The sequence below is a fragment of the Furipterus horrens genome, unplaced genomic scaffold (assembly GCF_987537825.1).
Source record: "Furipterus horrens unplaced genomic scaffold, mFurHor1.1.pri manual_scaffold_7, whole genome shotgun sequence".
NCBI classification, from domain to species: domain Eukaryota; kingdom Metazoa; phylum Chordata; class Mammalia; order Chiroptera; family Furipteridae; genus Furipterus; species Furipterus horrens.
The window spans coordinates 127,000,325-127,126,468 of NW_028327177.1; the positions used below are offsets into that span (position 1 = coordinate 127,000,325).

Below are 126,144 nucleotides of genomic sequence, written 5' to 3' on the forward strand. Positions count from 1 at the left end.
TTTATTTCAGACAATATAAACACTTAAGAAAGGGTCTTTTAAAATGTGTTCTTTTGGGGTCTGGCCTTCCATCACTGTATATTTTGGTTTTCTGATTTTATAACTAAAAGCTTCCAACTTCTTTGAATTGAAGTGAGAGTTTGGAGCTTCTAGCGCTTTGTTTCCTAACTGGATTATGGGAAAGGTAGGCAAAAGTAAATGGTGAAACCTGCCATTCAATCAATCTTCACTAACTTCTACTCTTAAGCTAGAATCTTTCCCGGTATATCAATGAAATCCGAAAACAAGGAAGGACTAGGCTACCTATAATATCCCCCAAAAGGGGCAGATCCTCCTAATTATAACTCCTGCGACTTCTGGTGCCAGTTGCACTTTCTCCTAATGATGGAAAAAGAGTTTTAAGTTTTCTTCCTCTAAAGAAAGGTAAAAACGCAACTGAAATGCAAAAAGAGATTTGTGCAGTGTGTGGAGATAGTGCTGTGACTGATCAAATGTGTCGAAAGTGGTTTGCAAAGTTTTGTGCTAGAGATTTCTCACTAGACACAGTCAGACCAACTGAAGTTGACAGCGATCAAATTGAGACATTGAGAACAATCAAGGTTATATACCATGTGGGAGATAGCCGACATGCTCAAAATATCCAAATCAATGTACAGTTATTGGTGAAAAAGAAAAATGTGTTTTTTACTTTATAGAATAAACTAAACAAACTTTTTGGCCAACCCAATAGTTAATTAAGTAGCACAAGCACTTGAATTTCAGAACCTATTAGTATTTTTCCCTCCCCGATGAATCTTTTACACACTTTAGTTCCTCAAAAACTAAAAAACTAGGAACTACATGGAAGGCTGTCAAGTACCTTAGATGGAAGGAGGCATAATGTAACGATGTCACATTTTATACAGCATGATAACTGGTCATTTTTAGGACAAAATGAGTACTCAGACTGGTTTATACAGTATTCCCTCACTTATCGCGGATATTACGTTCTAGACCCCCCTGCGAAGTAGGAACCTTACATTTATTCTACACTCTTAAACCTATGTAGCTTTAAAAACATACGTATAGAGTACCACAAAATCCCACGATATAGCGAAAAATCCCGCGATACAGTGAGGCCGCGATAAGTGAACCGCGATATAGAGGACTACTGTATATTTATATCTGTTGCCTATTTTATTTATAAATCACCATAAATTTACACATGGTGAGCTCTCTCTACATGTAAGAAAACATTTGCATAAAAACTTTTTCAAGTTTTTTATCATTACTCTATACTAAATGTAGAATAAATTTCTATATACTATAAACATGACATGGAATGCACTGGATGGTGGCAGGAAAATTGCTTATCTGTCTTAAAAATTAAAGGATTTGAGTCAATAGCTAAATGAAGAGATACACAGGGTGAGATCCTGAAAAAAGCAGCTCTGTCCTCCTGAAGTTTGGGGCAGGCACAAGGGCGCATGGAAGTGTTCTGGTTAACCAATATGGAAACTCGCTAAAGCCTCTCTTGTTTGCGTTTTTATGGAGGCTTCATTGCATAACAGGAATAACTGATTACATCACTGGCAACAGATTCAACCTCCAGCCTCTCTCCACTACCCGGGAGGCTGAAAAGTTCCAACCCTCTAATCAGATGAGTGGTTCTCCAGGCAAGCAGCCACCATCCTCAGGTGCTGTCCCAAAGTCATCTCATTACCACAGACCCAGTCCTGGTGGAAAGCAGCTTGTTATAAATAAGACACCCATTTCACCCTTATGGCTCTGAAGTGATTTCAGGAATTGAGGAGGAGACCAAATAGAGGAATGGAAAAAAGTAGGTTTACAGTTGTGAGTACGCAAAAGTTTATTCTTGTATTATTTATTAATTATATTATTTATTTGTATTACAACTGCAGACCTACTTTTGCTCACCCCTGTGTTATGACAAAAGATGCTCTCATAGCTCTTGTCCTTCAGGAAATTCCAAGGGTTTTGAGAGCTATGAAGATCAAATATATATGAGAAATATTATTTTGATTACCTGAATGACCATATATGTATTTCTTATAAATCACAATAGTATAATAATAATGGACAAAGGGCACAATTTGCTAGATCAGGTGGACAGAAAAGAGAACAGTAGTTCTTGAGGTTAAAGAGACATAAAGAGAGAAAAAAAAGATTTACACATTATTAATCAGAATTATTTTAGAAAATCTTAAATTTCAATTTTTCCTACAGTCAACAATGCAAGGACCCTCAGTTAAGATATGCTATATATGCTGGGGTATGAGATACTACAAAACATAGAAATATCTCCTGACACCAGACTGGTATTTTTTCTAGGAATAAACATAATTATCTTCTCATATTTCATTATAATAATATCTACCATTCATTGCTCACTTACCATATGCCAGGCACTAGTGCTTATATATGCATTTTTCTACTCTGTACTAGTATTCTAATTTATACTTTAATTAGTCAGTGGCAAAACTGGGATGTGAACCAGATAAGCTGTTTTCAAAATTTATGCTCTTAATACAACATAGGGAGAAACAATATGGATTTGGATTTTCCCAAAAATAATCTGGACAAGGCAGAGCTCAGTGGTAGAAAGAACCCGGGCCTGAGATTCAAAAATCCAGATTCTAGTATACAATCTGATGCCGATTATTAGTTTACCTCCCTAAATCTAAATTTTCCCACCAATAATAAGAGGACTGAACTACACCACTAAGATGTCACTTTCCTAAACTGTGAAGGCAAAATTTTGATATTAATACGGAATGGCAGCCCAAAGGAACAGAAGGGAATTCAGTTTTTACCAGGAACTGAGTAAAAGATATCTAGTACACACATTACCTCTAGTAAGAAAACTGAGGCTCCAAGAGGTGAGTTCTGCCTACAAGCACACTGGCAGTATGTGACATAGGAAGGGTTTAAATCAAGGCCTGTTTGGTACTCTTTCTTTTTCCTATTCGACATTCCTGTTGAACTGTCTTAGAATTTCCATCATCTTTCTACCTCTGAAAGGCTAGAACCTCTTCATAGGGTTCGTCAAGATACTATGGAGCAAGAATCAAGTCTTATGGAAGCAAATAGACCAATAGTCCTCTTTATTTTTAATGAAATAGCTAGGGACAGGAATGGCCTAACTAGTTCATAAAGAAGGGATCATCAAGTGCCTTTTTTCAAGATACTGTCACTCAATCTATGTACCTCAGCACTCAGACGCTCTAAACTGAGTTGAGTGCCTGAAACTGTACTTAGCAAAAGATACACAGTATGAAAAACTTCATTTTTCATTTTTATAACCCTCACTGAGTTACTTCACTCACTGCATCAGTAATCAGTTTATATGGCCAGGGAATCATAAGACTTTCAGGGTTAACATGGGTATAAACTTTATGAAGTTTATAAAGTATATACTATAAAGAGCAGTCCGCTTCTTTTCATCCCTTTCATAAAGTAATACATCTCAAGGTAATTGAGCACCTACGTACACTAAATGTTACTAGTATTAGCAGTATGAACTGTATTCTCTACTGTGGTATAACAGCTGTAATCAAGAATATAAATGCCACATTGGCTGGTACTTCATGATTATGACAAACTTCATAACATAATTTTATTAATCATAACAACTTTCTGTGTTGGTAATTAATATTTACCAAGTGTTTACAGTGTATCAGGCAATATTCTTTGCCTGTTAGGGAAACTGTCTCATTCATTCTTAGCAATTCATGAAACCTACATACAGACTTCTGAGGTGGGCAGCCAAGACAGGCAAACGTTAGAAAGTGCGAGAGGCAAGAATGAAAATCATCCAGTTGACTCCAGAGCTAGCAAAACGCTTAGAAACTAGGCTTTGGTACCTTGAAGAGTAAGCCTTAATACCATTTGAGAGAGAAGAGAAAAACATTTAACTTCTTACCCAGTGTCAAGTAAAGAAGTAGAAAAATCACCAGGCAGATACTGAGTTAATGTTCTGACTTAATCCAGTGCATTTCCCATAAAACAGTACAGTTTCTTTAGTGTTAAAACTTTACATTTGTATACAACTTTCTATTTTACAAACTATATCGCATTAAAGTTTTGTAATAACCCCGTGAGGGACGCACAATTTCTAATTTACAAATGATGCAGTGAGCGACCACAACAGGTTAAGAACTTAGATATGGCACGTTTAGAGAACTGGAATTTAAATTATGCCATGAGATCTTGCTCAATCCAATTTAGAATGGTAAAAAAAAAAAAAAAAAAAGCGCGAGCGCGAGTGTCTTCTACATTAGAGAGGCGAGTGTCAATTTCAATCCTCCTACGTCACTGTCTTTTATCAACACATTTCCCACAACACATCTGGAGCAAGTTTCGTTTTCATTTGTGTTGCACTTTTCGTATCGTATCTCACTTCTGAGTACTTGAGTACCCTGTCTCTAGGGACGGGGGTCTCAGCCTATCGTGCACGTAGCAGTCACTATACAAAAGATCGAAAACCATAGAGTACACAAGTTACATACTGGAGAAACGACGAATACCTACTGTTTGACCTCGATAATGTACACGGGGGTCCTGTCCACGGCTCCACTGCTCCGATCCCCAGGCAGTACCGTTTAGCCACGCGCCCCCCTTTCGTTTTAGATATAAATGCAGTGTCAATAAATGAAATAAAAATGAAGGTGCCCCCGTAAATCAGAGTACGGAAAGAACATGAGAAGTAAAGTGAAAGAACAGCCAGGGTGCGAGGTTGGCAGGGGTAAGGGATGCCCAGAGCCAGAGGTGGGCCGCTCCCTAATCAAAGGAGAGGACCCAGGTTCGTCCCCCACAAAAAAAAAAAAAAAAAAAAAAAAAGAAGTATCTCTTCGGGGCTGCAACAGCAGCGGCGGTTGGTTCTGACACTGCCCGCGCCCCTAAGCCGGCTAAAGCGAGTCACTCACCCCGAAGACAGGCTACGTAATGCCGCCGAGTTTCGATTCCCCCGTGTTTGGAAACTGACCGAAAACAAACCGGGTCGCCAGGGGTCACCACGGGCTTCCGGTTTCCTCGAAGACACAGTCGGTACTCCAGCGAAGGCAGCCGCTCCGGGTACACCGCGGAGGGATTCCCATTTCTTCTGCCTCGGCTGCACTGGGGCCGGCTCCGCTCCTACCTCTTGGCCCAGGCCCCGAAGGTTCTGGAAGGAGAGCCAAGCCAAGACTGGAGGGGTCGAGCCGCCGCCGGGAGCAGGCCCGTTACCCAGCAACACGCGCGCGAGACTCAGGCCCGCAGGCGCTGTCCTCCTCAGCGCCCGTCTGCGTCGCACATCGCTGAGAGTGAACGCTGTCGAGAGGGGTGTTGGAAGGAGCAGCACACAGCTGGAAAAGGGACCGCAGCTGTCCCCCGATCGGACCCTGAGCCAGCTCAGGAAACCGGAAGTCTGGCCCCAGGGAGCTGCGGGTAGAGAGTCGGAGCTTAGAAGGGCGGGGTTCGGTGTTGGGAGGACGTGGGCGTGACGTACTACGTGTCCCGTGAGCCTCCGCAGCAGGACGGGGCGGGGTCGCAGCGAGGCGAAGAGGTGGAGGGGGAGCCGGAAGAGTTGGGTAAGATCGTTATTTGAGAGAGCGTTATTTGAGGACGTGGTGACCTCCATTGCTGTAGTCTACTGCATCTTGTCCACTTAGCGTCTTAGTTGAGGGATTGCGAGTCTGTGCGCCCCTACGAGCTTACAGCACAGTTGCCTCGCAGTTGCTGGGAGGAACTGGGAAATCTGTCACGAGGCCCGTGCGTGGGTTAGGGAGAGCACGTGGGAGCCGTATACCCCGTCCCCACCTCTGTTTCCTGGACTTTGATTCGAACCCTCGGGCTATACAAACTCGGAGCATTGTCGAACATCCTGAAGTTATTCCACACACACGTGTCTTAAAAATGAAATGTACTGAATTTAGGGCACAGCTTTGGGATTTGGGGATTGTACCGGCTGCCCTGGAATTGCTACCACGCTTGGTCTTCCTAGGTGACATTCCTGAACTGTGGAGTTCTGAGTAGTTGACTTTAGTATAATTTGGAAGTCGCAGCCAGATGGAGCCCCTCGAGCTTTAGGGCTATTTCTCATTAAATAAATGAACGAGAAATGGTAATTACAAGCAATTTATATTCATTAACTGCCAACTGGCAACAATGACGCTCCTCGCCACGCCCCTACTTAGTGTTTTGTCAACCGAGGGCTTAAATATTGTTAAGGTATGTGTTCTGTTGGCAGATGATTTTGCATCGCCTTTTAATTTATCAGCCCAAGTGTCAGCTCATCAAAGGATTTATTCAGCTCTAGGGTTTATTTTAAATTATGTATTTATAGTTTTTAAGCCTCCCTTTTTGGTTTAGATTTAAATGAAAATTCACAGGTGTTATGAACAAAGACCACTACTTTAAAGTTACACGGTATATTTAAAATATTTAAAAATCTTTAAAAATCTATATTAATATAATCATTTGGAAAGGTCCATTGGCTTCAGTTTATGGGGCTGGGCATGGAAGAGAGCAGTGTTTTTAATATTTGGACAAGAATCACTCTTGTTTGTTTGCCTTGGTGATGCACTATTAAAAGCAAACCTAGTAAATTCCTGAGGTTCAACCATAGCCAATCACGGTAGGGGAAAAAAATTAAGAGCATACCACCAAGCGGTATGTTTTAGGTAGTAGAGTATTGACTAATGTTACCAGAGTCAGTTGAGGCACCCAAAAATCATCAGAAATAAAACAATTTGGTATCTGATTCATAAATATATAAATGTTTTCTATTTTTAAACCTTCATTCATAATTAACAATAATTTGAGACTTGTTGAAAAACAAATTCTTTTTTATATTTATTTTTTGAGTAAAGGAGAAAATGATTAAACTCAGCATCAATTTTTCTGATGAGTCTTTTCCCCCACATATCACATATCCAAGTTAAGAGCTTTAGGGTAATGGAGTCATTAGTTTTAGTGGCAGAGATAAAAAACAGATTAAAAAATGCTACCAAAAATGAAAAACCTGGTATCTGGGCATACATAATCTGTCTTCCCTCTTTTCTCTCATACCTCGTAACACACACATATACTCACACAACACGTACATATACCCACAGGGAAGGTTGTGAACTACTTCATGTTTTCTGTTAACACTGTGTGTCCAAATTTGTGTGTATCTTGAAGGGGCAGTCTCCAACCATTAATCTTGGAAGGCACGTGAAGGCTTTTCAGGGGATTATGCAAAGAATAGTTTAAGGGTATTAATTTTCCAGGTTACCAACTTGGATGTTTTCTTGGCTAAAATTGACCTTCCTCAGAGTGTGCCTGAATCAGATACTTTCTCCTTTGGTAATTGTACCTCTTCCACTCTAATAAAGCAGTACTTTAAATCTGACCTCAGTCTTGTTTAGAAAGTGAATGATTCTAATAACTGGGTAGTTAATTCTTTTGCAAGAATGGTAATTGCCAATGGCTTTTTAAAATATTGCAGAAGGACTCAATTGAGTTGTCAGCTCATCATTAAAAATCATTTTGATGACATATGCTTTGTAATTTTTGGTACATTGTGTGGTAGTTCAACAGGATGATTATTGGTTTAACCAGAAAATGTCCTATTCCCAAATATTTGTAATGGAAGAATACTAAATATAAGAATAGAATTAACTTGAACCCTATTATTTTCTAGCAATAATATCCATTCTGGGGATCGGAGGGGAGGAGGAAGACCCTATCCATTTCTTTATCACATGCATTTCTAGCAAAAGTTGGTTTTTATTATTTTAAAGTGATCATAATTTGTAATGTTTATTATTTAATCAGTAGCATTCTAATAATTTAATGATAAACAATACTAAGGAAAGTTTTTAGAATTTTATGTTCTCAGGAATTTAAAATATACTATTTTTGTTACAGGGAAACATGATAGGATGAACAATTAAAAATATTTTTAAGCACTAAAATATATTGGGAATAAACTTATGTGGGGAAAGTGAGATAAAAATATGAATTCAAGGGAAAAGGAATGGTACCAAGTTTCTACCCGAAAGAGCTTGTTCATGTGCTTTTCAGAAGGATGGATGATAGTGGATGATAGTGGATATCAAATTGCTGTGGCATATACTTTCCACTTATGAAAGAGATCTATACTACTGCCTCTAGTAGCTAGTCTTATTCTGGACATACAATCTTTGCTTCATAATAACTTTTTAACTTGAAGTGATTTGTAGTCAGCCATGATTGTTTGCAGTATCATAATTGTATGCACAGTTACTAAATGCAGTGATTTCCTTTTAGAAACATATGTAGGTGAAGAAAAAATTAGTAGTCCTAGAAAACCTTTGATGTGTGGAATAGGGAGAAGAAGTATGAGAACAGCTAATGGGAGAAAGCAACAGAGAACCCAGGGTGGGGTTGGTAGATTGTACAGAAAAAGAAAGATCAGTGGAGGGAATGTTATAGTTCTTATTAAATAAAGTGTGAGCAAACCTCCTCTGGGACTTGACAGTTATACTCTTGCTATTTGGGATTATGAATTCATTAATTTAGTCAATATTTAACAAATATTTATTTATCACCTACCATGTACTATACACATTGTTTTAGACAGTGAGATGAGACAGGCAAAATGTCTTTTGAATGAATGAGGAAGTAAAACCTATTTCAGAGAAATCGGTCACATAGTCAGAGACCTATGTGAAATTTAACAACATGGCCAGAAATTCCCTCCCATTATTTATTTATTTTTTTTGTGACAGTTTGTTTATGTGCCTATGGAAAGAAAATAAGCATTTTCTTTTCTATTTAAAAATCTCAGCTTTTCGGAGGAAAGACTTTGTAAAGCTACTCAATAAACAGTAATGAAAGGATGACTTTAAACTTCAGTGAGATGTATAGAAAGAAATTAAGCTAGATTTTTCAAATAGATCACGTACCAAAGGAGAGGGAAAATTTCCAAACTTACTGCACAACTCATGATACAAAAATGAAATCATTGGCTTTGTAATAGTTACAAAGTTGACAGTTTCCTAGTGTAGATTTTTAAGTTTGTGACTGGTCAGTTGATTCTTTTAAGTCCAAAAACAACAGCAGATTTATTTTGTAACTCACAGAGAGTATTTTATTAACAATTTTCTCCTGACAGTCATTTTATATCCGTCTCTTTTGTCTTAATAGCTCCCTCCCTCTCACTGCATAGACAATCTGTTCACCTGGTTTTATGGATTCTGTCCCTTAGTTATCTTTCTGATCCTGTTTCATAGTCTGTGGTGCCAGTTTCTTATCTGTCCTATTATAATAGTTTCTTCTAATTATTTTTTACCTTTTCTTTTGGCTTCCAACTTACCCTTTATAGAGATATGTAAATGATCTTTTAAGAATGTAAATCTTACCATTACATTTCTTCTCAGAAGCTCCTAAAATGACTCCTTAGCATGTTTCAAAAGACCATTCTTTTTTTTTTTTCATTTTTTTAAAATTTTATTGTTCAGTTACAGTTGTCCCAATTTTTCCCCTGTTGCTCTCCCCTGCACCCCCTCCCCCAACAGCCATTCTCCACCCTGTGGTCCCTGTCCATGGGTCCTTTATAGTTGTTCCTTGACTAGACCATTCCCCTTCTCCTCCCCCCTCTAACACCCCACACTTATTATCCCCCTCCTCTTCCTATCTGGTTGATATCAGTTTGTTCCTTATTTCCATGTCTCTGGTTCTGTTTTGCTTGTTTGTTTTGTTCATTATGTTTCACTTATAAGTGAGATTATATGGTATTTGTCTTTTGCCACCTGGCATAATACTCTCCAGTTCCATCCATGCTGTCTCGAATCTCAAAAGACCCTTCTTAATCTAGCCCAGCCATTTTTTCCACCAGCTCCTATGAACAATGCTAAATTGGGCATTGAAATTGGTTATCTTTACGCATTTTATAAAGTTTTCATTCAGTTTAGTCTGATTATGATTTTATACTATTTACATTCTTAGATTATTATTGACTTTTTAAAAACAAATATGACAATTTTAAGAGAATTGGGGAACCCCAGAAAAGTTCTCCAACACTCATTTTGAGAATTGTGACTCTACTTCTCACATATTTGTCCTAAAATGACATCACATTTAGAATAGGATTCTATATCTCTAGAATACAGTGAATCATATATTTTTTACATTATTTAGTCATATTTTTTTTGTAATATGTGCAAGAAAAGTGTCATCACTATTTTGACATCCAGTTTTTCCTAATAGGAATCAAAGTTGCATATTCCTTTTGTGCCTGAAATACAAAGGTTTTTCTCCAAAGATCATCTTAAACTTGCGTCAAAATTCTCAGTTCTAAGTCTTTGTAGTGAATTGAATTGCTACCTGTATATCATGGGCAAAAGTCTTAAGAGATGTTCTTATTCCATCCCACCAATCCTTTTTCAGAATAATCCAAGTTTTGTATTTGAAGAGGTGTTTGTTTTTTAAAATATTTCCCAGATAAGACTGTTTGACACATTTATCTGAAATGAGTTAATATGTTGTAATTACCTGTGTTAGAGAACACGGAAGTTTAAAGATCAGAGATAAGGCAGAACAGTAACTCCTTGGAACACACTCAAGTGTACATTGAGAAAGTCATTGATATGTTGAGCATTTTGAGCATAGTAACTGTGTTGCTTGCTCAAAACAGAATTTTAGATGTCAGATTATTCTTTACTTTTATTATTTTTTAATTTTTATTTTTAATACCTATTTCGATGAAAATGGAAATGAAGTGACCAGATTGATAAAAAATTTTGTGTTTTAACTTGGTGATTTACTAGCAACAGATATATTTAAATTACCAATAATATTTACATTCATGAAAAGTTAATTATTTTTGACATTATTTCATTCACTAAGTTTGAACATTTATTGTTATGTTCAATTTTTTAAAAAGGCATGATATATAGTATAAAAACTCTTAAGAGGGTGAAAAGTTTCTTGTCTTTGTAACAAGGCAGAGCACAACTGTGGTATTGCAGTTAGAGCAAACTTACTTTAAAAATATGCATAGGGATAATTTCACTTTAGGGAGAAAAATAATGACTTGGCTTGAGGAAAAAGCCTAGGGGAAATTTTTGTATATCTCAGTATTAAGCGAATTTCCAGATTACTCTATAATTCTTGTTTTCTAAAAATAAAGCAACAACAAAAATCTTTGAAATTTTATAAATGACTTTCATCTTTACAAAAACTGTGAGACGTGTTTATTCACTTTTTTTTTTTAGGTGAGAAATACGATAGAGCAATAAGGAATTGTCAACTATAAACTGTAGTACATTATATGATGTGTTTATGAAATGTTCCTTCAGTGGAGTTAGAGAAAATGTACTTGTCCCCATCCACAACCTACATTATGTCAGTCCCAAGTATTCTTTTTGTTGAAAAATAAATAAAATTTTTAAATATTAACTTTAATATGTAATTTTAATCAAGAATAATTTTGAACCTTCTAATGATGTTTTAATAAAAATTGTTGGAGGAAATAGACATTGACATTCATTTTATTGTTTCACACACTATAAGATGATATAGTTAAAGCCACATACAGCAGGATGACATTAAATGCACACCTACAACTGAAAACAAAGAAGCTATTAAAAAAAATCAGCTATACTGATTATCAGAGATCTATGGAAAAGATCAAAACATGAAAAAATATTGATCATGAATAAACTAAAGAAGAAAGTAGCCTGGTATATTGGTGTGAGGCAAAGCCCACTTTCAGGAAAAAGTATTGCTTCATCAGAAGAGAAAAACTACGCATAGAATAAAATAGCTTCAGAATATGAAGCATAACTAGACAGAACTAAGAGACAAACCTGCAATACTGGAAGATTTTAACATACTGACAGAAAAAGAAAAAATACTTTAAGGAAATAGGTGATTGGAATTAAAATTATTGACCATACCCATTAGAATGGCTATTATTAAATACAAAAACAACCCTGGCCCAGTGGCTCATTTAGTTGGAATGTTGTCCTGTACACCAGAAGGTTGCAGGTTTGATCATTGGTCGGGGCATATACTTAGGTTGCAGATTCAGTCCCTGACCAGGGCATATCCTCCACCCCCCCCACCCCGCCTCTCTCTCCCCTCCCTCACCCCATCTCCCCCCAAGCCATTCTCCCTCTCCTCTCTCCCCCTCCCTCTCCCCATCTCCCCCCAACCCATTCTCCTGCTCTCTTCTCTCTCCTTCCTTTCTCTAAAATCAAGAAACATATTGATTAAAAAATGGAAAATATTTATCTTAAAATTAATATGGAATCTCAAGGAACCTCGAATAACTATAACAATCTTGAAAAAGATGAATAAAGCTGGGGGCTTCACATTTGCTGACCTCAAAACATACTACAGAGCTACAGAATCAAAAGTTTGTACTGGCATAAAGAAATACATATAGATCAATGTAATAGAATAGAGAGCCCCAACAAACTCTTATATGGTCAAATGATTTTCAACAGAGGTGCCAAGACTATTCAATGGGGAAGGGGCAGTTGTTTCAACAAATGGTGTTGGGAAAACTGAATGTCCATATGCAAAACAATGAGATTGAATCCTTACCTCACACTGTAAAGAAATTAAGTCAGAATGAATCAAAGACCTAAATTTAAGAGCTAAATGATAACTCTTAGGAGAAAAATAAGGAGAAAGCTTCATGACATTGGACTTTGCAATGATATCTTAGGTATGACACCGAAAGCACAGGCAACAAAAGAAAAATAGGTAACTAATGATCTCTGAACCAATTACTAATAAAATATGAAAAAATCAACTAGTGACTGATATTGAAAAAAATACTGTGATCTTTGAATTTCATGAGAACTGAGATACTTGAGTAAATGAAGAATATACTTTCAGTTTCAAAACATTATGCCAGTGCTAAATAGTGTAGACATTTAATAACAGGAATTATTTACAATATATTGTTTAAAAAGCAAATTGTTCTGTTCTCTTCAATATTATAGACTTATTTACATCTTTTTCTATTAAAACTACAGTTAAAAAGTGAAAAATGCAAATACAAACATAACAGAAAAAGAAAGGGTTGGGGAATAATCAGTGAACAATGAATTTCAACAAATATTCTGTGAGATACTGGGTATGAACATGTTGTTAAATGAAACAGAGCCCAGGAAGCGTCAGCACCGAATATCCTGGAGAGATGTCCACATGCAGGTAAGATTCAGTCTTTCCAGAACAATCATGGGGAGGTTCTGAAGGCTCTAATAAAACATGGAAGATGAATATGAGATTTGGGGGGTTCTTTAATGAAACAAACGTACTTTGTCTTCCCCATCTCATTGTTCAGAAGGACCGGCAGTGCAAGGTTTCCTCTCAGGCCAGAGGAGGACAGGACTCTCTTCACAGAAATTAAAAAGAAAATTGGACAAACTGGGAAAAATCTTTAGTTAGTATCTTTCTAGGGTAATAATTCCCACTTACTCCTGTTCCCAATGTGTCCTGTTTACTTTGCAAATTTAGACGAAGAACTGTGCTTTCACTTTTGCATTATGCAATTAAAAATTACTCCTGTTTTCAGATTCTTAGTTGAACATTCTTTTAGTGAAAGGTTCCGTTTCTTAATATTTGTGTAGGGAGTCTTGAAACAGTGATTATGTAGTTACTCACTAGAACCAAGAGTAAGAAAGTTATCACTTTTTGCTTATTAGAATTATGATACAGTTCTGAAATGAAAATAAATTGACAATGGATAAATCATTTTGAATAACAAATTGAAATTCTCTAATTAGATTGCCTTGAGGTTCTATTTTTGTGTCTTGTGATTTAAAGGAAGTGGTCAACTTAAACACTGTTCTTCCACAACATTAGTGGAATAAAGTTTTATCTTTAAGCAAATTACCCTGTGACTTCCCCACCAGTATAGCTCAGATAGAGGTCAGCTGAGAATGAGCTCATGTAGGGAGAAATAAGTAAACCAGTCCGAAAGTATATTCTCCTTGTTCAATCTACAGATATAATTCTAATCCATTTATAACTATCACATTGGGTAGACAGTCGTAAGAGCTTAATTTTAATTATCTTTGTTGGGTCTGTTATTTTATTTTTACAAGACTCAATATACTGAATAAACTGGATACTCATAGCCATTTAATACAGACCTAAAGCATATAGGCTGATTACTAAGTTTTAAGTTGGCATTTTACACAATTACCAGGTTTCTTTTAATGTTTCCCTTGAAAAATTTTAAAGCAGAATAACATAGTTGCTGCAAAAGATATCAGCCTTTTAATATGCTAATAAACTGTTTCTGTTCATTCTACTTTGATTGCTGATTTTGGATGGAAACCATCAGTTATCTCCATTAAAATAAAAAAAGAAAAGTATTGTTAAGCATCTCAGAGCTTTATTAATCTAAGCTATTCAGCAGTATCTGTATAAACTACTCCCTGAATGATAAAGATAAATTATGATTTTTCACAGAAAATAGGCTCTTAATAAATTTCTGTTGAATCATTAAGTATAGTCTACAGTTGACATATAGGCATTGTTAATTAGGTAAATGTATGAACAGTTAATGTTAAATTTACATCATAGAGAGATGAAGGATAAATGCATTTTAAAGTTTAGAACCTAATTAAATAATTATTTGTTAAATTGTGCACTTGAGAAAAATCATGAAGGAAAGACAAAATAATTAGAGTGCTTTCATTTTGCATTGGTTTCTGCATATTTTAATTTTCTTAGGTAACTACACACATAACTCACTTTAAAGCAGTCTAGCAAGGAAGTCAAACATTTATTATGTCTTTAGTGTACCCGGCACTGAAGTGTTTTTCTTTTTTCATAATTCTGTTTCATTTCATCGTTAAAACCATCCTATTAATAATTATTACCTTCAACATGTACACATGATAAAATGACATTAAGAATACTTAACTGACTTACCTTTACTTAAAAATCTCACAGGAAATGGAACCAGAATTTAAATCCAGAGCCACAGATATCCAACTGATACAGCAATCCTCATTGCTACATATTTTGAATATCTACACTGGCTGCTAGGTCAGTCTAACTCTGAGGTTCATACTATTTCAATTATTTCATAATATGATATATATCTAGAGCTTCTCTATGGCAAGTGTACTTTAGATACTAGAGATACAGTGGTTAACAAGAAAGATATTGACCTTTCCCTAAGTGAGTTTTTCTTGTCTTGTAGAGGACTCGTCGGCAGCCATCCGTCTCGAGAGACGATGGTGTAGCTTCTTAAGAGTCTATCTGCACCGCCGAGAATGGCTGTGCAGTCCGACTCGGGAGTGACATGGTATCTGTCTCCTCCCGTGTTGAATCAACATCTTGCGATGACGCTGAAGCTACAGAGCCTGGGCAGGGTAATATGGAGGGTCTGCTGTTGCCCATGCAGCAGACCCCCCCTCTCTTCACAGCTGAAGGATCCAAGGGAAAGACGGAGTCGATACAGCTTGGGTTCAGGTGCGCCGCAGGAGTTGCCGGTGTTGACTACAACGTCAAACCGCCTTAGGGACTCCGGCTCTGGATTTTCTGTTGGGGTTTACTCCCTTAGCCTTTCCCCTGAAGAGGTATGCCGCAAGGCAGCGGAGGTTTTTTTGGAGTCAGAGTTTTCCTTCTCTGATGTAGAGGACTATTACTTGTATAAACTATTACACAATGTGTTAAGTGCTATGTAGAGGGAGTAGGGACTTCTGGGGCACATCTTAGGGGCACTGACTCCACTTACCATTTTTCAGATTGGCTTACACGTGACCTATCCTATCTGAAAGTCTCAGGTGTGCCTTATGTTCTTCTATAGTATTTTGTATTTGTCTCATAATAGTACTTAACCTTACTTGAAGAGAGCAATCTTGTCTTTGCCTTAGCAATATGTCTGGCTCACAGCAAACCCTCAAGAAGCATTTCAAAACAAAGAAAATGGAGTCAAGGTCTGAGAGTGCCGCAAAGAAGTGAGAGAGCAGTTTTTGATAAGCATTTAGGTATCGAGAGAAGGAGGGATGGAGATTTTCTAGTAATGTAGGAGGAAAGTTTATCTTTTGAGAAGGAGGAAGATGGTCTGAGATTTATAAAGGTTTCACGCAATCACTGTAAGGATGCAAGAGGAAAGAAAGGAGTGTGGAATGACCACTCTTGGAAGACTATTTCTAAAAGAAAAGATGTTTAGTTTTACAAGCCAAAGTTGTACTGATGTAGAGAAGGTGGCTGTGTTTGCAGCGCTAGGTTCTCCAGTTCTCAGTGTAGTGACAGCAAATGATGAAAGAACCTTCTGAGCTGTTTGCAGTGGCTGAGTATTACTTGTGAAAAGAAAGGAAAAGCCGTTGACAGGATAAAACCAAACCAAACCAAACCCATAATGGAATCGTGGTAGATACAAGGGCAGGACCCTGTCTGAACTCTGTATTGACGCCAAGAAAGTGAAAGGTTTATCTGGAAACAGGATAAAGAAGCAACCAGACCAGTGGGAAGAATGTCAGCCTCATGCTTCCGATGCCCATGGCACCACCTCAGTGCTTCTCCAGCCCAGGCTCCTGTTGCAGTTACCAGGCAGACGATGACTCCAATACAGAGATGGCTTCTGCTTCTAATAACACCTGTCTTTTTCTTTTTAATCTCACATGTTGGAAAAGGCAGAAAATATGTTGTGGGTTTGTCTATAAAAGACAATTTGGGGAAGTCCTTTTAAACATGACTGCAGCAATAAGAAAACAGCGTCTGAGAAGCTGAAGGAGCCTGGGCCAGAACCTCTAACCATCTCTGCTGAGGAGTGGTGACTGAGATTTATCTAGAAGGGGAATAAAAAACTACTTAAATTTTGGAAAGACAAAAGTGGCTGTATTTGTTTGCCAAGGCTGCCATAATAAAATAATGCAGACTAAGTGGTTTAAACAGCAGAAATTTATTTTCTTACAGTTTCAGAGGCTAGAAGTCAAATACAGATGTCCTCAGAGTTGGTTCCTTCTGAGACCCTTGGGATAAGGATCCACCCAGGCCTCTCTCCTTGGCTTATAGATGGTCTTCCAGCTGTGTCTTCACATTGTCTTCCCTCTGCAGGCTTCTGTGTCCAGATTTCCTCTTCTGATAAGGGCACCAGTGAGACTGGATTAAAACCCACCCAAATGCCTTTATTTTAATTTAATTACCTCTTTAAATACCCTATCTCCAAATACAGTTAAATTCTGAGATACTGGGGTTTAGGACTTCAACATATAATTTTGGGGTTGGGGGCATACAATTCAGCTCTTAACAGTGGCTTTTTCATGTTTGACTTTTGCTATTATGTTCAAAGGCAATTTCTACAGTGGTTTTGAATTGGTTCTTCTTTTCTCCATTTCCACAAACTCTGAAGCCAGTACTGTATCTATAGCTTATAAAAAGAGAAAAGTGTACATTAATATTTAAGATACTGAATTTTCATAGGAAAGCTGGTATAAAGTGTTCTTAAGTGTTTAAACCCTCTTCCAATGAATGAACTTAAGGGAATTTCAGGGGACAGAGATAAGATTAATTGTATGACAAACCCTGTCGTTCTATATCGAGTACTAGTGGTTGAAGCGTTTTTCAAAGATGACTGGTTATACTTGTTTTCCCTGATAATTGTAAATTTGTGATAGTCACATAGCATTGTCACTGGAGTATTTGTTAATAATTTTGAATTAAGGTTTTGCCTAGGTTCTAATCACTCAGACCTTTACTACTGAAATATTAATCAGGACAGACTAAGCTTTCTAGTGTAAATACCTTGAAGGAGAAAGTAATTCCTAAATATACAAAGAGGTAACTTGACTGTCTGTGTTGCATCCTGTGTTACCTCCCTGTGTTAATATTTGATAAGGTGTTGAATTTATGAGGCTGCTACAGAACCAAAGCTCCTCTTTGGGAAAACTCACATGTTTAAGATAAGGGATCCTGTATGAATGTACCAAAGCGTTACCACACAGTAGCTAATACACTGTATTAAAATGTTACACTATCTGAACAATAAAATGCATAAGTTGTTAGGATGGCACAAAACAAAGATAAACGCTTCTTGGAGTACATTTCTTAGAGGGTTTACTGCATATGTAAATAGTTGACTTGTTTGTAGTATATGACTGATGATTTCACAGAAAACCCGCACAATACAGTTTTAGCTCTGGATTCAGCTGACCTTCGTGAAGTATTTACCTGTGTAGAGTGGGCATTTGGTTTGTTTGAACCTATTATGATCTTTTATTTCCATTTCATATTAAAGAAAAAATTGTCTAGAAGAAAAGATGTGTATATTAATGCTGAGCGGTTGGTTTTTGGGTCATTCTTTTAGTGCGACTTTTGAAACATTGAGATGTTAAGTGATTGATGAATCCTGAATATGGAGCTCTTTGTCTTTATTAAAAGCCTCTCTCATTTGAGCCCAAACCAAAGTACTTTTATTGGCGCTTTGCTAAAAGTTCAGGGAAAAAAACATCCCCGGTTCAGACTATTTATAATGAAGGAAGAACATTTAATTGCCTGCCTTATTAAAATGTGACTCAGTGCTTATTTTTAAAACTGGCTTTTAAAAATTGGATAGTATAAATAACAATAAGCCATGGACCATTTTAGTGAGTATCCTAAAATTTTATAGTTATTAGTTTGAAATTAAAATTCTATACTTCTTTCTTTAGGAAAAACCTACTTACCACATGCCACCAAATATGCAATCTACCTAGTGACTTGGGTGGGCTCTCCCCAGAGATATATATGTCTCAGCTATTATCATCTCTCTCCTGAGTCATATTTGAATTTTATTTTGTACATTTCGTCTAGTATGGGTGATGGAATATACTATATAGAACATCTCTATGTCTGTAGTTTTTACTAGACCCATTCATAGTCCTCTTTTCTGCCTTCTCCCTTTTCTTTGGTCATGGAATGTACTATATAGTCAAGCACTTTGTGTTAATACATTTGAAATCACAAGTCTGTTTTATACTTTTTATGTTGTTGGATATGGATAATCAGAATTTTACTAGGATATTAAATTGATATAGTGTTATTACAAAATTTTAGAAACAATATAAACAGGAAAACAACCATGAGGCCTCCCTGCTTTCCTGAAGCTCTTTTACTGAGTACATTCACCTCATCCTTTAGTATCCTGAATATTAATCCATATGTTTATATCTTAAATGTATTTTATCCTTGTCTATTTCTTGCCTTTCAACTTATTTTATGTTTTGTTTTTTTATTTTTTTTAGTTTATTTACGTGGAAGATTTAATCTCAACATGTTTAAGTTTATTAATCTTCTTTGGCTTTTGTGTTTTACATACAAGTACATTTTTGTTTCAGCATTATTATATATGTTATTTTATATGTTTTTACATTAGTGTTTAGTCTGAAGTTTATTTTTATAAATGGTGCTAGGTTGAGACTCAACTGTATTTTTTGTTGTAAAAATCATGAATGAATGTTGAGTTTTTCATATGCTTTGGGGGTGGCAAATACTATATGGTTTTCCTTCTTTCATCTGGAGCAGCATTTCTCAGAGAAAGCTCACAGACAGGAATCAGTAGTAGCTTAGTGGATGAGTCTCCATTGCCTCATTCCATTCTGAATCAGAACGCAGATCTAATTAAGACCTTATGACAAAGTTCATTACAGAGGGACTTTGACCATGGGCTATGGAGCTTTTAATGAATAATTGGGGAAACAGCAGCTACTTCCCTAGCATGATCAGGGACCAGAATGCAATAGTAATATAATGTGGCAGAACTTTGATTCTAGCACAATTCTGAAAGCACAGCGTTCAAGGTTTAGGGGCAGTCCCAACCTGGTTGAAATCTAAGCCTTGTGGTTACAGCTAGCTTTAAGATGCTGCAACCTCAGTAGGCCACATCAATGGGTTTGTACAAGGCCCCTTGCTAGCATAATAGGGGCTAGAGGTAACACTGAGATCCAATCGTTGAGCAGAGTTGATGGCCATAGTCAATTTCCATGGAGCTTTACAGGACATCACATTTTTGGATGCCATCTTGCAGGGGACCAGTCTCGGACTCATAATTCTTACCTCTCATTTCCAATTTCGCCATGATTAATTTTCTCTAACAGATCTAATTCACTTCACAGACTGATATGCTTTAGCTAAGATTTTTTAACATCTACTTTTATAAGTGAGATTAACATAGTCTTTGTTTTTGTATGCTCTCCTTTTCTGGCTTTTTAAATTTCCTTTTTAGCTAAATATATACAAGGTATCCTCTAGTAACTTAAATTTTTTAAAGTCCTACAGTTTTTTTCTAATATGATATTCCTGAATTTTCTCTTTTTAAAGAATCAGCTTTTGGTCTTACTAATTGTTATGTACTGAACATTTGTGTGCACCCCTAAGTTTATATGTTGGATATATAGGTATACATATATCTATACATCTATAGAAAGATACGTATGTTCATATGTATGTCTACATGTGTATGTCTGTTTATATATCTTTGAAGAGAGAGGTTTATATTAAGCAATTGGCTTATATGATTGTGGAAGCTCGGTAAGTCCAAAATCTGATGGAGTAGGCCAGTAGGTTGGAGACTCAGGGAAAAGTGCGTTTCAAGCCCAAAGGCAGTCTCTTGGCAAAATCCCATCTTGCTTCAGGGAGGTCAACCTTTGCTGAGGCCCACTCACATTATGGACGATAATCTGCTTTACTTAGGACCCGTTGACCTAAATTTTAATTTCATCCAAAACATCTAGAATAATATTTGACCAAATAACCGGGCACCCTGGCCCAGCCAAGTTGACACGTAATATTAACCATCACATCCACCTACTATCACAGGTGACCATGGGGATGGCATCTTACATTACTGGTGCACCTTGCTGGTACCAGATTTGACCCCACAGAACAAAGAATACAGTCCTTGCAAAGGTTAAGTTTACAGACATGATCCCTCTCTACCTCTTGGTACTTTAGTGTGTATTTAAACAAATAAGGGATTGTTTTTATTATTACATGACCATAATGTAGTTGTAAAAATCAGCAACTTAACAGATATTAATAACAATATCTTAAGAGTAAGGTACACACAGATATTAAATTCGTCATCGGCAGCCGTCCGTCTAGAGAGACGATGGTGTAGCTTCTTAAGAGTCTATCTGCACCGCCGAGAATGGCTGTGCAGTCCAACTCGGGAGTGACACGGTATCTGTCTCCTCCCGTGTTGAATCGACATCTTGCGATGACGCTGGAGTGTCCTCTCCAGTGAAGCTGAAGCTACAGAGCCTGGGCAGGGTGATATGGAGGGTCTGCTGTTGCCCATGCAGCAGACCCCCCCTCTCTTCGCAGCTGAAGGGTCCAAGGGAAAGACGGAGTCAATACAGCTTGGCTTCAGGTGCGCCGCAGGAGTTGCCGGTGTTGACTACAACGTCAAACCGCCTTAGGGACTCCGGCTCCGGATTTTCTGTCGGGGTTTACTCCCTTAGCCTTTCCCCTGAAGAGGTATGCCACAAGGCAGCGGAGGTTTTTTGGAGTCAGAGTTTTCCTTCTCTGATGTGCCCTGACTGGAAGATCGAACCAGCGACACTTAGCTCGCAGGCCGACGCTCAATCCACTGAGCCAAACCAGCCAGGGCAGATATTAAATTACACATGATTTAACTAATAGTATTTAAAGAAATACTATTGTCACATGGGCACATTTTATATTTTTTTAATTAATTTTTAGAGATAGAGGGAAACATCAGTTGGTTTTTTAACTTATCTATCAGTTCATTCTTGTATGTGCTCTGACTGGGGATCAGACAAAAACCTTGGTGTATTAGGATGACGTTCTAACCAACCAAGCTACCTGGCCAGAGCCACATGGGCACATTTTAAAGACCTTTGTTACATTTTGCAAAATTTCTCTCTCAAAGTTCCCACCAATTTTCCCTTATGTCAGTAGTGTATGAGAATGTAAAATAATTCTTTATCATTTTAAAATTGTAAATATATCATTTTAAACTTTGCTAGATTGAAATGCAGCTTCTTCAGATTCATCCCAGTGGAATCCTTAACTCTTTTTGCTACGATAGACCTCACCTCTCTTCTCTGCAGTTTTTCTTTCCTCTCATTCATGGACTCTTTCTAAGAATAATTTTAAAAAATTCTCACTCTGGGAGTATTGTGAAAACTTTCAAACTTGACTGCCCTGAGTACCAAACTATTTTTATTCCTGTCACTGTTCTCTATTATATTTACTTATTAAAAAAATTGTCTTTAGAACCTTTCTATGGAAAAATAATGTTGGAAATAAAATTATAAGAGATTAAATGACTTTCCCAAAGTTATACAACCAGTAATTGGAAGAATCTGGACTCTTAGACTTTCTGATTTTGAAGCTGATAACATCATATTGAGTTGGTTAGGCGGGAAGGTCAGTGAAACAGTCTATTAACATTTGCCACAGGGAATTTATATCTGCTATCTTTAATTGTCTTGAAGATCACGATAAAAGCATCTTTCATGAGGGATGTTGGAAGATATCAGACAGAAGGTTCTAGATGGGAATTGAAGGTGATGAAGAGTACCAGATGTCAATGACAGGCAAGAAATACACCTTTTAAATTAATATGATTGCCTAGTTAAGGGAGATTGCCTATGAACTGAAGACAAAAAGAAAAGAAAAAAAACAAACAAACAAACCAGAACACTGAAAACCAGCACATACTACTGCAAAGTAAATAAGCTTAACAAGTCTTCAGAGCTGACAAGACTGAATAACACAGTGATGAAGGGGTGGCTCGTGAAATTTAAACTCTGACACATAGCTGAAAATAACATAGATGAGCTGGTAATCCAGCACCAGGAGTAGAGGTTTTTGAAGAAAAAGAGCCAGAATGAATCAATCATGAAACATTGAAGCAGGACAACTTTTTAGCCCTACTCTCCTTACTTTATAGATAAGAACACTGAGGCCTTCTGAAGATTACATAGCTATAATGTTGCATAGCCAAGATTAGAAACTACATTTTTATTACATATTTGTTTATTTTTTTAAGTATATTTTGTTGATTATGGCGTTACGGTTGTCCCAATTTTTTTACCCTTTGCTCCCCTCCACCGAGCACATGCAATCCCACTCCCATTAGTTCATGTCCATGGGTCATGCATGTAAGTTCTTTGGCTTCACCCTTTCCTGTACTATTCTTAACATCTCCTATTCCACACCCTCTTGTTATGCTTCGTAATCATCCCTGCACCATTTCCAACATTCGCCCCCTCCCCCCTCCCAGCTTACACCCCTCCAAATGCTCCCTGTACCTATGATTCTGTTCCACTCTAGTTGTCTGCTTAGTTTGTTTTTGTTTTTGTTTTTATTTTTTAGGTTCTATTGTTGATAGTTGTGAGTTTGTTGTCATTTTAATGTTCATAGTTTTGATCTTCTTTTTACTAAATAAGTTCCTTTAACATTTCATATAATAAGGGCTTGGTGATGATGAACTCCTTTAGCTTTACCTTGTCTGAGAAGCACTTTATCTACCCTTCCATTCTAAATGATAGCCTTGCTGGATAAAGTATTCTTGGTTGTAGGTCCCTTCTTTTCATCCCTTTGAATATTTCATGCTTGTCTCTTCTTACCTGCAAAGTTCCTTTTGAGAAATCAGATGATAGTCTTATAGGTACTCCTTTGTTGTTAACTCTCTTCTTTTCTCTTGCTGCTTTTAAGATTCTCTCTTTAGCTTTAACCTTTAGCATTCTAATTATAATATGTCGGGGTGGTCCTCTTTTGGTCTATCTTGTTTGGGACTCTCTGTGCTTCCTGAACTTATATATTTTCTTTGCTAAATTTGGGAAGTTTTCCTTCATTATTTTTTCACATAAGGTTTCAATTTCTTTTTTTTTTAAGTATATTTTATTGATTATATTGTTACAATAGTTCCAATTTTTTCCCCTTTGCTCCTCTCCACCCAGCACCCACCCCCAACAATGCCCCCCCCCGAAGTCCATGCCCATGGGTCGTACATACAAGCTTTCCCGCTTCACCCTTTCATATATTCTTCTTCTTTAAAAAAAAAAAAATTATTTTAACAATAAAAAATAACAATCCCTCCCTCTCAGACTTAAGACCCTTTATAATATTATAAAGGACAATGGGCGAAGGTCTTGAGCTTCTCTAGCTGCTTCAAGCTGGACATGGTCATTTTTCTACCTACCGTTGGGTCCAGAAATCCCTAATAAGAGTGGAGGCGTGGAGGAGAGGGTGGCCTTCCCATCTGGCATCCCTATGATTCAGATGTTGGCACATTTCAAGTTCTCCCAGAGGTTCCTAAGCCTCTCCTCATTTTTTTCAATTCTTGTTTCCTCCTTTTGTACTGGTTGACTATTTATTTCTTCCTGATGTTCCAATTTGTTGATTTGAATCCTGGTTTCCTTCCCTTCATCATTGGTTTCATGTGGGTTTCCCTTCGTTTCACTTAGCATAGCCTTCACTTCTTCCCTTATGTGTTTGTTGTGCTTAATCTTGTCTGTCAAGCCTGTGAGCATTGTTATCACCAGTGTTTTGAACTCTACACCTGTTAGGTTGGCTAGCTCCTCATCTCTCAGTTCTCCCACTGAAACCTTGATCTTCCTCCCCCTTTTGGGCCATACTTTTCTGTCTCCTCAGCTTGACAGCTTTCTCTGTTTGCCTCTGTGTCTTAGGTAGAGCTGTTGCATTGTAAGGGACAGAGCATTAGGTATTTGTCATGCGGGGTGACCCTTTTCGCCACGTTGTGGCACTGTATGTGGAGGAGGGATCTGAGAGGGAACAATGTGGCTTGCCCAACACTTGCCTTACTTCCAGGCACTTCTCCTGCTTCTTGTACTAAACAAGCTGACTGTTGAGAGACTAGCAGTTTCTTCCTCTGCCCTAATCCGTGACTGGTTTTCACAGTCAGAAGCAATGTGGTTCTATCTTCCCCCAGCACTGGAATAGGGGGCTCTGCAGTCTGGTTTGGGTTGGGATTGCTTCCCAGGTTTCCCTCCCTACTTTTAAAATGTATGACTGCGCTTTTCACTGCAGCCACAGCCCCTGCACCACCACCGCTGCCGCCACATGTTGTCCTCTCCTCTCTGGCTTCACCCCTCCTACCTGTCTGGCTGAGTATTTCTTCTTTCTTGGTTGAACTTCTGTGTAGTTCGATTTTCTGGAACTTCTGTTTTTTTTTTCAGTTTTGAGGTAGTTGTAAATTGCTTCTTAGTTGTGAGGGACATGCAGCGTGTCTCCATCTTGGCAGGAAGAAACTACATTTTTTTTACTCCAAGTTTAGATCTTTTCCTACTGTCTCTTGAATATTATAAAATTTTAATTCATAACATTAAAATTAATTTATTAATTCAAGTTCTTTTTGAAAGTAGACAGGTTTAGTAATACACTTTTATATAAATCATTGGTTACCAGTGAGATATTATGTAGAAAATAGAAGTGATGGGAATTGAGATTATAAGGTTGAAATGCCCCAACTCTGAAGACAGTGATACAGATACTATTACTTTTCTCAAACTGAGAAGAGTTTTATCATCTGGGATAGCCTGTGGTTAAAAATGGATTGCTTCCTATAACAACAATGTTAGCAAGCAAAAGAATAATGACAGTTATTTTTTGTTTGGGAGAACAATCATTTTTTTCATTCACATACAAACAATAAAAACAATTTATATTATAAGTAGCCATTTATCTTCATTCCTCTTCTGTATGTATTTATTCACACTGTCTCATTAAATTCTGATATTGTTCAGAATTCCTTGGGTATGTTGTAATTTTACCATCTGGGAGGCATCAGTCATAAAATGCATATACATTGTAACAAAAATTGATGCTTCACAAGAATTCATATTGGCCATACTCCGTCTTTAAAGACCTTTGTTCTGTTGAACAATGGAACTAGGTAATATTTCAATTCAAGAAGAATTTATCTTATTTGCTATTTTATTTCAGGCTCTGTTATAACATTCTAAAATAACATTCATGAAGTAAAAAAGTCTTTGGAGAATTCATGTAAAATTTATATAGGATTTTCTTATTTCTTACTTAGCTCTTGATTTTCACTTTAATGCTACAAATATCTGTAATGATTATACTGTATTAAGTTGTTTAGAACTGTTTAGTGGAGTTCTACAGACCTTGGTGGTTTCTTTAGTAAATTCAATTTAACTAATAATGCATCGTAATATATTGTTACAAATAAAAATATGACTCACTAATCCCTTTCCCATCTGTTAGAATACTTATCCAGTTCCAGATGCTTCACAGAAATACAGAAGCAATTGAACAAAATTACGGAAGTGATATGAAAAATCTCTGCATGTAAAGCAGTTTTTAGGCATTTTGGGATCAATACACAGCAATTTTTCCATCATCAACTTGTTCATTGCTGGGGACACAAAAATAATATCTCTTCCTTCAGAAAACTTACACTCTAGTAAGCGACATGCAAATCAGTTCCCTTGGAGAGAAGTACAGAGACTAGCTGAGTGACTCCTATGCATCACATGAATGAGAAAAAACCCACATTGAAATGAGAAGGAAGAACTGAGACACACTTATGCCATGAATCCTCAGTGTAGCACCTTATAATCAGGAAGGAGCCCTCAACTTCTCTCTTCTCCCTGAGGATCAAAGTGTTAGACCACACATCTACCTCCCCATACTTTATGACTGCTACCCAAGGGTCTGGCTTCCAATTCACCTAGCTCTGGCAGCCAGTGGGGCACAGTATTTGTGAGTTAAAGATTTAGAACCATGTTAAACAAAAAACTGGTTTTAAACAGAAATGTGAGCACTTATGGCTATAACACTGGGCTCAACACGGACAGAGTAGGCCATAACACAAGGATACCACTTTTCTCCTTGGAAGGGGTTTTCAGACTTTTCTAGCTTGCCCAAGTGTCAAACTTCTAATTAGCTTGCATTTAGAAGTTGACTGGGCTCCTCCAGAAGCCTGAAAGGGCTTGTGGGTTCTTCCCTCACTCACTTCAATGATAAAAGCAAGGTTCCAGCTTCTCCTTGAAAGGAGCTTGTCCACACAGCTAGCACACCAAGTTTTATGGCTATCACTTGAGGGACGGGCTCTCAAATAATATATCTCAGAGAGCAAAAATCTCAGCATCCATGAGTCCCCCTTCACCATAGAACAGAAAGAGGTGATTTTTTAATGGACGTGAGTACTCTCTGCACCTATCCTCTTGCCACAGCTTTGGCTAGAGGGAGCAGGCAAAGATTAAGACTCCCAGTTTCTCCATGGAAGGGATTTGACATACTTTTCCAAGGATCAGGCTTTTAATTAGGTACTGGGATCTGATGGGTCACAAAATTTGTAGTCCTATAGGACCCTCAATGGTCATATGGAAACTGCATGCTTTCTAACCCTAGCTCACCTCAGTGATAAAACTAATGGAGATAAGTGATTTGCCTGTCAGATAATTCAAAGTAGTGGTCTTAAAGATGCTCCCCAAGATCACAGGGGTAATGTATGAACAAATAATTTTAACAAAAAAAATATTAAAAAGTACTAAAAATTATAAAGCTAAAGAATACAATAAGTTAACTGAAAGCTTGAGTTAACAAGAGTTTAACAAGAAATTAGAACAGAAGAAAGGATCAATGGACTTTTAGACAAGTCAGTGGAAATCAACCAAACAGAGGGAAAAAAAGGAAAAAGAACGAAAAAAAATGAAGATCACTTAGTGGACTTTGGAGACCCCATTTCCAGATGAATAAACTCACTATAAGAGACTCAGACGGAGACAAGAAAAAGAAAGGCATAGAAAAATACTCATCGAAATAATGGCTGAAAACTTCCAAAATCAGGAGAAATAAACACTCAAATCTGGAAAGCATAAAAAGCACCAAAGAAGATAATCCTGAGACCTACATTGAGACATTATAATCAAATTGTCAAAAGTTAAAGACAAAAGAATTGAAAGCAGTAAGAGAAAAGCAACTTGTTACATACAAGGGAACCCTCATAAGACTAAGCAGATTTTTCAGCAGAAACCTTGTAGGTCAGAGGGAGTGAGATGCTATATTCATAGTACTGAAACAAAAAGCTGATGACCAAGAATACTTAACAAAGTTGTCTTCACAATTGAAGGAGAGATACAGATATTCTGATGTAAACAAAAGCTAAAGGAATTCATCACCACTAGACCTGCCTTACAAGAAATGCTAAGAGAAGTTCTTCAAGCTTAAATGAAAGAATGCTAATTAGTAATATGAAAACATGATAGTATAAAACTCACGGTAAAGGTAAATATAAAGTAAATTTCAGAATACTTTAATATGTAATGGTGTGTAAATCACATATTACTCTCATACATATTAAAAAACAAAAGTATTAAAAATGACTAGCTACAAAAATTTAATGGATACACAATACAAAAAATGCACATTGTAATATCAAAACAAAATGTGGGGAAAAGGAAATGTGTAGAGCTCTTGTATGCTATTAAAGTTATCGTCTTAGAATGAATTGTTTTAACTATAGAATGCTTTATGTAAGCCTCATGGTAACTACAAAGCAAAAGCCTATAGTAGATACACAAAAGATGAGAAAGGAATCAAAACATACTACTACAAGCCCTGGCTGCTGTGGCTCAGTGGATTGAGCGTCGGCCTCCGAGCCAAGTGTCGCTGGTTCGATTCCCAGTCAGGGCACATTACTAGGTTGCACGTCAGGTCCCCAGTTGGGGGTGCGAGTGAGAGGCAACCACACAGTAAAAAAAAAAACAAAAAAAACAAACAAAAAAAACCATACTACTACAGCAAAGGGTGAGAAAGAGAAGAAAGGAACAAGGAATCTACATGCCCGCAAAAGAATTAACTAAAGGGTAATATTAAGCCTTTATCTATCAGGAAAATACTTTAAATATAATTGGACTAATATTCCAATCATAGGCTGAAAGTGAAGGGATGGAAAAAGATATTCCATACAAATGGAAATCAAAAGAGAGCAGAGGTTTCTATACTACTGTCAGACAAAATAGATCTTAAGTAAAAATTTTTTTAAAAAAGTCAAGGTTATTATATAATGATAAAGGTGTCAACTTATCAAGAGGATTGAAAATGTTTATGAATCCAGTATTGGAGCATCAAAATATTTAAAGCAAATATTAATGGACCTGATGGGAGAAATAGACAGCAATATAATAATAGGAGAGGATTTCAATAACCCACTTTGAACAATGGATAGATCACTCAGACAAAAATCAGTACAGAACCATTGGACTTTACATTTTAGATGAAAAGGACCTATCAAACATATAGAGACCATTTCATCCAACAACATACAAGTGTACATGCGACATTCTCCAGGACATATCATATGTTAGGCCACAAAACCAATATAGAAATATAAGAAGATTGAAATGTTATCAAGCACAAAGCCATGAAACTAGAAATCAATAACAGGAGAGAAACTGGAAAATTTTCTTTGGATGCAGTCACATGAGTGGAACTAATAAGTCAAAAAATATGCATTATGGTTATTGTAATATACTAGTAATTTTTTCCAATGCAATTTATAGTTATCCTGGAAAGATATGGTTAGTAAGTGAGTTTCTAAATATATAATTAACTCCTGAGTTAAGAGCTTCTTTATATCATGCTTATTCTTGACTAGTAGTGTTCTACTAACTCATTAATATAAGTATTTTTAAAATTGGTTTTGTATTACAAAATAAGCTTCTAGTAGTTTTACTTGTATTTTAGTTAAATTAATTATATCTTAGTAGTATACACAGAGAAGGAAAACTCTGACTCCAAAAAACCTCCGCTGCCTTGCGGCATACCTCTTCAGGGGAAAGGCTAAGGGAGTAAACCCCGACAGAAAATCCGGAGCCGGAGTCCCTAAGGCGGTTTGACGTTGTAGTCAACACCGGCAACTCCTGCGGCGCACCTGAAGCCAAGCTGTATTGACTCCGTCTTTCCCTTGGACCCTTCAGCTGCGAAGAGAGGGGGGGGTCTGCTGCATGGGCAACAGCAGACCCTCCATATTACCCTGCCCAGGCTCTGTAGCTTCAGCTTCACTGGAGAGGACACTCCAGCGTCATCGCAAGATGTCGATTCAACACGGGAGGAGACAGATACCCTGTCACTCCCGAGTCGGACTGCACAACCATTCTCGGCGGTGCAGATAGACTCTTAAGAAGCTACACCATCGTCTCTCGAGACGGACGGCTGCCGACGACGAGTAGTATACACATAACAAATATTATTGAAATTAGAATTCGTGGGCTTAATCATACAATACTAACTTTTTATATGTTTAAAATTTTTAAGAAAGTTCTGAGAAATGTTTTTTTCAAATCACTTAATAGATAGCAGGCAAAATTATATATGTGATAAAGTTCTTAATTTTCTTAAAGCATTTCAGATTTTCATATGGTGAAATATTTTGCTGCATTTGATTTTCCTCAAAGTTAGAAAAAGAATGGGATCATCAAGTGATGCTATTACATATATCGTGATGCAGTACAGCTTAGTCGGTGAGAGCCAGAATTTGGAACCAAACTGCCTTCATTTAAATTCCATTCTACTATATACAAGCTCTGGGACCTTAAACAAATTACTCTTTTTTGCTTCATATTTCTCTTTAAAAAATGGTTATACTAAGGTTGTTGGAAAGACTATATAAATTGTGTGCATAAAGCACTTAGGATAATGCCTGGATCATAGCGTTCAATAGGCTTAGCTATTATGGCAAAAGCATTAGGTATCTACCAGATGTGTGCTGTATAGTAATAGAGTAATAGATATTATAGTTAATCTCTACTCTTCTTCAGCTCCCTCATACTGTTCTTATTTTTAATTTTAGAGCATTTTATGTCCAAGGCAATTGATAAATCTCTTTTCTTTTATTTCCACATAAGTGGAAATATAACATGTTCAACATGGATGATCTTTATAGGATATAGATTAGGTGGGGAAAGAGGATATCAAAAAGCTATTTCTTGAAATTGTTTGAATTTTTTTTACACTCTTGAATCCTTATTCTTTTATCTTCTTCTTATTTATTTTCCAGATTAAATGCATTTTGGGAAAAGAAAAATTTGAGAGTAAGATTATAGTGAACTATTGTAACACTGCAATGGATTCCTCAGTGGAAAGCGACATGTATGTAAACAAAGTGTGGGTTCAATGTGAGAACGAAAGTTGTTTGAAATGGAGATTGTTGTCAAGTGAGGATGCAGCCAAAGTTGATCACAAGGAACCTTGGTATTGCTACATGAACACTGATTCAAGATATAATAAATGCTCTATTTCTGAAGAAGACTTTCCTGAGGAGTCTCAGTTGTATCAATGTGGACTTAAGATTGTCTATTCACAGCTACCTCTTGGTAGCCTGGTTTTGGTAAAATTACAGCATTGGCCAAGGTAAGATTTTTGTTGTTGTTTTATAATGAACTGTTGTGATATAGTCTTGCTAAGTTAATGAATTTTTAAAACTTTTAAAGACTCGACTTTTTCTCTGTTGTCTTAATTTTTTTGTTTCCTGATCTCATCATTATTCTTTCCCTTACTTTGGCTTTATTCTTTTTTCTTTTTTTTCCAGCTTCTTAAATTGGAAACTTAGGTAACTGATTAAAATCTCTTTCCTTCCTGATATATACAATTAAAGCTATACATTTTTTCTTTAAGCACTGCTTTAGGTACATCTCACAAATTTCAATATGTTGTATTTTATTACCATTGAGTTTTCTTATGATTTCTTAAAATGAGTTATTTGAAGTGCTTTTAAATTACTAAATATTTGAGGATATTAAAATATCTTATTGTTACTGAGTTCTAACTTAAATCTATTATAGTCATTTTCACTGAATCTTATTTTGTGACCTAGCATGTTCTATCTTGTAAATAATATGTATTCTGTAATTGTTGTCTAGAAGCCTAAAATATGTTTTTCTTCTTCTTTTCATTCTTCTTCTACTCCTCCCCTTTACCCCCTCCCCTTACCTCCTTCCTCTTCTTTTAGATTTTTGTACATTTAATATTGTCTACATCAGGGTTTCCTATTTTCGGTTGATTTTTTCCAAGTATGCAATGTGCAGTATATAGCTTCAAGTCTTCTTTATTTCAATGGTTTTTAAAAAAATTGTAAGCAATTATTCTGTTGCATTGTTTTGATTTTCTTGTTTTGGGACTTCTGTATTACTTTTGGTGGATCCTTTTTGGTTGTCTTGGTGTTACTTTTTCATTCATTTTTTCATTTTTAAAAATTTAATTATTTTTCTTTTCCATCTTGTGTCTTTCTGAAGGATTATGAATTAAGCTTAATATCTTTTGTGTTTTTTGCAGTTTAGTCTTCATTGAAAAATTAAAAAATTCTCTTACGAGTTTTGCCACCTCTCTTTTCAAATCTTCCTTTTCTCCTATAACTTATTTATTTTAGTTTTTCTAATTCTAATTCATATATTTTTCACAACCTACAGTATTTTCTTAATTTATGTTAATCCAACTTGAAATATCAAGTATAATTTTGATCTCTTTAAAGGTATGCTTTCATTTTTCATAGGGATATTAGTCATTTTTACCATAATAACTTTATGTTAGATTCTACTATGATCCTTTCTTGTACACTTTTATATGAAACAAATTCCTGTCCTCTGAGGAGAGAAAAAGAAATCAGAATAGATACTTTTAAGTCTGTTTTTTCTCTATTGTTCAGATTGGATAATTTCTATAATTATTTAAGTTCACTATTCTTATTATATTTATTCTGCTATTGAGCTATCCTTTGAGCTTTTTATTTTGGTTACTGTATTTATAGTTCTAAAAAATTCATTTGGTTTTCTTTGTATCTTCTATTAATTGCTATACTATTTTTTATTCTTATTTAAATGTTTTAACAGGCTGTTTGTACTGCACTGACTGGATACGAGGGTGCCTCTTTGGAAACCATGCATCTTTTCACTGTCTCCATAGTTTTGTCCTTTCTGGAATGCCGTATTGTTGAAATCATACCATATCTAGCCTTTTCAGATTGGCTTCTTTCACTTAGTAATATCCATTTAAGTTTTCTCTGTTTTTTTTTTTTTTTTTTCATGATAGAACATTTATTTTTACCACTAAGTAATATTTCATTGTCTGTCAGTCCCACAGTTTATACTCATATATCCAGTCTTTCACTGAAGGACATTTTTTCTTCCAAGTTTTGACAGTTATGAATAAAGCTGCTAAAAAGTCCAAGTGCAAATTTTTGTGTGGATATAGTTTTTCAGCCTTTTTGAGTACATACCAAGGAGTGCAGTTGCTGGATCATATGACAGAGTGTGTTTAGTTTTGTAAGAAACTACCAAGCTGTCTTCCAAAGCGGCTGTACCAGTTTGCATTCCCACCAGCAGTGTTGCTTCAAATTTTCACTGGCATTTGGTGTTGTCAGGGTTCTGGAATTTAGGCCATTCTAGTAGGTGTGCAGTGGTATCTTTCTCTTTTAATTTGCATTTCCTCATGGCATATGATGTGGAGCATCTTTTCATATGCTTATTTGCCACGTGTGTATCATTTTTAGTGAGGTGTCATTCAGATCTTTGTTAATTTTTTAGTCAGGTTGTTCAATTTCTAGTAGAGCTCATGCTATGTGTATTTTTTGTATATCACTGCTTTATCAGTTATGTTTTTTACAAATATTTCCCCCGCCTGTGGCTTGTTTTCTCATTCTCTTGATAATGCCTTTCACAGAGCAGACATTTTTAATTTTAGTGGAGTCCAGCTTATTCTTTTCTTTCATGGATGGTGTGTTTAGTGTTGTAGCCCCACTATTATTTGTAGCATCTCTTTAATATTTTTAGTTGCTCTTGTCCTCTTCTATTTGGATTATACTCCCAGCAGTTTCTCTTCAGTGTGAGCTTTTGCTCTTAAAAGGAGCTCTGTAGGTGAGTTTTAAGTGTTCATAAGGCCAGACTGCTCTAATGCTTTCAGGTTTGTTTTTATTTCACAAACCCATCTGAACTCTGGCTACCTGCCCCGCCCACTCTGTTTCTATCATACACACAGGTGCTAAAAATATGATAAACTGTTGGTAGTTTATACCTGCCTGCTCCTGTTTTGGTGTTCATGTGCATGGCTTATCACTTAGTTTTGTTATAGATGTTGTGTGTCAGGATTTGCCTTTGCTATCATAGTTGTTCTGCATGTACTTAGGGGAAAATCAGGAGACTCTAAAACTATTGGGTTGGCCAAAAAGTCTGTTACATATTTTCCATATAACTCTAGTAATGCTTAATTGTCTTTAACTTCATTGGAAACAATTTTGACAGACTGGATTGTGACAGCTGTCACATCAGTATGTATTTAAAAGAAAAAACTTATCAAAATTGGTGAATTTTTGTGCAGCCATTTTAATTTTGAAGATGGAAGAAATTATGCAATACTTTTGGTGTATTATGCTTTACTGTTTCCAGAAAGGTACAAATGCAACTGAAATGCAAAAAAAAAAAAAAAAAAAAACTGATTTGTGCAGTGTATGCAGAAGGTGCTGTGACTGATCAAACATGTCAAAAGTGGTTTGCTAAAGTTTCTTGGTACTATTGACATTTTGGCCAACTAATTCTTTGCTGTGGGCTGTCTTAAGCATTGGAAGATGTTTAGCAGCACCCCTGGCCTCTATTCACTAGAAGCCAATAGCGGGAGATAGCTGACATACTCCAAATATCCAAATCCATAAAGTTATTGGTGACAAGGAAGAATGAGTCTTTTATTTTATGGTAAAAATGTAATGGACTTTTTGGCCAGCCCAAAATAACACCATTGCTGCTATCTTCCCAAAATCCCTTGCTATTTTCTATTATATTTTACCACTTAACATTCTTAAAGCTGGGATATTCCGGTTCATGATCCCTCACTTGCATTCATATTGAACTATTCTCCATGAAGAATATAAGGGGTTTGCTTTCATAGAGAGACTGTAGTGAGTTTATTTTCTAACACATGCACAAGAGGCCTTCAAGTCATAAATCTAGATTTGGGCTCCAAAAGTCACGTGTTAAAGCTCCAGCCTCAAAATGTAACTGTATTTGGAGTTGGTGCCTTTAAATAGGTGATTAAGTTAAAATATGCCATTAAGTGGGCCTTAATGCAATCTGAGTGGTCTTAGAAGAAGAGGAGATTCATACATACAAAGGAACACCAGGAATGCGCAGAGCAAATACCATATGAAGACACAGCAAGAAGACAGCCATCTGCAACCAGGAAGAGACCTCAAGAGAAACCAACTCTGCTGTCACATTGATCTTGGATTTCTTTCTTCCAAAACTGTGGGAAAATTAATTTCTGTTTAAAGCCACTCAGGCTGTGGCCCTAGAAAACTAACACATTTGATCTCTTTCCAAATGTGGAAATCTGAGAATGTGTACCCATTGTTACTGATGACTTTCCAGGGATCAAATATGAAGTTTTTAAAAAAATATATGTGTATATATATCCCCCCCAAAACCGGAACTATCTTCTGGAGGGTAGGCCCCTTGTAGTACAGGCTTCCCGTGCTAAGTGATGTTCTAGGAACCCATCTGTATCAGTGTACCAGCTGGCATTGTGGAAGGCTGCTTTCGGCCTCAGCGAACTACTTTTTTAAGACTCTTTCAGTGCGTTTGCCCATTTCATGATGGGTAATTTACAACAGCGCACCTGCCCACATAGCGCTGAGTGTTCAGCAGCTTTTGAGCAAAACAACATGACTTCCATGCCCCACCCTCCCTATTCACCAGATCTCACCCTGAGCAACTGCCCACTCCATCCCCCCCGTCCCCCCAGATTAAGAAGTCCTCAAAGGAAACATTTTGCCACTGTGGAAGAGGTGAAAACAAAAAAACATCAGAATCACTTAAAGGCGTCAAAATCGATGAGTTCAAGAACTGTTTTGAGCAGTGGAAGAAAGTCTCAATAGGTTTACTGCATCAAATGAAGAGTGCTTTGAAGGTGACTGAAATTTAAACATGTAAGAAAAAATACACAATTTTTTACAAATAGATTCCAGTTGTTTTTGCTCCCCCCATATATATGTGTGTGTGTGTGTGTGTACATATATAAAATTATATATGTATAAATTTATATGTATATTTGACTTCTGTATAATTAGGATGAGTATGAAGATAAAGTAAATACTTCGGTAAGAACAAATATTTTAAATGCATGACTATGAACATTCATTTTATGAAGTTTCTTATGAAGGTATTTGTAGTCCCATGTCATTTTTCATATCTAAAATTAACATTTTGAAAGTAGAGGGTTTGTATTTTCTAATGGAAATTCTTAAGTCTCAGTAACCTAATATGTGAAATGGATTTGTTTCTTGTCACTATATCTGATTTATTATCTTAGAAATTTGATTAGGAATTTCTTTTGCAGTTCTGTGCTTGTAATGAGGCTTAAGACTGGAAATATAAATGAAACATATTTGATTCCAGTCCCTAAATTCTCTCTCTAGTCTACGGTCAGGATCATCAGAAATGTCTGCAAAATACAGCTGTAACTACCTTCTTGCTTATTGAAAAGATGGTAGCAGGATAAATTGCTATACATAGTAGAATATAAAGCTAGAATTAACCTACTAAAAACTGGCAGACATCATTTCTTAATTAAGAAATGTTACAGATGTTGAAGTTTTTGAGTGGAAAGACCAACTAACTGCCTACAGAGACCCTTAGTAGTGTAGCATTATCTGAGTCAATTCTCCTTAGCCCATGGCCTTACACCTAGCTTTGAAGGCTCAGAAACTCAATCTTATCAGCATCTCAATTAGTCTTTCTTAGAAGAGTTGAGCTTCTCTAATAAAGCTAAAGAAAGACTGATAGAATCTAGATTTGCCTATTTAAGCTTTATATCAGAAAAATAAATAGAATAGCATTTTCTTTTCTACAGACAAGCTTTATGGAAAATCAAATTATAATAGTTATATTTACCTCCACATTGTGAGATAGCACACACTTACATACTTATAAAAATACATATGCAGTCCGTTGCTTTTGGATTTTGTCTCTCTGTCCTTGGGGTGGGGATAGCTGCATGTACTAGGAAGAGAAAAACTATCTCCATAATGTTTAAGCAGCCTTGATTTTAAAAAATTGAAAATAGCATTGTATTTAGCTAAGAAGAAGGTAGAAGTTAAAAGTAAAAAATAACAGTACATATCTTATATAGTATAGCAAGACACATTGTCAAACAGAAGCTAAATTCTGTTTAGTATAACTACCTTGGGCATATTTACACAGACATTCAAAGCTTTCTCATGAATATGAAAATTAATTTATAGAAAATATATTTGTATTCTAATGTAATGCAGTAAAACAGTTTAGTAATAAAAATATGCCTTCAAGTTAGCAAACCAATCCAGTGATATTTTTTAGATATAGTATATGAATTTATAAATAGAGATTTTTACTAGATCCTTTCAGTATTATAAAATATTTTTATTACTTTTTATTTGCACCATTTTTCCTATGGATTAATATGCTCATTGTGTGTGTATGGGAAATTTCCTCTCCCCAACAGCCTCTGCAGTTAGGCACAGCCCAGCGATTTCTTGGCAGGTAACATTCAGTTAGCGATGATTCCAACTCATCCATTTTGTTTTTCACAGATAGGAATGAGGCTCAAGTAAAATGTTCTTTCCCCTTAAACATCCAAACCACAGTTGAAAATAACAGTCATCTACTTCTTTTCATTGGATATAAATAAATACATACTTAAGCTTCAATTTCTATCAAGGGCAATAGCTATCATATTAAAGATCATTTCCACTGTATAAGAAATGAGTAAGACATCAGTTCCTTCATGATATATTTGCACTTCCCTTGAAGTTACTACTTATTCTGCCAAAATGTCCTCCTCCCCTCCAGGGGGATTCTTTTTGACCTTGTTTTACTTGTACATTTTACCTTCCACTACACACAGATTCTAACATTGATCATATATTTCCCTTGCAATTCTGATATACTTCCATTGGATTGCCTACTCTTACTGTCCCTCTTTACCTTTAAGCCCCCAAACAACGCTTCATAATTTCTCATCAATGTCAAACTGAAAAATTGGAAAGTAGATATGCGCAGTCCACTATCATCATTGACAGTTTTGGAACTGAAATTGAAGTCAGATTGAGGGCAAAAATGGACATCAGCTTTTTTCAATCGTAACAAGTCAGAGAAGATGATAGATGTGGCAGCTGGAGGGAAGTAATCATGTTTTCTACATCTGTTGCCTCCTCTCAGCTTTTCCTGCAGTTAGGTACATTTTGCTTTTGCTGAGATATACAGTCTAGGTGATTCCTTCGCACCATCTGAAGAAATAGAGAAGTGCCAGAGTTATTTAGACATTTGACTCATCTTTAAATCAACATGCAATATTTTCTATATATAACATGTTTAAATAAGGAGCAGAAGCTTTTTTCTTTTATTGGCATCTAATTATTTTTAGGAGTCATCTCTTTCTATTTATATCTTATAGAGTAATAAACTGAATACTGTTGGGCCCAATAGGTTAGATGTAAAAAGAAGTTATATCAGAATTTGTGTCAGAAAAGTAGCAGCTCATCTTACACATAATTGCAAAATATTTCTTTCTTTCATGTCTTAAGTGTTAGAAATCCTGAATGGAGTAGTTGCTGCATATAATTTAATATTGCTCGGCAAGAATACTTTTTAAAATTGCTGTGAGGTGTAAATCAATAGTAGTACACATGAGCCCCTTATATTTTACAAAAACTTAAATATAACAATCAGTTTAGTTCTAGTATAATAGCTGTTAATTAGGTTAAAGGACCCACTTGTTCCTTGATTTTCAATAAGTTGGGTGTCTCCATTGCAGCTGCCACTAATCCCTAGTTGTTTATCTATTATACCTATTGAAGTCTTCTCCTTTTTTTTTGAAGTCTTCTCCTTTTAATTGGATTCCTGCAGAAATGTAGATTTCCAGTTAGGTTTAAAAGAGTTTTACTCTTAAGCACAGCCCAATAAGAACTTCCACATAGCAATAAGATAATGTGTGAACCTGATAATAACCAGATAGTCTTATTCAGTTAGGTCCTTAACTGTTGACTTATTATTATTATTTTCAATTCTTTTAAAGTATTAGGCTTCTTTGGATTCCAGATAGTCTGACTCAATTTGTAATCCTTTAGCACTTTTTCTTCCATGATGGAGGGTAGCCAGGCAGCCTTCTACCACCCTTTCCCTTAACTCAGAGAGGCTCAAGAGGCACAGGATCCTGCTCAGCATCCAGGGAGCCGTGGATGACTGTTCATTCTCATGTTCCACCATCCCTGGTGACCGGTGCACCTCCTGACAGCTCTACTTGGGACTTGTCAACTCCCTGGGATCAAATTTTTTATGTTAATAATACTAAGCATGAACTCTTTCCATTAGTTTACATTGTTATTAATTTATGATCTGTAAAAATTTTTAACAGTTGGCTATGATAGATACATTTCTACATTTATGACTTTGTAACTTTAATATCAATTGGTAATTCAGTAAATTAAGTTCAAGTAATACGTAGATTTTGTATTTTTGTGATTTCAGATTAATTACAGCATGATTTGTATGCTTTTTTTAGGTTTTAAACTTATCAAATTTATTTAGTTTATAAGTATCTAAATGGGGCAAAAAGGTTTTGGTATCATTCCTTCTACTTTTCAATTGGACCAATTATCTTAACTATTTGAGGTCTGTCCAGAAGATATCCAGCCATGTAATGTGAAAACTAGAGACATTCATTGAAGAAGATACAAGATACAAGAAACATTGTACATAGGACAATGGTGCCTCAGTCCCCTTAAAAGTGAGTCACCTTGGGACCTCACACAGTTCTCCCAATCACCATCAGCTGCCTTGTGGTATTTCCCTGAATCTCATCAACCATCTCAAATCTCTTCCCTTTCAAAGATGATTTTAGTTTTGGGAAAAGCCAGAAGCCGCTGGATGCCATATCTGAGCTGTAGAGGGGCAGAGTCACCTGGGTGATTTGATGTTTCACCAGAAACTCTGCACGAGACGTGATGCATGAGCGAGCGCACTGTCATGGTAACGCTGCCAATCACCAGTGCCCATAGCTGTGGCCTTCTGATTATCTGAATAGTTCTGCAGAGGAACGTTCAAGCTTAACGCAAGATTTGATGCAGATTCATTGCTCTACTTGCTCAGTCATTTTGAATGCGACAGCCACACAGTACGCATGCTCACTCAATGGCGTCTATAGCCCCCACTGACTAGTACAGTGAAGTCATCATTGTTCACACATGTGCATTCCAGTCCACTCTCCTTGGCTGCCAGGTTACATTAATGTTGTTCAAACCGTACCTGTTATTTTAATCATGGTTTGACTTTTTTCAGACAGACCTCGTATATGGTTGTATTAGTTTGCTAAGGCTGCCAAAACAAAGCATCACAGACTGGGTGGCTTAAAAATAACAAATGTATTTTCTCACAATTTTGGGGCTGAAAGTCTGAGATGAAAGTGTCAGCAAGGTTAATTTCTTCTGAGGCTATTTCCTTGGCTTGTAGATGGGTTTCTCTCCTTGACTCTTTACATGGTTTTCCCTCTGTGTGTGCCTGTGTCCTAATCTCTTTTAATATGGGACCAGTCACACTGGATCAAGTCCCACTTTCTAACTTAGTTACTTCCTTAAAAACCGTAACTGAGGTATTGGAGGTTAGGACTTCAATATCATAAATTGGGCTGTGGTGAGGGAGACACAATTCAGTACATAATGATGACACTTCCCAATCTTTTAATTTGCCAAAAAACTAAAATGTGTACAACACATGTCAATTTCAACTATGTAACAGCCCAGTGAGGAACCAGAGTTACAGTGAGACCCAGTTACCTACTTGAGGCCTCTTGTCTGGGAGAAGGAGAACTAGAGCCAGGTCTCCCCATTTGAACCTTGCTATCTTTTCATTCTGTAGTGCTGCAAACCAAAATAGAACTTGACAGCTGTACAGGTGTTTGAATATTTGGATATATTAGATATACATATTTTCGGTCATGATCTATAAAATTCAGTCATATTTCTACTGTTCATTATTTAGTCACAACTTTCTGACCTTATTTAATACCTTTTTTCCCGCTGTATTTTCTGAAGAGTAGCTCAGAGTCTAGAAAGACTGGTAAAATAGTTAAAACTTAATTGCCAAATGAAGAAATAAAACATATCAATGAATTTCTACAGGTTTCTGTCATGAAAAAACACACCCCTAAAGATTTATTTTTAGTAAAGGATAACTTTTATTTCCAGCACTGAGAATTTTTAGCAGTTTGTTCACCTGCCAAAGGAGCAGATAGGTAGAAAAAGGGATGATCTTGATCTGCTGAGCTCTACATCTGCTTTTCCCAGAGTAGTTACAATCTCCAGTGTTATCGCAGCCTGCACTACCAGTACTCCTTTGGCAGCCCTAGCTCAGAAAATGCCAGGTCTCTCCTACCCATCAGGAGCCCTGTCAATGATTAACATTTTAGTAATTAATTATTCTGATTGGCTAGTTTTGATTCAGCCCTAACGTGAATCTGATGGATCTTTTTTTTCCTTATTGCTCCTATTAGCAGTACCTAAATGTTTCTTATAAACCCTGGAGATTACTCTTTTGTCTTATAATTCTTTTTCTTTATATCTTATATATATATTAGGTATGTGACTATTTCAAAGCCTTCTATATCTACAAAGACATAACTACTTTAAAATATACAAGAATGAATATGTTTGAGTTTTTAAAATAAGCTATTAAAATTCAAAGAAGAAATGTTTGATATATGTTTGGACAGATGTATTGATGTCTGCCTTTTTTAAAGCATCAAAATAATTATAAATAATTTTCTTTGAAAGTTGGCCAGGGATACTTTGCCCTGATCCTTTAAAAGGGAAATATGTGACCTATGACCTGGATGGAAATGTTGAAGAGTATCACATAGAATTTCTTGGTGCTCCCCATTCAAGATCATGGATAAAAGCATCATTTGTTGGACATTATAGTATCACATTAAAGGTAGGTAGAATAACATCAAAACTTTATTCTTTTTGCACTTCTTTTTAATTGTGGCCATTTTTGTCTCATGTCCTAAAAGATATGTAATTATTTACTTTTATATTTATATAAACAAATAGTATATAGCCTTTATTTAAACTCACATGTTTTTATGTTTAAAGCAGTTTTTCAAAGGAAGTATGGATATAAAAATAGCCATGGGGTACTTTAAAAATTTATTTTTCTAATAGCAATATAGTATAAATCAACTGAGGACTTCACATAATTACCTTTTGAAATAATTTTAAGATTATCATTTGGTAATTTTTAAAATTCTCTTGAGAAGACTAAGTTGTAGCCTTCCACTCCCGGGGAAAATTAATTATGGAATACAACCAGATGTTCAAATTTCAAATGGAATATGTCTAACTCTTTCAGTATCTTTTTGATTCCTTTTCAACTTTAAATCACACACTATAATTAATGAATAGACTGGACCTGTTGCCATGGGTTTGATTTAATCCTTATAAATTAACTCAGTTATCTGTGACTATATTCTAATATCAAAACTTTTCATCTGAAAATCATTCTTTCATTAGAAATATATTTGAAAAACAAATGTCAGAAATGTGGATTTGTTTTCAGAAACAAGACAGGGGTATCCACTTTTCACCACTCACATTCAACACAGTACTGGAAATCTTAAACACAGCAATCAGACAAGAAGAAATAAAATGCATCCAAATTGGAAAGGAGGAAATAAAAATGTCATTATTTGCAGATGATGTGATATTATATATAGAAAACCCTGTAGGCTCCACCAAAAAACTACTTGACCTAATAAATGAATTCAGAAAAGTAGTGAGATGCAAAATCAATATTAAGAAATTAATGGCATTTTTAGACATTGATATTGAACTATCAGAGAAACTAAGAAAACAATCCCATTTACTATTGGAACAACAAAAAAAATTAAGTACCTAGGAATAAATTTAACCAATGAGATAAAAAACTTGTATTTGAAAAACTATATAACACTAAAGAAAGAAATTGAGGAAGATACAAATAAGTGGAAGCACAGACATACTGCGTTCATGGATTGGAAGAACTCACGTTATTAAAATGTCCATACTACCCAAAGCAATCTATAGATTCAACACAATTCCTGTTAAAATACTAATGGCATATTTCACAGATATAGAACAAATATTCCAGAAATTTCTATGGAACCAAAAAAAGATTACGAATAGCCTCAGCAATCTTGAGAAAGAAGAACAAAGTTGGAGTGATCACAATACCTGCTATAAAACTATAGGGCCACTGTAATCATAACAGTCTGGTACTGGCATAAGAACAGACACATAGATCAATGGAACAGAATAGAGAGCCCAGAAATAAACCCACATCATCATGGCCAATTGCTATTTGACAAAGGAGGCAAGAGCATACAATGGAGTAAAGATAGTCTCTTCAATAAATGGTGTTGGTAGGTCTGGCCAGGTACATGCAAAAAAAATGAACCTAGACCACCAACTCACACCATATACCAGAATAAATGCAAAATGGATAAAAGACTTAAATATAAGTCACAATACCATAAAAATCCTAGAGTAAAACAGGCAGTAAAATTTCACATATCTCACATAGCAATATTTTTGCCACTATAATTCTTAGGGCAAGGAAAACAAAGGAAAAAAATGAACAGATGGGACTACATCAAATAAAAAGCTTCTGCACAGCTAAGGAAACCATCAAAATAAAAAGGGAACCCACTGTATGGGAGAACATATTTGTCAATGATACATCAGACAAGGGCTAAATCTCCAAAATATGTGAAGAACTTATACAACAACACCAGGAAGACAAACAATCCAATAAAAACATCAGCAAAGGACCCGAATAGACACTTCTCCAAGGAGGACATACACATGGCTCATAGACATATAACAAAATGCTCCAAAATCACTAGCCATCAGAGAGATGCAAATTAAAACCTTATACCTGCCAGAATGGCTATCATTAATAAGTCAACAAACAACAAATGCTGGCAAGGCTGTGGAGAAAAGGGAACCCCAGTGTACTGTTGTTGGGAATGCAGGCTGGTGCAGCCACTGGAAACAGTATGGAGTTTCCTCAAAAAATTAAAAATGGAACTGCCTTTTGACCCAGCGATTCCACTCTGGGAATATATCCTAAAGATCATGAAACACCAATACAGAAAAAAAGATATATGCACTGCTATGTTCATAGCTGTGCTATTTACAGAGCTAAGATTTAGAAAGAGCCTAAGTGCCCATCAGTAGATGAGTGCATAAAAAACTGCTACATTTACACAATGGAATGCTACACAGCTGTAAAAAAGGAGTTCTTATGTTTAGCAACAGCATTGATGAAACTGGAGACTACTATGCTAAGTGAAATAAGCCAGTCAGTGAAAGACAAATACTGTATGATCTCACTTAGAATCTAATAAACAAAATAAACTAGTGAGCAAAATAGAACCAGAGGCATAGAAATATGGAACAGACTGACAGCTGTTAAGAGGGGAGGGGGAAGGTGGGGTCTAGCTGAGAGAAGGTGAAGGGATTAGTTAAAGAACAGGTATGAATGACCCATGGACATGGACCACAGGGTGGGGATTGACTGTGGGAGCGGGGAGCAGGCTGGGTGGAGAGGGGCCAAGGGGGGAAAATTGGGACAACTGTAATAGCATAAACAATGAAATATTTAAGAATGAAAAACATAGTGTTATGAGAATGCTGTTTAAAAGAAAGAATTATGGATTCCTTTTACTCAATTTGGATGATTTCTATTTTATAGTGAGAAGTTTATGTATTCAAATATACACTTACATTTGAGGTATGCCATTTAATCCACAGTATAAGTGAATCTGGAAATTTTAGGTACTTTAAAGTGGGCTTTTACTCTGTCTTTGGCATAAACAGCATCTTTGTTCATTTCAGCTTGAAAGCAGCTGGAAGGAAAGATTGTTTTATTTAAGTGTGGAATAACATCACTTACTTTCATTTCATGGTAATTGTGAGCCAGTCATTTTAATTAGAGGCACCTTCTCTGCTCTGACATTTTGGATGTGTGCCTAGGTACTTCTGCTGACAACCATGGAAGACAGGAAGGAGTGTTCTCCCTTCTGGGCCTCCCTCTCCTTTTCTAAAGGAAGGGGAAAGCTCCCAGCTTCTCGTGAAGTAGACCTTAGACTCTTAGATATTTGCCAGTGTGGTAAAGAGTGGGGCATTCTTAAATTATATTGAAATATAAGTATATTTATAAATGGTCAGAACTACTAGTTCTCATACGATCTGACTTTGGTCACCGTCAGTTTGAGTACTTTGGTATCAACGAGCAGACCGATAATCCCTGGAACAAGGAGAAAATCTGAAGCAAATCAAAGCCAAACACCAAAATCAGTAGCTATACGTTTTTAACCTCATGAAAGCATTAAATCAAACTTAGACATGCTTGCAAAGACCAGGAATTCAGGGACGCTTGTTAATGAAAGGATGAGAGCAGGGAAAAAATAAACTATTTGTTCCTGCTTTTCCTCCCCCACTCTTTCCCAACGAGCCCAGGGCTCCGGGTGGGTAACTCACTGGGTGCCTCTAGGCTCTGGGGCAGGCTCTCTCCTCTACTGTCATTCAGGGGACCTACCTACAGCCTCTGCTCGTGGCCCATAATCTTTTTTTCCTGTCTGTGTTTTTTCTTGTTCCCCTGGAACTGGTATAATACGGGTGCCCTCTCCTGTGGGTCTCTTCATTCAGGTCTGACATTTTAGTTCCCTTTTACCTCAGTTCAGCTGGCACATGCCATACTGTTCCTCTGTGCTCTTATTCCCCACTCCTGGCTACCTAAGATCTCCATATGCCAGGGCGGGGAGGCTGGCAGATGATCGAAGCCTTGTCTTAATCTACTGAAGAAACAGAAAGTGAGGGGTTCCACTCAGGAAATACAGACAACCAAGATAGATACATGGTAAAAAAAATGATGCATATGAGAAATCGGTTGAAAATGAATAATTCCAAACTGTGTATTTTCTGGGGATAGCTGGGATCCCTGTCCCTTGGAGATGGAGATATTTTGACTTCAACCTATAGTTCTGTTACCTAGACTTCCAGGCATTTGATCTTTATGGTCCTCTTGCACTGGAGCTCCTACATCCTCAAGTGCTGTCTCTATACTGTACCACATTGATCCAGATATTAAACTCACACTTCCTTTCCCCGTAAGAAAGATCACTTACACAAAAACAATGTAGACCTTCTTAAAGATTTTCCTAGAAGAGGTGGAGAAGGGATGCACATTGCCCAAGTTGTCTGATTTTTTTCTAAAATTACATTTAACTCTTACTGGCTTAATCTGTCTAAATCTTACTTCATATATTATTTCAGCATCATTTTCTCTTAATTTGTATAAGCTTACCTTAACAAGTGATTAAATGCTATTTTAGAGTTTTCACTGAATATGAATTATAGGTAGTATTCAGTGTATGTTAAGATGGGAGAGAAATAAGCTCCTCTAGAAACACATGTGCATTAATAAGAAAATGAAATATCTTTAGTTTCAGATAATAAAAATTTAACTTCTCTTTTATTTCATGTTTGTCTAGTTTTTATTGAATGTCAGTTCCCCCTTGTTTATATGTTTATGGAACCACTGAATTACTAATTTTATTGTTGAAAGTACAAAAGAACTCTGTCACTGTGTATTCATACAGATGACAGAGCTTTCTCCAATAAATAAAACAACTCATAGATACACTGTGATATACTTTAGAAATAAGTTGAAGGCAATATTTAGATTGCATATTTATAATTTATATTGGTTTATTCATACATTTTATTTTTTCATTTACTATAAAATCAGTAGCTTGAAAGAAAGCTAAAGTTCCCCCTCCCTTTTAAAGAAGCCTTGATTTAAAAAAAAAAATATGTACTTGAAATACATATCCCTGATAATTACTCTGATAAAATAGACATAAATATGTACTAGATAGCTATTTTTTTAAACAGTCAATGCATGGAATAAAATTATTTCCCCATTGGCACAAATATTTCTTTTGCATTTAGTAGGTACATGTCTGCAGAACTCATTATTTACAAGTTTATTTTTTAGCTTGATCGACTGCTATATGACTTTAGCATTTCTTAAACCTGGATGTGCATTAGAGAGCTTTATAAAACAGTAACAACAAAACCACAACAAAAACACTGCAATGTTTGGGTTCCACTCTACTGGATTGATTAAATGAGAATCTCTTGGATTAAAGCCAGGCTTCTGCATTTTTAAGTCCTTCAGATGCATCTAATGTGCAGCCCAGAGAGAGAGGGAGGGAAAACTGCTGACTAAGTTTTCTCAGCTTGAAACATCAGAGTTTTATTGGTTTTATCTCTGTAACTTTGGTCATGGCTTACTGCTTCCTGTTATTTTTCTTTTGCTTCTTTTGTTTATCTTTTACTTTAATTTGCCTGGAAATTATGCCTTCCGCCCAATAATAATTGGTTTCATTGAACACAGCTTTAAGGCCATTTTTGTCTTTCAATATTATACATAATTCATAGGTATTGCTGATAAAGCCGATATATAATTTTGAACTTAAATATTTATAGTTTGTTTTAGTTGATCATCTTTTTATCTAGTAGTTTATATAGAGTCATTATTGTTTTTCTTGGTCAGAAATAATGTACTCCAACTGATGATTGCTTGGCCTACCCTTTTCCAGTTATTTATATTGCCAAGAAAGGGTAGGTAGTTTACCCCAATGCTATGTTGCTCCTATGGTAAAGTTTAGGTTAGTTGGTCCATGATGTGAACGGATTTTTTTAGCTGTGTATTTTAGTAGTCTTACTACTGTATAAAGGATGTACCAGTAGATATGCAACAATTTCTTTGACTGCCAGTGTCATTTGAACATTTACCTGTTGTCTTATGGAGTTGCCTATATTTTCTAGGGAGATGAAAAGGGAAAAATGCCCTATTGCTAAACTTGAGCTCTGTAACTCCTAGAATTCTGGGGTAGTCATTAATACTGCTAACCAAAATTGTCTAGGTCTCTGCCTTCCTGTTATAGTGTAGAATTGCACATTTGATACTCTCGTGCTGGGGCAGGGCCAGTGAGTGGTGAGTGAAAGTGATGAATGTCACCTCGTTGAGCACGTAGCTGCATCCAGTGCAGCGTCCTCGAGAATTCTGTCTTTTCCTGTGGCACCATGATTGATAATATTTAAAATATTGGTTTTCTACTCTCTCAGCCTGGACCCCTGAGTGACTACTCTTAGCAAAGGCTCCTCTGCCACCACCAGATAAGAGATATGCAATGTGACAAATCTGTAAGCTTTGCGTTAAGCCCCTGGGATTATTCTAACAGGTGCAGTAATGATAACACTGGGATGTCACAGTTCTATGTAACCTGTATCTTTAGAAGGACCATTACTGAAATTTCAGTGCTCTTCAGAATATGGCCAAAATAACTGAACTCACACTCTAATTTTTCCAGTCTGTAAATGGAAATAATATAACTTCCTATCTCTTAGTAATTTATCAAATAAGTTAATTTCTTTTCTTTATAGTGATAAACTTAAGTAGAAATTGCCAACTGATTTATACAATTTGGTCTAGTAAATTATCTTTCAACAAAGGGCTCTGATGTCAACATGCACTATGATGACCTTAATAACTGGCCCACAAATAGCAATTGTATTGAGTCCCTGCCATAGGCCAAGGATTGGGTAGATGCTTTTCATACAATATTTGAAGTTGCACAGCAACCCTGTGAAGAAAGACATCATAACTATTAGATGTATGGAAGAAACTGAGATTCAGGTTACATGTCTAACCCAAGGTCAGTTAGCTACCTAATGATGGGGCAATGATTAGAATCAAGATGTCTGACTCCAGAGTCTAAGTTCTTTCTCTTTCTATACCGTGCCAATTTGCTTATGCTTAAGCAATGGTCTAATTTATTGTTAAATGTTTCCCACATTTGCACCTATGAAATGAGGATATTTTTCACTTCTTATTTCTAATAGACATGTTGAATGATAACAGTCTCTGGTAGACCTGCTTAAGCAATACATTTGACTTTCTCAAATTACATTTGTAGTAATTCAACAAGTGCATTTGGAGTAACATCTATTTTTAAAAAGGTTTTACTTACTTTTAGAGAGAGAGAAAGGAGTGGGGAGAAATATCAATCCATTGCCTCTTGCCCACCCCCAACCCGGGACCTGGCCTGCAATCCAGGCATGTGCCCTGACTGGGAATCAGACTGTTGACCTTTTGCTTTGCAGGATGATGCCCAAACCACTGAGGCATGCCAGTCAGGGCTGGCGTAGCAACTATTTGAGCAAGTATTTTGCTTCTAGTACTCATTAGGATCCAAATCCTAAGAATATAGTATGTGATAAGCATTAGCACATTAGTTTATGGACTAGATCATCAGGCAGCATGTTACTTACTCTTAGAGTAATAAAGTGAAACTGGATACAAATCTATTGAGTCAGTTTAGTGGAAAACCATGTTTGCAAATATATATACTTGTACCATATTCCTGCTGCCAAATCATCTGTATAACTATCAAATTCTCAGTAAATTTTTATCATATGAATTTCATATTTGATATAAAACTTATTGTAATTTTGCTATTATTAGATTAAGACTTTTTGTTGGTTTGCTTGTTTTCTAAGCATCCTTTAGTTTTTGACCTGGAGAAAGGTTAAGGGAATTAGAACATGTTTCTGTAACTGTGGCCTATTTGTGAATAATCCGCCAAGGAAACTTCTGTAGTAATGTATGTTAGGATAAGAATGAAGTTGTCAAAGTGGTTAAAAAAGCAATCTCTAGAGCCAGATTCCTTGGATTAGAAGGTTAGCTATGCTATTTACTAGATGTTTGACCTCGGGCAAGTTACTTACCCTTTGCTAATCCCACACTCATTTTAAACTGGAGGTTATAATAGTATCTGCTTCATAAAGTTGTAGGGGTTAACTGAGATAATACATGTAAACCATTTAGCTTGACAGTGCTTGTCGTATAGTAAACTCTTAAAAATATTAGTTGATATTACTCATTGGAAATGCAGGTGAAATATACAATTAAATAATCTGTTTATTTTGCCTAGAAACCAGTATCTACAGGAGGGAGCATTAAAAGATACCAAGAACAATAAGGCGAAGAATTTTTTTTTTTTTTTTTTTTTACTAAGATCATATGTGTGACATGATTTTAATGTTTTTTTAAAAAATCAATCAACATGATGCTCCCAGAAATTGAGAGAAATAGACTTAATTGATCATCTGTCTTATCTTTTGATTCTTTAGTATATGACTGAAGGAGTCCATTGCTGCAGTGCTTTTCTAGTTTAAGGTAAATAGAAGTGCTAAGAACTTTCAAAAGCAGGAGATACGTTAGAGCCTTCTTAATCCAACTCTTTGGTGAATGAATAGTCCTCATTATCAGCAATACCTCAAGAATATTTTGTATTTGTTCAATGGTATTTGGAAGGAGAATAGGCGATACTATCTTTCTGTTCTTTGTAACTGAATGAAACCAGTTTCTTTCCCTGTCTCTATTCCGTTTTTTGATTCATTCACATTTATACATGCTGACATTGCTGCTCCAAATAAATTCTTGAATTCACCTTGTCATCTCCTTACTTTATCTCTTACGAAGTTAGATAGCTGTGAATTTGTACTGAAGTTAAAAGTCCAATACAAATAATATGACCAACTTTGCTTCGCTAATAAAGGATGGAATGTGTGGCTACATTTCACATCATCAAATGCATGAAAAATGCATCAAGTATCGCCTGGGTTTCTCATATTAACTCTTCAGTGGAGTGGTGGTAATCTTTTCTAAGAAATTCCAACATATAGTTTTCTTAATTTTCTGAAAGTGCTTATTTTCTGTTGAAGAAACCAGAGTCAGATCATTGTTTTTGAGCCAAAATACAAGGCTCATTAAATTGCCTTCAGAGCCATACCCCTTTATGAGTGAGGCTGCCTCATAATGAGTCTTTTATATTGGGATTCTTAAATAACTGAAGAGTTGTGTAACTTTTTGGTACATTTTTCCATTAGGGAATGGTGAAGTCCAAAACACATAATCATATGAGCCTACGATTGATATATAAACTTCTTTTTCATTTTATTTTCTTTAATTCCCCCACCATTTTTGCTTTGTTTTGTTTTTAATATCTTCCAGTCAAGAGCCAAGATCAGTCCATGACTCAGGCAAAACCGATTATCTGTAAACCCTAAACAATTTTTATTAAAATAACTTTGAAAATAAATTGCAGGATTACCATTTTCTTACCATTTTGGTTTATCTCCCAGAATATATACTGATTCTGTGTCACATATTTAACCACCCTTTTCTCCTAAATCTTCCATCTGCTCTTATGATTCTATTATTAAACAATCTGAGCATCTGTCTGTAATAAACGCAACCACTGTTTTCTCATGAACACATATTTCATCAATAAACGAGCAAATGTGGAGTTGGAAAATAGCAGTCAAGTAAGTTAACTTTCTTTTAGGTTCAGGTCTTTGTTGTTTAAAACCCTTTAGGTCAATTACAACTTTTTTAAGCCTCAGGACAAATGAGCATATGCTTATTTTCATGGTGAAATAAACCTGTTCTTCCAGTTCTATTTAACGTCCCCAACTGTAGCAGGCAACCTGGCTAGTAGCAGGGGAGACAGCGGCACAAACCTTAAAAATGATCTGTCGACTCAGTGCTCATTTGCTTCCCGTGTTTTATGTCATCGACATATTGCTAATAGTTTATGATAATTGTACATAGCAATGTTTACAACTGCTTTCTTTCTATAGATTTGATGATATATTTAGCTCTGCGAAACAAAAATCCTACAACTTAAAACCGGAATATGTAAAATACTTAAAGCTGTACACAATGCATTTATTGTGTATTTTAGTTCTTGATTCTTTTTAAAAATTGTAAGAAAATTGTAAGAAAATATATATAACATTAAATTTTACCATTTTAACCATACACTACTGATTAATAGAGATTTGTGCAACAGAATTGCTTTCTAGTAAAATAGCATTTTACAGGCATACCTCATTTTATTGGGCTTTGCTTTGTTACGCTTTGCAGATTCTGTGTTTTTTACAAATTAAAATCTGCCAGCACCATTTTTCCAACAGCATTTATTTACTTTGTGTCCCTGTGTCACATTTTAGTAGTTATTGCAATATCTCAAGCTTTAATATTATTATGACATTTGTTATGGTGATCTGTGATCAGTGATCCATGATGTTACTATTGTAATTGTTTTGGGCTGCCATGAACCACGCTCCATGCTACTTCAATGAACACATGTATGATAAGAAAGCACAACAGCCCTGGGTAGTGTGGCTCAGTGCATTGACTGCCAGCCTGCAAACGGAAAGGTCTCCGGTTCAATTCCCAGTCAGGGCACATGCCTGGGTTGCAGGCCAGGTCCCTGGTTGGGGGTGTGTGGAAATCATTGCCATTTCTCTCACACATCTGTGTTTCCTTCCCTCTTTTCCTCCTTCCTTTCCCCTCTCTCCAAAGGTAAATAAAAAACAATAAAATCTTTATTTAAATAAAGGGAAAACAGAAAGCAAAACAGCCTTATTGCTGATGTGGAGAAAGTCTTAGTGGTCTGGATAGACATCAAACCAGCCACAACATTCCCTTAAGCCAAAGCCTAACCCAGGGCAAGACTGTAACTCTTCAATTCTGTCAAGGCTGAGAGAGGTGAGGAAGCTGCAGAGGAAAAGTTTGAAGCTAGCAGAGGTTGGTTTATGATGTTTAAGGAAAGAAGCAGTCTCCGTAACATAAAAGTTCAAGGTGAAGCAGTAAGTGCAGATGTAGAAGCTGTAGCAAGTTATCTAAAAGATCTAACTAAGATAATCAATGACGGTAGCTACACTAAACAACAAAGTTTCAATGTAGACAAAACAGTCTCCTATCGGAATAAGGTGCCATCTAACACTTAAAACTAGAGAGGAAAAGTCAATGCCAAGCTTCAAAGCTTCAAAGGACAGGCTGACTCTCATGTTAGGGGTAAATTCAGCTGGTGATTTTTAAGCCGAAGCCAGTGCTTCTGCACCATTCTGAAAACCCTAAGGCCCTTAAGAATTATGCTAAATCTACTCTGCCTCCTCTATAAATAGGACAATAAAGCCTGGGTGACAGCACACCTGTTTACAACATAGTTTACTGAATATTTTAAGCCCCTTGTTGAGACCTGTTACTCAAAATAGGGCTGATGGAGGTGTACAAGGAGATTCATGTTATCTTCATGCCTGCTAACACAACATCCATTCTGCAGCCCATGAATCACGAAGTAATTTCAACTTCCCAGTCTTATTTAAGAAATACATTTCATCAATCTATAGCTGCCATAGGTATTAGTTCCTTTGCTGAATCTGGGCAAAGTAAATTAAAAGCCTCTGGAAAGGATTTCCCATTCTAGATGGCATTAAGAAGATTCATGATTCATGGGAAGAGGTCAAACTATCTGTATTAACGGGCTTAGAAGAAGTTGATTCCAACTCTCTTAGATGACTCTGAGAGGTTCAATAATTCAGTGGAGGAAGTAACTGCAAATGTGGAAATACCAAAAGCAAGTGAAGCCTGAAGATGTGACAAAATTTCTGCAATGTCATGGTAAAACTTTAACGAATGAGGAGCTGCTGCTTACGAGTAGAGAAAGTGGTTTCTTGAGACGGACCCTACTCCTGGGGAAAATGCTGTAAAGATTGTTGAAATGACAACAAGGGATTTAGACTATTACCTAAACCTAGTTGATAAAGCAGCAGCAGGGTTGGAGACGGCCGACTCATATTTTGAAAGTTCTGGGCGTAAAATATTATCAAATAACATCACATGGTACAGAGAAAACATTCGTGAAAGGAGGAGCTAGTTGATGTGACAAACTTCATTGCTGTCTGACTTTAAGAAATTGTCACAGCTACCCCAGTTTTCAGCAGCCACCAGCCTGATCAGTTAGCAGCCATCAATACTAAGGCAAGACCCTCCACCAGCAAAGGGATTATGACTCACACAAGACTCAGATGATGGTTAGCATTTTTAAGCAATGAGGTTATTTTTAAGTTATGTACATTTTTTAGGCACAATGCCATTATACACTTACTAGACTACAGTATAGTGCAAACAACTTTTATAGGCACTGGGAAACCAAAATAAATAAATAAATAAATAAATCATGTGACTTGTTTTGTTGCAATATTCACTTTATTGTGCTGATTTGGAACCTAACTTGCAATATCTCTGATATGCCTGTATAGTGATTGAGCCCCTGAATTCTGGAGCTAGAGTGCCTGTGTATGAATTCTAACTCTATCACTTATTAGCTATATGAACTTGGGCAAGTTCTAAATTCGGTGCCTCAGTTTCCTCATCTGTAAAATGAGGGTAATAGTACCTACCTCATAAGCTTGTTAAGAATGAGTTGTTCGTGAAGTGCTTAAGATTGTATCTGTCACACAGTACTCTGTAAGCATTGCATAAATGAGTAAATTAAAAATTAACAGTGGAGGTCTTTAATACTAGAACTCCTATGGAAATAAAATATGTACTCAGTCAACTCCCCTCTACTGTGAATAGAGTTCTTATCTCATTTCCTTAGGCGGCAGAAACCAAATGATAAATGTTTATGTTTCTGATACTTTGTGATATTGATAGCTAACATTTGAAAACTGCTTTACATTTTATAAAATACTTTTTTACATAGACTATCTCTTGTGATCCTCATTCATTGTTAAGAAAGTTGAGGCTCAGGTTAAATGACTTGCCTGACATCACACAACAGCAGAATTGGGGCTCAAGCCCAGGTCTTGCGATTACAAACTTCAGGTTTCTATATGTTCACCTCCTTGAAATTTACATTGGGCCATATGCTTCTTACCTTCATAAGCACACCAAATTCATAATAGGCTGTCATCTGTTAAGCTGGAAAATCACAAAGACCTTCTTATTAGTCTCCTGTTAATGTAGCTAACTTGATTAATTAACTTAACCTTTAGCCAGGGCTTTTCAAAGTTGGGCAAAGATGTGAAAGCGCTCTTTTTCACATTTAGTACATTGATTCCATGCCGTAGATTTAGGGCCTCTTTATGACTGTCAGTAAAACCTAATATTTATTTCATTTCCTTGTGATCTTAACCAAGGTTTGCTTTTTGTTTGTTTATTTTATTTTACTATTCCTTCCCAAGCTTGCTCATTATCACATTCTCCCACAGAGCATTTTAGAAACCTATATTCTTTATTATTGGCCCATAGAGTATGAGGAAATCCTACCATCTGTGACAACATGAATGACCTGGAGGGTATTATGGTAAGTGAAGTCAACAAGGATTGTGTGATCTCACTTATATGTGGAATCTAAAAATAAAATTGTTTAAAACCCCTCCAAACTCACAGTTATAGGAAAAGAGAGTAGATTTTTGGTTACTGGAAGCAAAGGGTAAGGGGAGGGGATATTAGAGGAAGGTGGTCGGAAGGTACAGGCTTCCAGTCACCAGATAAGTAAGGACTAGGGAGGTAGTGTGCAACGTGATGATTGTAGTTCAGACTGATAAACAGTTTATCTTAAGAGTTCTGATCACAAGGAAAATGTATTTTTTCTTTTCTTTTTTTTTTTTTATTTTGTAAAGATTTTTATTGATTTATCTTCTTTTATTTTTATTCTATCTGTATGAGATGATAGATGTTCGCTGAACCTATTATGGTAATCATTTCACAATATATTTATATTGCACTATCGTTCTGTATGCCTTAAACTTATACAAATATGTATGTAAATTATTTTTCAATAAAACTGTAAACATATCTTCCTGAACCTACATACTGGGAGTGTTCTGAGAATCTATTTAGTTCCTCAGTGAGTCACAAAAACCACTATATAGTAGATTATTTCCCCATAAATACTTCTGTTCTATGTTTACTGGGATTGACTAAAGATGTTTATAAAAATCTGTATTGTTTTTATTGAGCTTATTTTGTGGAATGTATGAATGTGTTTATGAGCTTGTACTGCTAAAGAAGCCAGGCAGGTCTTCAACAAAACTGTGATGTTAAAGAGACCCCTGTCCCCGTAAATTGTTTGTCTCTTTGGTGGTGGCTGATTTTCTCCCTGCTGTGACAGCTGGAGCCCTCTTACCTTTTTCTTCTCTCAGAGTTTGATTTCAGGTCTGTCACACTAAATGACTGAGATATTGGTTATATAAAAATGGTTTTCCAAGGGGTGTCAGTCCAGATAATGGACAAGTTTGAAATATCAGACTTGCTTCTTTTAGAAAACAACCATCACAGCAGATAGCAGTTGTCTATTCCATCTTGATAGAAAAAGACTTTAGATATTCAGATATTTAGTAAGTATATGTTAAAGTTTAGGTTAATTAAAAGCTTATCCCGTAGCCTGTGATTTTTCTAAATTGTCCATTGAAGTTATTTTATCTTAAATGGTTTGACTTCCTACTTCTCTCACCCCCAGTGTTGTAGGAAGTACTCACTCAGTTCCTGTATTGGTAATTTTTGTATGGGATTTAAATACAAAATCCCAGTGTTTCAAGCCAAGTAATGGAATCATACTGTAAAGCTTTCATTCTCAATTTACTTTATTTTTTCTTTTGTGCCTAATTTCTCCCCAAGGACTCATTGCATACTGAGCATTATTGTTCAGACTAATGTAAAGGATCAGACTAAACGAAGATAAAACTTTTTTTTTTTTTGGCAAGTGAACTGGTTCACACTTTCTGGTGGTATGGGATGGGGCACAGAAGTTATTTTGATCTTAAAGTCTTGCCAACTTAGAGTAAGCAAAATTCCTATTTATGTCTAAGGAAACTTAGAGTAAGAAATACATTTTTGAAAGCAAGTTTGCTTCAAGTGTTCAATAATTTGAGTAAGTTGTCTAAATAATCCAGAGTTGATTATTAAAGATTATGTGAAACTACGTTACAGATGACAGATATGAGGGAGGCAGATACCAGGACGCCAGCAATTGTGTGCTGCACACAGGTGTGATGTGACTATCTTCTAGTTTGTATCAAAGGAACAGAATGCTCTTACTGTCTAGATTACTAGTTGCTGTTGCAGAAATCCAATTTAAGGAAGACAAGATATCCTTGTGATTAACTTTGTACTGAATTGCTTTAAGTGAAAACGATCTGCTCAGCAGAGGAGGAGAGAGATAGCTTTGGCTTGATAGTAAATAGAACCGTGCATCATGGCGATACATGGTTAGTCAGTGAGCTACACTTTAAGTTTGAATGTGTAAGTAGCTGCAATTGACATAAATCACCAGGCAGAGTACTTTATAATAGGCAGTAGTGTCGATCCTCATTTAGAGGGGATGCATTCCAAAGGAAAATTATTTTACATTTCTTTAGATTATGAAATTTGTGACTTATATCCCCATATTTTAAGAAGCATATTATGTAAGAAATAACTTAAAGTAATGGTTAATAGTTGAAGTCATTTCAGTAAATTTATGAAGCCAATAAAGCAGGCTAAGTACTTATGATTCTGGTTTTCCAGATTTTTAACATATGCTCAATATTGTCTAAAAGATAAATTTTCTAAATTGTAAGTACTTACTTTGCAATTATCTTTAATATTGATATAATTGAAATTTGAATTGATAGTTTTGATTTGTAGTTGCTGTCATTGTACCTACAGGGCTGTAGTGAGGCTCTGCTGTCCCTAAAATAGGGCATTTGAAGAAGCATTTGACTGAATTGCTATAGTTTTAGAATAAGGTCCTGTTTTTAAATTCCATTTAAATTACATGAAATTAGATAAACTTTTTAAAAATACTGCTAATATAATAGGATAATCAATGACCCATGAAACACTTTACAGATTTGAATTCTATACAAAAAAATGTTCTGTATTATGTTAGGAGTAATATTATCATATCATAATGCCAGATAGTCATCATGTTTATAAATTTTTCTTTTAGCTTCCTGGGGATAATTACATAATTCAGGATTAAAATGTAGCAGCCTTTCATTTTCATCACCAATTTCCTGACTGGGTTTTATCCATGCCACACTGAAAGAAACAAAAGCCTATTTATAATAGTAAATATTTACTGAGCTCCTATTTGTGCCCCTTCTAGGCTCGGGAGTGAACAACACAGACACAGTTTAAATGCCCTCATGACACTTAAATTAGTGGGATAAGGCATGTAGTAAACAAATAAATAAGGACGCGGTATGTTAGTGTTGCTGATCACTGTGGGGCAAATTAAGGAAGTGCGAAGAAGGGCGCCAAGAGGTGGAAGGACTCTGACCTGCCCGCTATTCTAATCTTCCAAGTCCCTTCGCTAGGAAATTCTTCCCTACCAATCAAATACCAGTGGCTGGTTAATAATAACTCGTTCGGACTGTATTTCTCCCTCTCTCATTTATTCCAAAAAGTAGGCCCCTAGTGTTTCCAGGTCTCAGGGGAGTTTTCTGTTGTGGAGATCAAAAGCAGAGCTTGTCTGTCTTCTTGACCTGAGTTCCTTGAGGATGGGCAGGGTGGACTGGGAACGTAGAGGCCATGCCTCTGAAAGAGACAGGCAGCAGCAGCGAGGCAGAGAAGAAGTTCTGTCACCCTTGGAAGAGGATAAAAGTCTGTCACTGCCCTGGGTGGTGGCAGGACCTCAGAGAAGGATAGCAGTGCCATGCACTCAGGGAGATTGAACGTACACCAGTCAAGGTCCCCGGCCTCTGAAATGATTCCTTTGTCCAGATGTGGCAAAGAAGCCGTTAGATTGCCTGACTTCAAGGGACTTGAACAAAGATGTTATTCATGTATGACTGTTTTATGTTATATATATTACAGGTCGTCATTCTTCATTCACCATATTTTTTCCCAATTTATGTGAACCTAGGGAAAGTTAAGGGTGGCCCCAAAATGACTAAGATCAATTAACCTTGTTGGGTTAAGGCTTTCTCACTCAATTTAACAAAAATAAGGTATTGTGGTGTTGCTTACACATTCAAATTTGAAGAGCAAAATTTATCCTGCTACAACCACAGGCTATTATATTAAATACCTTGATTAATTCTCATATACAAAAGCAATCTTAAAATACAAAGCAACAGAAAACATGAATCTGTGCCAGATTGCAACTCATCTCCACTGGCCTTACTGGGTGGACAAAAACACATGTACGTATTCTTTTCCTTGAATTTGCCACTCCATATTAGTGTATGGTGATAGCACACACCTTATTCAGTGAGTTGAAAGTTACTGAGAAGTGACATTCAACTTCTTCCTCAAACCCTGGGAAATGTAAAAATGATAGTAGAATCAAAACAGTCTGGTATTGGCAAAAGAACAGACATATAGATCAATGGAACAGAATAGAGAGTCCAGAAATAAACCCAGGACTATATGGTCAACTAATATTTGGTAAAGGGGGAAGCAACATAAAATGGAGTGAGAAGAGCCTCTTCAACAAATGGTGCTGGGAGAACTGGACTGGGACGTGCAAAAAAGTGAAACTAGACCGCCAACTTACACCACACATGAGAATAAACTCAAGATGGATCAAAGACTTAAATGTAAGCCGTGACACCATAAAAGTCCTAGAGGAAAACATAGGCAGGAAAATTTCAGATATCCCACATAACAATATCTTCACAGATACATCTCCTAAGACAAGAGAAATAAAGGAAAAAATAAACAAATGGAACTACATCAAACTAAAGAGTTTCTGCTCAGCAAAAGAAAACATCAGCAAGATGGAAAGAAACCAACCATATGGGAAAACATATTTGCCAATGACATCACAGACAGGGGACTGATCTCCAAAATATATAAAGAACTTATATGTCTCAACATCAAGAAGACAGACAACCCAATTAAAAAATGGGCAAAGGACCTGAGCAAACACTTCTCCAAAGAGGACATACAGAAGGTCCATAGGCATATGAAAAAATGCTCAACATCATTGGCCATCAGAGAGATGCAAGTAAAAACCACAATGAGATACCACCTTACACCTGTCAGAATGACAATCATCAACAAATCAACAAACAACAAGTGCTGGTGAGGATGTGGAGAAACGGGAACCCTACTGCACTGTTGGCGGGAATGCAGACTGGTGCAGCCACTGTGGAAAACAGTATGGAATTTCCTCAAAAGATTAAAAATGGAACTGCCTTTTGAACCAGCAATTCCACTGCTAGGATTATACCTGAAAAATCCTAAAACCCTAATTCAAAAGAAATTATGCACCCCTATGTTCATTGCAGCCCTGTTTACAATAGCTAAGTGCTGGAAACAACCTAAGTGCCCATCTGTGGATGAGTGGATCAAAAAACTGTGGTACATTTACACAATGGAATACTATGTAGCAGAGAGAAAGAAGGAACTCCTGCCATTAGCAACAACATGGATGGAACTAGAGAGAATTATGCTTAGTGAAATAAGCCTGGCAAGGAAAGAAAAATACCATATGATATTACCTAATACAGGAAACTAAAAAACAAGATAAACAAATGAACTAAATAGGACAAGGAGCAGAATAACAGTCAATAGGGGGGAGGGAGAGGGAGAGAAGAGGGAAAAGTGAGGAAAGGGTTTAGTCAAGGAACGTGTATGAATGACTCATGGACATGGACAACGGGGAGGGATATGATTGTGGGAAAAGGGGTGGGCTGGGTGGGGGAGAGCAATGGGGAAAAATGGGACAACTGTAATTGAAAAATCAAAAAATAAAATTTAAAAATAAAAAAAATAAATAAAATTATTCAGGTTTTAGTGAAAGGCATAGGTCTTTAAACCTACAAAAGCTGAGGACAAAATAATTATTTTTACATTGCAAACTGAGGTATAAGAGTATGCAAGACTTATAAAAGAGGTGCCCAAACAGGCTTGACTCAATTTTTAAAAGCTTTTAGGTCGAACATTCAGAAATGTCTTTGTAGAAAATGATGGTGTACTCTGGTATTTTCCTTACATGTTCTCCTTCCCCATCTTGGGAAAAGGAAGGAAGTCATTTTCCTGTATTAGTGTTTTTTTTGAGAGCTTGATGTGTGTACTCTGGAACTTGAACAACACAGTATAATATTGTCCAACTTCCACCCGAGAAATCTGCACAGTGGGAGTTTCCAGTTAACAGATCCAGCACCAAGTGAGGAGAGCTGGAAGCACTGGGAATGGCCAGGAGTACCACAGTTTTCAGGAGCAGCGATGCAGGCAACATGAAAGAAAGAGCTGGGGGTTATTTTAGAAGGGTCCCCACCCAAGACTGCTTCCTCTCCCCTGCAACCTAAGCAGAAAGATGCAGAAAAGTGGTACTGGGTTAGGGGTTGAAAGCAACCAGCTAGAAGGAAGACCATGTCTCTGTGAAGGATGCTCTTTCTGGTTGGGAGAAAACATTCTCCAAAAACCCATAAGGCACTCCTCAATAAAAAACACAACACAAAAGACACACACACACACACACACACACACACAAAACGCAAAAGAGACACACACACACAACGCAAAAGAGACACACACACACACACACTTCGAGTCCAAGAAGCAATAGCAATCAACTAAAACATCTTCTGCAACTTCTTTTCCATTCTCCACACCTAACACTTCCAACCCCATAGGACCTAGAAGATGTTGGTTGGGAGAGAAGGAGAGACACATACAGGACAAGGAGCCTGCAGCCTGAATATGCTCCTAGCTCATGGAACACACAAGTTTTAACTTGAAATGAAGTTTGGAATTTTGTCTCTTATGTGGGAGTAGACATTTTACCTTTTTAATTTTGGGTGACTAAGTAAGTACCTGTAGGACAGTTTATTTGAAAGTTCCCAGGAAAGTCCTCTTTCTGTAGATTTCAGCCAAGAGTTAAGAATCACCTAGATTCAAGTTGAAAAAGTGAGTTTGAATGGCAGTTACTGTTTGCTTGAATTTGAATCCTATTTTGAATGGTATTTGGCTTTGAACATTTCTTTGTAATTTAATTATCTATTTCACTTTGGTTAAAAAGGTAACTATAAATCTTTCTATGACTTTAAAAGGTAATTTTTGTTTTAAAATAAATGATAATTTCCCCCTTAGTATTGGCTTATTCAAAACAGCATTGTTTCCTTTGCTAACTTTTGTCCAAAATATAAACCCTCAAACTGAGTATTTATCTCATTAAATACTATAGTATTTTAAAATTTAACTTAATCACAACGTTATTATTTTAATTCATTGAAGGTTGATTTCATTCATCTTTCACAAACTTTAGTAATTAGTATATAGAATGAATCTATTATGTTTGGTGAAATGCTGAGTCTTTATTTCTTTCTTTGTGAGTTCCAAAACCTTTTCTTGGCAGATTCCAGTTGAAAGATTATGATAATGTCTGAAAGAGCTTAGTTTATGGACATGATTACAAACAAACATTTCTTTGGTAGCTTCAGCAGGATTCAATTTAAATAAATGTTGATCACTTAAACATGTCTTAAAAAATACATGAACTCATTCAGCTGAAAGTTTTATTTTTAATTAGAGAATAAACTTATTGTTAAGGTAGGAAATATGAGTTTTTTAGTTTGTAGAATTACAACTATTATTAATTGTCCTGGTATAATTGGCTAACATAATTAGAAAGAAAGAAAGATACATATATAGGAAAGGAAAAAAGCAAAATCATCATTATTAGTACATGATTGTTTACCTGAAAAACCCATGGAATTCAAATGGAAAAACTATTATTAATAAAACTATAAACAATAGAAAAAACTACTATAAAAAATAAGAAAATCCAGTTACATGGCAGTTATAAAATTACTATATAGATGTAACCAGTGTGAAAATATGAGGGGATAAAAGTTCACATTCATATATAATACACTAGAGTAAGCTTAAGAAGCATGTACAAGATATATATGAATACAACTTTAGAATGCTACTAAGAGACAGAACATAAAATCTAGGTAAATGGAAAGATATGAAACTTCTTGGTTGGGAAAATTTAATATGGAAAGATGTCAATGCATCCTAAGTTAATTTTAATGCAATCTCAATTTTAAAAAAGAGTTAAAAAACTAATTCTAAAATATGTAGGAAAATTATATATAGAAGAGATACTTAGGTCTATAAAGTATAAAATTTCAATAAAGCTCCAGTGGTTAAAGCAGGTATTAATAGTGATTTTACAGAGTAATAGAACATTATAGAGCTCAAAAATAAACTTAGAAATACTTGGAAATATATTTAGTGGTAAAGGTTGTATTTAAATAAAGAAGAGAGTTGTATTGTTTAATAAATTGTGTGGATACAAAGGGCTAGATACTTTTGGAAAAAAACGACGTGGAAGCTATCTATACCTTCCATTTCACATCCAAATTAGTTCTAGAGGGGTGAAAGTTTTAAATGAATACAAAAGAAAGTACAAATATACTAAAATAAAGTATAAACAAGAGATAATATTTGTAACACAGATAGTAAAGGACTACTTATTTAAAATATAGAAATCTCATAAATCAGTAAGAAAAAGGCCAATATAAATATTAACACAGAAAAATATTAATTATTTTTTTAAAACAGGAAACATTGACAAATAAGTTCTGGGGAGGTAATCTACAGCATGGTGACTGTAGTCAACAATATTGTAATATATACTTGAGAGTTGCTGAAAGTAGGTCTTAAATGTTCTCACCAGACACACATACATACAAGTTATTATATGAATTGGTGGAGGTGTTACCTAATCCTATTGTGGTAATCCTTTTTCAATATATATGTATATCAAATCATTATGCAGCACTCCTTAAATTTATACAATGTTATATGTTAATTATATCTTAGTAAAGCTGGAGAAATAGGAAAAGCTGCTATAATTACTGCTATAATTACTGAATTGAAGAAGTGAAAATGATAATAACAAGGAAATACTACGCTTTCCTTAAAAATATTGACAGAAATCTAAGAGTTTGGTAATAGAAGTATTTGCAGGGTGTGAGGCAGCATTGTTTGTGGCATTGTAAATTCTGACGACCTATGATTTCACCATAGCCTCCAACATTTAAAATATACATACATTAAATATGGTAGTTTAACATCTAGGAATTTATCCTTCATATAGGCAAAAGGACGATGTACAAAAATTTTTTTGCAGCATTGTTCCAAATTATATAATATTAGAAACAACATAAATGTCCATCACTAGGGCATTTGTCAAATAAATATGTGGTACATACATACTACACATGTGGATTTACATTTATCTATTTTCTCATTCTCTGGGTTATCTTATCCAACATTTTGCCTTTAAATACTGTGTGTGGTAACGACTCCTAAGTTTTATGTGCAGTTCAGTTCTCGCTCCCAAATTCTCTTACCAAACTGCTACTCAGTGTCTTCACTTGGATGTCATAATAGACATCTCATGTTTAACATACCTGAATTCTTAATCTTTCTCTCAAATCTCGCTTCCTTGCCAACTTCCCCATATCAGTAGACAGCAAATTCCATTCTACTACTTGCTCAATCCAAAACCTTTAGAGTCATCTTCTCTTTCTCTCACAACCAATTTTCACTTGGTCAAGAAATTGTTTTTGCTCTTCCTTCAAATTATATCTATTGTAGAATCCTACCACTTTTTATGACAATGGATGTTACTACCCTGGTCTATACCACCATAATTTCTTGCCTGGATTATTGAGATAGCCAATTATCCTACATTTAGACTTAACTCTGCATAGCCTAATCTCATGAAAGCAACCAGAATAATTGTTTTAAAACATTAACTCAAATCAAATGGTATTCTGCTCAGATCTCTGCAATGACTCCCATTTCATTCAGAGTAAAAGCCAAAGTCCCTGCAATGGCCTGAAAAGACCTCCAACATCTGGCCCCTGTTACTTTTCTGACATCATTCCCTATTACTCTCCCTCTTCCTCATTCAACCTCAGCCACTTTGACCTCTTTGATACTTGAATGCATGTGTATTTTCCTATGGAGAGCATGTTTCTTTACCTGGAATGCTCTGTCTTTGGATATCCACATGAATAACTTCATGATCTCATTCAGGTCTTTGCTCAAATGTCACCTTTTCAATGAGATTTACTCTGACCACTTTCTTGCCTTACATTTTATTTATTACACAGTATTTACAGCCTCTTATAACGTTCTGTAGCCTTTAACTAGTTTATTATGCTTATTGTAGAGTGTCTGGTTCATTGGCTAGAATGTAAGCTTGTCTCTTCAGCAGACTCTGAGTGTCTAGAATATGTTGAGTCAATAAATGAATGAAGCAACCTTCAAGACAAAAAAAAAAAAACAAACCTCATAGTATATATAAATATAGCATTCTTTAAAAATAGATATATGGATGATATAAATGCTTATAGAGGCATACAGTATTGGTGGAAGACTTAGAGAAACTGGAAATGGTGGGTGCCTTCTATGTTTTAGAATAGGCAGCTATTGCTTCTTCAATTAAAAACTGAACTCATAGAAAAAGTGCTTCCCAGACAAGGTAAAGATAAGAGAGTTCATTATCACCAGGCCCTTATTATATGAAATGTTAAAGGAACTTATTTAAGAAGAAGAAGATCAAGACTATGGAATTCAGAATTCTTTATGAGCCTTGACTTTCTGTTTTTTATGTTTGTACCACTAGGTGGCACATACTTACTGGTAAATTCTTAGACACAGGTTGCCCCAAAACTCACCAAAGTTTACTTAAGCTATATAGTGCATTGATTTTTCTTGAGAAATTTCCTTAACTTCAGTTGTTTAGTGCTATATCAGCTTTTTGGTGATTTTTCACTGTTTATAAGTTCTTACTTAGCATTATTATGGCATTTGAGTTGGGGAAATGTCTTAAAACTGCAAATACTGGCTAACATACCCTTAATTTAGTGTAAGTTTTCAAATGTGTATTGAATTGTATACCTCTACTTTTCATGTTTTTTCATATGAAATAACCTAATAAGTGAAATTTAAAGATTTTGTGTATGAAAGTAGATTTTTGTTTGATTAACTTGCTTTGCTGCTTTTATACCAAGTAAATCAATGTCCAGGACCATATGCAATTTAACAACCAATTTCTGAATGCTTATATAATATGCAGAGAGATTAGGCAAATGAATACTGTGGAAAGTACAAAAAGGAAATATTATTTATTGCCTCTGTCTTTAAGGATTTTTCATTTTATGGGTGGAGACAATCATAAATACAAATGAACTTATAATACAGGTCAGAATGTAGTAAATAATTAAATGAAAATATCAAGTATAATGAGAACCAAATAGTATTAATTTGGTAACTCCAGGAAGATGGTTAATATTAATTCAGGGACTCCAAGAATAATGTGAAATTTGAGAAGCACTCAGGTAATTTTTATAGTTATTTTAACCTAGAGATTTTTTCTTTTTACTTTTTATTTTTGAAATACATTTTTAAAAAAACTAAATAAACATTTAGAAAAAAGTGCTGCATTCAAGTAGAATAACATTTACTGAGTGCTTCCTACTCCAGCAAACTGTAATCTATTATTTCATTTAATACTCATAATACCTTTTATAGATGAAGAAACTGAGGTACAGAAAGTTTAAGGAACTTTTATGAATTTGTTGACTCTCTGTCATAACGCCAAACTAAATGTGAATTGAATTAATTTTTTTACAATAAGAAACTTGGTTTTACAATTTTTACCATGTCAGTATCATTGCTATGTTACTTAAAAGGAAATAAACATTATTCTAATAAAGTGTATTAATATTAACTACTTAATTACATTGGTAGTCTTAATTTTTATAACTTTCTAAGTGTGATGTGAATCATAAAATATTATCTTAGTGAATCAAGAATCGACTTCTTTGCCTTCTAACATGCAAAATCTCTACAACTTTTCCATATTTAAAATAATATGATAATCAGATAACAAAGTCTAAGTAATATATTGTACAATGCTTAAATGAAGTTTACTTGCAGCTCAACAACTAAGTCAAATGGATATTAAAACAAAGTATTTATTTATAATGAATCTTATTTTTCTGTGTTTCTTTAGCTAGGAGAATGTAAAAATCAAAAGAAGTGGTATAAAAGCGCACTACAAGAAGCATACCATCTTTATGGATGTTCTTCTGAGCAAAGACTGGAAATGTGCTGCCTATCAAAACAAGGTACATGATTTTTAACTTTTTGCCTCTTCAGAATAAGGATATACTCAGATGCGTGCTTTCCAAAGCATGTATGCACATTTAAAAATCTTTCTTTTTACCTTTGTCCACTGAAGAATTATTTTTGTGTGGGTTAATAGAACGTAGCAATTCTGTCCTCTTCTTTGCTCTTAGATTATCTACATAGGTCCTTTTAAGTATTTCAAAGCATATATTTCAAAATTAGAAGCCACGGCTTTCTTTCTTTCTTTCTTTCTTTCTTTCTTTCTTTCTTTCTTTCTTTCTTTCTTTCTTCCTTTCTTTCTTTCTTTCTTTCCTTCCTTCCTTCCTTCCTTCCTTCCTTCCTTCCTTCCTTCCTTCCTTCCTTCTTTCCTTCTTTCTTTCTTTCTTCTTTCTTTTCTTCCTTCCTTCCTTTCTTTCTTTCTTTTATTTTATGTTTTTTTTTGAAATATATTTTATTGATTATGCTGTTACAGTTGTCCCAATTTCTTTTCCCTCTGCTCCCCTCCACCCTGCCCCCTCCCTCTAGTTGTTCTCCCCCTTAGTCCATGGCCATTGGTTGTGCATATAGTTATTCTCAACATCTTCCTGTCTACTCCATTCCCTTCTACTATGCTTCTTAATTCCTGCATCATCTCTCTCCCTTTCCCCCCTTCCCCTTCCCCGCTGACTTCCCCCCAAAGTGTTCCCCATACGTATAATTCCTTTTCCCCTCTCGTTGCCTACTTAGTTTACCTTTGTTTCAATTCCCTAGCTTCTGTTGGTGGTTGTTGTGATACAGTTTTCATTTTAATGTTCATAGTTTTGATCCTCTTTCTTCTAAACAAATCCCTTTAACATCTTATATAATAGTGGTTTGGATCTAATGAACTCCTTCAGTTTTACTTTGTCCTGGAAGCACTTTCTCTACCCTTCTATACTGAATGACAGCTTTGCCGGATAGAGTAATCGTGGTTGTAAGTTTTTGCTTTTCATTACTTTGAATATTCCTTGCCTGTCCCTTCTTGCCTGTAGAGTCTCCTTTGAGAAATCAGCTGATAGTCTAATTGGGACCCCTTTGTACATAATTCTTTTCTTCTCTCTTGCTGCTTCTAAGATTCTCCCTTTATCTTTAATTTTTGACATTTTGATTATGATGTGTCTTGGTGTGGTTCTCCCTGGGTCCAGTTTATCTGGAATTCTCTGTGCTTCCTGGACCTGTAAGTCTATTTCTTTCCCCAAGTTAGGGAAGTTCTGCTTCATTATTTTTTCACGTAATTTTTCAATTTCTAGTTCTTCTTCACCCTCTGGCAACCCTATAATTTGACTGTTCTTTTGCTTATAGCTATCCCAGAAGTTTCTGAGCCTCTCCTCATATTCCTCACTTCTTGTTTCCTCTTTCTGCACTGGTTGACTGTTCGTTCCTTCCCTACGTTCTGATTTGTTGATTTGATCCCTGGTTTTCCTTCCCTCACCACTTGTCTCATATGTGTTTTTGTTCATTTCAGCAGGACTAGCTTTCATTCCTTCCCTGTCTTGTTCAATATCTTTTGTTAATTCTGTAAGCTGCCTTATGACTATAGCTCTGAACTGAGCCTCAGAAAGATTTTCTATTTGTTCATCGGTTAATTTACGTATTTGCTTTTTGGTTAGCTGCGTGATTGGTGTTTCAATCATGATTCCTGCCATCCTGACCATTTTCGTTTATCTTTCCTTCTTGGGCAGGGCTGTCACCCCTCCTACACTATTGGGGGCAGAGCCCTGTGCACTCGTCACAACTGGGCAACCCTTCTCACCACACTGTGGTGCTTTGTGTGGGGGTCGGGGTCCAAGATGTGTGGGGGTGGGGGTGGATTCCTGCCATTAGCTCTCCGCTGAGAGACCAGGAGCCTCCTCCTCTGTCCCCACGCCCTCTGGGCCTCAAAGTCTGAGGCAATGGGGGTCTTCCTTCCCTGGCATTGTAATCATGAGCTGATGGGTTTGGTCTGCAGCCAGAGTTGGTTCCCGGGTGCTTCTCTCCTCCCCTCAAATATGGGTATCTGTGCTTACCGGGTCCCACCACTCATCACTGCAGCTGCCAATATAGCTTGATCTCTCTGCTCCGGCTTCGCCCCTCCTACCCATCCGGGCAAGCACCACTTGTTTATAACTTCATACGTTGGACTTCCATGTATCTTTATTTTCTGGAACTTCTGGTTATTTCTTGTTTTGTGGTAGTTGTATTCCTTCTTAGTTGTGGAGGGAAACAGAGCGTGTCAGTCTAGGCCTCCATTTTGGTTGGAAGTATAGCCATGGCTTTACAATGTATATTTCTGGGGTAAAACTTTCATTGGATATGCTGTATTATTTCTGAACAAAGTATTTTTCAAATGTTTTATATGTAAATACAGTCAAGGCAGAGATAAATAATCTTCAATTTTCTTTTAATTAGGTAAAAAATACAATATTTCAGGTCATCTTCAAATTTTTTTGAATCATAAATATGGTTTATATGTAGTTTTTTAAATGAATTTGTCATAAGGATTATGGTAGGTATGGCATTTTTTAATTCTAAAAAATATTATTACAGGAAAATGTTGATTTTCAATAAACTTAAATATGATTTTAAATGTTTCTGTTTAGTAACCATGTTTAATTTTCTATATTATAAGGCCCAGCCTTTTCACTTTATCACAGTAATATTTTTTCTCCTTTGGAAAAGTTTAATATATATATTTTAAAACATATGTGAAAACATTTTATTTGAGAAAAAATTTAAATATTAACCCAGCCACCTAACTTAAGATTTTAAAGCAAATATGTAGGTTAGAAAAGAGTAGAAAAAGAATGACAAGCACACTGCTCTGGCTTACTTTGAGACCAGGGTCGTCGTCGTCGGCAGCCGTCCGTCTCGAGAGACGATGGTGTAGCCTCTTAAGAGTCTATCTGCGCCGCCGAGAATGGCTGTGCAGTCCGACTCGGGAGTGACACGGTATCTGTCTCCTCCCGTGTTAAATCGACATCTTGCAATGACGCTGGAGTGTCCTCTCCAGTGAAGCTGAAGCTACAGAGCCTGGGCAGGGTGATATGGAGGGTCTGCTGTTGCCCATGCAGCAGACCCCCCCTCTCTTCGCAGCTGAAGGGTCCAAGGGAAAGACGGAGTCAATACAGCTTGGCTTCAGGTGCGCCGCAGGAGTTGCCGGTGTTGACTACAACGTCAAACCGCCTTAGGGACTCCGGCTCCTGATTTTCTGTCGGGGTTTACTCCCTTAGCCTTTCCCCCGAAGAGGTATGCCGCAAGGCAGCGGAGGTTTTTTGGAGTCAGAGTTTTCCTTCTCTGATGTGCCCTGACTGGAAGATCGAACCAGCGACACTTAGCTCACAGGCCGACGCTCAATCCACTGAGCCAAACCAGCCAGGGTAACTGAGACCAGGGAAACAGACATTTATTACCATAAATATGATTTTATTCCTTGTGTTGGAAATATAATGTCTGTTATTAGCAATAAAGGTTGAATTCACTCTGTTGTCACAAATACAGTTTTATGCTTTACATTTAAATGAAGTGATATTTGAAATATTTAGTTTTTATAAACATTAAGAACTTGAAGTAATATAGTCATTTACTTAAGAAATTATACTGTAGTCATTTCATACTAGCAGCAGACCTACTCTCTCAGTAAGTTACGGAGCTATGTCTTTGCCATTGTGGTATCATATACAGTGATCCCTCACTTATCGCGGGTATTATGTTCTAGACACCCCCCCTCCCCGGGTATAGGTGAAAATCCGCGAAGTAGGAATTTTACATTTATTTTACTACAGTGTGCAGTATTTTATTTCAATTTAATATTCTTTTAATGTTAGAATTATTTATTATATTTTTAATGTATTTTTTGAAAAATTTTAGGCAAAACTTATTAAAATCACAAATACTACACATATAAATACGTATACAGTACCGCAAAATCCCGCAATATAGCGAAAAATCCGCGATAAGTAATTAAACGTATTTTTAAAAATCCCGTGACATACTGAGGCCGCGAAAAGTGAACCGCGATGTGGAAAAGGACTGCTGTATGCCAGTTTATTTATATCTGGGTCCTTGCGCATTCTGGCTTGTCTGGAGACCCTAGAGATGGCTTCTTTTTCATCAGGTCTGCAGCAACAAACCATTTTCTTGCTGGAAGTCTGATTATATTTGCATGTAGAACTTGATGTAATTCAGCCTGATTATTAAGAGCCTTATGCCTAAAGACTTTCATTTTCTCTGATGTAGCTAAAATGGAGGGAACTGAATAGACCACTAGGAATTCAGTCTTTGCTGTAACCTGCTCACTCGCTTTATATTTTCTTTTCACCATCTCCAAAATGGACTATTTAATCCTTGTGTCTGCTTAGCTTTCAGGGTCAATTCTAGTACACATTTAGCTTTTCGCTGTGTTTAAAAGTAGCTTTGAAAGATAATAAGCTGCTATTTAGATATTTTACAAAAGGTGAGTAACTTAGAGGCAAACCATTTATTTAATTCTAGAAACTTTGACAATTTCTTCACCCCAAAATGTGTTCTTCAAACCTGGAAATAATCACTACTAATTTTGGGGCTTCAAGTCTTCTTGTCCTGCAGAAATTGGCACACTATTATGTTTGATGAAACTCTTTGTTGAAATCTTTAGAGTCAGTAAATGATATATAAATGTAGACCCAGTTGGACTATGACAAATTTCAAAGTCCTCTCCACATGATTTAGTTGTCCTGTATTTGTTGTATTAACTATTACTCCAAATGAGTGATTCTTCTGCTGGGGCTAGACAGCTTTTTCTTATATGGGAACATTGATTATAATTGTATTTTCAAAATGAATAGGGTATTATCTATATGCTTTTTAAAAATAATTCAGCCTTAGGATTTTGTATTATTTGTAAAATTAATATTTTCTTACATGTCCTGCATTTTAGACTAGGTGTCCCTATCTCTACCTTTTTATCAGAATTATTTTTTAAAAATAATCTTTATTTTTAGAGAAGTTTTAGGTTTACAGCAAAATTAAACAGAAAGTACAGAGTTTCCATATGCTCCCCACCCCACCACTATCAATATCCCTCATGATAGTAGTAGAATTGTTATAATCTATGAATCAACATTGACACTTATCCTCCAAAGTCCATAGTTTACATTGGGGTTCACTCTTTGTGTTGAACATTCTATGGATTTTGACAAATGTATAATGACATGTATTCACTATTGTAGCGTCATACAGAATCTTTTCACTGGCCTAAAAATGCCCTGAGTTCCACCTGCTCATTCCTCCCCTTTCCCCACACCTCCATCAACAATTGGCAACCACTGATCTTTTTACTGTTTCCATAGTTCTTTTACAGAATGTCATGTAGTTGAAATTATACAAGATAATAGCCTTTTTAGATTCGCTTCTTTCACTTAATATTATGCATTTAAGTTTCCTCCCGTCTTTATAGCTCTTTTTTTTTTTTTTTTTAGCACAGAATAATATAACATTGTATGTATATACCAGAGTTTATCCGTTGACCTACTGAAGGACATCTTGGTGGCTTCCAAGTTTTGGCAATTACAAATAAAGCTGCTATATATATTCATGTATAGATTTTTGTGTGGATGTAAGTTTTCAGCCCCCTTTGGGTAAATACCAAGCAGCACAGTCACTGGATCATATGATAGGAGTATGTTTAGTTCTATAAGAAATTAACAAGTTATCTTCCACAGTGGCTGTGCCATTTTGGATTCTCACCAGTGATGAATGACAGTTCCTGTTGCTCCGCATCATCATCCACCTTCAGTGTTGTCTTTGTTCTGGTTTTTGGCCATTCTAATAGGTGTGTTGTGGTATCTCATTGTTTTAACTTGAAATTCTCTAATGACTTACGATGAACACTTTTTCATGTTTGTTGCCATTTGTGAATTTTTTTTAGTGCTATGTCTGTTCATTTCTTGTTTTTTATTTAATCCAGTTGTTTATTTTATTATTAAGTTTTAGGAGTTCTTTGTATACTTTAGATATCGGTCCTTTGTCAGATCCACATTTTGCAAATATTTTTTCCACTTTTGGGTTATCATCTCATTCTCTAGACCCTCTCCTTTGCAGAGCAGCAGTTTTTAATTTTACTAAATCCAGCCTACCATTTTTTAAAATATGCATCTTGCCTTTGGTGTTGTATCTAAAAGGTCATCAGCATACCTAAGGTCTTCTAGATTTTCTTCTATGTTACCTGCTAGGAGTTTTACTGTTTTCTTCACTTAAGATTGGTAATCTTTGTTGATTTACTTTTTGTAAAAGATATAAGACCTGTGTCTAGATTCAATTTTTGGCATGTGGATATGTAGTTGTTCCAATACCATTGTTGAAAATACTGTCCTTTTTTGTTTTCATTATATTGTCTTTGCTTCTTTGTCAAAGATCAGTTGATTATATTTATATGAGTTTCTTTCTGATCTCTCTCATCTGTTTGACTGTTATATTCTTTTATTAGTTTTCCCTATACTCACTGTCTTGATTATCATAGCTTTATAGTAAGTCTTGCAGTTAGGCAGGGTCACTTCTTTGACTTGGTCCTTTCCACTATTGTGTCAGCTCTTTGAGGTCTTTGCCTTTCTATATAAACTTTAGAATCAGTTTGTTGATATCCACAAAGTAACTTGCTGAGATTTTGATTGAGATTGCATTAAATCTATCGATCAGATTGGGAGGAACTCACATCTTGACAATATTGAGGCTTCCTATCGATAAATATGGATTATATCTACATTTATTTTGTTCTTTGATTTTGTTTATCAGAACGTTTTAGTTTTTCTCATATGGATCTTGGTGATATTTTGTTAGATTATGCCTATTTCATCTTGGGGGGTGCTACTGTAAATGGTAATGTGTTTTTAATTTCAAATTCCACTTGTTCACTGCTGGTAAATGGGAAAGTATTTGACTTTTATGTATTAACCTTATTTGGAACCTTATTTGTCCCAGGATTTTTAAAAAATTCTTTTGAGTTCTCTAATTAGATTATCATGTCATCTGTGAACAAAGTTGTGTTTCTTTCTTCCTAATATGTAACTTTTCTTTTCTTGTCTTACTGCCTCAGCTAAGAGTTCTACTACAATACTAAAAGATAGTGAGGGGGAACATTTTTGTCTTATTCCTGATCTTGGTGGAAAAGCTTTGAGTTTGTCTCCATTAAGTATGTGTTAACTATAAGTCTTTTGCAGATTCCCTTATCCAACTGAAGAAGTTTTACTCTTTTTCCTAGTTTGCTGAGAGTTTTTATCATGAATGCATGTTGGATTTTGTCAAGTGCTTTATCTGCATCTATTCATATGATCATGTGACTTTTCTCCTTTACCTTGTTGATGTCATGGATTACATTAATTGATTTTGAATGTTGAACTAGCTTTGTATACTTGTTTGTGATGCATAATTATTTTCATACTTCGTTAGATTTGATTTAATAATATTTTGTTGAGAATTTTTGCATTTATGTTCAAGAGAGATATCAGTCTGCAGTTTTCCTACAGTGTCTTTATTTGGTTTTGGTATTAGGATGGCACTGTCCTTGTTGAATGAGTGAGGAAGTATTCCCTCTGCTTCTGTCTTCTGGAAGAGTTTGCAGAGAATTGATATAATTTTTCCTTAAATGTTTGGTAGAATTTACCAGTGAACTCATATTTGCTGGATTTGTTTATTTTTGACAGAGGGGTGTTAAAGTCTCCAATTAAAGTAGTGAATTTATCTATTTCTCCTTGAGTCTATCAATTTTGCCTCACATATTTTGACAATCTGCTGTTTGACACATTTATATTGATGATCACTATGTCTTCTTGGAGTATTGACCATTTTATCATTATGCATTGGTCCTTTATTTTTTGACAATTTTCCTTTCCTAAAGTCTGTTCTCTCTGAAATTAATATAGCTACTGCTGCTTTCTTTTGAATAGTGTGAACATGGTATATTTTTCTCTATCCTTTTACTTTTACTCTACATGTGTCTTTATATTTTAAGAGAGTTTGTTATAGATGACATATAGTTGGTCCTATTTGTTGATTCACTCTGACAGTATCTTTTAATTGGTGTATTTATATCATTGCCATTTAAAGCACATATTTACATGGTGTAGATTAATAATTAGCATATTTGTTACTCTTTTCTTTTTGTTTTCCTTGTTCTTTGTTTCTATTTTTTCTTCCACTCTTTATTGGCATTTTGTGGTTTTAGTTGAGCATTTTATATAATTCTGTTAATTCCCCTTTCTTAGCATATCAGTTATACTTTCTTGTTCTTTTTAAAAGTTGTTTTTCTAGAGTTTGGAAAAACTCATTTACAAGTTATACAAGCCCACTTTCAAATAACATATACTACTTTATGAGTAATGCGTGTACCTTGTAATAAAATTTTACTAATTTTTTCTTCTGTTCCTCATATGACTGCTATCATTCTTTTCACTTAAAATAAGTATATATATATATATATATATATACATATATGTGCATAGATATGAATATATTTTTGTTATTATTTTGAACAGACTACTTTCTGTTAGATACTCTAAGAATATGAAAAATAAAAATTTTTATTTTGCCTTCACTTAATCATTCTCTAACCTCTTTCTTTCTTTATGTAGACCTGAGTTTCTGACCTAGATACTTTTTATTCTCTCTTAACATTTCTTGCAAGGCAGGTCTACTGGCAACAAATTCCTTCCATTTTTCTTTGTCTGACAACTTGTATATTCTTTTATTTTTTAAGGTAATTACACTATGTACAGAATTAATTTGGTGGTTTTCTCTTTTCAGTACCTTAAATATTTTATTATATTCTTTTCTTGCTTGCATAATTTCTGAGGAGAATTTGTATGGAATTCTTATCTTTGCTGCTCTATAGGTAAGTCATCCCCCCACCACAACGACAGCTTCTTTCAAGATTTTTTCCTTCTTTCTTTCTTTCTTCCTTTCTTTCTTAATTTCTTTCTTTCTTTCTTTCCCTCCTTCCCTCTCTCCCTCCTTCCTTCCCTCTCTCCCTCCTTCCTTCCTTCCTTCCTTCCTTCCTTCCTTCCTTCCTTCCTTCCTTGAGCAAGAATGGTTTACTGATCGAGAAGGCCTAGGTCAAGAAAATAGGAGAACTAATTGTCAGATCCATCTTGAGAGTCTGAAATCCAGGCATCTCTTTTTCTTTGAGATTTTATTTATTCATTTTTAGAGAGGAGGGAAGGGAGGGAGAAAGAGAAGGAGAAAAAAATGTTTGGTTGCCTCTCACGAGCCCCCAACTGAGGACCTGGCCTGCAACCCAGACATGTTCCCTGACTGGAAATCCTACCAGCAACACTTTGGTTTGCAGGTTGGCGCTCAATCCACTGAGCCACGCCAGCCAGGGCATCAAGATTTTGTCTTTATCTTTGATTTTATGTAGTTTAAACATGATATGCCATGGTGTAGTTTTTACTGGCATTTATCCTGATTGGTGTTTCCTGAACTTTTTGGATCTATGGTTTACTGTCTGACATTAAATTTTGGGGAAAATTTTTAGGTATTATTGCTTCAGATAAGAGTCTGTTCCATTCTTTTTGTATTCCTTTTGGTATTCTTGTTACACATATGTTACACTTTAGTTGTGCTATAGATTATGGATGTTCTCTTCTGTTTTTTATTTTTCAGTCTTTTTTTTCTCTGCTTTTCAGTTTTAGAAATATCTATTGATATATTCTCAAGCTCGGAGATTCTTTGCTCAGCTGTGTTCAGTCTGTTGATGAACCCATCAAAGGCATTCTTCATTTTTGTACAGTGTTTTATCTCTAGCATTTTTTTTTTCTGTCTCTTAGAATTTCCATGTCTCTGGTAACATTATCCATCTCTTCTTGAATGGTGTCTACTTTTAACATTAGAGCCCTTAATATTGTATATTAACCATAGTTGTTTTAAATTCACAATTTGATAGTTCCAACATCTCTGACATATTTGTGTCTTGTTTAGAAGCTTGTTCTAAAGCTTGAAATGTTAAAGGGACTTATTTGAGAAATAGAAGAAGATCAAACCATGAACAATAAAATGGTGGTAAATACAGACATATCAACAATTGAATCTAAACAGCAAAGTAAGCAAACAACAAGAACAGAGACAGAATCATGAATATAGAGAGCTTTTTGATGGTTGCCAGATGGGAGCGGGTGTGTGGGGTGAATGGGTGAAGAAGTGATAGGATTAAAGAATACAAATAGGTAGTTACAGAATAGCCAGGGAATGTAAAGTACAGTATAGGAAATGGAGTAGCCAAAGAACTTATATGCATGATCCATGGACATGAACAATGGTGGGGGGATTGCCTGAGGAAGCAGGGATGGAGGTGCTGGGTGGAGGGGGACAAAGGGGGTAAAATCAGGACCACTGGAATAGGATAATTAATAAAATTAATAGCTCAGAATAGGAGTAAAGGCGCTTTTAATTATCCATATCGACCTGTCCTGTAAACTGCTTTTCTCCCTCTATATGTGAAGGTCCCTACGTGCAGAGATTTCCAAAGGGAGGAAGTTAAACCTTTCTTATTAGGGAAAATTCAGCTCTTAGAAAGGGGTTGATGTTGCTGAACTTGAACATGGACCTACTTGTTATTAATAGGGAAGCCACTAGTCATTGTAATGATTTTAAGTGTTGTATCAGAATTTCCCTTTGGCATTTGAAAATCAGAGTGATTGTTGATATTCCTCCAAAACACTCCCCTGTGACATTGGGAGATGGCTTTTGATCATAAAATTTTCTTCAAGCAACAGTTTGAATATTTCTGTTCCCAATCCATCTGTCTCCCTACTGAAAATTTCACATAAGAATGATGTACATTTTGATGAGAAACAACAATTTTCTATTCTATTTTCATTAGTATACTGTCAGGGTCCATTGGATCCAATTTTAGTTTTTGAGTTACTTTTGTGTGCAGTTTTAACTATTTGTAAAGATTAATATTTCATCATGACTTTTATTGTTATTAGAGGTCTTCAAAAGAACAGGGAGAAAAAAAATTGATACAGCAAAACTAACTTTATTTTGTAATTATTACCAGGTTCTACTGGGCCCTTTTATAAATCTAAAATATATTATGGATTTCATTGGTCTTATTTTTTCTATATCTTGAAATCTTTTGCTATTTTTATCATTACTCATCAGTTATTTCCAACTATGTTACAAGGAATAAAATTGTTTATTTAAACGGAAGTGATGGAATCACTTAAAAAGTGATTTATATCATCACTAAACTATTTTTCCTGGTATGCCAAATGTTAGGGTTAAGATATTTCTTCCTTTCACTCTCTCTCTCTCTCTCTCTCTCTCTCTCTGTCTCTCTCATACGCACACGCCAAAACACCAAAATGTCTTTGTTAGCTAAAATGGAAGAGAACATTGTTGATTATCTGTTATCTGCCAGACATTGTTTTAGGAACTTTATTTACATAGATTATATTATTTAAATTTTATAATATATGAATAAAATAATAATTATTACTCCTGGCTTATAAATAAACAGAGATTCTAAGAACATAGAGTGTTTTTATATTTTATACAGTCTCATATAGTATTTTATACCATGTAATGTTCTATGAATTTTGCTTAATAAATTACATTAATTTGTTCAGGTAAAATGTGTATTTTACAGCCATATCAGGTTTTGAATAAAATACATGTATGTTTATTAATTATAAAAATATGGAACACCTATTCCATATAAAACATGATCCCTGCATTGAAGGCACATTTTAATTTTGCAGAGTGCTTAGACATACAGAAGTAACCTTAACGCAAAGAAAGAAATTCTGTGACCTAAGCTGATTATGGATTTACAGAAGAGATGGGTCTTTCTCATGATTTGTTGTATTTTTCTTTAATGTTAAATATAACTAAATTTTATTGTTAATGTTCATAGCTCTTTCCATTACTCCTTACCACAATAGTAAATTTTAAAAAACATATCTATGAACAAATGTTTACATACAACCTACTGAGCTATGGAATTCCAGATTGAAAAAATTTTAAATCTACTGATTATGGCAATAATTTTTACTAATACATATATACACACATGCATGCACACACATAATAATGCACATATAAAAATAATGTGTTGAAATAATTTTCTATATTCTATGTGGTTATTAATTATTCTGGTTTTAGAAGAAGTAGAACAAGAAAAGGTGCTGGTTGTTCTCATTATTGCTGAGTCTTTCTCTGAAGTACTGTTAGCAGCTCAGGAGTCCCAAATGGAAGCAACAAACATTTTGGAAAGATTGGGGACTTACAGTTGGATGGATCTGGCCCATTGCATGACCTCAGGCAGGGAATTTAACTTATCTTAGCCTTAATTTTGCAATATTATCTTGAGGATTAAATAAAGTAATGTCTATATAAAGTCATTATCTTATGTCTGACATGTAGTAGATGTGCAAGTAGAGGTACCTGGGGTTTAATTGCAGATCCTTTATACTTCAGAACATACAAACTGACCAAAATCTAGAAGTAACATATACCATATGCTAAATAAGGGACATCCAATTAACCAGTCAGATTTAAGGGAGAAGGTTTATTAAATCAGTATACAAATCCCTGATGTTATTATAATTAGTTTGTTCTACTCAAATCTGGTAAGCTGAATTAATCATAATTTTGATCAAAAGACCACTTAAAACACATATCACATTATGAGAAAGTAGAAGATTCTGATTGTGTAACTTTACATTTATTTGAACAGGAGCATAGGCATGCTTTTTGAAGCAGCCATACTTTATTATCTTTCAGATAAATCCAAAGCTGTTGACAAAATTGCTGTGGTGGCCAAGAGAAGGGTAAGATCATGCTTTATAATATAAAGTATACGGACTTCAAATTCCATTGATTAATACTATTTTTAAAAATTTAATGAATATTTAAAATCAAAATAACAATTTTTTTCTTCTAAATTTTAGTTGACTATATGTTTTCTTTTATAGAATGACACTACAAATTTATTACTTATATCAGTGTTACAGAATTATTGGATGTTGGGACAATAGAAAATTTTAGGTTAAACAATTGCTTTTATTTACATTATAGTTCACATGCATACTTTCATATACTAAAATATTTTATTGTTTATATGCCATGTTATTATAATGTGTACAATTTCATGAAATACATCAAAAATTAATATTCACAGCTTAATATAGACTCACCCATTTGAGTGAGTTTAAACCTAGAATCTTTTTAATGAAAATTCATAGTCACTAGCATTCTTAAATAAATTTTAAAACTTAACATGCCATTCTGTGTATTGTATGCACAGGAAACTCTATTTACTGTCAAAACTGTGATTGGGATAGGATTAACTTTGACGTGGTCTTCAAGTGACAATATTCTTACCAGGATATCACTGAAAAAGAGTCAATGTTTAAATTCTTCTGGACAAATAGTATGTTGTTGTCATAAGAAAAGGAATTGTGATTGAAAGGAAAGCCTATACCTGTGCTATTTCCTGTATTGAGCGATGGGATTGCTGCAAACCAGACACAGGGAAGGTAGGATGTAACCTAGGGGAACAGAAAAGGAAGTTGGGCGTGAACCTATAGATGAACAGACAATGAGGTGAATATTATGTTTGTATTCTGAATATGTATATTTTATGAGTCCTTTTAAAGTGAGATTTTATTTTATCATTTTGCTTTTTGGCTTGTATTTAAAAAGGACCTTGACTTTTCACTCGTTAAATAATGTTGGTGTACTTTCGCAGAGAGGAATGCAATATTATAGGAGGCAGTGTTGCCCTTTGAAAAAGAAAAAAAATAGGACATGTGTGTCTGTCTGAAGATTTGGGCAGGAATAAGTGAGCTAGTAGAGGATTATTAATGTGGATGGAATTGTTTACTTCAGTCTTTGCTAAAGGATATTTAGAATCAAAAATGATAAAGATAATACTAACATTATTACATATAGCTTGATGTTCACCAGTGGTTCTCAGTGAAGGCGGTGCTGTGCCTAGGACAGTGCTATTCATAGTGTGATCCATGGACCAGAGCTGTTCTGTGCACTGCTTATTTTGGGTCTGCAATGGGATAAGAGAAAAAAAATAAGAATAACCACTTGAAATTTGTATAGTAATTTGATGGAGTAATTTTTGTCTGTTGAATGTAATAAAATGGAACTTGTATTTTGTATGTCTTTGTATTTTATTTTTTCCTAGTGACTTTAAAAAAATTATAAAGTATAGATCTCAAAGAGATTGACATAGAAAAGTGGTCCTTTACCATAGATAGTTTAAGAGACATTGCTCTATGGGCTGTTTTAGGGATTTGTAGAAATGTATTTATAGGGATATAGTAATTTGGGGGAATACAAAGCATTTTTTCAGAACAAAGGTTAAGGACACGAGATATCTTGCATTGAATGGAACAAACTGTATAACGAGAACTGTCCAACAGGTGGCATGACTTCTGAATACTCTGCTGGACTCAACAAACTACAACTATAACTGTGTAGTGTGACATTATACAAACACACAAAAAAGAGGAATTTAGAAGGCTTATTATGGAGAGGGAAGCTCAAATGGAATAAACATACTGTTCTCAGAAATTATTGAATAATTTACTTACTGTCTACTCAACATATTGTAACATTTTAAATGATATATTTAGCTGTACAAGGTAGAAGTGCAGTTACTCTACAGCTCTATCTGCAAGCCTCTGCCACTCTCATGGTCCCCGTCCTTCAGCTCTTCATCCATGTGGCTCCCTCTTAAGATTGATGTACCTGGTGGAGGTGCACCCACCTGACCCTCTCTCTTCTTGATGGCAGCAGTCTGAATGAAAGACACACAGCCACACTCATCTCTTTGAGCCCCACTTGATTATTTTTTATTTTTTTTAAATGGAAAGATCTAGATTGCTCTAAGTCTCTCCCTGTTCTAATATCCCATGAATTATAAAATATTTATCACAGTTCAATAAATACTTTCAGAATGTGAAAAGATTTTGTAGACCAGCATAAGTATCTGAGTCACTTAGCCTGGAAATAGAAAAATATTTTTAAAAGAATAAAAAAAAAAATAGCATGCCAGGAAGGCTAGAGGAGTAGCTGATGCTATTGCCTATTATATATATATATTCAGGAAATGGAAAGTTGTGGTGGAAAGAAAACAAATTATGAATGAGCCAGATCTGCCTTCTCCTACTTAGTTGTGTGATATTAGGCAAGTTAACACGTCTGCACCTCATTGAATTAATCTCTGCATTGGGAACAATAATAATTACCTCATATGATTGCTATAAAGGTTAATATGAAAAGCAATTATAATAGCATATAGTTACTATATTTTAGTAGGTGCTTGTATAATAAATGCCAGTACTTTTCTCCCTAATTTCTCCTTAAAGAGAAATAGGAAATAAGGACTTAGGGACATTTAAAATGATCAGACTTGTGATAGCATCATAGTTCTATTAGATAGTTAAAGATTATGTAAAAGTCTTTTTAAAAAGGAGGCCTCACATTTTAATCATGATTTATTTTTTTTCCAAGTAATATAACAACATTGTATTTGGAGGATAGAATTTAAAAACTCATCTAAGATTTATCACAATAATTAACCTATTTTTTATTAATTTGATGCATGTTTACAGTTATTTCTTTACACATATGTTAATAACATGTATAAGGATATGTAATTCATTAACATAAATGGAATGAATTTAAACTCTACTCTATCACTTAATAATATTTTGTTGACATCTTCTCAAGTCAAAGGTCTGCCAAATCTGAAGTGGTTACATAGCATTTTATTTTATGGAAATATCTTAATTTATTGAACAATCTCTTAGACATTTCGGTTGATTCGTGAAATTACAAATAAAAAAGCAGCAATGTCATTGTACACAAATCTCTGCAAGTGTTTGTGTAAATATTGCTGTATTCCTATAGGAAAAATTACTAGACTTAGGCTTTCTGGTTCAAAGAATATTTGAACCAGATTTAAAATTTTGCCAATTTGCTGAAAATCCCTTACCAAAAATATCTCCCATTATTGCACTCATGGTGAGTTATTGGAATGACTAGACTGGCTTAACTTGCCACTTCTAGCCATTTTACAGTCAGTCTACTTTTCTTTAAAAATTAATACTTTGTCAATATGTTGCAAACATTTTTCAGTTTTTCTTTTAAATTTTATATATATATTTTGCTGCATTTGTATAATAAAACTTTTTTCTTTTGGGGAGTAAGAGCTTTTGTGACCTGTTTTACAAGATTGCTTTTTCATTAACAAAATACGTTATAACTCACTTAACTTCCTCCTATTGCTGCCAGTAACATTTCAATGAAAAAAAAACTAAAGCAAAATGAATAAAGAGACAAGGTAGGTGATAGAGCCAGGATTCTCTCTATTCATTTGCTTCAGTTTTTTTTTAATATAGAATGAACATTACATATTTCTAGTTAAGGCTGTCCCAGGAATTTGTGGCTAATGGGAAAAGAATCTTTTTTTCATTCTGTTTTCTATTTTTTTGGCTTACATATAAAAATTATGTGCATAACATTTTACTTTTATTAATGCCAAAAGTTTAACTTATACACTTTGAAAGACAAAATTAATGACCACTCTTTTGATTTATACATTTGTGTATGAGGAATTTAGGCTATTTTTTCCCACTGAAAAAAATATTTTCCCTGAAATTATTGCAAAGATTCTTCACAATAAGCTATTTTCATTAGCCCAATAGCAGGATAAGTTGCTTACATTTTATGATTAGATGTTCGGGTATTTGTATTAAATAAAAAGCTTGCTTACTAATATGGAATTCATATACTGCAATTCACTTGATTCACTTAGCTTTATAGTCATCTTTCCCTGAAGATAGATATTATAATAGAGCCCTACTTCTGGCTTCTAGCCCCAGGAAGAGAAAAATCTCAGAAAAAATAGTAAGCAGAGAAAATCCTTGGCAAGAGTCTCAGTCAGGCTTCAAAACTCATTTAGTTTCCTTTTGGCTTCTATTTTGTGGGTACCCTTCACTTTTCCTGAGGCCGTGTTCCCCACACTTGAATCATCCAGGTAGTCCATCACCATTTTCCATGCTGTTAGTTACTATAGTGGGCTTTCATTTGACTTACCTTTTTCTTAATTTTTTTTTTATTGAGGTCAGATTTAAACGTGAAATGCACAGATCTTAAGCACAGTTTGATGAGTTTTTTAAAATATATACACTCATGTAACTTCCTCCCTGATCAAAATAGAGACTATTTTTATCATCCCCAAAAGTTTCCTAATGTAGATTTTAAAATGTAAATGTGCTCTTTTGATGTGCATTTGCATTTTTCAAATACATATAAAAGCATATATTAACATAGAACATTGTCCATTTATCACTTTAAATCAATCAGTGGAAACCTTAAAATAGAAAGTTATTTTCATACTAATTTTAACTACCCTATGCTCAAAATCAGCAGAGGGAAACTATACCACTACAAGGCACTATTATGAAATAGACTTCCAGGGGAATAATTTTTAACAAAATAGTCTTTAGTAACTTAATAACTAAACATCCTTGATTACCTATTTTATCTTGGAATTATGAGCTGTAGGAATTCTATAGGATAACTATTAGCAGTAAAATATTAAAATTAGACAAAATGGATTAATCTCTGATATCCTTTTATAATGCCATTTATGAGAGCAAGCAGAGTTCCCTTGATTCACAGTCACTGTTTTCTGGTGTAGATGATTGTATTTGTTCTTTAAATGAAAGGAAAGTCTCCTTGGGGACTCGTCTCTTTGCTTACCCCTTGTTTTGATTTGGCTTTCAATCCTTGGATCTGACTTCAGCCAAATCGACCTTGTTGTTCTAAGATGGGCGCTGGCATTGGGAGGAGTTGGGGAGGAGAGGAGAAATGTGCCTCAGGGTGAGTACGGCAGAGCTGAAGTCTCTGTTGTTCTTCTTGCCTGGAGATAGAGCAACAGTGTCCTCAGGGGAGGAGCATGCTATTCTCCAAGTGCACAGGGTTTGTAGTGGGAGGGTGCTGGCCAGGAGTGACCACAGAGGGCAGGGTTCCCATCCACAGGCCCGCCGCGCCTCCTGCTTGTGCAGGCTTGCGGCTCTGAGGGCGCTGTAGAAGGTGGAAGTGAGCGGGGATGTTGCTGCTGCACTGGGACCATGATTTGTCCCAGGGAAGTGACTTATCTGCGAACATTTGTTTTAGTTATGGCACCTGGTAACTGAAAAGTCATGTGTCAGCAATTTTTTCTTCTGTCTTTTAAAAATTATTTTTATCCTAATTACTAAAAATCCTAAGTTTTGAATGTTGTCACTTATAGTAATAGTAATATTGTATTAAATTTTGTTTCTTTATATATAATGCCCATGTAAAAATTCACTCAGATATTAGTTTCCTTGGAATTTGAATTTAGTAATACCTAAAATCTGATGTCACAGATCCCAGAAATTCAAAACTTTTCTACCATAACTCTCCACATTTTCTATTCTATATTTTAACTTTGACCCAGAAGGCAAAAAAGAGAATTCTATCAAATATGATGCTCTTTTGTTAAGAAACAAAAACCTCTTCAACTTGAGTACCAGTATTACATAAAGAAATGTCTAGGTGTTGCCCTTCATTATTTGGGACTAAAGGTTCTTCAATTTATTTCTGTGATTACATTCATTACTAGCATAATACTTTCTCTCTGATCCAGCACCACATAAGTCATGTCTCTGACATCAGGCTACACACAAAATGAATCTGGGTTTCTTTTAAAGGCTGGAATATTTCTTACTCACCATCTCCCTTATTGTATTACATTAAAAGTAAAAACAAAATTACTCATTGATAGAGAGCTATTAAATGATTTTTCTATGCCTAATAATAATAACTACTGTTTTCCTAATTGCAAAGGGAAAGTACACTGTCAGTGAAAATTAGAATTTCCTTATAACTTATGAGAATTCATCTATAATGTCAAATTTATAAACATTTGCTTTTGGCCCAGCAGTCTTCCAACTTTTCATTTATTGGGTTGGCCAAAAACTTCCATTTGATTTTTTTCTGTAAGATGGCTCTAGTAGCACTTAGTTGTCTTTAACTTCATCTGAATCAATTTTATTAGATTGTGTTGTGACACCTGTCATATTAGAGTGCATTAAAAAAAACTTATCAAAATTGGTGGATTTTTGTGTAGCCATTTTAATATTGAAGATGGAAGGATATATGTAACATTTTTGGTATATTATGCTTTATTATTTCAAGAAATGTAAAAATGCAACTGAAACGTGAAAAAGTAAAAGATTTGTGCATGGTATGGAGAACATGGTGTGACTAATCGAACGTATTAGATGTGGTTTGTGAAGTTTCATGCTTGAGACATTAATTGAGGGCAATCAACATCATACCACGTGGGAGATGGCTGACATACTCAATATATCCAAATCAATGAAGTTATTGGTGAAATTGAAAAAGTATCTTTTATTTTATAGACAAAACTAAACACACCATTTGGCCAACACAATATATTATATAAGAAAAACCTATTTTCTTTCTTTGAAGACCTATAAATTATTACTTTTTAATTCTTTAAAATTATAATGACTTTGAAGTGTTATATATATATTTTGCTTATATATTTCACTTCATTCCCAAAATTATTTGCTTACCATGAAATATGTATATTAGGTACCTACTTAAATTTATACGCCTCTACTCAGTGGAGAACATAGTCACCCAGATTATACAAAGGGAGGTATATCTTCAATGTGCTTTCATGAATCTGGATACAAGACTATCCTTTTCAATCTCTGTAATCATCAGAAACCTGATATAAAAACTTTGGTCTAGATAACATTTTTAAAAGAATAGACTGTTCTTTTTTAAATTTTGCTTTTGTATAGACAGAATCTGTTTATTCCTATGTAGGAGAAAGATCGTCTTTTATACAATGCTGATGATAAATGCTTGGGGCATTTGACAATGATTCATGGGTTAAAGAATCAGGCTGGTTATCCTTACTACTCAAGTTGATGAAGCAAAAAATGGTATAACAGATCATGACATTCTCAACATGTATTCTTTTGTCCAAAAAAAAATCTGTACTATAGATTTGATATGTGCATCAGATTTTTAAAGCTTAACTGAAAAATGTGGATTCTAGAAAGTCTTTCTTAGAAACATTATCTCCTCCCAACATTCATTTTGCTAAAATATCCAGTGACTTTAGGAAAAATCATACACAAAGGAACTAATACAAATGACCCAGGGACATGGACAACAGGGTGCAGATTGACTGTGGGAGAGGGGGGAGGTGAGAAGGGCAGGGCAGAGCAGTGGGGGCAAAAATGGGACAACTGTAACAGAACAACAATAAAAAAAAGAGAATCAGAATTAGAAAGAAAGAAAAAAACTATACACAAATAGGAATTGTTTTCAATATACTTGAATTTGTAGAGAGTCTCTAATTAGAGGACAAATAATCTAATTTACTGCTCCATTCAAATCAGATAAACAGCTGTGACATAAGCTCTGCTTTTCGTGGGTATCTTTCCTCCCAGGACACCATGTTTTGATGAACCCTTGGTAGTCGTAAGGTCTTTACAGGTGTGAGTGAAATCTGACCTGTTTAAAAAAAAAAAAAAAAAAAAAAGTATATATATATATATATATATACTTATGCCAAAAAAACCTCCTGAATTTCTATGTTTTCTTCCTGGTACAGATAGATAGTAAAAAACCATTAAAAATTTAAGTCCAAAGCTTTAAAAATTATCATGTGAAGTACTTAATTATAGAACTTCTTGAACTGTCCTGACTTTAATCCTCAGCAGGATTGGAAGGTATTTAATAGACGGTCTTTCATGCCTTCTGTTTAAGGTGATCTGGTGGTCAACTTCTATTTTTAGGAAAAATACCCTCCTGTGTCTCAGCTCACTGCATGAATACACACTTCAGTGTTTTCTCTGGTAAGTCCTTCAAAGGAGAGAAATCCACAGTGCTTTAGTGTGAACTTACACATGGCTGAAGAAATAGGGCAGGGGACAGCAGGATATTTATAAGCCATTTTGCCAGGGACTGATCTCTGATATTGTTCAGATCTCACAGGGAAACTGAATTCTACTAAAGATTGACTAGGCTGGAGCGTATGGCAATTGACTGGCATTTATGCAGATTTGTATTCTCTCTGTTGAAATCATGTTGAATATAGGGCTAGAAAATGCTCATTTCAATCTCCCCCACTTTTCAGAGAAGTGTTAAAAACTATCATTATCTAGGCCTGAAGACTTAACTTTATTATTTGTACTCTCCAGATACTCAGTTTAAGTAATAATCATCATTTACAATGCTCCACAAAACCAGTTTTCATCCTTACACCAACTGTATTTTCCCAGCAGATTTTCCAAAGGGGAATGAGAATGTTGGCTTTTCCTTCTGTATGATAACTTTTGACAAGGAGTTTGTGTAGATTATTCAAAGCACAGATACACTTTTGGAAATTCTATCAAAGTAGGCAGCTCTTTAGTGATTATTGACTGACAATTACTCTCAAAAGGTTGCAAAATATATTCCTTTTTCTATGAGCATAAAAGTCTGAATCAAAATTTTACACCCTCATAGTTAACTGACAAACTTCTTGTTTAAAAATAAAAAAAAAAGATTTTCATTTAGATGAATAGTGACTTAAGGAAATGGGCAATGTCAAGTCATTTTATGCAGATTATATAAATATGATGTAAACACAATTCTTTTGGATTTTCTGTTCTTTGAAATTAAAGGCAATTCTACTAATTGCCATTCAAGCCAACAATCCCAATTATCACTAAATACTTGCACACACACAAACACTTTTTTTTCCAGTAAATGGCATATGCTCTCTATACATATACCTATTTTTTACATTCAACAAGAAAGAATTAATACTTGCTTTGGTTTCTTTAAAAAAATCAACAAAACTTACATAGCATTATATTTGTGTGGATGGATGTCATTGTGTGGATGGATGTCATTGTGTGGATGGGTTTCGTCGATTTTAAAGAAAGCAAAGCAAGTATTAATTCTTTTCTTGTTGAATGTAAGAAATAAAGAGGTATCTATGTACAGAGAGCCCAGATTCCGGTGCCCTACTCCCAGAGTTTCTGATTCAGTAAGCCTAGGATGGGCATCGGAACTTGCATTTCTAGCAAACTCTCAGGTGTTGCTGATTCTGTCACATTGTGGTTCTTACTCTTGAGTAACACTGAGCTAGGCAGCATAGGAGAATCAGCTGTAAAAACACAGGAAAGGAAGTAGCAGGCTGGAATAAAGAAAGATTATAGTATTTATTTTTGATGGGTTGAATCATAGCCCTCAAAAGATATGTCCACCAGGAACCTCAGAATGTGACCTTATTTGAATTAAAGATCTTTGTAGATATCATTAAGATAATGATTTCAAGATGAGATCACCTGGATTAGGTGGGCCCTAAATCCAATGATGAGTGTTTTTATAAAAGACAGACTGCTATCCTATAGAACTGTAAGAGAAAATTTGTTATGCTTTACCAAATTTGTGGTAACTTGGTATGGCAGCTTTGGGAAACAAATACACTACCAAAGTCCAACCATACCAAAGTACCAAGATTCCTGTCACATGCTCCAAGGAAAAAAAGAGGTAGAATCCTGACAGTGACCCAGTGGACTACCGTATTTAACAAAAGAAAACCCTGAAATGCAGAATCGTCATTTAATCAAAGTATTTATTAAATGCCTATAACAGGCTTTGCTAGATATTAGAGTGATGTACCAAAAGTGACAGCTAGTAAGTGTCAGCATTCACACTGTGATCTTGTCCTTCCAAACTTGGCTCTCTTCTCCCCCACATTATACTTCGTCAAAGGCTTGGAGCAGGAAAGCACAGGACATTTTGTCTAATACTGACTAGTTCATTTGACTCCTATGGAATATTTAACAAAATAGAAAAGGAACTTCTTATCTCCACCACAAATCTTCCTTATTTATGGTAGCTGTTGAACAGTATTTCTTCCTATTAATACCTATAAAGTAGTTTGCACTTTGTTACATTAATCTTATTTTTTTTTGTAGTAACCCTTTCACTCCATACTCAAATATGCAGATAATTTAAGCTAACCTTAAAAAAAAAAGATGGAAATAATAGTTTTACATTGTCTTTGGAGACACAGGTCAATGATTTAGATGACAATATTTATTTTCTATATGCTCTTTAAAAAATATGTATCATGTTGTAATGCTAAAGACTCAGTGTTCTTCATATAATATATGACATATAATATATAAATATATAATACATAGTATCATAGTGTGTGTGTGTGTGTGTGTGTATCGTCGGCAGCCGTCCGTCTCGAGAGACGATGGTGTAGCTTCTTAAGAGTCTATCTGCACCGCCGAGAATGGTTGTGCAGTCCGACTCGGGAGTGACACGGTATCTGTCTCCTCCCGTGTTGATATATATATATATATATATATATATATATATATATATACACACACACACACACACATGTACACGAGGTCTGTCCAGACGGCATCCAGTAATATGAAAAATAAAGACATTTATTGAAGAAGATCCATGATACAACGAACATTTTACACAGGACAATGATGCCTCAGTCTCCTTCAAAGTAGGCACCTGGGACCTCATACAGTTCTTCCAATCGCCATCAGCTGCCCCATCGTATTTCCCTGAATCTCATTGATGATCTGAAATCTCTTTCCTTTCAAAGGTGATTTTAGTTTTGGGAAAAGCCAGAAATCACAGGGCACCAAATCTGGGCTGTAGGGGGGCTGACTCACCTGGTTGATTTGATGTTTTGCAAAATACGTGATGCGTGAGCGGACATGTTATTGTGATGAAGCTGCCAATCACCAGTTGACCATAGCTATGGCCTTTTGAATCATCTGAATAGTTTCCACGGAGGAATGTTCAAGCTCAACACAAAATTTAATGCACATATGTTGCTCTACTCGAGTGCAAATGCTCGCTCTATGGCACCTACCAACCCCACTGACTAGTATACTGAGGTCTTCATTGTTCACGTATGTGCATTCCAGTCCCTGCTTTTTGGCTCCCAGGTTACATCGGTATTGCATAAACTGTTCCTGTTATTTAACAGTGGTTGGACTTTTTCTGGACAGACTTCATATATATATTTTCAGTCCTAGAAAAAAATATTTTGAATATTTCCTTGAGGTTGAAGATCACAAAAAAGAACACTTACTTAGTCTTTAGCCTCATCACAATACTTTGAGCATTTCATACAAACCTCCCTTGAATGATTATTAAGGTATTTAAGCTATTTAATAATGCTTTGAGAATTATTAAACTCAACCTTCATCTCATTATAGTAAATGCTTTTGAATGTACAATGTAAATGTCACTCTGCTAGGTGTTAAACATATAGTAAATTAAAAAAATTTTTCCACCTTTACAGTTTAGATGCTTGATCCAAGATCAGTAAACTCAAGATCAGTGAAACTGTGAAGGGATTAGGCAAAACAGGCTAAGAAAATTTTCACTTTAGCCAGTTAAAGTGAAAAGATAAGAAATAAAAGACACTAACAAACGTACTGAGGTGAAAGTTGCACTGAGCTGTTTTAGAAGTTGAAGGTAAATTGTATGAATTTGTTAAATGCCTAAGTCACAGACAATGGCAATTCAGAATGGACAGTAACATTGACACCATTTTTTACTTATGCTGATATTTCTCTTTATCCTATCTTACTCCCAACATTTATTCATTAATTTATTCTGCAGACACTTCACGTACACCTGCAGCATGCAAGGTATGGCATGGAGATAAAGTGTGTTACCCAGTGAGCAGATGAGTCTTGTACACTGATAACTGAAATGTGAGGCAGTAGCCCTGATCTGAATGACATAGATTGTAACTCATGACAGGAAGGTTCATGGAGAATGTGAATTCTTCTATATCTATGAATTGATTACAAACTTATTCAACTATCTTTTGGGGTTTGATTTCTTATTTTATTGCATTTTAGTCAGTGAATATGGTCTGTAAGATAGAGATTATTTTAATATTTTTGAGACTTCATTTGTGATCCAATAGGTGATCCAATTTGTAAATGTTCTAGACTTAAAAACAGTATGTATTCTTTAATTACTCAGTGCCAGGTTCAATGTGTGTTTATTAGATTAAACTTACTATTTTTTTTGGCGTATTCTATATCCTTACACTGTTTTTATGTCACTAAGTTTTTTAAATTATACCTTTGTTGAGATATAGTTTACTCACTCCTTGAAAGTATAGATTTCAGTGGAATTTAGTATATTTAGAGTTGTGCGACAATGCCACTATCTAATTTTAGAATATGTTTTCATCACCCCAGAAGGAAACCACATACCTATTAGCTGTCACTGTCCATTTCTCACCTCCCAGAGTCCCTGGCAATCACTAATCTACTTCTGTGTCTATGGACATGCCTTTTCTGGATGTGTCAGATAAATGGAATTATACATGTGGCCTTTTGTTTCTGACACTTCTGACCTTTCACTTAGCATAATGGTTTCAAGATTTATCCATGTTGTAGGATGTGTCGTTACTTCATTATTTTTATTCCCTCACCTAAGGATATGCTTATTGATTTTAGAGAGAGAGGGAGAGAAACATTGATGTGAGAGAGAAATATCGATTGGTTGCCTCATATGTGCCTTGACCAGGGATGGAACCCACAACCTAGGCATGTGCCCTGATGGGGAATCGAACCTGTGACCTTTCGATTTATAGGATGACACTCCAACCAACTGAGCCACACAAACCAGGGCCTTATTTCATTATTTTTAAAGGCTGAATAATATTCCATTTTAGAGCTATACCACATAGTATCTATCCACTTATGGACATTTGGGTTATTTTGACTTTTTAGCTATTATGAATAATGTTGTTATGAACATTCATGTGCAGTTTTTGTGTGGACATATATTATTTCTCTTGGGTATACACATAGGAATAGAATTGCTGGATCATAAGGTAAGTCTATATTTAACATTCTGAGGAACTGTCAAACTATTGCAAAGTGGCTCCACCATTTCACGTTCTCAACAATGTATGACGGTTCTAATTTTGCCACAATCTTCACTCTGTCTTTGCTTAGTCATTAAAACTTTAGTCCCAAGTCCTTTTGACCCTATGTTGGTACACATTCCTTGTGGGCCTTCACCATGTCAGTTCCCACCTATATAGTTTTGCATTCCTTATGTTTATGGCACATTAATATTTCTCTTTCTCTTTCTTTCTTTGGTGGCCATATAAGTATTACAATTTAACCCTTTGAGTGCCAAAGTTGCTGTGAGCGACACTGACAAATTTTCCCAAAAGTGCCAGCATCACTCCCAGCGACTTTTTCAATGGCTATAAATGTAAATAACAATGGAATAATTTGTATTTTATGTTTTTTTCTCTTTTTTTGTACCTCGGGTTATATACTGATATAACCTTTTCTCATGTTGATCCAAATTTCGAATTACTCATGGCACTCAAAGGGTTAAAATTTGTTTTACTTAGTATTTTTATGTATATGTGAGGAACCTGGTTGTGGGGGATAGGTATTCATTTGAATCAATCTACTATTCTTGGAAGTTGAGTAGATCAGTGTAGTTTTAGTGACTATGAAGTGGTCAACGTAGGAGTTACAGACGTTGTTCAGAGCTATGGTCCAGAGTTTTTCTTCTGAGCTGACGTATGAGGTCCATATAGGATCCACTATTAAACTGAGCTCATCCAGCCCACATGCGCTATCTCATCCTTTTGTTGTTCTTTTACAGATGCCAATTTCCAAAAATAATACGGAAAAGATAAAGCCCAAGTTCAGGAAAAGGAAGAGGTATGTTTTTTAATTTAAAAATATTATGAAAATTGAAATATATATTGAATTTACTTATTATATGACATTTTCCCCTGACTACTACTACTTAGAAGTATGGAGAAAGCTTGATGTTTATACAAATATGTTTACCAAGAACTTTCAAAGATTAATATCGTATGTGCAACCAGATGACAAGCAGGTCTTTAGTTTAAAATATGTAGTACAAACCAGAAACGGGCCTTTATCATGAACTAATAAGGCAACGATGGCAAGTTTAGTGTCTGTCATTGAACCAGCTAGTTTATTTATTTACTTAGTTTTAATGAATGGCAATCAGTACTGGGTTAAAGAGAGTCCCACTCAAAGACAAACGCTATAATATGATGGGCCTTTTTCTTTGTCCCTTTTCAGAAGATGAATAATTAAATTTTTAGAAAGGACTTTAATTGCCTTATCTCAGTTACAGTTCCCAGTAACCACATCAAAATAGATAGGGGTGTATCCTAAGTATCTCCACTTAAAAGATGAAGAACTTGCGGCTTAGAGAAGCTAAGTGCCTTTCTCAAGATCGTTTGGTTAGCGAAAATGCATCGGGACAAATGTTTTCTGACTCTAATCAGCGCCACAGTGTAGTGGAAAAGCATGAGTTTTGCAGTTGGACAGAATTTAGTTCAGTGATGCTCAGCCATTTACGTATGTTGTCAAGCTTCTCAATTTCTCAGAGCCTCGGTTTCTTCACAAAATGGGAGTGACAATTACTTAGTAGGTTTCTGGGGGAGGGATTGCATGAAAAAGCCTATGTAAGGTGCCTGATAGGTCATTAGTGCTTTTCACCTAGTGAGACCTCAAATGAATACTGTTCCCCTTTGTTTTTTTACTGTATCATGCTGCCTTACAGTATAAAACAATGAAGAAAAGGTACTTCAAGATAAATATATATTCATAATTTATAATTATCAATGCATATACACGAATGGTCATTTAAACATACATGATTGATCTATATCTGTCTCATTCTTTTCCTAGGAAAGCTATTTTAAAATGCTCTTCTGAAAATGTTTGTTCAGATGATGCCTTATCAACGGAAAATGTGGGTATGTGAAGGCCTATTCTCCTTTTAGCTCTTTTACCTATATTTAATTCTACCGAATGTGGTTGTAGTCCTCGGGAGGAAAAAAAGCGTCATACATGTATACACATCTGAGAAACGTTAGTGGGTTATTTTTGGTATTGATTTACATACTAGGGCTTTTCAGTTGTCTTTACCTTTCTATTCCCTTGAATTAAATTTTCTCTGGTTTTAGCATTTCATTTAATTAAAAAAAAAATAAAGCACCAGTAGTTGTGGCAAGAAATACCAGCATCAATACATTTTAATCCTGACCTCTCCATTCCAAGTATATTGGGGTCCTGGGTGCCAAGGGGAGAGGAGGAGGAACAGCAGCAGCCTGGGGCCTCTAGCTATTAGTATTAGAACACAGTTGGGTGACTGTGGAATGCAGGGAGAAAGTTTTAGTTTTAAAAGCGCTTTCCTCTTTGTATATTTTCGTGAGTCTTAAAAAGCAGGCAAATGCTTATTTGTGAGACGGAACATTGGCAGCCATTCAAAGAGGTTTCAAAGCACATTCAACCCCAAGAACTTATTTGTGCCATGCTCCCCGTCTCCTGTAGCCACCCCCAGATCCCGCGGCACTGTTTCAGTCCGCTCAATAGCCACTTATTTATAGTCTCATTAAAAGAAAGGAAAACAGGCAGAGGAAGGACGGGGCAGTTATGATTCTCTTTTCATCCTTTTTTCTTCTTCTAAACTACTACAAAATTTTATTGTTTCTATCTCTTCTCAAAACTTAGTCAGCTGCTGCTTTCCTGCTAACTAAGGTGCCCTTTCTTCGCTAGTTTGTCCCTTTGCCTCACAAGATCAGTTCAAATATTCCTGTAAAAAGGCAAAAGTCAGCTTATCCCAGACTGAGCTCCCACGAGGAGGCCCTGGCCCAGCAGCTGAGGGCTCCCTCGCTGGGATCCTTCTCCCCTCCAACTCACAAGGGATATCGCAGTAGAAATCCACTGCAGCCAGGAATCCATGGCCAGGAAGTGACTTTCCATGTAGAAGAGTGAATACATCTCAGGAGCTATCCATGCCAAGCCAAGGGAAGCCTTTTCAGGGGTCTCACATTCTGTACTGTTCTAAATCTCAATAGTTAATCATTAATATAGTTAACCCAATCTGTGTTTTACTCCTCCATCTCATTTTGAACACCGAAAGTGCAGAAACGTCTAGTCTGCTATGTTCTTTGCAAGAGCTGACTGTGTATTGAGAGTGTAGTTCTTCAAAAGTAGTTGACCCTCTTCATATATTTTACCTGCTATCCATATTTCTGTGGATCCCTAGATCCAAGCCTCCAATATCTCTCATTTCTTCTTAAGGTAGAATCAACCCTAGATCAAGTAGTAGAGGAAAATTATACCATCTTCTTCTGGAATCTCCGAAAGTCCTATTTTTTGGATCATCTTTCTTTACACGGCCAGTGCTAACGTCGCCCATAAGTGCACTGTGCCAAATGCGCTGTTCCTTTAAGAATTGTATGCTCTACCAATTGTCTCCCACCCCCCACCCCCGCCCCCGCATACACACACCTTAGTTGGAGAGCAGGAAGAGCGCTAATTAAGTGCAGCTCCTTTTTACCTCTCCAACTCTTACGTTTCTTCCTCTGTCACAAAGAGAGACAGTGGAAGCCAGCTTGTCCAACACAAGGAGGACTGTTTCTGGAAATCAATTCTGTGAGGCAAAGAGACAGAGTAGGCAAGAAAAAGTTGAGGAATCACTAAATAATTTAAACTGTATGCCCATGGCTGTATAAAGATTTAATCTAAGATATCACTATTTCTGGAGCATGTCTGTATTTTTTGGAAAATGGATACCAGGAATATCATGTATTATACAAGTTGGAGCAAAAGTAGGGTTACAGCTGTAATATAGTAATTAATGAATAATAATACAAGAATGAGCTCTCTGTTTCACATACTCACAACTGTAAACCTACTTTTGCCCCACCGTGTGTTTGTATTGTCCCCATAATTCACTTTTTCCCCAGTGTGTAGGGATAAGAAAACTCATCTATGATGATGAGATAATAATATCAATAATAATAACAATGATAGCTAATGTGTATAACAATTTCTATGTATTCTCACTGTTCAAAGTATTTCATATATTTGACCCTTACAAGATCTGTATGAGGTAGATAAAGTAGATGTTATATCCCACATTTTATCGATGGGAAAACTGAAGCACTTAATGTTGTATGACTTTCCTAAGGTCACGTTGTTTCTTAAAATCAGTCAAAGTGTGCAGCTATTTCTCTGGTTGTTCTGAGTACCGGGAAACTTAAAGCTAATTTTTTTCCAAAGCACTCGTAGTTGGTTTAAGGATTTTTAAATGTGATCATTGCCATTAGTATCCTCTTTAATGAATTGATTTTGATTTCTTTTAGTCTGAGTTTTTGTCATTTTTAAAAATTGTATCACTATTTTCTGTTAGTAAATAGCTCATTTATTTTAAGCAAGTAGAACAGTCTATAAAAGTTTGATTAAGTAAAACATTGACATTACCCAGGACAAACTATAATGATCTATCAATATTCATTATTAAATTAACAAAGGGTGTGTTCATCAGCCACCTGGGACATGGAAGCATGGAAGGGGATGGTTAATATAGGAAAGGTCTGGGTCTCGGGGAGAGTTCTAGAGGGAGCATGAAGACATTGGGGGCCTCTGTCTGGGAGGTAGGAGAGGTGTTGGGGAGAAAGATGATATCTTGCTACTCAAGACAAACCTTGCCTCTTGGTTTGGAGATACTTAACCTCGAGGCTGAAAGGAGCGGTTGGCCTTCTTGCTCCTTTGAATAAGTCATGCGCTCCTTTTTTCTGTTTGTGTTCAGGAATGGCGCTCTCTTCTTCGTTACATTTCAGCCTGTATGGTACTCATCTCTACATTTAATTGTAAGCACACAGAGGAGTGTTTGTGGTCACTTAAAAACAAAACAAACCACAAAAAAAAACAAGTACCTTTCCCTCCTTCTCCCCCTCCACCTTTGTAAGAATGCCTTCAAAATTCCCACATTGAAATGGTCCTGCAAATTTATTTAAGATGATATTTTTTAGTGCCAGCTAGGAGGTAACCTAAAAGCCTCTTTATACAAGGAAGGAAACAGCTTCTTTAAACATTTAATACAAAAGTAGAGATTAAAGAAAACTCCATAAATATACATTTGAATGCCTTTAAAACAATGACTGATTTATTGAGACAAACAGTATTTCTTATCGGGAATGGAAAAACAATTTGATTTATTTTACAAAACTTCATTTTTAAAAGCCAGATATGGACTTCAGTATAAGATTTTGTTTTTCACTTTCTCTGAGTGATGGAGCAGCTGTAATGCTATCACTTTACTCTGAACAACAAATTCAAAGGAGTCAGGGAAACTACAGGATAATCAGTATTGGTAGAGGATGATTGGTCATGCAATCAGCAAAGGCATTCATGCTGTCTCTATCTTTGGGAGATATCATTGACCAATTTTGATAACCTAGTTTGTAGATTACGGTAACTGCTACTTCTTGAGCATTATATTTGAACACTATTGGTTCACAATATAGGAATACCTATTTAGAAAAGTGAAACTCCCGTTGCTCTGGAAGCAGGGTTTGACATCCGTCAAGTTGGTGTTATGAACCCTGGTTGATTTATGAAGTCATCCATTACTTTACTCACCCTTTGATCTAAAAGCTGTGTACATATTTTTCCAGATCACTTGAAAACAGAGAGCCTACAATGCCATTCAGCAACGACATTCATTATCATAAATTGATTGTATTTTAGTGTAGCTTTAGAAATATGAAGATGTTTGTGTGCCATTTTTCCTTTACAGCGTCACTCAAAATCCATCTTCTCAACAGTGCATTAAATGTCAGTCTCAATATCCACAGACTCAGAATATAAAGTAGAAAAACACATCATCTGTGAGTGGGACTAGGGGATCAGTGTGAAGATAACCACAAGTAGTTATTAAGTCGCAGGTTACTACGTGCTAAATTTGTTATACAGAGAGGTTAATTTTATTAACAAAATGACTTCCACAAGAATGTACATCCCTCTAGAAAATTCTGGCCATAGGGTTGCATTCATATTTTTAGTTAAACTCTGCAGGTGATTTTTATGCCCCCCAAGTTTTGAATAACCGTTGTTCTGGAATGTAATTGTTCATACTCTGTTATAACAATTACCCTAGAACACAGATCTGTGTGGATGCAACTAATGTGTCAATTACAGTTTTTGCTTGTTTTCTTTTTGAATAAAGGAAGTGGTCCTAAAGTGTGGAATCGCATATTGGAAAGCCGCTTTCAAACTGTTTTGAAAGTTTTCCATGGAGAAAACCTGTGATTGGCTGGGAAGAAATGAGGGCCAGGAAACCTCATTGGGTCTAGGCCTATACTCCTGAGTCCCTGACCCTTAGGAAGCACAGAGTAAATACTTGTTGATTGACTATAAAAATACTTGGGGAGGAGGCCACCAATCGACGTTTCTCTTTCACATCAACGTTTCTCTTCTCTCTTGCTCTCTCTTTTTATTCCTCTCCCTTTCCTCTTTCTCTAAAATCATTAAAGATATATCCTTGGGTAAGGATTAAAAATATACTTGGGGAAAGCAATACATTTTGACAGTAAAACTATTTTTGTAAACAAAACTATAATGTGAAAAATTTAAACTAAAAATTGCTTTTTCAGTACTCTAGGGACAACCAGGAAAAGGAAGCTTTCTATTTAATAACCTCCCATGACCTTATTTAACACCATTATTGAATAAACAGTGTTTTAGTAGAATTTTAAAATTTCTTTCTTACAAGTAACAGGTAACAGAAAACTATCAACAAAGATGATAATAAAGCATGGATTTCTTTGAACTGGAGGAAAAGAAACAATGCATAAAACCTTTCACATTAATAATTCCTATTTTTTACCTTACGCCAGGCTTAGTTTACAAGGATACTTATGTGTGTGTGTGTATATATGTGGATATATATTTCATATGGATATATAGCTCACTCTTTCTAAACATTATTAATCAGAAAAAATTTAAATATATTTAACAATTACATTAAAAGTTAATGTTATTGCTGAGAACACCTTGCTTCCATATTCAGTGATAATATTTTAGCTCTAGAGTGTGTAACCTGCTCAGTCTATTTTCACGTTCCGTGAGCTTGCAGCTGTTCCACCTAGCGTGATGTTTGATGACCTGCCAATGAACGGTGGATAATAGGAGGGGGTATGTCAGGGTTTTGTAACCAGAGTGGAAGGGAATGGGATGTGTATTCATGGCCTTGCTCTTTGAATCATGTTGCCTTTGGAAGGACTTAGATGCTCCATCTGTTGTGCAGGACAGCAGGCCACACATGGCCTCCTTTCCCGAGCTTTACTTCAACAGACTCTCTATCAGATGAAAACATTTGTTTTCTTTAAACGAAGAATTCAGTTGCATATAGTTAATTAGTAGTTGAGTCTATAGAGTTATAATTCGTGTTTTGTTTTTTTTTCCATTGGTGGGGGGCATTATTTTACCTCAGCAAGTTCAGTGAATTACCAGATTTTTTCCCCTACTTATATATTTCTGTCACAGTAGCACACACACACACAAATTTAAGCTTGTTTTTCTAAAATATCAGAGTAGGCAATTAAGATGTGTTGGTACTTAGATTAGCCTGTGTCTAGCCTGGCCACTTAATCACATGGCTTCCCCTTTTAAACAGTAGTTTTAATAGTTTATTGCAGAGATTGGTAAACTGTGGCCAGCAGTCCTACCATTTGCTGCCTATTTTTGTAAATAAAGTTTTATTGGAACATTGCCCCTCTCATTTGTTTATGTACATGTCTGTGGTTTGCAGTACAACGGCAGAATTGAGTAGTTGTGACAGAAACCATCTGGCCCTTCACAGGAAGTGTTTTCTGACCCCTGCTTTATAAATAACATAATTTTCTTTGGAGCCCTTGGCTCCTGATTTTTAAAAAATCATAAAATTCTTGCGAGCTTTTGTTGTTTGGGGGTACTTTATTCTACGCATAGCAAGAATATCACCGACGTTTCTCAAGAAATAATTATAAAATATTTGCCTAAAAATCCATAATAATTTTGCATCAAGCAGAGGCCATATGTGAATTTTTTACAAAATATTTTTTATCTTGCAACATTTGGAAGATTTCCTCTATGGGTGGCTAAGATTATGAAATAGATTGAATTAAGATGTAGCATTTTTACTATATTAATGATGTTTCTTTAGTTGTCTCTGAGACAGAAGTTTTACTAAAAGAACTGGAGCAAATGCTACAGCAAGCTTTAGAACCCACAGCACCGCTAGCTGAGTCTGAAGAGGAGTTTGGAGAGCAAATAAATACAGGAGAAAAGGTAATGCTGATAGTTACAGATAACAACATCAAGTTCTTTAAATGGCAGAAATTGTTCCTGGATGTTCATTTCCAGTATATGGAAAACTTCACTTCTCAAATTTGAGCTTCAGATTTTCATGAGCTGAGCAATGAACTAGTCGCCTGTGGAGAAATCAGAACACATCTCTCAGGCTTTGGGAAAGTATCTGTGTTTCAGCAGCGGAGCTCCTTTCGTTTTAGATCTTTGAAGCTGAAATGAGGAAAGATGGAAGGGGCTTGCTGTAGTGAAGGGGCCTCCTCCCCACTGCCGGTCTCTACAGTCAGGAGAAGGCGCCGGGATCGGAGCAGCTCTCGGGAAAACCTGCCCTATTTCATGCACAGGGGTAACTTTTATGGGGACAAGCTTCATTAATAAAATACTGGGGGTAGAATCTTTTATTGTAATACATTTCACCATTCATATCCAGATTTGTCCCTTTTTTCCTTTTGGCCAGTCATGTTGGGCTGAGAAAGGCCACGTGTGCTTAACTTTATTCAACATGTATATGACGACATATACAAACCGCTCAGCACATTAGCTCCATGAATCTGCAGATAAAGTGAGGGTACACACCCAGGTCATTAAAAGGGAGCAGCAGTGCGGTAGGTGTGAAAAAACGTACTAAGGCAGCCACTCCCATAGGCGGGGCGGCTGTTCCCCGGGTGGTTAGGAAGGAAAATGGCAGCGAGGGGTCCTGTGTCCTCAGGGTTTCATTCACTCCCCCGCTCGGTCGTTTAGATGTACAGCGGGACTGGAGTGGAGAGAGCGCAGTGGCTCGGAGCGCTCACTCTGGGCTCTAACGCTGTGTCCTGCTCCTGGTTTTGCACCTCAGGACTTTGTGCAATTTGGCAAAGTTGCTTATCACTTGCCTTGGAGAATTGTTTTGGGGGTTAAATTAGGCAGACCAGGAAAAGTCCTTTGCACAGTAAGTGGCACTAAAGGTTAGCTGTTATTATAGATGCAAGGGCAGCCACTAGAGAGAATAAGTGCAAAGGTTTCCTTTATCTCTTTTCCCATGTTCTCACTCTGGTCAACTATTCACCCCCCCCCCAAAAAAAAACCCCAGAAAATGGTGTATTTGTAAATGGACAGGGTTGTTCATACACATTGGCAGTATTCAGAACTTCAACAAAAATGAAGAAGATTCTTAAATACCTCCTTTACTGAGTTAGAAGTCAAGAATATATACGGGATTTATAGTTAAGGAGATCAATGTGTAAAAGAAAATAAAATTAATGTTAAAAACTTACTGACTTTAAAAACATGATAGTTTTCTGAATCAGCACCAGGATACCAACTCATACCTGAATTTGCATGGGTTGAAAATGCCATTTTTCCATTTAGAGTTCCTTTAAAAAAAAAACCAAAACTTGTTTTTTATATCTTACCTTTTATAGAACAAGATCTATAAGTTGGTGATGCACATATATAATTACTATATAGTTTTTACTCTTCTAGTAAATGTGTGCTTCATTTGAGCACCATATGGTTTTGTGCAATGTTTTTCCAGTCTTTGCAGTGTGTCTTTTCAAAAATACAGCCAGGTTGATTTTTACGGAGATGTCCTGGAGCTTTTAAAGTCACAGACTTGGCTTCTGTTCTGCCATTATAACTAATAACTTGATAAAATAGAAAATTACTCCTGATTTTTATTTCTTAAGGTAAAACACATAGTTTTAATGCATCACCAGGCAAGAGCTTGACGGTTGTTTTAGATTCTTGTAATATTACATGCTCTCAAAAGGCATTTAGGAATTGTAAAAATTAACCATTTTAACTTTCTGGCAGGCAGATGAGTGCCTCCTGCTGACTGGTTTATAAACCCCTCTCCACACTGAGCTTTCTAAGTCTGGCATTCACACAGGTTCAGGGTATTTAGGGCCTTGTTCACTTTTAAATGAGGAGAATAGCAATGAAACTAACTATTAAAACTGGAATAATTTCCAGTTTAAAGGCAAAGAAGTGATCACGTGATCATCACCTCAGGAATTTCTTCCTCCTTCTCCTCTTCCTCTTCCTCCTCTTCTTCTTCCTCCTCCTTCTTTCTTTTTCTTTTGTTAGTAGGAAAAATTAATATGGCTTCCAAAGGTAATTTCATTTCAAATGGGAGCTGTGTTTTGTTTTTAGGAAACAGCAGCCTCTTAAAAACCTAACACCGCCCTGGCTGCTATGGCTCAGTGGACTGAGCACCAGTCTGTGAACCAAAGGGTCGCCAATTCGATTCCCAGTCAGGGCACATGCCTGGGTTGCGGGCCAGGTCCTCAGTTGGGGGGCATGTGAAAGGCAACCACACATTGATGTTTCTCTCCCTCTCTTTCTCACTCCCTCTCTCTCTAAATATAAATAAAATGTTTAAAAAATAAAATAAAAAGCTAACACCAAAAAGAACCACCTTGTAATTTTAAAATTCTGAGCAGATATTATTTGAGCTATTTTCAGAGTTGTAAATTTGATGATGTTTTCATCATTCACTTCACATATGAGTTTTCAAGTTGATTTATCTCAAGCATTTATACTAATGGATGAGAGTAGCAACATGAAAATAAAGCATACACATGGATAATCAAAATTCATTTCTATTTGTCATTGAAATACTTTGAGTCACCTTCCAGGCTACATTCTTCTTTAGCTAATATTAGCACTGATTGACATACCCTGACTTGGCATGCAATGAGAGGGAATTAATTTCAGATTTTTATAAAAATCCATCTGAATAATTCACAAATCAGATAATCTATTAGCAAGTAAAATAGTTTACTTAATAATTATTTGTATTACAATACATTTTGGTATGTGAAAATACTTACATAATTTACATTTTAAAAAATTTCATGGGAAGTTAACTCTAAGGAATCTTGAAGTTATAGATCTATGTGTGTATGCGTGTTTGTATTGTTTACACCGGTGTCCTGTTTAAGCTAGAGAAAACTGTCACTATTTGTAAGGAATGCAGATGCTTAGGGGTTGACCGCAGAAAATGTGACTGAAACAGTTTTAAGTTGTATTCCTTATAATAGTAATTTTAAGAATAAATAAATATAGAAAACTCACAGAAATAAAATGATCCTGTTTTTCCAAAGCATAAAATTAAAACTAAAAATGTGAAGCTTTGGGAAACAGACAGGACCTAAATCAGTTCTTTTTATACTGACACATTTCCTATCCATTATACTTCTACATGGGGATCATTATTTGACCACCACCATAACAGAAAACATTGTGTGATGCTGTGGTTTGAGGGATTACCAACTACTTTATGTTTTGTTCAGATAGTTATGCCTAGTCTTCAAGTAAATTTGATTTAGTTCTGATGAATTGTATGGTTATTTTTATAGTTATCGACATGGAGCCCTGGAGCTTCTGCAAGCAGTCCAGTTGGAAACCACTGTGAAGAGGACTATGTTGTAATTGATGGGATAAAACTAAAAGCTGGGGAATGTATTGAAAATATAACTGACAAGTTTAAAGAAATAGATGCTTTGATGTCTGAATTTTAGGTCATTATAGATACTTATAAAAGTTAATTATAAAAACAAAGTGAAAAACTTAACATGTTTAGTGAAATCAGTATATATGAGTATTATACCAAAGTTGGAATTTTAATAACTTTCTACTTTATATTTTGAGAATATACATTGTTCTGAGATCCAATTAAATGAAATCTAAGTGTAAAAAATTTAGAATTTAAGAAAGCCTGATGTTTGTAGATTTTTTTCATTTTCCCTAATTTTAAAAGTTTATGAAACTGCACAAAGCCATGCTTTACAATGATTATTTGAGCCCTTTATTCAAATGTGGTTGTTAAAATGGCTAAGTCTATTAGAATTCTTACAGATAATTCAAATCTAATATCTTTAGAGAGTGTGTATTTATAGTGGAATTAAGCTACTTTAAAATAAAAGGAAATATAAAAATGGTTGTATAATAGAGTTGGAGCTTTTCTTAAAAAGTAAAAATATCAATTTCCTTATTATATTGAAAATAATTATTTCAGCCACAGCGCCTGAACTTGATGGACTAACAGCCTCTTGGGGGATTTGAAGAGGTCTGAACGCTGGACCCTTTTCGATTGAATCAGTATCTCCAAGGTGGGGATGGTCAAATGTATCGATACTTAAAAGTATAGCCCCATTAGTTAAATGTATTCACTATAAAACAAATCTAAACCATAAAGGAAAGTAAGAAGTACACCATTCGATACCACCGTCTTAACATCTCCCCTGGAACTCCATTTCTCAGGGCTCGCCTCAGCGGGCCTTCCTCTAAATTGTGCTCTGTACTCATCACAGTGTGTTCTGTGCACGCCCATCTCTGGTTCCAGCTCTGGCTTCCCTTCCCTCTTTCCGTCTCTTCCTCGGGGTAAAGTGTGGGGAAAAGGGCGTTCCAGGCACCTAAACACGAAGACCAAAGCTTGTGGAAAGAAGAAGACGCAAGAGAGCACCTGGGACTGGCTGTTAGTTGAATGAGCGGGAGTGATGTGTGAGGGGGAGAAGGTAAGCTCAGCAGGTGAGGAGGGCTGTCTACACATGCTGAGGAGTTTATACCTGTCGGGACCAAGGGCAGGGTTTTAGACAGTGGAATCCCCTTTACAGCTCAGGAAGACCTCGTGAGCAGCAGGGGGCAGAGTGAACTGAGATGCGGTCACCTTGGAGCCAGGGCACCAGTTAGGAGACTACATTGGGAATACAGTTGTGAGATTATGAGAGCCTGAAGTATGGTGGTGCTGTATGGAGAAAATTGGGTATATTCAGGCTAAATTAGCATCAATAAATTATTAGGATTTAGAGATTGAGTGTAGGGATGAGACAGTGGGGGGAATTAAGGATGATTCCAAGTTCCTTCTATTCACAATACATGCAGATAGAAACATGGGACAAATAGCAAGTTTGGGTCGAACTGTGTGACTTTAGCAGAGATTCTAAGCTATTCATCTTTTGACAAAGCCTTCATTTCGATGGCACTCTAGAACAAAAGTGATTATAATAGTCTCTCAACAAATCACATTTAAATTCTACGTGGTATAAAACAGCTAATATTAAGACTTCCTTTTTCTTTCTTCCATTCGAATTTACTCCATAGCACTTTAGAAGAACTCCTCCTCTTTTTCTTAGCAGTATGATTTTATATTCACAGCCTAAAAGATGCCTCAAGAAGTAATTTGTCCCTTTTTTTTGTTCCCGCTTAGAATCAACTATAAAATTGACTACAATTGTATTTGAAAGACTTTACCAACAATTCAGGTGTTTGATATAAACACCTATCTAGTGTGCTAGATCAATTAGGTCCCTTGCAACTAATTCCTCCTGGTAGAACAGCCAATGCTCATCAGAGTCAGGTTTCATAGATCAGATACTGAAGTTTCCAGACTGAATTCATCCCTGCTGTGCTTTGAGTTACAGAAGTCTGGAATTTCCACGGAAGACTTTGTGTGCTCAAAAGGCTTCTGAGAACAAATATTTATATTGGTTCTGTCTTCAGAGGAAATTGCAGACTCCTTCTAACAAGAGACTGGGGGGACTTATATCCATGGGAGAGGATAGGCTTTTAAATTTTCAGGTAGAATGTGCCCATCACAAAGGACGAAGGAGCAGTTCATTAACACCTCAGTCCTCAGAGCTGAGAATGCTGCCTGGCTGGCACACCCTCCCTGCTGGTAAATGCCCAGTGTTCGGAAGCAGGCTGTATAATGGAGGCAGGGCACAGCAGTGGGACTGGAAATAGAATGCCTGCCTTCAGGTCCTGGTGCTGCCGTCTGCTAGCTGGGAGACCTGAGGCAAGTTATTTAACTCTCTGAGCCCAGGGTTCCTTGTTCTTTTTTTTCCCCCACGTAGAAAGCGGAAGACATGTAAGACTGTGCAAGTTACAATTGTGATTGTTGACTCAGCATTTCTCTACTGACCGTCTCTGCCATGCCTCTTCTATGCCCATTGAACTAACATGCTCCTTTCAATAGAACCTGCGGTACACACCTGCTTCTGGGGCACTGGGACCAAGGGCTGTGTGTGATTAGCTGACTTCTAGGTCAGGCCTAGAGGTGATCAATGCCTTACACTTTATAGCTGGAACCTCTTGCTAGGCCCAACGAAAACATTATAAGGAAATTGCATCTGCTCACCAAGGGAGGTTAAGTTGTAAGTATATTAGTTATACCATGTTTAGTATGTGAGGTATAAGGCAATATGCCAGGGCCTTCTGCCCAGGCATTTGGGTTTGTGGAGTGGCTGAGTGGTCCTTTTGGAATGAGTTGGGTCAAGCCTGTCTGTCTACAGTCTGCATGAACATCTGGGACCATTAGAAGCTATCTTCCCAGTGAAACCTGCAGACCCTGGAGAGTTGAGCACCAAATCCAGCTGTTACGTTATCCAGAAGTCTTGGTCCATTTGCCCCATGCTAGAAGCTGAATTTATGCAGAAATTTTCAGTGGTAAGAGGCCAAAATCTATCTTTATTGGAGGCAGGCTGCGCTCTTTTGATAGGTTAGTGTCTTGTCGCCACCAGTGGGATGAAGAGAAAAATACACCTGTGTCCTTGCAAAAGCCTGTAGTGTCTACAGACTTGAACTTGCTGGCTCTGCAGTGAAGGGTGATAGTTTTAATCCATTCACTAATAGACCTAGGCACTATCATAAACTCTGTAAGTCAGTCGATAACTTTTGTATGAAAAATGGGTGGTTAGCCCTTTCTTGAGGGAACATTTCTTTCATGAACTCGAGGGGACATGGGTAATGCTGTTGAAGGAACAAAACCATACTGCCTACCATCAGACACCTCTACCAAATAGCTGGTAATCCAGGACTCCACCATTTGCTGGGGCGAACTAACAGTAGAGATCTATTCCAAATACTTCCACCCCAGTAGAATCTTAAAGTCCTAGAAATATCCAAATCCTACTCTGTCATTTCAGTTATCTCTAGAAGGTTCCAAAAGGAGGTCTAGTCATGGTACATTTAAAGAATTCTAAGTACCTCTTTATGGCCAAGCCCAGTCTTGATGCCTTTCAGTAGAGTTCTAGAAGAGTTGTTTAGTACAGATAAACTTGGCCTTAAGGTCCAAGTGACACATTCTATGTCCACAAATCTAAATGTTAGTACTTCTACACCCATGGGTTTTTTGTATGGTATAAGCAGTCAAAGCAGTGAGCAGCATAATTGAATGCAAGGATAGAGGAGAGAGGAGAAAATAGTTTCCAAGGAAAATATTGAAAGAATGTGTAGTTTGCTTCTAAATGCATATTTTAAGGTACTATATGAAAGGGATATGCTTAAAAAATATTCTAAAGCAAAAACAACCCCTCTTCGCCCCCCCACCCCAGGAAAAAAAACAACACAGTTTGTAAGCAGTCTGAAGTTGCTGGGTTAGAAAATAAACGTTTTTATCTTTAGGCTCTCCAGACAGAAAAAGATTCTCAGATGAAGATATAGCCTGGGAACGAAGACCATGTCCAAGGCATAGTTGTTGAATTATAGCAGGAGAGACAAAGACCAAATCAGGTGGCTTTCAGGAAAACATGGCCTCACGGTAAAGGCCCAGTCAGGGGTATGACTCTTTACACTGCAACATATTACAAAGTGACTTTCAGTAGTTTTTCCAGCTGAACAAAATCTCCTATAAAGATTAAAGGCATGGCGCTATAGCCACCTGATGTGCCCAAAGTGTTAGTAATTAAATCTGCAGAGGGAAACATGTCTTGTAAAACACTGTGATTTTGACAGGTGAAATGAACTAGGATAGAAAACTAATATGAACTACATAGAAAAGCCACTAAGTTGTAGAGAAAGTGATATTGCCGAAGCAACTACCAGCCTGAACTAAAAGAGACTGAAACTCTTTGAGAGGGAAAGAAGATCTCTGAGCACCCAATTTTGTAGAGGTAGGAAACAGGCTGGGAAAACTGAGCTACACACACGCATGCATGCATGCATGTGCGCACACACACACGGTATATATTTCACTTACCTGTTCAGAAACAAATGATGATGGTGATGAGAAAGAATTTCTTAGAGAACAGAGCCAGAAACTGGGAGAACAGTGAACTGGGGATCTTTCTCATCTACCACTCCCACTCAGCTTGCTTCCCCCTGGGAACAGAACTAAGGTCTAATCAAGAAACAATTTTTTGCTCCTCGGACAGAGGAACTTGGCTGATTTCCCTAGAGGGATTTCAGAATTGCTAAGGACTAAGTTTCATCTCTTTGAATGGGGATGTTTATTGTGATTATCCTGTCCCTGTTATACCATTGCATATTGTATGGGTGTTGGGAAGGGGTGGGCCAGTAATTTGTCTTTTTAGTTCATAGGTGGTCCAAATCACATCTGCACCAGGCGTAGACGAAGTCCTAAATGTGTACCATGGTTGGGTGAGACTTCTGGGGGTCCTTTGTTGGGAATGGATGTGAAAATGTGGCCAAGGTGATAGACAGTAATTGATTGGATTAGTGTCCCAAGTTTTTGTGTCTTCTTGCACTGCATCATAATCATGGCCCTATTCAGAGCAGAGTGTACTTCCCTGCCTTGTGACTTTGGGCTTGGCCTCTTTCTTTGATCAATGAAATGGGGCTTAAATGATGGTGTCAAGTTTTAGTCAAGGCCTTAAGAGAACTTGGAGTGTTTCTTCTTTTCATCTTGTGCTTTGGCTAATGCCTTGAGAAGAGCATGCCCTAGGAAGCCCTCTTGTTTAGGGAGGATGAAAGACTGTGGAGAAGACCCAGATCCATAGACTTGCACAATGAAGCAGAGATGCCCCAGGTGATCTGTAGATCCATAGATGTCTTTAGCCACTGGGTTTTGAAGTGGTTTGTTACACAGCATTAGGGTGGCAATAGTTAACTGATACACTTGGTTTCTGGGTTCCAGCAACAATTTTATAGACCAGTGATGGAGGCAGCTTTCCCATTGTACCCGGCCATCAGGTGTTTTCTCCCTAGGGTAGGACTACTATCAAAATAGTCCTGTCTCCTGGGTCGGACCCAGAGTGCTGGCTGAAGGTTGTCTGCCAAATGATCTCCCAGCTTTGTCTGTATCTAGCCCAGATGGGCCCTTCAATTGACAAGGCTGAGCCCATTCCCTGCCCAGCCCACGGGGGTGAGTCTTATTGTGAACTGCAGCAGATGGCTGTATCAAAAAGGCAGCCTCTATAGATATTATAAATAATATAAATATTATAAATAAATAATTACCAGCACCACCCAGCATATCACTAAGGGCTCATAAGAGTGGGTCACTTCTTTTAAGTATTTTTAGACTCTATAATAATCACATAGAGTAGAGACACTCCCATAATGGTGGAATGTCTCATTTGGCAAATTAAAGTATGCGTGTATTTCCACCACTCTTCTGTTCCCTACTCTTTCCTTCATGCTTTGGAGTTGTGTTACAGGATTTTGAGTTGCAAAATCTCAGTTTGGGTCCAGATTTTACCTACTAACCTAAGTCACAGAGCCAGTGAATGGAAGGGCCAGAATTTGAGTCCATTTCCATCTGCTTCCAGATCCCATGCCCTTGATTACTGTCTATATTGTTTAATAATCTGGTTACTTGCCAGGTGGTGGAATGACCATTTAGTTTCCTCGGATGGAATCTACCTAAAGAAAAGCATTGCTGTGAGTAGTAAATGAGATGTTTTATGTGACAGTACTTTGTAAATCAATTTTATTTTCTACTTATTCTTTTAAAAGAAAACTGAGTATGTGTTTAAGTATATTGCAATCAATAATTACTGATAAAATGTAATTATACATTTGAAATGATCACTTTTCTTACTCTCACTCCATCTACTAGTCATCGATATCAGAATTCCTTGTTTCCCTTTTTCAAAATTAATCTTTGTTGGCAGCATTATGATCTTCTCTCTGATGGATATGTTAACAGTAATGCCTGTCTTTTAAGGGACATCTCACTGTTGAATTTCAGCAGGGGCTTTAAATCACCTTGCTTTCTTTGCAGACATTCTATTGAAAAAGGAGAGGGGGGGAAAGTCTTAATGTTGATGGGTATTGGCAGGATTCTGTGTCATTTTTGTGTGCATTCAAGGAAGTGATGGCTGCCTTTCACAGGAAGCCTGTGTTGCGCTTAAGCATGCCTTCCTTCAACGAGTTGGAATTTGGTCCCTACTTCCAAAGACCTTTTGAAAGCAAGGAAGCTCACCAAAATATTTGATCAAAATTAGTCTGTTTTAGCAGCGACACTTGCTTATTATGACATGCAATTGCACACACTTAAAATGTTATAAAACAACTCTCTTGCAATTTGCAGATGGAAAGGAACAGACAGGAGACAAATGTGAATGTGGCCATGTCCCTCTCTTCTGGTCCTTACAATCTAGTGATGGAAGAATGTAAACAAGTAGAGGTGGTCCCCAAAGCAGAAAGTGAATTTGAAATTGGCAGGAGAGAATTATTTTCCCAGGTACCTAAGAGTCAGTAATTACAAAATCTATTAATACAGTTCCTTCAGTGTCAAGTGTCCTCTCCCAGAGCCCAGAAACCACCTCACGGTCTGAGGTCAACATAGAGCTTTAGAGCTGGCCTGCCAGCAGCTATTCATGGAGGGAGTTAATCCAGCACTGAGACTCTGCTCCCAGCTCCTCCTTTGGATCCTCTTGAACTGCAGAGAGGACCAATGACAGTGACTCCTGACCTTTAGAGCCCACTAGGTCTTGGCCTAAGGAGATTCACTGCCCCTACCAGCACCATTAAATCAGAGTCCAGGTTCGCCATACGGCCGCCAGTTTTCCTCTTGCCTTCCTGCTCACTTGCGTGTCTGCAGTCCACTGCCCCTGTTCCTCGTGACCTCCATAACTTCCTCTCCTACTGTGGCGCAAACCAAGATGTGGGAGGCATAGGAAGGGAGGTTGGCAGGAGACATCCATCTGGGATGAGAGTGCTTGGAGCCCCTTCACTGCAGAAGGAGCAGGGTTGTGCGTCTTCGGGATACCCTGCCAAGCCGCCTCCGACTCCAGCCTGCAGCCCTTCTTCCCACCTCTCCCATGGATTCCTGGCCCCGTCTCTCAGCAGCAGCTGCTCTCAGGCAGTGCTGGAGCTGGAACATGGCTGATCTGTGAGGGCCCAACTTCTTCCAAGCAAAGGAAGGTTTAGGTGTAAATGTATGACAATGTGCAAAAGTACAGATTATTTGGAAATTGGTGTCTGAGCTCATGAGATCATGTGTTAAGTACTAGGGTAAACATGTGAAAGCAAAGGCGAGTGAGAATAATTATTTCTGCAGGAACAGCTTCATGGAGACATTGAATTCACTCCTTCATTTAATAGTGTGGGCCAGGTTTTGTGCTAGGCACCGGTAACAAAATAGTGAACAAGATATACATACATGACCTTCAACCCCATGGAAATGATACTGACTTTGGTTCAAGTTGCTTTAGCCTCTCTGTGTCTCACTTTCTTTATCTTAAAATTGGGATGATAGTTATGATAATGATAATAATAGTCATAATGATACTAATGTCCCAGCATTATTGAACAGAATAAAGTGAGTAAAGCTCCTAGCAAAGTGCCTGGCTCATTGTGTAACTATCATTAACTATTTTTACAGTCTGATCGCAGAGGGAGACCTGTGAAGCAATGCCAGGATTTGAAGGCTGGAGAGGATGTAAGTCATAGGCTGAAACAAAGCCCAGAGGTGAGAAAAGCAGGAATAGCAAACACCTAATGCCCTGATCCCAGGAACTGGGGTGCAGGAGGTAGAGTGTGGGTCCAGAAGAATACTTGGGATTAAGGCTGCACCAGGCAGGTTGGGCTGTGCTCAAAGTAAGCCTTGTATATCACACTCAAGGGGCAGCACCTCATTCAACAGGAGGCCAGGTTATGCAGCCAAGAGAGTAGTAATAACCAGAATCTACTGGTTTAAATAAGCAAGGATGCTGGGTGCTGTGACTGACTGGGAATCAGACCGTTCCGTGATTTGCATGGTTGGAGAAGGCGGGTGCGGGCAGCAGGCAGACATTACTATGCCAACCTGTGACTCTACGTCTGAGGAAATCCGTGCCCTGATGTTAGCTCAGATTGTCAGCTTCCACGGCGAGCGCCTTAGGGTTGCCAGCAGGCAGCCAGAGACTGGAAGGTTAGGTGTCTCTGTGCAGTCTTATTAAACCCTCGGCTGCCTGGAAATAATGCACCATAGCCACAGTTTTAAAAGGCAAAGGGTCTCTGGCTGTCAGGAAGGTTACAGGTAGATACTTCCATTTGTCCTCCATGAAAGCTTAATATCATTTTCTCCTGTTCAAGTCAACTTACAGACCTCATTACTTCAAGTTCATTGGGCAGCTAGAGCAGCCTCTTTGATTTTACTGCGCTCTCAGAATCAGGTTGGGGAAGAGCTAATGCATTTTTAACCAATTTCAGCAATTTGAAGCTCTTTGGTGCTGTAGCATATTAATTCAATTATTGGTAATTCTCTTAGAGCGGTATCTGTGTTGAGAGGGATTTCCACTGTCGCAGTGTGAGTTCCAGGAAGTAGCCGCCACAAATCCTCCCCCTTTGTGACCCACCAGGACCAGAGCATAGTGCCCTGTATGGATTAGAGCATCCCTTCTGTTTTTATATTGACTTTAAATGTTCTGTCAGTCTACCCTATTCAAAAATAGTTTCCACAAAGTTCTATACTCAAACACGATTCCTTTGAACCTAAGGTGGTAGTTGTACTATATATGTACTTTTGAAAGCACATATGGAATACCAATCACATAATTGTTTACCTTGCTTTTTTCTCTTAACTATATATTGTGAGCATATTTACCTGCTGTTGTATTTCATTGTATTTACATTTATACAATGAAATACTTTCTTTGATTGTTTTCATAATTATGAACCACTTGGCCTTATCACTCATATTTGTGTAATTCATTTTTTTCAAGTCATTCCTAGAAGAGACATTAATCAATAAGAGCATTACGCAGTAGGAAAGCTTTCTATGTCTATCATTCATTACTTTCCACCAGAGGTGTATGAGACTGTCTGTTCCTCTTCTATTGTTGTTTTGTTGCTACTTGAATTTCATGTTATTTCATGTTACTTATGACAATGCATTGGTAATTTTTCCCTTAATTCCTTGGAGGGGATGAAAATTAGCATTAACATAGGCCATAGACTTGGCCCTGAAAGTGACAGAGGTGAGACTAATGAATCAGGCAATGGGAGGGAGAAGAGAAATATTAAAAGAAACAATGGTCACTTGATTTAGAAGCTAAATGTCTTTTTGGTCATTCATTGTCATGACTAATACTAGTGAGAGCCATTGGGCTGGAAAATGTTTTGGTGGCAGGTAAATTTAAAAATCTAGGAAGCTACATGGCAATTTTGCCAAGGAGTAGAGGTGATTTAGAGAATAGGATCAGTTTCTACTGATCGGTGAATTTTTTGATATTAGAATGCTTAGCTGATTATTTCTAAAATCGACCTTCCTTATATTAAACTGAAGTTGCTTGCAACAAGAGCATAAAGACTATTTTATTTTCCATCCACATATGTGATTATTTTGTATAATGTAATTTCTGTTGTGAGTTCCCAGAGGAAAAATGGCTTTGGATGATAGTTCTTGCCCCACCCTGCACAAAGTATCTAAATTTATTCAAAACTATTATTGCTATAAAATTTTGAGTACCTCCTTCCTACAGTCTGGGCTTTATTTGTAATCCCTGGACCTAGCATAGCAAGCAAGGACTTAATAAACAAATATTTGCGGAACAAATGAATGAATGAAATTTAGGTTATAAAAATATATAGACCAAACACAGTTGCCCAAATAAGAATTAAATTCATCATTCAATTTAGCCTTTCTGATTATTTGAGTTCAAGTTCTCAAACTGATTGAACCTTGACTGTTTTCACAGCTTAACACTAAAATACCCATGGACATGTATGCTTTGTTACTTTTTCACATATGTGGTAGCCAGTCTCCAAGATGACTGTCACCTTCTGGTATTCACAGTCTTGTGTGGTCCCTTTGCACATCAAGGAGAGCCCATCTGTGTAACCACTAAGGCATCACAAACATGACAGAGGGTGACTTCCAAGGTTGTGTCATGAAAGACATTGTGGCTTCCACTTTGCTCCCTTTGGCATCACTCACCTGGAAGAATTCAGCTGCATGTCATGGGGATGCTCAGATGACCCCGAGGAGAGGTCCATGTGCTGAGAAACAGATGCATCCTGCCACCAGCCCAACTTGACAGCTGTGAGTGGTCCTCCAGCACCAGTCAAGCCTTCGGGTCACTGCAACCCAGCTCATGAGACACCCTCAGCCAGAACCACTCAGTTAAGCCACTCCTAGATTCCTGACTCACAGAAACTGTGTGTGATTCTAAATGCTCATTGTTTTAAGCTACTCATGTTTTGGGGTAATCTTCTACACAGCCTTAGATAGCTAATATAATGTGTTATAATATACTGTGCGACAGACTTGTCTCATCAAATAGATTATAAGCATCTTGAGGAAAAGAACCATATCTTTCATTTCTCACAGTGACTTGCATGGCTTTGAGATTGTATTAAGTCAAGATAAATGATGTTAATGCCTCACAACTGCCTTCTATTCAAGTCAACAAATATTTAATGGCCCACCAGACACTTTTCTAGGAGATAAGGAAAGCAGTGAACAAAAAGGAGCAAAGTCAATAGTAGTGTATAAAGCAAAGAGTAATTATATATATACCAGGTCAATGAAGCTATGAAGCTAAGGAGAAAAATACGACGACGATGGGAGATACTCTTTTATATATTTGATACAGGGTGTCAGGAAGGCTTTCTCTGATAAGACATTGGAGCAGAGAGCTGTGCAGGTATCTGGGAAAGAGCACTCCAGGCAGAAGGAACGAATGGCAAGTTCAAAGGCCATGAGACTGGAAAAGTGTGGCGCACTCTGTAACGCCAGTGGGGCTAAGGCTGAGCTCACTATTGGTCACAGGTTTCACTAGTTAGTTCACTGAGTTTCTCACAACTTTGCACTGAAATCTCACTTGGTGACTGGGCTCCCTCTTTCCCTTGTTTGCTGAATTTGAACAAGGCGCCAGATGTTGGTCTACTGTAAACATACCTATTGATGTAAACAAGCCATTGAACATGGCTAATGAGTCAAAAGGGGCTGATGTTTGTAGCCACACGGAAAAATTTAAAAAGTCACTGATTGTGATCTCCCTTTCATTACCCTGGCCACTTGAGGCTTTCTGACTTGAGTAAAGCCATTAGTGCCCACCAATAAATTATATAGCTTTTGTACTAACACAGATATGTTTGAATGTTTCTGACATCGCAGGAAATAATCAGGCTTAATCAATATATGTTTATCAAGACACAAGGTCTCAAATCGATGAGTAATTAGCTCTCCCAACAGAACGAATACAATTCTGCTTCCTCACTGTTCTCCCATTCCATGCTCCTCACCTCTTTTCCCTCTTGTGCTGAAAGAAACACATGTCACAAAGAATCGAATGATCACTGAATAATGAGTTCTGCCTTGATTATAGCAGGTTAGTGATCACAAATAAATGAAATTGTGTTTGCATTTCATGGACATCTGAAATTTTTAATCTCGTATTTCACCTCAGATAAACAAGCTTCTCCTTACGTTAATACATAAAAACCCTCCTGAGAGGCACAACACAGAACTTAAGCTCCCATTTAACACTTTAAACTATCATGTGTACAAGGGCTCCTGCTTGGTTCTCCTATGACAGCAGCTGCTGTTCTCTTTATAAAGATGACTGATTTTCTTTCTTGCTTGTTTGCTTTTATAAACATAATCATGGCAAATTAATGAATTGTTTTATTTGCGCTTTAATTCTGAAGAGTAGATTTCATAAAGAAGGAGACATGAGGGCAGTGGGGAGTAGGGTTGTTAGGATGAATCCAAGAGCAAAAACCAGAAATGCAATGACAGAAAAAGCCCAAAATGTGTGTGTGTGTGTGTGTGTGTGTGTGTGTGTGTGTGTGTGTGAGTGTGTGTGTGTACATATGTTTAAGGGAAGAGAGTGGGGAGATCACTACTGAGCTAAACCAGGAAGGAAAATGAACAACTATTTAAAGACTAGGGTTTGCTTATGGGAGGGAAGAAAAGTCATTATTAAAGAAAAAAGGATTAGTACTAAAAAACAAATTATGTATTTTTTAAAATAAAAATTAGGCATTTTAAATTGAGGCAAATATTAGAAATAACTTAATAAATAGTGTACCTGGAAACATTTTACTCTACATTTTATCAAAGCATTTTAATTTAAAATATTTGAGAACCAGGTGTGTATAGTATCACTTATAATTAATTTTTCAGTTCTAAATGCCTTTACTGTATAGCATAGGTTAGAAAAACAATGAGTTAAAAGCCTTAGAATTTTTTTATCAGCCAAGTTATACATATAGACTATGTGATTTTTAAAAATCTTTTATGCATACTTATTTAATATGAAGTATTTAAAGCATAGACACTTGGATATGATAATTTACCAAAGAAATTTAACTTTGATAGAAAGCAAGCAAATGAATTTGCAAGTGTAAATAAATTTCAATATTTTTTACAAATTTTTTAATAAATTTGGCATAAATATAAACATATGCTGAAGTCTATTCATATTAAATTGCATAATTCTTAAAGATATTTAATTTGAGGACATTAAAACAATTTTTTTTTCAGATTGACAGAACCTCAAAATTTTGGTTCTCTAAGTAGCATGAACTTAAAATATTTAATCCCCAGAGAAATAATTATCCATTAACATTAACTTTAAGAGAATTTAGGGGTGATTTTATTGAAGATAAAAATCTCAATCAACTTTCAAATCTTTTAAGTAAACAAAACAAACAAAACAAAGCAGTGAATTCTCATAAATGTTTCCTCCCGAGGACTTCTTTCCTTTGGAAAATCTGCATTTCAAGGGAAACTTAATTTTTGTGTTCTTGATTCACTTCTATATCTCAGAGCCATTGCAAACACCAACACATTTTATGAACATTTTTATAAGCTTTGATTTAAACTGGGAAGTCGTATTTTGCTAGCACTAAATGGATCTTGGGGTGTGGGAGACAAAGTTAATTTGCAGCCCACAGAGTCCAGATCACCCCAAATAAGGTCAAAGCCATTCTCCTGTCTCAAATGAGATTGAAATAAAGAATAGAAATGGTCACTGTTCGACAACATTTGTGAGCCAAAGATGTCAAAAACAAGTAAAAGGTTCTCCTAAAATCATTAACTATTTAAAACCCAAAACAGGTTCTATGCAAAGTAGAATAAGTTGAAATTTCTTGAATTTACTTGGTGCGTGCTTTAGTAGTATTCTTATTAGAGACAAATATGTTTAAAAACACTTTTTTTTTTTTAGCTAGTGTATTTGAATTACTGGCTGTCTCAGTTGGGGTTTCCCCCAGAATCAGACAAGATTAAGGCTCAAGTGGTTTATTTGGGAGGTGGTGCCAGACAACACAGCAGTGAGGTGAGAATAAGGCAGGGAATGGACGGGCTTCACTAGGGCTGTGTTACCAGCCAGTTCCCAGCTGGAGCTCAGTCATGCTGGGGAACTCTGGGAGCTAATGTAGGGCACACACCTCCGAGCTATCCCACCCAGGGGGTGAGGGAGCTGGCACCTGTCTGTCAGTGCCCACTGGGCATTGGTTACGTTCAGCTTCTGGCGGATGGTCATCCCCGTGCTTCTGGCCTGCCATGTGCTCCGGAGTGGACTGAGATGCTCAGGCCCAAGCTGATGTGGGACGCACAGACAGCATCCGCTCCTGTGCCACACGTTCTCTCTTATTTCAAGTAACAACTACGGGAGGCTTGTGCTGGGAAATCAAGAAAAGATTTATGTAAGTGTTTGTTAAAGTCGTTTCTCAAGCAAAGGGAGGTCTGTGATTGATGCAAATGGCAAATCGAGGGCCTTAATTACTCAGAGTCAGAAACCCAAACTCCATGTGTATTTGCTTTGACATGCTACTCTGCTTTACACGAATAACAATAGCTAGTGTTTATTACACACTTACTGCATGCCTGTCACTGTGCAAGGTGCATAGGCTTGCAACGAAACATTTAATCTTCACCACCACTCAGTGAGGTAGGTGTTCCACAGATGAGGAAACCGACCCACAGGAAGGTTCTGTGACTTGCAGGGTTTCGAATTCAGTTTGGCTCTCGAACCGTGGTCTTCAACTCTGCCTATACCACCTCGGTGAATAATGCAGTTTGCATGATTGATCCCGCCTACATTTCTTTTGGTATTTGAAGCCTTGGCAATTACTAACTATACTGACAGGTGGGAATGGAGGCAGATACAGAACCAGTGTGCCCTGCCCCCGTCCACTTGGATGTAAGCTCGGCAGCCACTTACTGAGCTGATTCACGTGGGTGGCTGAGTGTTGCCTGAAGAGACTGCCACGACTGCTGGTTCCTCAGCTGCCAATGGGCTTTCCCAGCAACCCCTGGGACAGTCCACAGTCTGACATGGGACCTCGGCGCCTTTCCCCATACATCTGGGTGGAGCAGTGATCCGAGGAAATTATTTCTGGCACACGCATTCTGCCTTTTCCACCTTGACTTTCACTAAGTTTTCAACTTTGTGCAAATTCATGGTTATCGTGAAGTCAGACTGAACTTAAGACTAATGCTATAGAACAGAGAAACACACATAGCACCAAATAAAGAACCCACACATGAGGGCTTTGAAACACATGGAAACCATGCACGTGCACAACTGATTGGAAAGTTGTAGAGGAGGGCGCCTCTTTATTGTCCCTTCCCATGTGAGTGGAAGCAAAAGACTGGGTTTACCTACAGGTCACACAGTGCCCAATTTCAACCTGTGTACATGATATTGTATAGACAGAAACTGTTTAGCAAACTGGTTAGGATGTCTTTGTTGAACTATTACTCCTTAGAGCATATGTTATTCCTGTGCTTTTAAGTGAAAAGTTGTTGTGTGTTCTCAAAACGGGGTGGGTTAGGGAGAAGCCATTGTAGGAAAAGTAGTGTAGCTTTTCAAGAGCTGTGGACTGATGAACTTAATTGAGGTTAGTCAGTGAGTTTGCTTCCTAGGTTGTAGCAGGATAAATCAAAATCTGGTAGAAACGAACTTCATAATTTTGTGCACTTTTGAATTGCTTGGGCATATTCATTTATTCTTATAAAAAAAGGAAGTGTTGCTGCTTGAAGTGGCCAAGAGGCCCAAATTAACTCTTATGTTTTAAAAAGAGAAGAGGTGATCTCCAAAATAGAGTGGTGTGTTTTACCCCAGGCTTCACGAAAGCAGTTTTTCAGGTATTCCTTCAAGATCTCATAATACAAAGCAGGAAAAGAATAAAGAAGTAAACATAAATAGACCCTTTTCTGCAAGGAAAATCATTCTAGCTATTAAGTTCTTGGAAAGAGTAAACAAAAAATAGTATCCCTTATTCACAGGACTTGGTGAAAGTAATTTACTTGGATGTTGAGAGGCTGGGATAAGGTTTTTAAATGAAACCTGTGATGGAGCCCACAGAACCCATCGGGCAGGGCTCTGGGCCACACAAGCTGAGTGTGACATACAAAGAGGACACAGAGCTGTTGCCTTTCTGGGTAGAGAGGACCAGAGCCGAGGAAACAACCTTTCATCAGAGGACATAGGTGGCCAATGATCACATTTTGCCAGGATTCATTAGTGATAGGTTTCTATGCCAGGGGGAACAGATGGGTTATAGGAAACCCCAAGAATGGGTGAACAGCAGTGGAGATGATGACAGCATTTTGTTCTTGGTACCATTTGCTTTTCTTAATGGCTGACATTGCATCTGGAACTGAAGGATACATTTAATAATCAGCAGGGCAAGGAGATACAGGTTGAAGCAGAAATCATTCACAGTGCATGACATGGGAAGATGGCCCAGCTGTGGCAGCCAGCTTTGGGGAGGTTTTCTGGTCCCTTGAACACCACAGAGAAATTTGTGTTCATTGTGATTCTACTGCATCCTCTGTGGCTATTTGTCCCTCTCATGAATTGGCACTGGGAACAGAGAGTAGAAATTAGGAGTTGCTGCAGGTTAATGGAAGTTGTTTGTGAAAGGTCCATAAACCTGAATGCTGAGGCTCCCGGCTCTGTCTAGGTCTTTCTTGTGTATCAGTTAGCTATTGCTATGTAACAAATTACCTCCAAGTGCAGTGGCTTAAAACACCATTTCTTCATATAATGCACACATTTATGGGTTGTTTGACCTCTCCGAGGCTCACTCATGCATCTCAGGGTTGGCTGGGGGCTCTGATCTTGGCTGTGACAATTCTACCCCTTGTCTCTTATCCACTCACGGACAGAGGACTAGCTTGTGCGTGTTCTTGTCATGGGGTGGCACAGTGCAAGCAGAAGCATGCAAGTGTAGTTTCGAACAGGCACACTGTTGTTTCCATCTCATCGTATTTGGCCCAAACAAGCTCCATGGCTGAGCACAGACACAAAAGTGGAGAAACAGACTCTGCCTCCTCAGTGAGAGAAGTGACGAGTCCCCAGGACCCAGGGAGAGGTAAAGCTTTGGGGCCCCTCGTGCAGCCTACCATGCCACTCTGGCTGAATATTGGTTGTGTCGATTGTTTAGCGCCCCCACCTGTTCCATACATTCACTTCTTTCCCCACCTCACAGGGACCCAGCAGGAAGTGCATCAGAAATTGCTGAGTCCCCAGCTCAGCCCATAAGCGTGGCCAAAGGAGCCAGCTCTCCCGTGTCCAGGTTTCGGGCACAGTTCTCACGGCCATGGCACTGGGTAGAGGAGACAAAAGACAATGAACCCAACTCTGATGCCTTCATACTGGTGGTCCCCTGGGACAGGGGAGGAGCAACAGGCCTCCTATAACCCAAGACATCCCCAAACACATGCTTGGGGGTCAGTTTTTATCCACATCCTTAAACTCTCCTTTTAACTCCATCCAAGTTTCTTCCTGTTATCTTTTTTGGGGGCAACCCATTCCCCAGGACATTCCACCTCCTCATATTGCCATGCCATTAAAATATAGGGGGCAGTTTGCTGTCCTGGGACATTTCTTTGGCGATGGCTTCCTCACAGAAGATCACAATGGAATATACCTAGTCAGGACCAGCTTTATCTGCCCAGAAAAATGGGGACCTTTTTCTAACTAACACACAGCTCTCACATAAGTCAATAGTAGCCCTGGCTTTTTAATTTTTTTCTTTGGTGATAATGCCAGGTGATTTTCTTCCAAGTTAGTGCAAATCATAGATGACTTCATGGTTCAGATTATTCAAAGAACCAACTTTTGCCTTCTGGTATAAATTGTAGCCACCAGTCAGTCTTAAAGTGACCCTTTCAGCAACCCTCCCCACCACCAACTCCCCTTGGATTTTAGTGCAAACCTATTTTCTATCACAATGTTTACTACTCATTTCTCAAGTACTACTTGAATTTGAGAAGAGCAGTATATTTTATCTCCAATTTTACTGTCCATCTCTAGCTGAGACTACGCTGGTTACTTGAATGCAGAAGGACCTTAACTAATATATTAACCTAAGAAATAGTGCAAAGAAACACTAGGATTTCTTAATCAACATGGCAGCTCTATCTGCAAAAGTTAAAAAAAAAAAATGCCCAAGTAGTCTTGGCTTTATTAGCAGCATCAGGCAATTACTGAATCCACTGCAATAAATGGCCAAGGTTATGGCACCCATAAAGTTTAATTTGCATTCTGAATATTACGTTGTGTTCACTGAGAATGCAAAGCAGGCTCTGTGGGATATGAGCAGCTAAATTACAGTGAATTTCAGGATTTCTTTGGTTTTGGCAAAGGCGGGAGGAGAATGACTTGTTGTGTGTGGTCAGCCTCAACATTTACCTCTTCAGCAGGACACACGGAGCAACGAAGCAGATGGTCCTTCTGGGCTACCCTTGGAGGAGACAGAGTCACCAGATGGTCTGATGTAAATTGTGACTGGGCTGCACTGCAGCCAATCAGATTATCTGGGTCATTTTGGGGATTAGTGTAGATGGCCAGAAGATTGATTAGGTTGCCATGATTGGTAAAAGGATGAAAATAATTTAGCCAGTTGTGCCAAACGTGTGTTATTCCAAGACGCCTGAGTGAGAAACTGAGCCAGCATGGTGCAGAGACAAAATTGGATGAGGATCTTATTGCTGGTGAACTAAAGTATTTCCATGTCAGCAAAACGTGTATAGGAATCCGACTTCCCCAGAGGAAACAGGTCTAGATCCACAGGACTTCCACACGGCTTTCTCACACTTACCTGGCATGTATGCATCAATGGGCAAAGAAGGGAGGCCACGGCTTTGAGTAAGGTCAATAACTTCTCTGCTGAAACGCATGTGTCTTCTGCTCTTCTTCTCTGCATTCCCGGGCACCTTCCACACATTAGGGTTTCCAATGAGGCGATGCGGGAGCACCGCAGTGGCAACTTCCCAGTCTGCGTAACTCGGCTGCCGTTCCCCTGTCATGGCCACCAGCACAACGCACATCAGACTTTGAAAATCACAAGGAATTCTTTTTGGTGAAGTGAGGTGGAATTTTAGGGCATCAGGACAGAGTGAGAGTGAGAGACATTGGCCAGAAGTATTTCACTGTCCCTTTTTTCTATAAAAATGCAGGGCCAAGCCACCCTCAAACATGACCCCAATAGAAAATAGGGGGCCCCTTGTTTTCTAATGCTTCAGAACCTCAAGACTGGCCTGTTTCACCCAATGTCGTATGTACGGTGAGTGGGAAGGGCAGAGGAGAGAGGACTGGAAGGCTGTGTGCTCCTACCTGAGGCTGAGGCTCTGAGACCAAGGTTGGCCACTCTAGGAGCGTAACTGTCCTGGCCCGTTTTATTGCATTACTGAGGGTAGGGGCAGGGGACCAGCCGTGACTTTCAAACAGAGCTCCCTCATCTCATTTGAGGCGTTGATGAATAAGGATTTGCAATTTTCTCTTGAGTTCTTTAATAAATGAGTTAACATAATATTTTTTTTAAAACGAGGGATTTGAGCCAGGAGTATTAATTGTAGATATCTCATGCTATAAAACAGAATACACACACACATTAGCAGAATGAAAAAAAAAAGTATGGAAATGAATATATGAAGCACATTAAATAATTTAAAATTAGTACTATTTAATCACTCAGAGAAAAATAACCTAGGCAGAGAAAATAAAAATCATCCATAACTCTCCAGTGGGGTCTTGTTGTATCTCCTTTCCTGAGACTGAACACTTTTATAAAAATTTTGTCCTTGGTATACTCACCCACTCACTGATATATGCTTTTGCATTTAATAGTATATGATAATCTATGATAATCTTCCCTCGTATCATTAAATAGTCTTAAAAAACAATATAGTTTGATGGCTACACTATAACTTACACAACCTTTCCCTGTTGTTTTAATTGTTTATAATAGGGAACGTGTTTTTATGCTCATGTATAATATGGCATAAACATCCTTTTATATAAATGTGTGACTCTTCGTGTCTCAGTTAAATTTTTAGTCATTTGATAAAAAGATTCTAACTGAATTTTTTAAAAAGTATATTATACTGATTATATTGTTACAATAGTTCTAATTTTTTCCCCGTTGCTCCCCTCCGCCCAGCACCACCCCCACCCCCTGAGTCCATGCCCATGGGTCATACATACAAGTTCTCTGGCTTCACCCTTTCCTAGATTATTCTTTAAAAAAAAATTAATTAAATTTTTTAACAATAAAAAATAACAATCCCCCCCTCTGAGACTTAAGACCCTTTATAGATTCTAACTAAATTTTAACTGCAGGGATATAGACCACTAGGGAGACAGTAGTAGTGAGAAATAGACCCGAAGGTGCCGTGGGCTAGGCGTGTTATTGAGCTTCTGCCATGTACCCTTTTCCCTGGGTCCCTAGACCTCTCTCACCATTCTCTTTTGTTCACATCTGTAGACCACCTTATTTTTGATGAGTTAGTCAGCAAACCATAGTGGGTCTTGCCCTCAACACCAGAGCTGTAACAGTGGAAATTGTAGTGGTGGAAAATTATAAGCCACCCCGCCATTCTTGTGACATTGTTTCTGTAAGTGCTCACTCTGACTAATACGTAGCTTGTAGATGAACAGCATGTTGGAATCAGAAGCCTAAGGCCCTGGCTCGTGTGGCTCAGTGGATTGAGCAGCAGCCCGTGAACCAAGGGGTCGCCAGTTCTTTTCCTGGCCATGGCACATGCCTGAGATTGTGAGACGGGTCCTGGGTTGGGGGCGTGCAGGAGACAGCCTATTGATGTGTCTCTCGCACACCGATGTTCCGCTCCCTCCCTCCCTTTCTTCCCATCTCTCTAAAAATGAGCAGACTGAACTAACAAGGAAAAGGGGGACAGGCTCACAGCTAGTAGTGGGGATGAAGGGGTGGTGGGATTGAGCAAAAAAGTTAAAGGACTCAGACATGGACAAGAGTGTGGTGAGTGCTGGGGGAGTAGGGTATAAGGAGACTAAATGGTAATGGAAAAAAAGACAATAAAGATTTAAATAAACAAATAAAAATAGAATCTTTCAAAAAAAATCCTAGGATCTAGCTTCAAAAGATACAGACTCTGACCTTCAGGCATCTGAGCTCCGGGAGATTTGCTGACCTTCAACCATGGAGTCAGGATGACATGGAGCCAGAATGACACACACCGGACCATCACTTGCCTTATTGGGATGGACTGTGATTGTCCACGTATAGAGAACTTTTGAACCCCCTCCTGTGATCTCTTGGTTCTGTTCCCCCTCCCTCCTTATAAAAACTTCTGCCTCCACTGAGAGGTGGAGATGGGCTTTGAGACATGATTCCCCGTCTTCCCAGGAGAGGGACTTTTTGACATGAATTCCTCATCTTCCAGGTGGCCAGCATCTGAA

General features: G+C 36.7%; 1 protein-coding gene across 2 annotated transcripts; it reads left to right on the top strand.

The window, feature by feature from the left end:
- Nucleotides 1–4,996: 4,996 nt before the first annotated feature.
- ZCWPW2 (zinc finger CW-type and PWWP domain containing 2) lies at nucleotides 4,997–104,885 on the top strand. Of its 2 annotated transcripts, none has more exons than XM_090284417.1 (9): nucleotides 4,997–5,424; nucleotides 30,977–31,329; nucleotides 41,765–41,924; nucleotides 66,934–67,048; nucleotides 79,803–79,849; nucleotides 93,804–93,862; nucleotides 94,871–94,938; nucleotides 101,178–101,302; nucleotides 104,659–104,885. In XM_090284417.1, exons 2-9 carry the CDS (start codon nucleotides 31,043–31,045, stop codon nucleotides 104,818–104,820), a joined length of 1,023 nt encoding a protein of 340 aa, XP_090140543.1. In that variant the 5' UTR covers nucleotides 4,997–5,424; nucleotides 30,977–31,042; the 3' UTR covers nucleotides 104,821–104,885. The 2 variants fall into 2 exon arrangements, with proteins under 2 accessions (XP_090140543.1, XP_090140544.1); XM_090284418.1 differs by lacking the exon at nucleotides 4,997–5,424 and adding an exon at nucleotides 5,487–5,567.
- The last annotated feature ends 21,259 nt before the right edge of the window (nucleotides 104,886–126,144 follow it).

What these genes read in the sequence shown, in the direction of transcription:
- ZCWPW2 (XM_090284417.1), top strand. Translation starts at nt 31,043, where the DNA reads ATGGATTCCTCAGTGGAAAGCGACATGTATGTAAACAAAGTGTGGGTT. An exon ending in ATTATAGTATCACATTAAAG is followed by an intron (nt 41,925 to 66,933) that starts GTAGGTAGAATA and finishes GTGTTTCTTTAG; the next exon opens with CTAGGAGAATGTAAAAATCA. An exon ending in CTTATCAACGGAAAATGTGG is followed by an intron (nt 94,939 to 101,177) that starts GTATGTGAAGGC and finishes ATGTTTCTTTAG; the next exon opens with TTGTCTCTGAGACAGAAGTT.